The 144,179-nt window shown below is 38.6% G+C and overlaps 3 protein-coding genes across 3 annotated transcripts; 2 read left to right on the forward strand and 1 right to left on the reverse strand.

Moving 5' to 3' along the window:
- Positions 1-24,217: 24,217 nt before the first annotated feature.
- LOC149170527 (uncharacterized) lies at positions 24,218-83,440 on the reverse strand. Its single transcript, XM_089423916.1, has 3 exons — positions 82,885-83,440; positions 82,548-82,785; positions 24,218-24,731 (listed from the first exon to the last, which is right to left on the reverse strand). The coding sequence occupies exons 1-2, from the start codon at positions 83,284-83,286 to the stop codon at positions 82,609-82,611; spliced, it is 579 nt and encodes a 192-aa protein (XP_089280042.1). The 5' UTR covers positions 83,287-83,440; the 3' UTR covers positions 24,218-24,731; positions 82,548-82,608.
- A 51,823-nt stretch (positions 83,441-135,263) lies between these two features.
- LOC149170528 (uncharacterized) lies at positions 135,264-136,649 on the forward strand. The gene is made up of 2 exons (XM_089425618.1): positions 135,264-135,777; positions 135,871-136,649. The coding sequence occupies exons 1-2, from the start codon at positions 135,264-135,266 to the stop codon at positions 136,647-136,649; spliced, it is 1,293 nt and encodes a 430-aa protein (XP_089281744.1).
- A 27-nt stretch (positions 136,650-136,676) lies between these two features.
- LOC149170529 (uncharacterized) lies at positions 136,677-139,460 on the forward strand. The gene is made up of 2 exons (XM_089425619.1): positions 136,677-138,557; positions 138,930-139,460. Exons 1-2 carry the CDS (start codon positions 136,677-136,679, stop codon positions 139,458-139,460), a joined length of 2,412 nt encoding a protein of 803 aa, XP_089281745.1.
- The last annotated feature ends 4,719 nt before the right edge of the window (positions 139,461-144,179 follow it).

Below are 144,179 nucleotides of genomic sequence, written 5' to 3' on the forward strand. Positions count from 1 at the left end.
ATAAAAACTAGCAAGACCATGAAAACTTATTACCTCATAAACACTTTTCGGTGAAGGCCACTCTATGATTGCCTTGATCTTCTTTGGATTCATCTTTAATCCATTAGAAAAAACAAGAAAGCTCGAATACACCAACTCTTCCTTCATGAATAAACACTTCTTTAAATTTAACAGCAACTTTTCTTGTTGTAGCTTTTTAAGACATAATTCAAATGTCTCATATGTTCCTCTTTAGATCTGTTGTAAACTAATATATCATCCAGATATACTATTACAAATTTACTAATAAATTCTTTCAACACTTCATTCATTAGCCTCATAAATGTACTAGGAGCATTTGATAACCCAAAAGGCATTACCATCCATTCATACAGTCCTTCATTTGTTTTAAAAGCAGTTTTCCATTCATTCCCTTCTTTAATCCTTATTTGATGATACCCACTTTTTAAATCCAGCTTTGTAAAATATCTTACTCCACTTAAACAATCCATCAAATCCTCAATTATAGGTAAAGGAAATCTGTACGTGATTTTTATTTTGTTGATTGCTCTTGAATCAGTGCACATTCTCCAGCCTCCATATTTCTTTGGACTAAACATTGTTGGCACTGCACAAGGACTCAAACTCTCTCTAATCAATCCTTTATCTAATAGTTCCTTAACCTGTTTTCTGATTTCTTCATTTTTTGTGGGAGTCATCCTGTAAGTTGCTTTATTTGGTAGATTTTCCCTTGGAATCAAATCTATATGATGACAGATTTTTCTAATGGGCGGTAACTCATTAGGAAAATCATCTACAATTATATCACAATAGTTTTCTAACATCTCTTGAATTTCAATTGGAAAATCAGAAATCTTAGTGGAAGTAAGTATTACCTTGGGTTTGTAAATCAATGCAAAATTTACCTCATCCTCTTCAATCTGCTGCAAGTATTCTTTTCCACTCAGCAATCAGGTCTTTGGATCATATTTTCTTGATGCATCCTCTTCTTCCATAGGCAAGCAATGTATGGTTAATACCATCTTTGCCAAATTTGTATGTTTTCTTTTTCCCATCATGCATAGCTCCTCTGTCATACTGCCAAGGTCTTCCTAACAATATGTGACACACATCCATAGGCATCATATCACACAAAATTTTGTCTTTGTATTTGCCCAACTGCAACTCCACTTCAAATTGTTCATTCACTAATAATTGATTTCCTTTTTGAAGCCATGACACCTTGTAACGTGTTGGACGTTTCTTGGTCTTCAATTTCAACTTTTCCACCACTTCTATAGAAACCAAATTATCAGTACTGCCACTATTAATTATAATTTGACAACATTTTCCTTGAACCTTGCACATAGTCCTGAACAAAGTCTTTCTCTGTGCTGGTTTAACAACTTCCTTTACTGGCTTTAAAAAAACTTTGTTAACTACCAAAGATTCCCCTCTCTGGTACATTTTCTTCTTCTGGCTCCTTTACTGCTTCTTCTTCAGTTTGAGCAACAATTACATTTCTCTTATTTGTTCCTGCATTTTCTGGGCACTCATAGGCTCTGTGTCCCAGCTTGTTACATCTGTAACATCTGACTTCTTTTCCTCTACCTCTGCCTCCGCTTGCTCTGGAAAAAATCCTTCTGCCACTCACATCACCTTCTGTGGGTGTATGCTGACTTGAGTTGCTGCTAGCTCCATCTCTAAGTGTTGTAGATCTTCCTCTACCACCTTGACTTCCTCTTCCTCGAAAAGTACCTCTATTTCTAGCAGATTGCTTCCTCATGAGTTTTTATTTAGCCTTCAATACCATATGATAAGCCTCTTCCACTGTTTTAGAAGACAACAAACTTATCTCATCCTGGATCTCCATTCTGAGACCATTTATACATCTTGCAACCTTCTCATCTGTATCTTGAATTTGTCCAACTCATATGCTCACCTTGTAAAATTCCTCTATGTATTCTTTCATTGTCAAAGACCTCTGTCTAAGGAACTGCATCTGTCTATATAATGAAAGTTGATAATCACTTGGCAAAAACTTACCTCTTAACTTTGCCACTATCATGTTCCAATTTTTAATTGGTTGCTTACCAAGTCTTTTTCTTTCTGCCTGCACTCCATCCCACCAAAGTGATGCATGTCCTTTCAATTTTGTGACAACAAATTTCACTCTTTTTCCTTCTTCTATCTCTTCATAATCAAAGAATTTTTCCATGTCATTAATCTAGTCTATCAACTCCTCAGAGTTTAAACCTCCTATATAAATTGAACCCTCAAGTCTGGGTTTAGATGTGGATCCCAACACTGATTTAAAGAATCTCATTTCAGGAGTAATTTCTACAGGTTCCTCTTCTTTTGCAGCTTCAACTTCAGGCTCACTAACATCTCCATCTCTTTGATTTCCCATTTCCACTGCTTCTAATATAGCTTGCATCTATTGCATAGCTTCCAACACTTTAGCATTTGCAACTGGTCTTCCTCTTCTTCGACCACCACCTCTTCCTCCAACTCTGAAAGCCATGTTGGACTTCTTTTTCTGATCTTTGAGATCTTGTTCAGTGTCAGTAGGCTGGCTCTGATACCACTAATGGTGGACTGGTTGCAGCTGTTAGAGATAATCGTTCAAAACCAGAAACAATTTCTTCAAGTTCAGGTGGAACTTCTTCTTGGGTTTCCTTTGGAGTATCAGTCATCAACCTCCAAATTTAGTTATTCTGTTATAATAGCAGAACTGGTTAATTTACCTAAAATATGGCAAACCTTCAGGACTTTCCACATAATGAAAAAGGATATAAAGCTTCAGTTTAAAACCTTATCGCGTCCATCATTCCACAACCTTTATCGCGTTAAACATCCATCATCGATCTCAAGACTCAATCCTACGGTTATTGCTTTCCCCCCTCGCAAGCTAGCTAGATGATCTTCACCGTTGCTCAATCCCACTTGATCCAATGGTTGACGCATAATATCGCGTGGAATTCTTGCCAACGTATAACAAGCCGAGGGCGAGAAAATCAGTTTGCTCGTGCTACGTGTTGGCTGCTAGTGGAATCGTGTGAATTTTCAAAATACAACTTACCACCTTAAGTCCGCGCGAGAAACAGCTTCCTCCTAAGAAAACTGATTTCCTATTTTGTTTAACTTCGGCGCTTGTTGACACGCAATGACGGTTGATCTATTGGATCTGTCGGTCAGACGGTTCAGATCTTTTCTTGGACTTCTCGCCAATTTATCAGGTTTTCCTCATTCCGCCAAGTTTAGCCCTCAACTATTAGATTCAGGGTATCGCTAACTAAACTCTGTGGTTTCGAAATATGTTAAGTTATTTCAATACACAGTGAATGAAGTTTTAAACGCGATAACGCAAGATTATACCGAACTCTAATTCTATATGCAAAACTGGAAACCAACAACACTCAAAGATATTTTGAAGGAAATTCAAACCTCCGAGATTTAACCATTTATGCACAAAATACACAGAGACGCAAAGATATTTCAAATTTTTACAATCTAGTCCTCCACAGCCAAATCCTTTTACATTAATTCAAAACTTACATAAATATTTGTACATACAACAACCAGATCCTAAATCAAGATCGAAACTACTTAATCCTATCTAATTTGCATTATATTCTCCTAAAGAATCTCAACTACTTGAATTTATTACATGATAATCCAAATCCCTAAATGCTAGCTCAAATCCTGTCTAAAAATCTTTGTAAAGTGACAACTAAAGGATCCCACTCCTTTGCTTGTAAACTTTTTTTTGTGTTTTTGGAATAAATTCGAAGCCTTTTGTCTTCAAGCCTCATGCTCCTGCATCACATGTCTCTTCACTACTAATTATTAGTTAATTAATCATTAATCATTACTATTTTTATTTAAATTATTCGTATTATATATATATATATATATATATATATATATATATATATATTATTCATAACATTGCCTTCATCTTCAAAAGTTTTGTCCTCAAAGCTTATTACTGACAAGGTGTGTCATCTATTCTTGACTTGTAAATGTTTGCATCTTTTACGAATTCCTGAAGTAGTCATGTTCGTTGATACAAGATGATGGGATCCTCTTTGTGATAAACAATATAGTCAAACTAAGTATGAACCTAACCATCCTAAATCAATTTTCTGTGGAATCTTGGGGTTACTGGAAATTTGTGATAATTTGTTATCACGACTGGATTGTACAAACTCCAGTATTCATCAGAACATAGGTTTGTTGTTTTTGTTTTGAGTGATACGGATATGCACATTGATTGAGATGTCTACTCTTGTGGTTCAGATGTCAGTAACGATTATCGGTGATTTGATTTTCTCTTATCATGTGTTTGAAAATTTCCTGATTTACTTTTGGTGATGATGTCGTTGAGTTGGTTACAGAACCTTCACTTGGAATGTTCATCGTCTGAACTGCAACATCTGAGTGTATCTTTTCTTCAACTAGCTTATTTTCTTCTCAAGTTCTAATATTCATTGGTTCAGTATTTATTCCTTTCTCTTCAACTTGGACTGAAGACCTTGACATTTTTTTCGTGATATATTCTTCTCATTTGATTTTCAATGATTTCTTATCATTTTTAAGTTCCTTAATTTGAGTGAGTGGACTATGATTATGATTTTTAAGACGTAAGAGTTCCTCATTTACTGAGTTATTTTTATTTTAGCATTCAAGCTTCTCATCTTTTAAACACTTGATTTGTTCTAATAATTTTTTATTAAAATTCTTTAGTCATAAACTTTCATTTTCTTGTTTTGATAGGCGCTTCTTGAGATCTTTCTTGGTGGCCTTAGCATTCTTGACTTGTTCAAGTAGTTTTTCACTATGATCTCTGAGGTGCGAAATTCATTGAATCAAGGTTGACAGAGAATTATATCAACCTCTTTCTCAAGCATAGTTACGACATAGAATTGAGATATGTACTCACAATGATCAATTGTTACTTGTAAATCATTGATTTCATATTCTTTGTCACCAAAAATATATATTTTTCACTTATACTTGGCTCTAGAACTAATAGTTGATTTGTCAAATTAATATTGATGTAATTATTATCGGTGCTTATATTAATAGCGATATTTATCTGTTTCCCTTAGATACAGCACTTTAATGCAAATAATCTACAATTAAAATACCTTTATAAGAAAATATTCCTTCTTTTATTTTTAAATTAGAATCCATTTTTGCCTCTTTCAAGATGAGCAGGGGGTTTAAAATAAACCTTCTAAACCTTGTAATAGTACTTTTTTTAATAATACTTCTTTTTTTCATAATATTACCCTTTTTATTTTTATTTTTAGAAATGGGAGGGGTTAATTCCCTTTAGAAGCATTATGGGCCCTCTTTTTTTATACATATATTACAAATGCGTGTCAGAACCAACACATCGAGACATATTAAGCCATCATCGGAACAATATGCACTGCAGCAGCAGCCCGCAGGATTCGAAACTGGCCAAAGGGTGTGCAAACCAACCACCCCAACCGTCACATCGTGCACTCGATGTATTTTCTAAATCCTTATATAGTTTACCTTTTAAATAGAGGTGAAAGGTCAAGCTTTCACTTTGATATGATTCGTCATTTGGCAAATAAAAGACCTCGTTAATGCTCACTTAAATATTGTATATTTCTTTTATTCAACATCAAAACCCTTTATTTTATTTTGTTCGTATTGGCACTAACATTTACTTTCACTTGACTAAATATCCGATTTCGAATTAATTAAGATATGAGATATAATATTTATTTGGTACTCGTTGTCAAGGGTTATGTTAAGAAGCATGGTGATTCACGTTTCTCCAATGACCTTTATATTGGAGCTTGATTCTTCAATTAGTGTGGATGTTGCCACTATTTATAATTTGTACACAAAAGGACCTTACCTTTTTCCACTCTTATTTATAATTGTTGTGCTCAATAGAAACCACTATCTTTTTATTTTATCTCTTTTTATCACCCACCGAATTCCAATAGGGGCCCACTTTTATGATAACTTGGCCAAAACTATTATCAATTTTTTTTATGTCTTCCTCCTAGTGGAATGTTTTTCTAATGTGCTATGATATCAGCGATTGGGCAGGTGCAGCGGTGTTATGATGGTGGTATTTTTCTGGCAGAATTGACAAGCAACAGACGACGGCAATGATCGAGCGATGAGATGGGGATGTTATGAACAACAGTTGTAGTTAGGAGGTGAGGACGGAGCTAACTGTGGCATGCAGTTATCACAGACAGCATGAACATAGGATAGATGGGCTCTAGCGATGGTGATCAGTGAGTTGGGCGTGTAACCTCAGCGGGGGAAGGTTTTTTGGCGAAGCAGGGAACAGCGGCGAGTTGTGGAGGGTTGTCGAGTGGCACTTCCTACGACAACGACAATTGTCCACCGCAACGAATTTGCTGCATTATCCGTCCATTTATTTTTTTAGTTTTATATACCTTTTTTTATAACTTTTTTATATATATATACTTTTTTTTTAAACATAGTTTTTAAATTTTTTATAATATAAATTTTTTTCATATATATATATTTCTATATATACTCTTTTTTATTATTTTTATTCTTTTTTTATATATTTTTTCTTTAAAATACTCCTCCCCTGTTTTTTTTGAAATTAGTAGTTGTTGTTTTTTTCTTCTAATTTTTTTACTATACTCTCTTCTACTTTTTTTTTTTAATATTTTCTTTTTAAATGGCTAAAGGTCTGATGGTAAAAAGGAGAATCTCCAAACTATGTAGCAAAACACTTCAATTCTGATGACAACAACGTTGACGAAGACTCGACGGACAAAGACCGGTTCTATGTGCAGTGGCTCAATTTTAGTGGATTGAATAGCTCTGATACCAATGTAACGAACAAAGTTCGTTTACTTAGAAGAATGTTTTGACACCAATATAACGAACAAGGTTCGTATATGCAGCGAAATACTCGGAATATCTAGTATATAAAGATGTTCATCATGGAACAGATAATATATTATATAAGAATATTTGGATACAAGTGAAATGATTACAAATGAGGGTGAGGACCTGCTTATATACCCTAGGCAAGTACCTCTTCACAAACGGTCATGTCCTTAGAGACATTCCTCTTCGCCACTAATTATTCGTTAATTAATCATATATATATATAACACCATTCAGCGCACTCAAGTAGAAGCTAACCTTTGATCTCATTATTCATAACTCGAGTTTATATTACAAGTTGATTTCTTCTAATTAGTTATTATGACATGACGGTTAGCTACATGGTGCATTTTGTTGAAGAATCTAGGGCAATTAGAGTTAAAGAGATTCCTCTAGTCATGATAACTATTTGTGAGGTCTTTTAATTTTTTCATGTTAGCACAATCTTCACTTGTTATTATTATTAAAGTGTGTCTTTTTTAATTCATCAAATAGTTACCAAAACAGAGAGACAAGAACACACAATGTTGGCTTTTTGCTAGGGCCAAAACCTCTCTCTCTTGCAGAGGAAAATCTGCACAAAATTCTTCTTATAGAGATTCCAATTGAGGAATACCAAGACCATGACCCTTGACCTACTATGCCCTTCTAAGACCAAGACATCAATCATATTATTTGTCATTGTTGAGACCATCATAATAATTGCAACACTAAGGCCATCACTACTACGCCACCGAGATCATTACTACTTGCATCACTGAGGCCATCACTATGATCATTACTTATGCAACACCGATGCACCTTCATCAGGATCATTGTTGCTCCTTCACATGACACTTGTTGCCCCTTCACTATAACAATGAGATATGTATATATATATCTGAGAGCTGCACCAAGATCTTCATCAAAATTATGACCTTGAACCTATTACGATCATGACTGAGATCATGATTACCATCGTCCAGAATACATGCCGAGACAAAGTGTCACTATTGGAAAATCGAGATTCTTCTCATTTCAACGATGCCTAAACTGTGATGGTGTCTAGAGAGTATGCCAGGAGGGTATTACAAAGATCCTTATTCTCACAACGATGCCTACACTGTGACTGCGTTTGAGGCAATGATCATCAAAACAGTGAGGAGGCCAAGACATAGATATGTTGTCCATCGAAAGTCTGACCTTCCTGTACCCATCCGAAAATATGAACTTCATCTGAAAATTCGAGTTTTCTGCTCTGTTGTACCCATCCGAAAGTTACAAGAATCTGAGTTTAGTGTCTTCCCTTTTGCGTAGACCCTAATGGGGTATATATAGTGGTTTGTCTTCCATATTTAGTCGACTTGTCATTGTGAACCGCTGTGTCTATTTCTTTGAGCCGACATGATTGTTCTTAATTCATTTTTGTTGGTTGACACAAGAAGAGGATTGTGCTTGTCATTTGGAGGGCAACTTGACATTGTTTATGACACAAATATATTTTTCTCATGCTCAAGAAGAGTTGCTTCATACATGACTTGATTTTTTGACATTATGACAAATCCTAAAGACATCAAGAAGTTGTCATTGACCTATGAATGACACTTCTCGCTCATGAAACCCATGCAACAAGGCATATAAAAAAAACAATTTTATGCTCTTTTATTACATCATGTACATTATTCATAATTACATGTCTTTATGAAAACCAAACCTAGTTACATTTTCTTCAACTTCATTTTTTGTGTTTAATCACACATAAGATTGACACTAAGCCTCACTTAATCAATTAATCAATTCACTAAGTAAATCTACTTCAAGTTTTCAGGTTTTTGTTGATATTATGTTATGGTTGTTTTCTGGTTTCAAACTTATCACATCTAACATATATTTCTTCCACTAACTAAAGAAATGTCAAAGGTTATGAACTGATTCTTTTTTTCCTGAGGAAATATTAGGGCAAAACCACCCAAATGGATCACTCCCATTGGCTTATTAGCAAAGCTTAAACTCTAAAGCGTCGAGAGAATTGATCCCGTGACCCCCAAATAGCGAGATGCTTTTAGCAACAGGACCTCGACCAATTGAGCTAACCCTCGAGGCAAGATTTGTTATAATGTTTACAATTTAATTGTTTTGGTTTGATCTCTGAAATATCTCGATGTTTAAGTCAACACATCTTAAATTGCAATTTCATGTTGTAAAGGTAAATGTTTTATTTATGGCACCTATTTTATTTTCAATTTCTATTGAAAATTCAACAAGAAAATCTAGTTTTGACTTTGCCTTGGTCAAACTAGATTAAAATTTGAATTTCTATTTTAGCAAAATACTTGGAGGTAATTAACTAAGGTGACACGACTCTTGTCACTTAGTTAACTTAATAAATTTGAGTTGGAAACACTTGAGTTTAGTTCTACATGATTGATTACTAATTTGTCGCAATCTATTTCAATTAATTTGAGTTATTATAAGTTTAACAAGTTCTAACTATCAGAAGAACTAGTAGAGGTCAAGTTGTGGATGTGTAACTTCAAGCACACTCGGTGATCAACCAGTTAAATGATCAATCAACCCAAAATAATTATTGCATGCAAAGAATTCGAGTTACCCAGTTGAAATGGAGATTCCAAAGCAGTGCACTATCAGTTGTAGCATATTCTCATGTGTATAAGTGGTGCATGCATTCAGAGATTGACCTAAAGCTATTGTGCAATTCCTTGGTGTGAAATTCCTAAAAAATATGGGCAATTTCCCAAGGGAGCAACGCAAGGAAATAAGAGCTTGGGAAGGCTTGAAATTGGCTAAGTGTTGGGTGATGTTCAATCATTCAAGGAGAGGGATACATTATACACTTGTAAAGTGTGCTCAGGCTTGAGCAAGCATTTTATTTCTACAATATTCTCTGATTAATGCAATACATATAGTAAGGGGTTTTGAGCAGTTGCTTTCCCCTAGACAAATCTCTACGTATGTGTGATGTTTCCTTTTGCATGTCAATGATTCTTGTTTAAATGGTGAATTAACTTCCACATATCAATAGAGTAGCTTCAAGAATTGTGATTAGCAAATTTCATGAGAAATATTGAATCTACACATTAATTTCCACATGGTATCAGAGTTGAAATTCAAAGAGATTCGAATTTGAAGATCAATGTTGCAGGTTTTTTTAAGGACTAAGAAGACGGCTTTCAATGGACTCAAGCTCGAGTATGCCTTGGAAGGCACCTCAAACTTTGTTGCATGGAAGGACAGGATGGAAACGATATTGGATAATAATGGGCTGCTAGAATACATCAAGACAGATGTAGCAAAACCCCAAGCATATGATGCCCAAAATCTTGCTTAGTGGAATAAGGATGTGGCCAAAGCGAGGAGAATCATATTAGAGGGAGTTTAGGATCATAATGTCTCGAAACTCCACAGAAAAGAGACTTTGTTTACGATGTGGAAAGCACTGACTGAATTGTTCGAGAACAATAGTGGCCACAGGAAGCTAGCACTCAAGGACAAGCTTCGAAGTATCAAGATGCAAAAGAATGACACAATTTTCCAGTACCTGAGCAGGTTTACACAGTGCCATGATGAACTTGACGGAGTCAGTGTTAATGTCCCTAAAAAAGACTTGGTAGCTCTAGCCCTTTTGGGCCTTCCCAAGAGCTAGCACAGCTATCAAGATTTGGTAAATGGTAGGGAAAAACTATCAAACTGGGAGCGGTTATGATCTGATCTAGTGCAGGAAGAAATAAGGCGGAACACCAGAGACGGGACCTCATCCAAGGGTGAGGATGAGGAGAAATGTGCCTTGGATAGAAACGCAAAGAAAGGGAAGGGAAAGAAATCACAATCCAAAGCAGATTCGATTCAAGAGGGCAAGAAGAAAAACTTGTCCATAAGAAGACCACAGGAGGAGCAACAGGTGAAGCCCTGGCTTCACAATTCGAACTTGATTTTACCTTCATTACATGCATGGAAAGCACAATAATGGGTAGTGTGTGGTATCTAGACAGCGGTTCCTCATTCCACATGACAAGCAACATAGAACTTTTCAGTGACTTGGAGGATAAGGATCTCCAAAGCACATCGAGATGGGAGATGAAGGAAGGTATAGCGCGACCGATATTGGTATAGTTACTTTCCAGAGGGAGTTTTCCTCCCCTCTCAGGCTCCAAGATGTAATGTTTATACCAGGTCTGAAGAAGAATCTAGCTTTTGTAGCTATGTTGGAATATCATGGCTACGATGTGATATTTAGCAAAGGGAAGGCTTTCCAGATACACATCGCCATGGAACAAGTGAAGCAGATCAGGGTTCGACTGAAGAACGTCTACAAATTAGATGTTGAAGATTGCATTGAGCACAAAATCAAAGAAGGTGCAGAGCCGAGATGTCAGTGAAATATGGCATAAAAAAATCAGCCATTTGCATCATGGCGCTTTGAAGATCATGCAGCAGATTTCTACAAGGCTCCCCAAAGGAGCACTAGAGCAGCGGGATTCGTGCAAAGGGTGTGCGTTGAGGAAGTACACAAAATCCACCTTCAATGATTGGGATAGCAAGGCGCATGCAGTCCTTGAAAGGATCCACTTTGATGTTTGAGGACCTTTCTCGACAGCGTCCACTGCCAAGCACAGGTATTATGTTATATTCATATATGATTTCTCACGAAAGTGTTGGATTTACTTCATGCAAAAGAAAAACCAAACATTCTCCAAATTTGTTGAGTTTAAAGCACTAATTGAGAAAGAAACTGGCAAGAAAATGAAGGCTCTCAAGAGCGATAACTGTGGTAAGTACGTGTCGAATGAGTTTAAATTTTTTTGTGCAAAGGAAGGCATTCGACGAAAGTTGATAGCACCCCATAACCCACAACAGAATGGGGTGGCTAAGAGGAAGAACAGAAGTATTGTGGGAGCAACAAGGGCAATGTTGCCTTACCAAAGTCTACCTCTACACGTGTGGGTTGAAGCATGCAACATAGCGGCCTATTTGCATAATAGGAGTCTTCACAGGATTCTTGGCATGAGTACACTAGAGGAAGTTTTTCAGGGAAGAAACCAGATATGTCACACTTCAAGATCTTTGGATCATTAGTTTACTGTCATGTTTCCAAGGAAGCAAGGAAAAAGCTAGAGCCGACATCAAAGTTTGGCATAATTGTTGGGTACATAGACACACCTCACAACTGTCGTGTGTACTTGCCATCTCTCAGGATGACAATGGTCGAAAGAGATGTGAAATTTGATGAGGAGAAGGCAATGAAGTGTTCTCTTGAGAAGAAGCTTCAGCTGCAGCCTAATCAAGAGCTTTTGGCTCTAAAGGAAGAAGCTCAAGAAGTTGTAGAGCAGCCACAAGTAGAGGAGCAAAGAGTGGAGACATCCACTCAAGCAAGGACATCTAGAGAAGGAAGGAAGTGAATCAGGGAAGATGACAAATTATTGCAAGATGCTAGAGAGAATGTGGGAGCACCCACATCACAGCGCAGGCAAAGGAGGTCATTGGATCAGTACACTAGCTACATGGTGTTGATGAGTGAGTTGGTAGAGACAGAGCCATCCTCATTCGAGGAAGTTGTAGAGCAACCAGTATGAGTTGATGTTGTGGTAGAGGAATATGATTCCATTGCCAGAAACAGTGTTTGCGAAGTGGTCCCAAGACCAACAAACAAATCATTGGTTGGTTCGAGATGGCTTTACAAAGTAAAGAATGCAGCAGGCGAGAGCAAAGAGAAACAGAAGGCCATATTTTTGGCCAAGAGGTTCTCAGGTGGAGGGAATTGACTATGATGAGACTTTTACTCCAGTAGCAAGGTACTCATCCATCAGGTCAATTCTAGCACTGTCAGCGTAGATGGGGTGGAAGATCCACCAAATGGATGTGAAGACAACATTCCTCAATGGAGTTATTGAGGAGGAGGTGTATATTGAACAGCGAGAGGGGTTTGAGACCTTTGACAGGGAGTCGCATGTGTACAGACTAAAGCGAGCATTGTATGGACTCAAGCAAGCACCCTATGCTTGGTATGCCAAGATCGATAGCTATCTCACCAGTTTGGGTTTCACCAAAAGTGAAGCAGTTGCAGATCTTTATCACATTGTGGTAGAAGGTAAAATTATTTATTATTGTTTTATATGTCGATGACTTGATCCTTATTGGTGATGAGAAGTTGATCATATCTTACAAGGTGGACCTTGCAAGAGAGTTCGAGATGAATGACATGGTCCTCATACACTACTTCATTGGTTTGGAAGTATGGCAAAGAGATGGGGAACTGTTTGTCTCTCAAGACAAGTATGCCAACGAGATAATTCAGAGGTTCTGAATGGACAAGTGCAAACCTGGATACTCCTCTAGCAGGAAAATGGAGGAAAGAGGATGTTACTTCGGGTGAAGTAGTGGAGGCTACCATTTACAGGCAGCTAGTGGGTTCACTTATGTATTTGGTGAACACATGACTAGACATGTGTTATGTAGTTAACCAACTTAGTCAAACAATGGTTAAGCCAACCAAACTGTATTAGAAGGCAACAAAGTATGTGTTGAGATACCTCAGAGGCACTACTCAGTTTGGTCTTTGGTACAAACGAACAAAGGGAGTGAACCTACAAAGCTTCACAGATGTAGTTTGGACGGGGAGTCCATCAGACAGGAAGAGCACTTCAAGAGGAATTTTCAGTGTCGAGTCAACAGTGGTTTCTTAGTACAGCAGGAAGTAGAGATCTGTGGCACTCAGCTCAGCAGAAGCAGAGTACATGGCTACAAGTCAAGCAACATGTGAGGCTATCTGGATGAGAAAGATTCTTGTTGGGTTATTTGGTCAAAATATGGATCCTACAATGATTTATTGTGACAATCAAAGTTGTATCAAACTCTCTGAGAATCCAGTATTTCATGATCGATCCAAGCATATCGACATCCGGTATCACCATCTACGAGATTGTGTGTAGAGGTGGATTATGTTGTTGCAATACATTCCGACAGAGGAACAAGATGTAGATATTTTGACAAAGGCTTTGTCAAGAGGCAAATTTGAGTTCCATAGAAGCATGGTTGGGGTATCTGAAAATCTCTTCCTTACTAAGAGGGAGTGTTGAAATTGCAATAATAAAATTTAGTTTTGACTTTGCCTTGGTCAAACTAGATTAAAATTCAAATTTCTATTTCAGCAGAATACTTGGAGGTAGTTAACTGAGGTGACATGGCTCTTGTCACTTAGTTAACTTAGTAAATTCGAGTTGGAGACACTTGAGTTCAGTTCTACATAATTGATTTCTAATTTGAGTTATTGTCAGTTTAACTAGTTCTAACTGTCGGAGTTTCGAGATTCTCGCCGTTCCGAGGTATTCGCTAGCTGGCAGCATGGAGGACCTGGATGCGGTCGATTACACCGAAGATCCGCTGGATGGCGTCTCCATCTGGCGTACACCCTATTCCACCTCACAAGGTATGTATCTCCCGGATCCTTCGGTCGGTTTAGTTGCTTACTCTGCTGGTGACTCCCCGCGACATCCCCCCGTTATTCTCCCGGATATTCCCCCCACTTGGCCTGCTTTGTCTACTCCACCTCTCTCGCCGGCCTCCCTGGGGTTTGTCGCTGGTTGCCTAAACCCTAACCCTAGTTCCTCTCATTCTGCAGCGAATCATTGGCCCTACTCTTCCGCTCCGTTTTCGACCCCCCCTCCTCCCCCCCCTGGCGCCGTATCACATTCGGGTTGTTTCTCTGATATTCCCCCCCTCTCTGATCCGCTCCCCGTCACTGGTTCCATCCCCCTTGCTCCCGCCTCTAACCCTCCCCGTGGGCTTGACTCCCCCCCTGTTCTGAATCCCCCTCCGCCTCTTCCGCCGAGATCTGGACCGGGTAGAAAGTACCGCTGCTTCAGATCCAGGGAGGAGGACATTTTCCTCCGGCTCGAGGAGGACATCCAGTGGGGAGACATCATGGAATTTGCAGATAGGGTTCTGGTGGGTCGCATCAGAGGCCGGAATTACTCAGCTGCACGTTTGAAGGCCTGGGCCACAGAAGTTTGGGGACAACACTTGGTTGACATCCCCTTCGTGCAAACCTTCGTGAGGGGATGGTTCGCATTACGGTTCGCGCGTGCCGATCACACAAATTGGGTTCTCTCCTCTTTTTGGCACTTTGAACATGCTCCGGTTCTTCTAAAGCGCTGGACTCCCATGTTCGATCCGGCCACGGAACAGATCGGAATTGGCCCCGTATGGATCAGACTTCCCGGGCTACCCCTGCAATTTTGGTCTGAAGATATCTTCCGCAGAATTGGTAATGCTATTGGTGTCTACATGGATTATGACAAATCATACCTCCACACAGGTATGATGGCATATGCGCGGCTTCTCATTAACCTGGATACCAGGGGAGGACTTCAAGAATATATCACTATCCAGTGGAGGGACTTCTCTAGGAAGCAGAACATCGACTATGAAGGGATCCCATACAGATGCCGCCGTTGTCATAAGGTTGGTCATCTCTATCGGGACTGCCCACTACTGAGAAAAGGGCAGGCACAAGCACAGGAAGCGGCTCAGGATCGTCCCTCCCCACCTCCTGGCCAACCTCAGTCTGCGGTGCCCACGGAGACTCCGGTACAAGCTGAAGCTGCTCCTCCCATTCCGACTGGATCTCTGGCGGAGGATCCCACCCGTACATCGCCTGCCCCCGTCCCTGATGACACAGAACCGGCGGGCGACGATTCACCGGGTATGTCAGCTGTCTCCACTTCTATTATTTACTCTTCATTGCATGATCTGGCTGCATCTGTCACATTGCATCGGGATGTATCCACTCCACCTCCCGCATCTGTTTCATCCATTCCCTCCTCCCGGTTGCCCCTTCCCCCCTCCACTCTCTGTTGTCCCATCCCCTCCCCCTCTCCATGCGACTCGCCTTGTTTACCATCTCTCCCCTCGCTGTCGTCCGATACGCTGCCGACGCCCGTCTCCCCGGACCCCCCCCCCCCGGTACTCTCTCCGACCCCGGACTAGAGGGATTGGTACCGACGCCATTGGGCTGGCCCTCGACCCTCCGCCTTCTCATCAGAAGCCCTCGAGAGGGCGTCCATCCCGTCTTTCTAAAGCTAGACATGCAGCTGATGCTGAAGTCGCTCTTGGACGACAGCAGACCATCTTCAGGGCCCTTAGAGCGGGTAAAAGCCCTGCCACACATCCGACATGAAGATTTTGTCCTTCAATTGCAGGGGGTTTGCTAGTACACCCAAAAAACTAGCTCTTCGGAGACTTCTCTCCCTCTCTCTATCGGATATCATCTTTCTGCAAGAAACACTCTGTAATGCGGACTCTCTTATACCAACCCTCGAGGCCTGGTTGCCTAACTGGACCTTCCACGCTATAGACGCGTCAGGGAGATCCGGAGGTCTGGCGATCGGTATCAATAACAGAGCGATGAGAATCATAAACACCTGGGGTGGCAGGGGTTTCATTGGCATTGATGCCTATGTACAATCTATGGAAACAGTTCTCAGACTCATCAATGTATATGGCCCTTGCTCTGACAGATCTGCCTATTGGCATTCTCTCTTGAACTCTGTACTATTTCAACAGGATAATATTATCCTGGGAGGGGATTTGAACTTCACCTTGGGTTTCTGTGAATCATGGGGGCATGCAGCTAGGATTGATCCTTTCTCGGACACTATATCCTCCCTTCTGGATGAACACCACTGGATCGACACCCCCATGACAAAATTACAACACACATGGTCAAACAACAGAAGTGGTGATCAGAGTCTTGCCAGGAGGCTCGATAGATTTCTTATTAAAGAATCCCTCCACAACAAGATTGCTCGTATAAGGCAATGGGTGGGATCTGGGGGCATATCTGACCACAGACCTATATATTTGGAATTCTTTGATATACATAACAAAATTAAAAGCCCCTTCAAATTCAACTCCTCCTGGTTAAAAGACCCATCCTATATACAGATGGTCACCGATTACTGGCAGAGTCACCCCATCGAAGAGGAGGAACAATTCACGGAGGGCTTCATCAGGAAATTATCGGAGCTCAAAAGGATCTCTAAGACCTGGGCACACCAAAAGAGACTCCGTGACGATCAATCCTTGAGGGAGGCTGAAGACTTCATTGCTTCACATGAAGAGGAGGATGGTGGTATCTTTCCCACACAGGAAAGAAAAAACCTCTACATGTCTCATATAGAAAAGCGAACTCAGATCCTGAAGGACAGAGAGGAAAGCTGGAGGCTGCGTAGCCGAGCCATCTGGCTCGCCGAAGGGGATGACAACACTCGTTTCTATCACAGATTCGCCAATGGAAGAAAGGCTATTAACACTATATGGGAACTAAAAGACGAACAGGATCATGTGGTCACTTCACAGAGGCACCTATCTAAGCTAGCAACTGATCACTTCAGGAGCATTTATAAAGCTCCCCGTGAATCTAACATTCTGGAAATCATGAGAGTGGCTGAGAAATTTCCCAGATTCGTTGATCCGGAGGAACACGATGAACTCACTAAGGAGGTGACAATGGCCGAGCTGGAAGCAACTATCAAATGGTTCAAAAAAGATAAAAGTCCAGGCCCTGATGGTTGGACCATTGAATTCTACATTGCCTTCTTCGACATTCTGGCAGATGACCTATTGAAAATCATTGAACTTTGCAGACAATCGGGCAGGGTCTCCATGGCCATCAAATCCACCTTCATCGCCCTCATCCCCAAAGCTGATCACCCTGTAACTTTCAATGATTTCAGGCCCATCTCTCTCTGCAATTGTCTCTACAAGATCATTGCAAAGATTATTGCCAATCGACTGAAGCCTATATTATCCCGCCACATCTCATCTGAACAATTTGCCTTCCTTGACCATCGTCAGATTCATGAGGCCATAGCCACTGCTCAGGAACTCCTTCATACCCTCCACACTAAAAAGCAAAAAGGCATGATCCTCAAAGTCGACCTCACTAAAGCCTTTGATAGAGTAAACTGGTTATACATCAGATTACTCTTGACTCACCTTGGCTTTCCCTTTGCTTTCATTAAATGGGTCATGAGTTGTATTACAGAGGTTGCTTACAGCGTTCTTCTAAATGGGGAGGCCACTTCCTTATTCACATCAGAAAGAGGACTCAGACAGGGTTGCCCCCTCTCCCCCCTCCTTTTCCTGCTGATAATGGAAGGCCTGAGCAGACTTATCATATCAGCTAAAAGACAGACAACAGCTCTCTGGTATCCTCATTTCTGATAATTTTTATCTTACGCACTTACTGTTTGTGGATGACATTCTTATATTCCTCAATGGAGGGCTGGGTGATACCACAACACTACACAATATATTTCTACTTTTTCAACTTGCTACTGGGATGATGATAAATGACGGTAAATCTACTATTACGACTGTTGGCTGCTCTCGCCATGAAACTACTTATGCATCTCAGCGGTTCCCATTCGCCTCATCCATGCTTACTGATGGCATCAAATACTTGGGGTACAGGCTGAAACCCCTCGGCTACAAAATAGCAGACTGGACTTGGCTCCTTGCCAAGGTGGAGAAAAGACTCCATATCTGGTATCATAAATACCTCTCAAGAGTAGGACGCCTCATACTCATTAAAGCTGTCATCGAAGCCACGCCTGTATACTGGATGACACTGGCTTGGATACCCCGAGGAGTCTTAAACAGATTACAGAGAATATGCACCAGATTCTTATGGAATGGTCAACAGCCTGGGAGAGTTTTTGCCTGGGTAAAGTGGGACACCATTGCCAGACCTAAAAGATGGGGTGGTTGGGGTATCAAGAGACTTGACCTATTTGCTAAAGCCCTAGCTGCAAAACTTGGCTGGCTACTCCTGACTACAGACAGCCTCTGGTCACGAGTGGCACATGCAAAATATATCAGACCCTCCCATCTCATGGATTGGTTCCGTCAACAACACAACCCAGGATACAATATCTCAAATATATGGAAGGCAGTATTGCTTTCCCTTCCGCTCCTCAGGGAAGGCATCACCTGGCGCATTAAGAGTGGACAGGATGTAAGGATTGGTATAGATCCCTGGGTAGGTTGCGGCAACCTGCACAGACTCTCGGATGGCCTCATCAGACACCTACACGACAGGGGCATAACTCATATTAATCATATTGGTGACAGTGCCAACTCCGTCTTCCTACAACAGGCCTGGTACTCATCAGCAACCTTGGGCATCCCGGATCAGTGGCAGACAGAATGGAACGATTTTACTGAGGCACTCACACAAGCTAACATCAGACTATCTGATGGACCCGACGAACTCATATGGGCCATTGCTAAACATGGTCATTATACTCCGAAAGAAGGATATCTGAAGCTAATGGAACCTTATAAACCACCGGACATCCTTCCTCACTGGAATAAGATTTGGAAATTACAGGCTGCACCTCGATGTCGATTGCTCATGTGGAATATAATTTTCGACAAGATCCCCACGGGAACAAACCTCTTAAAAAGATCCTTCCACGGCCCTTTCAGATGCCACCTCTGTTGTAGTGAAGAGGAGAGCATTGATCATCTTTTTATACATTGCACAGTCATTCGATCATTCTGGCACAACATATCATCTCATATTCCCGATCTCAAGGAATGGAACGGGACCAACTGCAAGGATGCTTGGTGCAATTGGATCAGAGATCACGCGGGCAAACTCATTAACATACCCCTGCTTGTTTGTTGGGCTATTTGGATAGCCCGGAACCACATCATCTTTAACGACAGGCCCCCCAACTGGCCAACCATCCTGAGCCATACTATTGCGGACTTCAACCTCCTACCTTCGACTGATAGGAATCCACCTTCCCGCACTATTTCTCCCCTCAGCATTGATAAATCCAAGCCTTGGGCTTTTTTTGATGGCTCTGCCCAGGATACCGGTTGTGGCGGGGGTGCTGTCTTATATTTGAATGAATCGCACTACTTCAGGATTCAGATTAAACTCCCAAATGGCACAAATAATTTTTCTGAACTTAGCACAGCCAAACACATCATATATTTTGCAATACAAAAACATTGCAGACACCTCCAACTATTTGGTGACTCCCAGATTGTTTGCAATTGGATAAATTCTGCTTCACATTGTTTTACTTACTCTTTGAGAAATATCCTTGACGAAGCCAAAAGACTAATCTCTTCATTTGAATCTTTTGACTGTCGTCATATCTACAGGGAACAGAATGCAGAAGCAGACCAACTGTCCAAAGAAGCAGCGCACAGCCAGCTAGAACAATGGCTGATACAGGAGCAGATTGATGGAACATTCCATCAATATTATCACCGGCCTTATATAGATCTTAACAGGAATGGGTCACCGACCCATCCATAACATCAGACATGGATATGACTCTTTTTTTGATATGGTTTTTTGTACAGTTCATCATGGCTATTTCAGTGCTCTCTGCGTAGAGCAAGTTTTGGTATTTAAAATTTTGTATCTATAACAGTAAGACTCCCTGCGAGGAGATCCAGAACACTCAGGTTATTTGTGAATTTTGACTGGCCAAAGGCCACATATGAATATGCGATAAGCATCTGCAAAATGTAATTTCTCCCTTTTAATAGAAATTACGACTTTTTCCTAATGAGAAAAAAAAAAAAAAAAAAAAACTAGTTCTAACTGTCAGAAGAACTAGTGGAGGTCAAGTTGTGGATGTGTAACTTTAACCACACTCAGTGATAAACCAATTCACTGATTAATCAATCCAAAATAATTGTTGCGTGCAGAGAATTTGAGTTACCCATTTGAGATAGAGATTCCAAGGCAGTGTACTATCAGTTGTAGTATATTCCCACGTGCATAGGTGTTGCATGCAATCAGAGATTGACCTAAAGCTATTGCACAATTCCTTGGTGTGAAATTCCTAAAAAATATGGGCAATTTCCCAAGGGAATGGCACAAGGAAATAGGAGCTTGGGAAGGCTTGATATTGGCTAAGTGTTGGGCCAAGTTCAATCAATCAGACAATGGAATATACTATACACTTGCAAGGTGTGCTCGGGCTTGAGCAAACATTGTATTTCTTCTTTATTCTCTGATTAATGTAATACAAATAGTAAGGGGTTTTGAGCAATTGTTTTCCCTTAAATAAATCCTTGTGTATGTGACGTTTCCTTTCGCATGTCAATGATTCTTGTTTTAGATGATTAATTAACTTCTGTAGATCAGTAGAGTAGCTTCAAGTCTTGTGATTTAGCGAATTTCATGAGCAATATTAAATCTACACATTAATTTCTACAATTTTTTGGTATATACATGATCTCAGGTTTTCTAGCTAACAAGTCAATGCAATAGTCTATGGAGTAATTGGATTTAGAGGCCAAAGAAATTATCATTCTAAGCCTTGTTGCATCATCATTTTAAAAAATTCTAGCAACTAGTCATACCAAGGCATTAATGGAAATTATGGGAATGGAAACCTTTGGAACATCTTTAGTGTTAATCACATCATTCATTGTTGGCACCCCTGGTTTCAACATCTAATCACACCTCACCCCACCAAAGTGGTGAGGCATAATCTTGATAACTTGGTTCCTTATGGTTCATTTATGTTGTATGTAACCTTGTGTATTGGTTGTTATCTAAAATTGAAATACAATGTTAAAGAACTAATTTTCTCCTAATGTATCACCTTTTTAAGTGTTGAATATTTCAAGTTTAGTCACACATGGGTCCGCTCATTAAATTCATAAACGGCTACAAATGTGCGTTGAAAATTATCTTTCAAAATGTTTTTCTCACTATTATATACAAAAGCAATACCATAAAATCTTTGTTGAATACTCCACTGTTGTCTTTAAAGTGTAAATCAGCCTTGATGAATTTTATGACATCGGTAACATAACAATGATCCTCACTTCATATTTTTATGGTTGGTGGTTTCATATTCTTCCCATTTTTTATTTATAAGAAAAATATCATTTTAAAAATAACTAAGGATTTGAACTTGTATATGCACTTACGTCACATATTTTCATAATGTCTTCTTGTTGCACTAATACTCTATGGGCAATTAAGATTCCAAGATATTTCATATGGATGGTCGACTCTTACTTTGTATTGTCAACAATTTCACTAAATAGTGATAATTTTTTCACATTCATAATCATTTAAATCTTTGTAAATGATAGTTGTCATGCTTCAGTTTTGACAACATTGCAACTAGATACCTACACACCAGCATTTACATTTTGAGCATTATTTCAATTTGCTCTAATTCTTGGGCATTCACATTCATATTTCACATCTAACAAAACAGAGAAACTAATAAACCAATTGGAGATTTATAAACTAGAACCTACTCAAAATATGCTCGTGTTTCTACTTCAACATGTCATATTTGGACATCTTAGACTAGCAAAGTTGAGCTCTTTGTGAACTTGGCCTTATAAAGATTCCCTTCGCCATTGAGATTTTGGAGTTACACCTTTGAGTGAGTTGCTTGAGTCAACATGAGTTGGACTTTTCACCATATACCAAAAATGATTAGGCATAGGTTGGCATAGGGACTCCTCCCTATGGTCACAGAGTTGAAGTTCCTTAGTCCAAAGTGTGGGGTAAGGCTACCGAGGTGATAGTGGGTGGCTTGTATATTGTACCTCCAGGCTCTCCTATTGAGGTTAAGACTTTTCTTCTTAGGGTAGAGTTTGAGAGATAACAATGCCCATTTGTATATTATTTTTGTCCATATTTTAGCAAATACAAGAAGTGTTCTTCATTTTTCATACCTTTGACACTATTTTGAAAGCTCTACTCTTGCCCTTTAGATAGAGTTGCAGTCATTTGTATAATCTTCTAATATCATATTTTTGTTAATATAAGCAACATTTTTCAACCTGGACAACAATACTAATGAATTGATCATTTCCTTCATTTTCCATGCATTTGATAAATTTATTCAAGAAAGGATATTCACATATCACATGCATTCACTTAAACTGAAACCTCAAAGGAAATATACTTTTGTCCTTTAGGTAGAGTTATACCCATTTGTATAATCTCCTAGTACCATATTTCTGTTAATCTGCAGCACTTTTCAACCAAAATGAAGGGGGGCATTTCAAATGAATTGAGGATTTTCTTCATTATCTATGCATTTAACAAATTCATTTAAAAGGGATATTCACATATCACGTAAATCCAACTACACTGAAGCTTCAAATGAAATATACTAATATCCAAGTTTCCAAATATACTGAACCTCGAAGACTTATTGATAGTGTGACCAACAATAGCGTTACAAACAACATCCGTGTCCATTTTCAATTACTCATTCACTAAATCCTTACCAAAAAAACAGAAAACGAGAAAGAAAATTAAAAAAAAACACGCATGCTATTTACTATTCAACAAACAATGAAATATATTCATATTCTAAAATATTAATAAACTTCAAAATGGCAAATATTTGCCCTCAAGAGTTTACTGGATATATATCTATATGAATACAAAGTTTCAGCCTCCATATGTATAAATACACCAACTCCCACAACTAACGAGGGCTGAAAACCAAACGTTCATGGAGCTGTCTCTTCAAACCATGGTGAAATTATTACCTTCACCATAGTTTTTCAAGTAATCAAAAACTACCTTTCGAAAAATCTTCCAGATAAAAGAACCAAAAAAAAGGAAAATAACAAATTTAATGCGTGTGTGTGTGCATGTGCAAAGACTACGAGATGAAGCAGACACAAGTGCATCATCGTAATCAAAATCTGATAGGTCTGCGAAAGAGAACACGTTCAAAAAGGTGACAACCCCGGCAGGAACAATAGAGATATTGCAGAGGTCAATCTAACTTCGATCTCCAGAATTTGAGACAAACCAATATAAATGAAATGCCACTATTTGAGCAAATATATCTTAACGAGCAGGGAATGATATTTTCATCTAGAAAATTTCTATAATGTTGCAACCAAACTCAAGTACCTTTGATTATTGTAGTTATCTAAGCCAAGGTATTATTGTCTAAAGATGGGCTCATGACTACACAATTACTTACCCGTAACTGAACTTCACAAGTCCCAAGAAAATTGCTTATGGCATAAGCATCAACTGTATGAAAATGAAAAGAGAAACCAATTGCTTCTGAATGAAGGTTATAATAAAGATCCGTATCAGACTGCTGTAATGCCATGCAACTCAACAACTGTACTGCCAAGTGCTAATTCGCATCTTCAAAATTTTAGTAGGCCAAATAACAGCAACAGGACGGTAGCATTAAAACCTCCACACCAAAGACTTGATCCACAACAAATTATTGAGGTGCTTATGCTATCTTTTTGCATTGGTATCTAAGTAAATAAGTGAGGGCATAAAACATTTTTTGAATGTATATGCAGGGTGTTGTAAATATACATTGACAATGTGATAAATTCTCCACTAGTACAGCGTAACAAAGAAGATATTTGAGAAACAAATTAATATTACAATCCACAGATTATGTTTCATAAAATACAGAATATACCAAATATGGGTGGGAGACTTTATGCTATATGCCAATGCAACAATCAGGTAAAGGCTACGGATTGCTTTGTTATCAAACTTGGAACACATTAAAAAGGTAGATGGCGACCCTTGGCTTGCAGGTCTTCTGAGGTGCCCACCCACATGAATACCTCCAACTTGGACAATTCTCGTGGAGACCATAGCTAAAAGAACTGATACAAAAAAGCAATAATGGGAACGTTCCCTCCTTTGTAGAAGCTTAAATTTATAGATTACTAATGAGACAAGAAGGTGTACAATAGCATGTCTTCTAGTTTGAAAACTCCATTTGCAACTCTTTTTCCAGCTAAGTGCCAATAGCTTCCACAACATCCTAAAAGGCAGTGCAATTAACATAAATAAGAATAATGCATGCGTTATGTAAGCATAAAATGGGATCCAAAATACAGCGGATTATAGCCAATTCAGAAAACAAAAATTAAAATATAAATCACATCTACCAAAAGAGTTTACACATTGAACTCCATCAGGGAAGTATGCATTGCTAGCCATTGTGCATCCATCATTTCAAATGCATTACAGTAAAGCCAGTCAAACACCCATTCATCCTCTGTTAATAAGCCCATTTATTAGCTCATCAGCATTATGGTTTCATAAAGCAAACGCTGCAAAATAATGATAAAATTTCTTCTCAATAGGAAATCTTCATAAAAATCAATCATTCCAATAGTTTGTGTTGTATTGGATTATTTATTAGCCTTGAATACTCCTGGTATCTCTCTCTCTCTCTCCCTCTATATATATATAGCCTTTTAGGATATATAGTAGTCTTGTATTTATACCAAAGGTAAATGGAAGAGCTACCATGGCTTCCTTCCTAGTAGTAGTCTTTTGTTTACACCAAAGATATATAGAAGAGATACAATGCTTTTGTGCTAGGGTCGCCATGCATAACCACTGCACATCTTGGCAGCGACTAAAGCATTATGCGTGTGGTGGTTTCTCTCTCGTTAGAGTTTAAATATCCTCAATTTGATGCTTCTTTGTGGAAGTCTTTCAAAGCCCTCGTTGGGGAGGTCTTTTCCCTTTGTTGTATTCTCTTTTAGGCTGCCAAGCCATGTGCTTCTTCTTCAAGGTTGCATCCCTAGAGGGAAGCTTACAAATGCTTCTGTTCAGGCCCATTGTCTCCTTGTCCAGGTTTCTATCTAACTAGGGAGTGGGCCTACTATGTCTTTTTCAATCCATCCAAGCCATGGTTCTCTACATCAGGTCTGTCATGTCTGCGTTTGAGGTTTTGCATCTGGTGATCAGTATCTATTGTTTCATTCTCATGGCTTCTTATTGTTGACACCTAATCATTGGAATTGGGCGAATATATGTAAAATAGTGTAAATAGTAAATAAGGAGAATAAGAATATGAAGAGACACTGGGAGGTGAAGCTCAAGAGTCTCTCCCTCCATGTAAATATCCATGAGCAATCTTAATGCAAAATCACAATTCGCATTGTGGAGTTACCTCTTGGCCTAACATGGTACCAGAGCAAGCTCCATTTTTAGCTTTTCTGCCCTTGTAACTCCCTTTTTCCATTTCTACAGTCTGCCATATTCTTCATTCCTATGCTCTCAATCCTCTGTGTGTTTTATAATCTGGTGTGCATCCATATTCTTTTAACGCATCGCCACTCTGGTTTCCTAGCCACTCTCTCGACTCCATTGTCAGTCCTTTGCAATCTCTTTGGTTAATATTGTATCTTCTCCTCACTGTTCACATCTCCCACTGCCTCCTCCCACTATGTAGGCCCAACCAAGTGGTGTTTCTGGAATGCGAGAAAGAATAACAATTACTAAGGAGTAGCTTGCGTTCAATTACGCCTTTCATTTTAGAATCACTCTCGAATGAGATGGCACGTTGTGCGCCTAAGTACGAAAGGACAGTGCATTGTTATGTTGAAGTTACCTCCTTTGAACACTACCATACGTGACCCCTCCTCCATATGCGTTAATACCTCTCCCTAGAGCCTCGGCCTCTCGGCCCTCTCCCAACTGTGCACTACCTCCAATGTGTTATTACCACAGTCAACTCCCCACTACGGTCCCCTCACACCCCTCCCACATTGGTGGTATCCGCTGCCATACCTCATTGCGCTACTCCACGTTGTGTCTTACATTGCCCACACTCCACAAACATTATATGCTCCTCCCACAGGGCTGCCATACCAGTACACAGTCCAAACCACCTGTGTATATGCCACAGTTATATACCACCTATGTAATACCTCTCTCCTCCCACCATTCATACTGTTTCATACAATTCGGTTAATATAATTTGGTTACCACCAGTCATACGTTGACCCCCCTCCCCATTCAACCCTTCCCCATATAATACCCTCCCCCACATACCACCTCCCCTAAGTAACAACTCCCCAAAGTATTACCTTTGTCCTATATGTCAAAGTGTATTTTCTTTTACAATTTTACACCAAAACAGCATTTTTTTACCACTAGGAGTGCAAATTTTTATATATTGGCAACAGAGTATATTTTTTACACAATACACAGTCTTTAAGATGCATTCATTAATATCAATTGTTGGAGTAGTCCTCTCTGGAAAAGAGAACTATCCAAAATGGTCAAAGAAAATTAAACACACTCTCATTTTTAATGAGTTGTGGAAAAGAATTTGTGAAGGAAAAGGAAATAATGAACCTGCAAAGCCCACCTCAGATAAGGAGATCGCCATTTGGGAAAACAAGAACAGCAAGGCCTATGCCTTGACTGCAGCATCTGTAAATGAAGAGGTAAGTCACCATATTTCACCATTTTCAAATGTTTTTGAAGCCTTACATAAGTTGAAGGAACTCTATGACTCACACTTTGAACTTGAAGTTGTCCAATTGATGATTAAATTGTTCAATCTTGAATTGAAAAGTGATGATCCTTTTGCTTTAGCATCAGAAGTAAGATCTATTATGCATGATATCAAAACCACTAGTGTTCAAATAGATATTCCTCTTATAGCTTATGTCAAAGCACTATATCCCACTTATTCAGATTATCTTCAGTCATTGCAAGCAAGTGGAAACCTTAAGGAGATTACCTTTGACTCCCTTGAGAAGAAGTTTGTTGAGAGAGAGAAGGCTTTTGGGAAGAAGACAACTCCTCAGTCTTCTGAAGAAGCTATGTGTCTTGCACATAAAGAGAAGAATCATGCTCAAGATTCTTCTAGAGGAAGAGGTGGCCGAAGAGGAAGAGGAAGAAGAAATTTTAGAGGCAGGGGAGGCAGACATTTCCAAGGAGAAAAGTTTGATCTTCATTGCATATGTTGCAATAGAGATGGACACGATGCATCCACATGTAAATTGCCTTGGGACAGAATTGAGCAGGAAAGAAATGAAGCCAAAGGTAAAACCCATGACAAAGAGAAAGGTAAAGCACCTGAATCCGCTCACTATGTTGTGGCACATTGTAATATTGGAGTAACTGAAGACTTGTTTAATGCTTCACTTGCTTCTTGGAAAAATGATTGGTTGCTTGATTCAGGGGCAACTTACCACGTAACTTTTAGAAGAGATTTTTTGAAGAATTTACTAACAATGGTGATGGAGTAGTATACTTTGCAGACAAATCATAACTCAAGCCATCAGAGCTTGGCACCATCAAGCTCAAATTGGCTAGTCTTCCAGACTTTCTTTTACATGATGTTTTATACCTCCCGGAGTTGAGGAGAAACTTGTTTTCCTTGATCCACATCCGCCAGCAAGGACACTCCATTCATATGTTTGATGGCAAGGTTGACATCAGAAAAGCATCAGATCACTCACTTGTCATGACGAGGATGTTGATTTGGGGTAGCATCGGATGTGCTCTAGCCATGAAGATTGGTGGAGAGGCTAAAGCAAATGAGATCTCCAAGACCCGGAAATGGTTTAGGCATATTCTAACCGGTTTGGGAGATATTAAAACAATTAATATTTTTAATGGAGTTCCTAAGTCTAAATTTAGGAAAAATAAAATATTAATGGATATTAATACAAAATTGGGTTAGAAGGTTCCAAAAGCCATGGATCAAGCCAAGTCTAATCTTAGTTGTTGATTAGAGATTTAATCTCGATCGTTGATGAACCAACGAGAAAATTATAAGAGGAGGCTTGAGGGCCAGTTGGAGAACACACCAGAGTGATCAGTGATTCATTTCGCTGAAGCGGGTTTGCTAAGCAAAGTTGCATCAATGATCAGTAGCGAGGGGCAGTGAGTACGAGGCAGAGACGATACTGAGAGACCAGCGCAGAAGCAGAGACAACAAGAACAACAACCAGTCCAGGCTACGCAGAGCCCAGCAGAGGCAGCGCAGAGCCCAAAGACACTGCGTCATCCACGCAGAGGGCAGAGGGAGTGACGCAGAAGCCTCCATAGGCTACGCAGTGCCTCAGAGGGCTGACGCAATGGCCAGAAGGGCCAGCGTTGTGCTTCGATTGTGCCAGAGAGGGTTTCGTGGGACAGGTTTTCTGAATACTTGTTTCCAAATATAGAGGTATCATTGCCGTGTATTTTTTTTTGTCGCATGAGCCGGTTTAGGCACCCAGATGTACTCTGATAAACTGCATAATAATATAACCCTCTGAATAGTTGCACCGGTTTTCCTGCATTGGGTTTTTTCGAGGACATTGGTCCAAAAATAATGGTGTCACTTGTGTGCTTGTTTTCTTTCAGGTGATGATCTGTACATGTTGATACTGAACTTGTGTTTATTTTCAGTATTTACATGGTAAATAACTTGTTAAGTGATTAAACAAATAGGAAGAAATAAACTGGATACTACAGGAAGAATTTATAACGGGTTAAACTTAGAAATTCCAACAGGGGATAGAAGAAGAAAGACTTCTGAAGCTGCAAGGTACCTCTGCTCATGCACAAAACTTCTCATACAATTCTCATTATGATGAAGGTACATTTCCATCAAGTCTTTTATGGCATGCTAGATTTGGACACTTGAATTATGACAGCCTTCGTATGTTGAAGAAAAGTGGTGTTACTGGTTTGCCTACAATTCCTAGGAAACTTAAGCAATGTGATGCTTGTATTCTAGGAAAGCATAGCAAACAGTGTTTTCATGATTCAAATTCCGGAGCACATAGAAAACTTGAACTCATTCATTGAAACTTATGTGTCACAATGCCTATTCCTTCTGCAAATGGAAATAAATATATGATGACATTTATTGATGACTAAACTAGAATGTGTTGGGTTTATTTATTGAAGAATAAATCTGATGCTTTTCAAACATTCAAGAACTTTCATGCATGGATTGAAAATGGTGCACAATCTCATATTGGCTCTATTTGTACTGATAATGGAAAAGAATACACTTCAAATGAATTTGAAAACTATCTTCGCCAACATGGGATCAAACATCAAACAATTGTGCCTTATAATCCCCAACAGAAAGGAGTAACTGAAAGAATGAACAAGACAATCTTAAATATGGTACGTTCCATGATGTTTTCAAAAATGTAAAATTGATGTTTTGAGTTGATGCAGTTCTCTGTGTTGTATATGTAAAGAATAGATATCCATCTAATGTTATTAGAAACAAGACTCCTTATGAAACGTGGTATGGCCACATTCCTTCGGTAAAGAATCTCAGAGTCTTTGGTTCCACCTGTTATGCCTTGACACCAAAGGAACAAATAAACAAACTAGGTGCTAGGAGTCGTAAGTGTATCTTCTTGGTTTATTCAAATAGTTCCAAAGCATACCATCTCTATGATGAAGTTAATAAGAAGTTTGTTGTATCTAGAGATGTGATCTTTCTTGAATCTTCCAAAGCTGACAATGTTGTTGAGCAGCAGCTTGATCACTTGGATAGATTCGAACATGCAAAGTCATTTCAAGAATTTGATAATCATATTCCACATCTTGAAGAAGGGATTCCTATACTGGATCAATTTGTGGAATCTTCTTCTTAAGCACTCCCCGGCCCCCTCCCCCCCCGACATGAAGCTCCAGCCACTAATGATACTTTGAGTGATGTGATTGACAAAATTGGGAGACTAAATCTTGACTCAACCCCAACTCTGTCAACTGAGCAGCCTGGGCCATCTCAGAAAGGTCCTCCAAAATGGCTGACAAAGACACTTGAAAGTTTTCATCCTGATGAGGTTGGAAAGATAGGAACAAGAAATTCAACCAGGCAAAATGGAGGTGATGTAGACGATTCTAATTCACCTGTTGATATGGATATTTCTTATGATTGTGAACTGAATTTGTCTACAGATTTTGAACGAACTTCCTTCAAAGAAGCCACTTCTCATGATGAATGGAAAGAAGCGATGCAAAAGGAGTATGGTGCCTTGATAAAGAATGGCACTTGGAAGCTGATTGATCCTCCATTGGGAACCAAACCAATTGGTTGCAAGCAGTGTTGTTAAAATCGCGATATTATCGATTTTTCGCGATTTTTTCAGCAAAAAGATAAAATCGTGAGTAGTACTCGGACTTCTTTTTTATAGGCGATTTTTTCGAAAAAATCGTGGGGAAAAAAAATATTTTTTTTTTTGTGAGGAGGAGGAGGTGACCCAAGCTACCCCTGTCACAAATAGAGGACGTGGTTTACCTCTTGTAGCTCCTAGTTCTTCAGCTTCTAAAGCACAGCAGACTCCATAGTCTACTGCGTCCTGCCAACTCCACCGACATCTACATCTGGAGGGGAAAAGGAAATCAGTGGTATAGACTTTAGTTATTTGGTTCATTTCATTGTATATGACATTATGACTCATGATATGAGATACATTATTATATTTTTTGTTGATATTTTGAGGTTGAGTTGGAACTCAGTAATCAGGACTTACTATTCAGGACATGATTCACTGTTATGTGTGATTTTAGCACTAGAAATGATATTAAACATCTTATATATTAGTTCTTTTATCATATTTATGTGTCAATGTATTTATTTTATGTTGTAGATGGTTTAGATATTAAAAAAATTGAAAAAAATTAATATTTTTGTACCAAACGATTTTTTCCCGATTATTACCGATTTTTTCCCGATTATTACGATTTTTTCCGATTTTTTCCTCACGCTGATATTATCCCGATAACGATTAGTGCAACATTGGTTGCAAGTGGGTCTACAAGAACAAGTATAAAGTTGATAGCTCACTTGACAAGCACAAAGCCAGGCTTGTGGCAAAAGGTTTTGCACAGAAGGAAGGGGTCGATTATGAGGAGACTTTTGCCCCCACATCAAAATGGGCTACCATCCCGACACGCTTTGTCTTGGCAGCTCAGAACGGTTGGAGAGTCCATCAAATGGATGTAAAAACTGTTTTCTTGAATGGAGATCTGAAAGAGAGTTTTTATGTCCCATCCAAAAGGATTTGTTGTAAAGGGCCAAGAACACAAAGTATGCAAGCTTGTGAAATCCTTGTATGGCCTCAAGAAAGCACCACGAGCCTGGTATGAAAACTTAACTGAGCATCTTCTGAAACTCAACTTCAAACATTATGATCATGATGATGGGCCTTTGTTTGTCAAGAAAGTTGGCAAAAGAGTTGTATATCTTGTGGTGTGTGTAGATGATCTTTTGACGACAAGGAAAAATGAGAGCTACATTGCATCCATAAAGAAGGAATTAAGGAAAGGTTTTGAAATCACTGACTTAGGCTATGTTCACTACTATCTTGGTATTGAAGTAACTCAACATTCGAAGTTTATATTCCTCTCTCAAAAGAAGTACATTGGAAATCTGTTAAACAGGTTTGGCATGGTTGAGTGCAATCCTTTGACTACTCCAATGGAACAGAACTTGAAGCTCACATCCATTGAAGGAAAGAATTTGAGGATGCAACAAGGTATAGACAACTTGTAGGAAGTCTCAACTACCTAACTACTATCAGACCGGACATTTCATTTGTTGTTGGAATCTTCTCCAGGTTTATGCAAAAGCCTTATCGGGGACATTGGTCCACTGCAAAAAGAATTCTAAAGTACTTGAAGGGAACTCAAGACTTTGGACTCAAGTATACACAAGTGGGTGACTTCAGCTTGATTGGATACTCTGATTCAGACTTCGATCGAGATAAAGAAATTGGGGTATCTACTTCAGTTTGTGCTATGAATCTTGGCTCAAGAGCTATCTCCTGGTGGTCACGAAAACAATTAATTCTAGCAAATTCCACAATAGAGGCAGAATATGTGGTAGCAGCTGAAGTAACAAAGGAAATTGTGTGGCTGGGTAAAATTCTGGAAGATTTGCAGGTGAAACAAGTGCATTCAACTCCACTCATGATTGACAACACTTTTGCAATAAAGTTGGCCAAGAACCCAAAGTTCCATGATCAAACGAAGCACGTCAATACAAAATACCATTTGATTCAACATCATGTTGAGGCCAAGGGCCCAAGACAATCCATCTATGCCATTGTTCCACAAATAAGCAGATTGCAGACATCTTCACCAAAGCGCTTGGAAGAGAAAAGTTCGAAAGGTTCAGAACGATGCTTGGACTCGCCAACATCCCTTCAGATTAATGGGGTGAATGTTGACACCTACTCAGGGGGATTGGGTGACTATATGTAAAATAGTGTAAATGGTAAACAACGAGAATAGGAATATGAAGAGACATTGGGAGGTGAAGCCCAAGAGTCTCTCCCTCCATGTATATATCCATGAGCAATCTTAATGCAAAATCACAATTCGCATTGTGGAGTTACCTCCTGGCCTTACACTTATGATAATTTTCACCGCTCTTGGATCATTTAAGGGAACAACTGCTTCCAATTTTGAGGATCCTTATGGCCCTTTGTCCAGTGGTTGTTTTGTGATGGAAAAAGAAACAAAAACTCCTAACATATCCCTCAAGGATAAGGCAGCTTTGAACTTCAATTTTTACCAAGATCTTTTGGACTTCCATAAATGGACATGCGAAATTTGGAAACCCCTATTGCAGGAGGAAGCATACATCATCCCTGTGCTTGGGGTATCTTTGTGATGGAATTTGATTCTGCACAAGGCACAGCTCATATCTTCAATATTGGTCCTTGGTGTACTGTTATCTAGGTTAAACCCCCATACCTTCTTGATTTGGGGTAGCATCGGATGTGCTCTAGGCCTCAAATTTTGCAGGGAGGCTTGGGCACATGTATTCTCCAATACCCAGAAAGCGTTTTGGGAAATTCACCCAGAAGTGATTTTATTAAAATAATTAATATTTTTAAAGGGGTTCCTAGATCTAAATTTAGGAAAATTAAAATATTAATGGGTATTAATCTAATCAGGGGTGAAAATTCTAGAAAAAGACACAGATCAAGCCAAAGCGATATGAGCCTTTGATTATGATTTAATCTAGGTCGTTGGTTGTCCAATAGGAATATATAAGGGGCTTGAGGGTCATTTGGAAAACACAAAGAGATTGAGGAAATAGATTTTCTGAAGTGAGAAGTTCTCAGAAGGAAAATCGATTGAGGATATTTCTTACAGCAGAGGGGCAAGGATAGCAGCTTCCGGAGAGAGAGATTCTCAGTCAGAGAATCATCAGCAAAGAGAGGCAGAGAGTGATCCAGTAGCCTTGACGCAGGGCCAGAAGAGCCACGCAGAGGGCAAGAGAGAAAGTCGAAAGTCAGAGCAGAGGGTCACTTTCAGCAACTGGAAGCCGGGGTGTGAGATCGGGAGGCTGAGAGCAGTGACTCTAGGCTACTGATCGATTCCCCAGTTGGGTGACGTTGTGCCTAAGAGGGTTGACATTGGGACAGCATAGAGGCAACATAGTGATAGCACAGAGCCTGCCAGGGGCACCTAATCCAACAGTCGGGACATTTTCTCAGTGATTGTGTGAGGTAAACTCACAAAGCTTCTACCAGTATTTCTCTCTGTAACTGAATAACCCTGTGAGGTATTCAGTGATGTATTCAGAATTTGCTACTGCTTAATAATAATAAACCCTCAGAGTTGTTGCACCAGTTTTCCCGCATTGGGTTTTTCCGGGGACTATTGTCCAAAAATAACGGTGTCCTATGTGTTTCTATTTTCCTTGCTCAGTTTCTATGTTTCAGAATCATAATTAATTTGGTGTAGGTTGCTTCAGTAATTTACTTCAATGTTTCAAGAAGAAATCTAAAATAAACTTGTAATGTTATTTACAATCTAGGTGAAGTAGATTCAGTTAGTTGCAGTAGAATTCCTGAGATTGTTAGATCCTAAGAATTTTCACATGGTATCGGAGCTATTGATGTAAAACAAGGAAGAGCAGATCTAGCACTAAAGCAAGGGCCAACTTGCTGCAGCAAGCAGCAGTTCGAATCCCCTGAGGGATTGCGCAGTTCTAGCCAAGAGAGCTATATTTTCGTGGGTGTCTCTCTGAGTGAGCCGACAGAGAGGTAAGACTGCCAGATCAAAAACTTGCCAAGGCAGAGGGAGCTACGCAGAGCCACGAAGAGCTAGAGGAACGCAGTTTTCTGTAAGCTGAGTGTTGGACAGAAAAACTATCAAAAGGAAGAAGCAAATCACATAGTGAGGGAATACTTCCTCAGTGATTTCTTGCCGAGGAAATCAGTATTTCTCATTTGTTGAGCAACAAAGAAGCAGCAGCGTACCAGCTCCATCAGGGAGTGTGTTATGAATATAATTCATAACAAGTAAATAAATAAAATAAATGTAAATATTAAATAATCAAATATTGATTATGTTAAATAGTCATTAAGTTAAGTGAAAAGGCATGTCTTTTAAACATGCCCAGTCACGAAAGGACACCTGCTTAGGTATATATGTGAGTCCTCATTGTAACATTTTACATCACTTGTACATTTTATATATATAACAAATTATTATTAAAATACCTCGTGTATTTTTACGTTTAAGTCAACAAGCTATCAGTTTTGATGCTTTAGTGGTATCAAAGCCATGGTGCACAATATAATCATGCGAGTCTTTGAACATTGTTCACCGCACAATGTGCCATTACATTCACGTCCTAAATGCGTTGGGCAGTTTAGTAAAATTCAAGAAGCATTTCAATGTTTAGAAAAATCATTTGCAGAAGTTAAAGCATGTCGAAAGGAAATCAATAATAAGGAAGATAATGATGATGAAAAGGAAGTGAAAATGGTTGTTTTTTATAATGGAGAAAAAGGTGTGGATGCAGAAAGTACCAATGGAAGAAATGAATCCATAGATGATGAAGGGGATGATGAGGAAGATATGAATTCACACAGTAATAGTGGAGGAAACAATGCCATTGATAGTGAAGGGGAAGATATCAAAATTGTTGATTTAAAAGGAGACAAAGAATCGGTGAATATAAATATGGACATTGATAGTGAGAGTGATGAAGCTGGAAATGATGTGGAAATCGAAGTTAATGATGAAGTTCTTGTGAAGATGGTTTATGATGAAAGTGAGAAAAAGGAACAATATCATAAAGATTCAATTGATGACATTCAAATATTTCACATCTCCTCAGTTTCTCTTGGGGAACATCCTTATCGTATTTGCCATCAAGATGCGTCTCAAACATTTGCCATTTGCAGTAAGAGATGTGATTATGATCACAGGTACAAGATGTTGACAAAAACAGTGAAGAGCTTCGTGCATCTATTAAACCATAAAACAATTGAGATTATAACACTGTTTGCTCTTGGCATTAATGAACATGGATCTTGCATTCTGGGTTGTTCATTTGCAGATGGGAACAATCTCTATATTTGTGTTGAGACAACGTGTGCGTATCATGTGGACAGTGAATCTCACAAGGACCGAATTTTGGTATTTTCGTTTGAAGGAATCAACAAAAAAATGAGATGTACCAATGGTTGCATGATTCACGAACGTTGCAGTATGAATGTGGACATCATGGTCGTATACTGTCACATCATGTTCAGTGTCATGGAGATTTTATCATAGTTGGGGATCATATGAAATCGATATATTTGTTGGTATACAACAATCATGGGGAACGGGGAGCTGTGTTGGAGGAGAGGACTCGTGATAATAGTGAAAATTGGATGAGGATTGTTGAAATTCTGGGTGAATACAGTGAGGAAAAATAGCGATTTTGCAATTGATTCTGAAGAGAAACGAAAATTGGAAGTTGAAGGTGAATACCATCTTGGAGATATTGTGAGCAGGTTTCGGCGTGGATCTCTTGCTCTGCCTACGTTAGGCTCAGAGGGCAGCAACATACCTACAGCTATATTTGTGACAATAAATGGTATGGTTGGTGTTATCACACCCCTTTCACAGGAGCAATATCAAATTCTCGAAAACTTGCAAATGAATCTTGTCAAAGTAATCAAAGGAATAGGGGGCTTAAGCCATGAGCAATGGCAGTCATTCAGTAACGAAAAGTACACCAGAGATGCCAAGAATTTCATTGATGGAAATCTGATCGAGTCACTTTTGAAACTTAACAAAAACCAGATAGAGGAAATTGCAAACACAATAGGGTTAGCTCCAGAAGATAAGCAGCTATCTGTAAGTGGACGGAATTGGGGAGAAGTTGATTTAGATGGAAATATGTTATCGTTTTTTATGGGTTCAAAGCAAGCTTTTGAAGTATCTTTAGCAGACGTGTCACAAGCACAGCCTCAAGGTAGAAATGATGTCCTCCTAGAATTTCATGTGGATGACACTACTGGAGCCAATGAGAAGGATTCATTAATAGAGCTGAGTTTCCACATACCAAATACAAATACGACATTTACTGCGGATGAAAGATGACCTCCAGCACAAATCCTTCGAGATAAAATCATGCAAATGGTTGATGTTGGGGTGGGACCATCTGGTGAATCAGTTCTTGTGTTTGAAGATGTTGTACTTACTCCAAGGGGTCGCTACATAGTTGAGCTCCATCTTTCGTTCTTAAGACTTCAACGACAAGCTAATGATTTTAAAATTCAATATAGTAGTGTGGTTCGTCTTTTTCTTCTACCAAGGTCAAATCAACCCCATATGTTTGTTGTCATATCTCTGGATCCACCAATTCGCAAAGGTCAAACATTTTATCCACATATTGTCATGCAGTTTGCAACAGAAGAATTGGCAAAGCGTGAACTATCAATAAGTGAAGAACTCTTAAATTCTAAATTCAAGGACAGACACGAGCCATTCTATAAGGGTCTCCCACATGAAGTATTCACTCAGATATTACGTGGTCTCTCAGGGACCAAAGTCACAGCGGCCGAGAATGTAGCGGTTGGCAATGCTCTGTCGACTACTCGTCCTTCTAGAACAGTATATGTTCCTCCTCATCTGCGAAATAGCCCTCAAGTTTCGAATCCATCTTCTACAAACGTTGCTTCCACTGATTTTGGCTCCCTGCCTAACTCTGGTTCTGTTTGGATAGCCTATCACGAATCCGTCAAATGGTCAACGAAGCATCGTGACTGTTGTCGATTCGGTAATACGTAGTAAGGTAATATACATATAAAGTTATATAATAATAAATAGATATATTATAACTTTATAATATATATATTTATATAGTTTATAGAAAAAAAATTATAATAATAATAATATTATTATTAAAAAAAATTATATATTAGAAAAAATTATTATTATAAAAAAGAAAAAAAAAATGCTTAAGAAATAAAATTAAAAATTAAAAAGTAATAAAGAATAAAAATAATAAAAAAAAGTGGAGATAGAAAAACCCTAGCTTTAAGACAACAAAACAAAAAACAAAAAAAAACCATGGTTTCAAGACAATATTACTGGTGAGCTATAGGACAAGACGATTGCCAGATTATATACATCAAGATGACTGACACTAAGTGAAGAAAATCGACAGCATTAAAGCTTTGAGGACAAAGCTTCTGAAGGAAGGGGCTATGTTATGAATATAATTCATAACAAGTAAATAAATAAAATAAATGTAAATATTAAATAATCAAATATTGGTTATGTTAAATAGTCATTAAGTTAAGTGAAAAGGCATGTCAAAAAGACATACCCAATCACAAAAGGACACCTGCTTAGGTATATATGCGGGTCCTCATTGTAACATTTTACATCACTTGTACATTTTATATATATAATAAATTATTATTGAAATACCTCTTGTGTATTTTTACGTTTAAGTCAACAAGCTATCAGTTTTGATGCTTCAAAGTGTGTAAGGCAGCCTAGGAGCTACGCAGTAAGGAGAAAGAGGGAGTTGTTCGACATTTTTTTTGGAGGATATGGCAACCAGTGGCTTGAGGGATCAGGACAGGTTGGACAGAGCTTCCAACTATGCCATCTGGAAGGCTAGAATGTCTTTCCTTCTAGATGAGCATGCCCTCAAGACGTATGTTGATAATGTGGTAGCTGAACCTATGGATGCAGATCCGCTAAAGAAGTACAAGGCTGAGATGTCAAAGGCCAAAAGGATGATCCTGGATGGAGTCAAGGATCACGTGGTGTGCCATGTTGCTAGCAAAGGGACTGCTAAGGAGATGTGGGATGCCTTGGCCACATTGTATCAGGGATCTTCCGAGCAGTGGAAGATGTACTTAGAACAGAAGTTGAGGTCGACACAGATGCAGAAGGGAATACGTATGGATCCATTCCTCACAAAACTAAAGGAGATCCGTGATGAGTTGTCAATTGCGAGGCACACACCTCAGGATTCGGAGTTAGTGAGACTGGCTCTAAATTTCGTCTCAGATGAATGGCAAGTCTTTGTCCCGAGTATCCTGGGCTGAGCAGCATTGCCAAATTAGGACGAAAGGTGGGCAGCTCTGAAATAAGAAGAGCTGAGGAGATCCCTGCTCAAGGTCAAACTTGACGGCAACAGCTACAGCGATGGATCGAAGCCCAAAGAAGAGGAGGAGGATAACACGGCCCTTGCATCAAAGGGATAACAGGGGCAACAGAGACGAAATAAGGACGTCTCCAAGGTGAAGTGCTTCAGATGTGGCAAGATAGGCCACTATGCATCCCAGTGTCCTTTGAAGAAAAAGGACAAGGATGAGAAGCATGATCCTAAGGTTGCAGTCGCAAAGATCGAACAGGAGGAGGAGGAGTTCGTGATGACAGCCAAGATACCTCCAGGAGGGAGGTGGGCTGATATAGAACTGTAGTTCGATAGAGCTACAGATGGGCAAGATCCTTGAGGAGCCCGCCTCTTGGATCGTCACCTTGCTATGGGAGCCCATGATCAGTAGTAGCGAGATGGAGGAGTTTTCAATTGGTGCCATGGAGTCTTGATTCGACAGATGCAGTAGTTAGTAGTGCCAGAATGTGAGCAGCGCAGAGCAGAGAGGCAGTAGTGCGAGGAGGCATAGTGCAAAGCTTCAACAGCGCAGTGGCTTCAGAAGATAGCGTAGGACTAGCAGCAATCAGTATTTCAACATGAGGTGTATCCACTGGATACTTGTCCAGTTTTGGGTGTTTTCAGTTGCTTCTCTCAGTCACTGAGTTGCAGTACAAATGCAGTGTTAGCAGTGGCAGTGCTAGCAGCATAGCAGATGCAGCGTTTGAGAGGGAGTTGTAGTACAGATGTAGCATTGGCAGTGGCAATGGCAGTGTAAAAGGCAGCAGCACAGTTACAGCAGCAGCGCAGTAGTTGGTGGACAGCGTGTTAGACATCAGCAGCACAGTAGTTGGTGGACAGCATGTTAGACATCAGTAGCGCAGAGGACGATGCTTCAAAGTCAGAACAGTATGCAGTAGGGTATATTGCTAGAGCACATTCCTCGCTAAGAGGGAGTGTTGATTTGGGGTAGCATCGAATGTGCTCTAGGCCTCAAATTTTGCAGGGATACTTGGGCACATGTCTTCTCCAATACCCAAAAAGTGTTTTGGGAAATTCCACCCAGAAGTGATTTTATTAAAATAATTAGTATTTTTAGTGGGGTTTTCAAGTCTAAACTTAGGAAATTAAAATATTAATGGGTATTAATCTAATCAGGGTGAAACATCTAGAAAAAAACATGGATCAAGCCAAAACGATCTAAGCCTTTGATTATGATTTAATCTAGGCCATTGGTTGTCCAACAAGAAGATATAAGAAGGGGCTTGAAGGTCATTTGGAAAACACACAAAGAGATTGAGGAAATCTATTTTCTAAAGTGATAAGTTCTTAGAAGGAAAATCGATTGAGGAGATTTCTTGCAGCAGAGGGGCGGGGATAGCGGCTTCCGAATAGAGAGATTCTCAGTTGGAGAATCATCAGCAGAGAGAGGTAGAGAGTGATCCAGTAGCCTTGACGCAGGGCCAAAATGGCCATGCAGAAGCAGCGCAGAGGGAGAGAGAAATCGAAAGTCAGAGCAGTGGGTTAGTTTCAGCACCCGGACATCGGGGTGTGAGACCGGAAGGCTGAGAGCAGTGACTCTGGGCTATTGATCGATTCCCTAGTTGGGTGACATTGTGCTTGAGAGGGTTGACGTTGGGACAACGTAGAGGCAGCGCAGTGATAGCGTAGAGCCTACCAAGGGCACCTCATCTAGCAACTGGAACAGCGGGGACTTTTTCTCAGTGATTGTGTGAGGTAAACTCACAAAGCTTCTACCAATATTTCTCTCTGTCACTGAATAACCCTGTGAGGTATTCAATGATGTATTCAAAATTTGCTACCACTTAATAATAATAAACCCTCAGAGCCGCTACACCAGTTTTCCCGCATTGGGTTTTTCCGCGGACTATTGTCCAAAAATAACGGTGTCATATGTGTTTCTATTTTCCTTGCTCAGTTTCTATGTTTCAAAATCATAATTAATTTGGTGCAGGTTGCTTCAGTAATTTACTTCAATGTTTCAAGAAGAAATCTGAAATACGCTTGTAATGTTATTTACAGTCTAGGTAAAGTAGATTCAGTTAGTTGCAGTGGAATTCCTGGATTGTTAGATCCTAGGAATTTTCACAGACCTGCCCATATTCTTGGGGTCCCAATTCGTTGGAAACCATTGGCAATGCTCTTGATAAATTTCATTTTATATCTAGCAAAACAGGAAGAAGGCATTTGACTACAATTGTCCGAATTTGCATCTAGCTCGACCTTTTTTTTAAACAGAAATGGATATATTTTGCATTAGAAATTTGCTACAGCCATGCTGGCCAGCATTATACTACAAAACTGTAGAGTCTGATCCAAAACTTGATGATCTAAAATTGCCCAAAAATCTTGAAGCGTAACTACTACGAAGGCATGGCAATCATTTGCAGAGGAGATTAAGAAAGTACTACTAGTATAAATTCTATGGTGCATGCCCAAAAAATTAAACAAAACTTGCAAAACATTATTGACTAGTACTGAATAAAGGTACGCTTGCTGTTAGCTTCCTCCTGGTTCTCTAGAATAGCCTCAGTCCTGGTTTATGCCCATCATGTCCACATCATCATGCTGCTACTGGACAGTCACTTCGTTAATTTCCCCAGTAACTGATTCAATAGACAGTCTGCCATTTGAGGGAGCAGAGTTGGTACTTTTAGTAATCAAATTCACAACCATTTAATGAAGAGTAACACACTCAGCTTAAAAGGATTCGATTTGCCTCTTCTGACTGTGCAAAGTTTCCATAATAGAAGTATATTTATTACTTCTAGCTTCTCAGAATGCAACCATCCAGTCATAAAGAAAATTGAAGTCCCATTATCACCAAAGAGACTTTCTTGTCTTCTTAAAACCGTGTATATCAGTTGTTTTGTATAGTGGGCATCTCCCAGAATGTGTATGGTTTTCCATTCTGTAACCACTACATAAAACAATCAAGTTCCACCTTCCAATTCCAACAGGATCAGCAAGAATCAAACTACCATAACAAATAACAAAATTCTTTTCAAACATCTCCCCGAGCAATTGACAACAGAGGAAAAGACCTTCAGAAGCAGACTAACTTCCATAGTGATTTGGGAAACTAACCTTTTAATTATCCACACTGAGAGGAGCTCCTCAAGGATATCAGCAGTGTCTGTGCCATGAAATCCAACAAGCCTCCAGAGCAATACACCATGAGCCACCAAGCAAAATCAAGCCAAAAACTCAAACCAAGATCCCAAACTTTTCACTGTATTGGCACCCCAGACATGGAGAAGGAAAACCCTGTTGATATTCTAGTGCAATCAAGACTAATATAATTTTTCAAATTGATAACTACTTCCAATGATACAATATTACTTTTTTAGACCATTCCAATCGTCAAGCAGTTATACATGAAAATTTTCAATCATTCACTTCTATAATAGAGCAATAGAGATCACAGTAAACAATGAGACAAAAGACAAGAGACACCAAAATTTTAGCCAGCGGCCAGGGAAAAACCCACAAGGGTAAAACTCAACAATCTTTCCTTATGAGAGAGTTCAATTCATCAATTGTACATCAGTCAAAATCATATCTTTGATAAGATCATATGGACAAAACTTCGTCCTCTTCCTCAATCACAGAGATAAGGAGCCGCAGAACTTCGCTTTACTACAGAGAAGCTCCCATACCACAGAGAATAGTGCCACAGAGAAGCTTGAATACCACAGAAGAATGCTTACAGAATTTGACCTCCTTAAGAGATAAGTATAAGCTTCAGCTTTTCCGTCCTCAAACTCCTCCTTCCTTTGCTAGTACAGAGATGATTCTTGAGATGATTCAATTGCCCAAATGAGGAGAGGTCTCATATATCTATTAGCTTCCAAATGGAGTCGAATGGGTGCCTCCAACAGCCAGGCTGACTTGATCAAGGAGGGGGGCCGACTTGACACTTGTGGGGTCATAAATGTAAATTTAAATTTTCCTTTTCTTTTATTAAAGAAAATACCGACCATGGCTACTAAATTTCCAACACTCCCTCTTAGCTAGGGAGGTACTTTCCATTCTTTCTTAAGATCAATCTCCCTGTCCAATCCATAGGTCTCTCAGCAACAGCCCAAGGGAGAGATCCGAGGTACAAGTCTCTCTCTCTCTCTCTCTCTTAAGATCAATCTCCCCGACAAATCTATGGATCTCTCAGCAACAACCCAAGAGAGAGATCAGATGTACAAGTCTCATCATAAGGAAAGATACATAGCATCCAACACATCCCATAAGCCAAAACCTAATGGCATCAAGGTCAGTGCCCAACTGACCAATGGGATCAACCAATATCATTCATGAGGCCAAACTCTCCAACCATATGCAATGGTTTCTCAGTCAAGCTCAATGACCCAAGAGAGTATACACAGGGTCCATCTCCCCGACCTTAAACAAAGGTCTCTCAGTCCACGACCCAAGGGAGGAATCCCTATCTCGACATCAATCTCCCTGACTATATAGTCTCTCAATCCACGACCCAAGGGAGAGAACTCATCCTTCCTGACCAAACTCATTGGCCTCTCAGTCAACGACCCAAGGAAGGGAACTCAAGATCAATCTCCCCAACCAATCCATTGGTCTCATGGTAACTATGTTGGCATTATGACACAGGTTTGGCACTATAATACAGGTGTTGTCCTTGATGGCAACTCACTCAGATGGCAAATCATTGTTCAGGCTCTCAGAATGAAAAAAAAAAAAGAGGTATACGCAGGTTTCCTTTGACTAAGTCATGTATACACGCGGGATTGCCGATCAAAAGTCACATATGCGTATGCACGCACTTTCATGCACGGAAAAGCGCATACAAGTGGGAAAGCTTATTTTTAGGTCCATGGTATTTGGACCTGTGGTTTTGGACCTTGGTATTGCGTCTGAAGTATTGAACCCAAGTTTTGGGTCCCTAGTATTGGTTCTCTATGGTTTTGGACCATGGTTTGAGTAAGGCCTAAGACTATAAGAAGGAGGAGATCATTTGGCAAAGGTATTGACTCAAGCATTGAATATCTTATGAAGAGAAAGATCTAGAATACTGGTGATCGGGGTATGGTGCATAGCTGAATCTGAATCAAGGAGGAACCTGAGCACAAGAAGATGGATAAGTTCTATTGATGGGTCAAAACTCAAGACTTGAATAGTAGTATCTTTGTGTGATTTTGATCTGTTATATTTGGCGCGTGACTTGATCTATAAATCTGATAATCTGGGTATAACTAATGTCTGAATATTTGAAAGAGTGAATTATCTTTTATAGATCTGTACGCAGGTTCGACACATCAGAGGCGCGTATACACGCTGGTTCAGTAAGTCAAAACAGCGTATACGCTGGTTGGCCTTAATACAGAAGCGTATGCACGCAGGTTTCTGCATATTGAAGTAGCGTACGTCTCATGAAATATGTTTTAGCTACTTCTGTTTATTGCTGCAGTGTTCTGGGTTCAGAATTGGTGTCTGGTTACTGTTACTATTTTTTGGGTACAGCATTCAGAGAAGTGACTATTTGATTCAGTTTTGTTTGGTGCAAAGGAGATTGGTTGATACAGATATACTTGATGTTATTCGTGGATCCAGTCTGAAAATTTACGAAACGTGGTCCCTGGAAGAAAAGAGAAGGTTGTAGCCTTCTGTAGGTCAACACCTACGTACTAGTACCTGAATCAAGGAGGAACCTGAGCACAAGAAGATGGATAAGTTCTATTGATGGGTCAAAACTCAAGACTTGAATAGTAGTATCTTTGTGTGATTTTGATCTGTTATATTTGGCGCGTGACTTGATCTATAAATCTGATAATCTAGGTATAACCGATGTCTGAATATTTGAAAGAGTGAATTATCTTTTATAGATCTGTACGCAGGTTCGACACATCAGAGGCGCGTATACACGCTGGTTCAGTAAGTCAAAACAGCGTATACGCTGGTTGGCCTTCATACAGAAGCGTATGCACGCAGGTTTCTGCATATTGAAGTAGCGTACGTCTCATGAAATATGTTTTAGCTACTTCTGTTTATTGCTGCAGTGTTCTGGGTTCAGAATTGGTGTCTGGTTACTGTTACTATTTTTTGGGTACAGCATTCAGAGAAGTGACTATTTGATTCAGTTTTGTTTGGTGCAAAGGAGATTGGTTGATACAGATATACTTGATGTTATTCGTGGATCCAGTCTGAAAATTTACGAAACGTGGTCCCTGGAAGAAAAGAGAAGGTTGTAGCCTTCTGTAGGTCAACACCTACGTACTAGTACCTCAGCTAGTACAAGAGCTAAGGGGGTTGTATCTCCCTTCCAAGAGAAGCTGGAGAACGAGAGAAGGTTGTAGCCTTCTGCAGGTAGCAGCCTGCGTACTGGTATAACACTGCACCAGTACAGAATCATTGTAAAAAAAGTTTCTAATTAAAAGAAGATAGAGACGAATTGCAGCAGGTGGTTTTCACCCACATTGGGTTTCCACCTTATATCTTTGTGTCCATGTGTGTGATGATCTGTTTTGTTTTACTGCTCCTGTTTACTGTTCTTATGATTAATGAAGTCTTGATGCACTGATTAAAGATCAACAATTAATGAATCTTAAGTTTTCTGATATACGCTGGTTTCTTTAGACACAGTAGCGTATATATGCAGTTTCCCATAGCTGAAGTAGCGTATACAAATCTGATTGTGAAATGAAAAATAATTGATTTAATAATATTGATTCACCCCCCCTCTCAGTATTATTTCCAACAATTGGAATCAGAGCAGGTCCTTTAGAAGAAGCTTGATCGCTTGAAGGAAGATCTATCATCATGAGCAACTACGAAAAGGAAGCATCTATCAGGCTACCAATCTTTGATGGAAGAAACTTCGTCTATTGGAAGGTAAGAATCACAGTCTATCTTCAATCTCTTGGTACAGAAGTCTGGGATATTGTGGAAACAGGATACACATTTCCATCAGCAACTCCTACAGATACGGTTGGTAAGAAGCAGTGTGAAACAAATGCAAAGGTTGTCAATACTCTATTAGGGAGTCTATCTCAATCAGAATTCGTCAAAGTTATGCAGCTCAAAACTGCAAAAGAAATATGGGACAAGATCGTTCTGAGCTATGAAGGAGATGATCAGGTAAAACGAGCAAAACTACAAACTCTCAGAATTCAATATGAAAATCTCAGAATGCACAATGATGAAAGTGTGGCTAACTATTTCCTACGTATAGATGAGATTGTTAATTGTATGAAAAACTTGGGTGAAGAAATAAAAGAAGTTGTTTTGGTTGAAAAGGTTCTAAGATCTTTGTCTTCTAAGTTTGAATCAAAAGTTTCTGCCATAGAAGAAAAACAGAATCTACAGAGCATTACCATGTCACAGCTGCACGGAATCCTAACTACTTTCGAAATGAGAAAAGAAGGACCATCAGACAAGAGAGAAGCCGCATTCAAAGCCTCAGGAAAAGGAGATTACATTGAGTCTGGACATATGTCTGAAGGAGAGGAAGAATCAAACTTTGTCAAGAACCTTCAACGGGGTTTTGGAAGATTCAGAGATAAGCTACCTTTCAAATGTTTTACTTGTGGAAGAGTCGGTCACTATGCTGCCAAGTGTCCTCATAAAGATAAGCTTGACAAAGGTAAAGAACCAGTTAGATGGAACAGAAAACAAAGTGTAAGTAAGAAGAACTATTATACACATGAAGACAGTGACGGATTTTCAAATAGTGATGAAGATGAACAATGTAATGATTATAGACTTTTGATGGCTTTTGAAGATGATGACTTCTTGGATGCTATAGATGAAGAAGGTCTTTATGAAGAAATTTCTATACTCAAAATTTGTTTAGAAGAAAAAAAATATGATTATAGATACTTTGACATTCCAACTTGCTGAAAGGGAAAAACACAATGAAAAGTTAGAATGTGAAATTGTGGGACTTAGAAAAGATATTGAGAAATCAAAAGCTCTTAATCTTAGATTTGCTAAAGGATCTGAAACTTTAGATGAGATTATCAAAGTGCAGCGATCTCCTCTAATCAAGACAGGTCTTGGATATACTGAAGAAGCGTCTCAAGCACAGAAGCCATCCACCTCCAAAACTTATCTTGATGCAGCAAGGAGAGGTGAACAGGTTGACAATCGACAGCAAAAGCATAATGCAGATCACCAGGTAAATCAGGGACAATTTACTTCCAGAATGAACAGAGATCACCAAGTAAATCGGGGGCAATCTACTTCAAGGATGAACAGAAGCTACAACAAACCACAGGTAAATCATTCTCAATTTTCTTCAAGAATGGATGTCAATGGAAACTACAATCATTTGGTCGGTAGGTTTGATAATCGCGGGAATTTCTTCAATGGCCAATGTTTCTCTTGTCATAACTTTGGACACAAAGCTGCTCAATGTGTTGCCTACAAGACCATCATGACTAGAGAAGCTCAAAGACAAAGGAGTATGACTGGAATCATGAAAAGGACCTACAATAACTTTTATGCTCTTGAGAATGAAACAAAATGTTCTATTTGTAACAACTTCGGTCATGAAGATTCTGAATGCAGGAGTAGGTTTCGGCAAACAACTCAGAAGGAGCAAGCTTCATTGAGTCCCAAAACATGGAGAAAGAAAGAACCACAACCAGAAAGATGTGGGATAGCCTTATATGCAGAAGGACATGAAATCAGTGGTACATCGACAGTGGATGTTCGAAACATATGACAAGTGATAAAGAAAAACTTCAGTCATATAGTGCCTTAGAAAAGGAAATGAAGGTCTCGTTTGAAAATGACACCCCTGCACTCATAAAAGGTAAAGGTTCTGTTCTTTTGAAAGAAAAAGTCAAAGCTGGAAATGTTATGTATGTTGATGGTTTAAAGCATAATCTATTGAGTGTCAGTCAAATGTGTGATCAAGGAAATGAGGTAATATTTCGATCAAATGGATGTATTGTTTGTGAGCTTGGTACAGGAGAAACAGTGATCAAAGGCATAAGAACTCCAAATAATTTATACATACTCAAGGGAGGACAACAACAAAGCTATCTGAGCAAGAATGATGAACACTGGCTATGGCACAGAAGATTGGGGCATCTACGCTTCTCTCAGATAAGGAAAGCATGCAAATATCAGGCGGTTCATGATCTCCTTGACATCAGAATTCCAGACAATACAATATGCAAATCATGTCAATTTGGTAAGCAAACCAAAACTAATTTCCCTGAGAAGGAAGGATCAGCTAGCAGGCCACTTGAACTTGTCCATACTGATGTATGTGGTCCATCTAGGAAAAGGTCACCTCGAGGAGAAGAATACTTTATATTGTTCATTGACGAATTTTCCAGGATGTGTTGGATAGGACTTATGAAGCATAAAGATGAAGCTTTCGAAAAATTCAAAGCATTCAAAGCCTTGGTTGAAAACGAATAAGATCACAGAATCAAATGCCTCAGGTTTGATCGAGGATGGGAATTTACCTCGGATGAAGTTTTCGATTTTTGTGAAGAACATGGAATAAGAAGGGAATTCTCTACTGCAAGGACTCCTCAACAAAATGAAGTAGTGGAAAGGATGAACAGAACGGTTCAACAAATGGTTTGTGCTATGCTTGATGAGTCTGGAACTCCCGCAACCTTCTGGGGTGAAGCTGCATTTGCTGCAGTTACTATTCTCAACAAGACAAACGTCCGGGTAAACAACACTCAAACTCCTCATGAACTCTGGTATGGTAAGACTCCCACAGTAAAATACTTCAAAAATTTTGGAAGCAAATGTTACATCAAAAAGACTGATTAAAACCTTGGCAAGTTTGAACCTAGAGCAGATGAAGGCATTCTCCTTGGATACTCTCCCCACAGCAAAGGATATAAGCGTTACAATAAAAGACTTGGAAAAATTGTTGAAAGTATTGATGTAGTGGTTGATGAAGAAGTAAACATTCCTATGCAAGTAAAATCCGAAGATTTCGACGATGATGAGGACTATGCTACAACATCAAATCAGACTTATGATGAAGAAGAAACCCATGAGGCACCAGAAGAACAAATAAGGATAGAAGAAAAGACTCCATCCAGGTACGTTCAAAAGAATCATCCAGAAACTCAAATTTTGGGGCAGAAAGAGGCAGGTGTACAAACAAGAAGAACTATTTCAGAAGCTTCAAGCTATCTAGCATTGCTCTCCTCCACTGAACCACAAAATGTAAGAGAAGCATGCAAAAATGAATGCTGGGTCAAGGCCATGAATGAAGAACTTGAGCAGATTGAAAAGAATAACACTTGGGAGTTGGTTCCTAGACCAAATGATAAGAATGTCATAGGGACAAAATGGATATTCAAAAACAAGCTGAATGAAAATGGAGATGTTATTAGAAACAAGGCCAGACTTGTTTGTAAAGGGTATGCTCAACAAGAAGGTATATACTTTGAAGAAACTTTTGCACCAGTTGCTAGACTTGAGACCATAAGAATGTTCCTTGCTCTTTCTAGCTTTCAAAAGTTCAAAGTATTTCAAATGGACGTGAAATCTGCCTTTCTAAATGGAGACTTGGATGAAGAAGTGCATATTGAGCAACCAGATGGGTTTATCCTTGGAAATGATCCAAAACTTGTATGCAGACTTAAAAAGGCTCTTTATGGCCTTAAACAGGCTCCAAGGGCTTGGTATTATCATTTGGATAAGTACCTCCATCAACAAGGTTTTTCAAAAGGATTAGCAGATAGCAATCTATATGTAAAAATTGATAATGATAAATTGCTAATACTTGATGTGTATGTTGATGATATCATCTTTGGTAGCAATGAGGAAGCCATGAGTCAAAACTTTGCTTTGGTGATGCAGAAAGAATTCAAAATGTCCATGATTGGTGAGCTGACATATTTTCTTGGTTTACAAGTCCAACAAAATAAAGACGGTATTTTTTAATCACAAACCAAGTACCTCAAGGAGATCTTGAAGAAATATCGCATGGAAGATTCAAAACCAGTATGTACCCCTATGGTAACAGGATGCAACCTCAGCGCCAATGATGATTCAGCAGCAGTACATCAACCAACCTATAGATCCATGATTGGTAGTCTGCTCTATCTGACAGGTACCCGACCAGACATCATGCATGCAGTGGGAATAGTTGGAAGATTCCAGGCAAATCCAAAAGAAGCACACCTTCAGGCAGTTAAAAGAATCTTCAAATATCTTCAAGGGACATAAAACTATGGCTTATGGTATCCTAGAGATACAGATCTCACACTTCATGCATATACAGATGCAGATTGGGCAGGAAGCGTGGATGACAGAAAAAAGTACTAGTGGTGGTGCATTCTTTATGGGGTCCAGATTAGTCTCTTGGTTCAGCAAGAAGCAAATTTCAATTGCTTTATCTACAGCTGAAGCGAAATATGTGGTTGCTGCATCTTGCTGCACACTACTCCTTTGGATGATGCAAATTTTGCAAGATTTTCAAATCACTTGCACTCCACCTATCTCTATTTTATGTGATAATACAAGTGCAATCAGCGTTTCAAAAAATCCAGCCATGCATTCAAAGACCAAGCACATACCTATCAAATATCATTTTCTCCGAGAACAAGTGCTTGAACAAAAGGTCAAATTGGAGTACATTCCCTCCAAGGAACAGGTTGCTGATATACTCACCAAACCACTGCCCAGGAGACATTTGAATACCTCAGACAGAAGCTGGGAGTAGTTGATGCATCATCTTGCTATTGAAACTTGTCTGTTTCAGAGAAAAGTGGTTGTATGTGAGTTTAATGAGGAGAATCCGCGTATATACGCCGGTTTATGTGGATACAGTCGCATATATGTTGGTTTAAAAACAAACAGTGGGCCAGGCTCAGGATGAAAGGAGTCTGATATGGGTCTGACAGAGACCATCTGGGACAGGTTCAGGGGGAGCATATATATTCTTCTAATAATGCATTGTTGGCATTATCCTAGAATATCTTCGTTCAAGATCATAGTGTTTTGGTTTCAGGGGGAACAGGTGCAGAAGGAGAACATGGTTGCTGGTCTGAATGATGATTGACAGATGTTGCTCATGATAGTTGTTGATAACTATCATAGTCTGGTTGTAGATATTTCGTCTTTATGTCATGTATTTCTTTTCTTATCAAGGTCATGTAACGGCCTATTTTGGTGTCCCCACTATGCCTGGGATGGATAATGTAATGTTCTTGTCTTATCTTGTGTAAACTTTTGGTGTATCCCCACTTGGTTGGGAGATGGATGTATGTATGAGTCTTTGGTGGTAGGAAGGTCATTTATGATGTTATGTATCTTCTTGTAGAACACCTTCTTGCAAACTGTGCCTACAGTCAGGGGGAGCATGGACAACACAGCAAAAGAGAGATTTCAACATGAACTCAGGGGGGAGCATAACCCTTTGCCCTTGATGTCAAAGGGGGAGAATGACTTTGAATGACTTGGGGTTGCCATCAAGTCCAAAGGGAGAGATTGTTGGCATTATGACACAAGTTTCGCACTATAACACAGGTGTTGTCCTTGATGGCAACTCACTCAGATGGCAGATCACTGTTCAGGCTCTCAGAATGAAAGAAAAAGAGGTATACACAGGTTTCCTTTGACTAAGTCATGTATACACGTGGGATTGCCAATCAAAAGTCGCGTATGCGTATGCACGCACTTTCATGCACGGAAAAGCGCGTACATGTGGGAAAGCTTATTTTTAGGTCCATGGTATTTGGACCTATGGTTTTGGACCTTGGTATTGCGTCCGAAGTATTGAACCCAGGTTTTGGGTCCCTAGTATTGGTTCTCTATGGTTTTGGACCATGGTTTGAGTAAGGCCTAAGACTATAAAAAGGAGGAGATCATTTGGCAAAGGTATTGACTCAAGCATTGAATATCTTATGAAGAGCAAGATCTGGAATACTGGTGATCGGTTTATGGTGCATAGCTGAATCTGAATCAAGGAGGAACCTGAGCGCAAGAAGATGGATAAGTTCTATTGATGGGTCAAAACTCAAGACTTGAATAGTAGTATCTTTGTGTGATTTTGATCTGTTATATTTGGCGCATGACTTGATCTATAAATCTGATAATCTGGGTACAACTGATGTCTGAATATTTGAAAGAGTGAATTATCTCTTATAGATCTGTACGCAGGTTCGACACATCAAAAGCGCGGGTATACACGCTGGTTCAGTAAGTCAAAACATCGTATACGCTAGTTGGCCTTCATACAGAAGCGTATGCACGCAGGTTTCTGCATATTGAAGTAGCGTACGTCTCATGAAATATGTTTTAGCTACTTCTGTTTATTGATGCAGTGTTCTGGGTTCAGAATTGGTGTCTGGTTACTGTTACTATTTTCTGGGTACAGCATTCAAAGAAGTGACTATTTGATTCAGTTTTGTTTGGTGCAAAGGAGATTGGTTGATACAGATATACTTAATGTTATTCGTGGATTCAGTCTGAAAATTTATGAAACGTGGTCCCTGGAAGAAAAGAGAAGGTTGTAGCTTTTTGTAGGTCAACACCTACGTACTAGTACCTCAGCTAGTACAAGAGCTAAGGGGGTTGTAGCTCCCTTCCAGAAGAAGCTGGAGAACGAGAGAAGGTTGTAGCCTTATGCAGGTAGCAGCCTGCGTACTGGTATAACACTGCACCAGTACAGAATCATTGTAAAAGAAGTTTCTAATTAAAAGAAGATAGAGACGAATTGCAGCAAGTGGTTTTCACCCACATTGGGTTTCCACCTTATATCTTTGTGTCCATGTGTGTGATGATCTGTTCTGTTCTACTGCTCCTGTTTATTGTTCTTATGATTAATGAAGTCCTGATGCACTGATTAAAGATCAACAATTAATGAATCTTAAGTTTTCTGATATACATTGGTTTCTTTAAACACAGTAGCGTATATACGCAGTTTCCTATAGCTGAAGTAGCGTATACAATTCTAATTGTGAAATGAAAAATAATTGATTTAATAATACTGATTAACCCCCCCTCTCAGTGTTATTTCCAACGAACTACCTATGGGAGAGATCACAAAATTAGTGTCCCCGACCAAACTCATTGGTCTCTTAGTCATCATGACCTAAGGGATCACTTCATGCCTCAGAACCAAGCTCCTTGACCAGACTCATTGACCTCTCGGTCAACTGACCTAAGGGAGTGACAATCTTCTTGACCATAATCTATGGCCTCTCAACTACAGTGTAAGGAAGATTCATGATGCTATACAATCAATGCTCTCTTTCTTCAAGAAGAATTCTCAGCCATTCCAAGCTTCTCACAGAAGCAAGCAAACACCATCTAAGATAGTGGCTTTGTCAAAACATCATCAACATGCTCATTAATATAAATGTATTCGAGCCTCACAACTCTTCTTTGGACACATCTCAGATATAGTGCTTTGACTTATCATGAAAAAAGAAGATTCTCAGAAAGCTTCGAACAACTTTGATTGTCACAATACATCATAATTCCAGCACCTGATCAAACAAGCCAGCAAACAGCTTTTGAAGCCACACAGCTTCACAACAGGCTGAACAGACAGCAATGTACTCAGCCTCAATCATACTAAGAGCAACAAAAGTTTGCTTCTTACTAGACCATGAAATCATATTAGGGCCCAAGCTAAAATAGAACCCAGAAGTGCTCTTTCTATCACTAGAGCATCCAGCGCAATCAACATCAGTAAAACCATGCAGTTGCCATTTTCCATTAAAAAAATATATCTCAAACCATAGTCAACGGTGCCATGCAGATATCTCATATATGTTTTGCTGCAACCCAAAGCACATGTCAGGGCTCAACCAAGAATTGGCTCATAGCCAATATAAATTTTGGTGTTCACCATATAGTTCAATGAGCCAATCAATATGTGATACATAGAGGGATCAATCATACCAAAATCACAATCTCGTATCTTCTTCAAATTTGTCACCATGGGAGTGTCCATGGACTTGCATTCCATCATGCCAAAAATTTTGAAGGATCTTAATAGTGTACTTGCATGGTTCAACAAAGAATTCAACAGGCTTTTTCCATATTTCGAATAATAATGCATAAGACCAAGATCCTTCATCTCAAATTCAAAAATCACCTCCCTCTTACACTGGCGAATGAGAAATTCAGCGCTTGTCAGAAACAAATCATCTACATATAGAAGCAAAATCAAGGGCTCATTTTTAATGATGAATTAGCATTGTTATAAATAGCCATCAACTATGCACGAGGTGTCTATCTTCGTATTCCTCTCCCTCTCAATGAGGTAATCCTTCGCTTGGCACTTCCAACCATCTTCTTTTTGAAAGTCACAACTGACCTCTTTTCGACATAGTTCCAAACAAGCTTCAATCTCACTAATTTGTATGCTCCCTCTAAGTCCAAGGCTCATCTAACACAATATCTCTCATCACGAGTCTTCTTGTCACAAACTTTGTCCTTCCAATCTTTTCATTTATTGCAACAATCTAGGCAGTTTTCATCATGTACCTGCAATCCTCACCAGGAGGCCAAGGAAGAACAAATACAACCAAGATATACAAGGACAAGAAGAATAACAACAATAGTAATAATTGAAATAAGAGAGATAATATACTTATCTTTTGAGAACATGTTGGCTCCCTCTTGATCTTTAGCCTTCTTTCATCCAACTTGCAAATCAACCTTGTCCACATCATCATCATCATCATGCCATCCCTTCTTTGCAGGAGCTAGGTTTTTCTTCTTTCGATGGAAGCAATTCTTTTGCCCATAAACCCTAGGGCTTTCTTGTCATGTTGCTATCTAGGGTTTACAAACCCTAGATCTTCAATGATGATCCTCGATTTAAACAAATCAAGAAACCCTTCTTTCATAAAAATCATTGTAACAATAGCAGCATCAGTTCCTTAAGAACTTGCAATAAACTTCATCATCAATTCACGCAACTACTTAATATGACTTTATAAAGAGAGAAACTTTTGGTCTTCAAGGCTTGGCATCTTCAGATTTAGCAGGATTTTCAAAGAAGGTAAATAAGGTGACTTAGCTTTTAATGATGTATCATAACAGCTCAGCATCTTCCAAGCCTTGTTCACAGATTCAAAGTAATGTCCTGCCATTATGCAACTTTCCAATAAAAGTCACACAATTCCTTCAATCAATTATTCCATCAAGTAGACTATGTTCCTACTGAACTTAAACCTTGAAGAGGCACTCGGCCTCCTTTTTCCCTGAAAATAATCTTTTGTCAAAGGTATGAATAGTGAGACCTTTCTTTTATCTAAAAACTGAGCAACCATAGATACCATCCTTCTAAACATGCAAAGATACATCATCACACTCAAAATTGTACTGAGCCAGTGTCATTTCTTGCCATACATTAAGAGGGACACCCTCAGAATTTACAGTTGTCCTAAAAGATTCCTCACAGTCCTGTGATTGACTAACTTGTTCCAGAAAGGTTCAGGTCATACTTGAATTCAATTTTGCAACTGTCCTTCCACATAGATTGGTGACTTATCTTTCAACCTACTTTTATCTGAATCTTCCAAGGAGATACTCAACTCAGCCCTCCTATTACTTCAGATCATATTTGCCCTAGAGATATTTTTCGGATTTCTTGTAGCAGGTTTTTAAGGTCTTTTCAATATATGTCATAGAGCCATCGGTTATTCACATACGCAAGACAAACTTTGATATGCTAAGAAATTTAATCTCTTGCATAACTTATCACTAAACTTGTAGAAGAAGACATTCAAGCCTCATTCCTTTATGACTGATCTAGGACATCAAATACTTCTGATTCATTGTTGCTCACATTTTTCCAGTACAAGAGAGACTCGTATGCTACAAATTTTGAGGTATATATATATAAAGCCTTTTCAATCTTCAGGGAGTACAGAGATCAGTCCTTTCTTAATGATAAAAAAAACAGACTTTCTATGGGAGTCTAGATACAAATCTTGTACAAATTATGTCAGAGCCAAGAAAAGAATATCGCTGAAATTTTAGAAACAGTGACAATACATACCTCAGATGTTACAATTCAGATTTTATTTCAGTACAGACGAAATCCCAGGTCGGCTCTTTGTATAGGTCTCTCTATGTAGCACAGGGATCTTTTAAGCTAACATCAGATTTACTTCTGAGTGGATTTGAAAATTTGGCTTTACTATCCTTGAGATTACTTTTGGGTACAGAGATCATTGACCACGAACATGTCACCTTTCAAAATGGCTTGGTTTTCTTATATTTCAAGGAGATACCCAACATAACACTTTGTCAACCGTGAGAGAGAGATGCTTCTTCCTTAAGTCAAAATACATAATAGATAGGAAGGATCCATCAACAATGTTCTCAGGTTCAGCGAATTCAGCCCTCAAAGTATTGATCCTCAATCATAAATCTGTCCATAACATGTCAATAGTCTGTCCACAAGACTATCCAATAACAAACCTTGGATTGTGCCACAAAGCTTCACTCAAACTTCGCATGGTTCCGCAGAGTGAGGTGCCTCAAACCCTTGCATAGTTCTTCAAATAAATGGCCTCATACTTCGCATCATTTCATAGTGAAATGTGCCTCAGACTTGTTGAAATATGTAACTAGGTTTGGTATTCATAATGACATGTAATCATGATTGTATGTATTTGATGTAAAGAGAAATAAAATTATTATTGTTATTCTTGAGGCATGGGTTTCATGCTCAAGGTTATTTGATTTATAGTTCAAGCACACATTGAGTGCTTCTAGGGCTTGTCATTGAGTCTACAAGTCAATTGAGTCATTGTCATGTATGGAAGACCCTTTTGGGCATGTTACATCTTGTAAAGAAAATTTATATAAAGTCAAAAGTGTCAAATAGACCCTCCAAGACCTTGTCATCATCAAAAGAACAAGTCGGCCTTCATGAGTGGACAAGTCGGCCTAAAGACAGCAATTCAACCTAGAAAGAAGCCTATATATAAGAAGACTTCGACCTCATTTGAAGATCATCCAATCAGCTCTCAAGAAGTTCGATCTAAGAAGAGGACGAAAAAGGAAGTCGAATACCTATCAAAGAAGGAGAAGAAGAAAGCAAAGTTTTTGGGCTAATATCCTTCACACGTGCGAGGAAACTAGGGCATCATTTGCAGCAGGAAGTCCGAAATTGCAGCTACCTTAGGAGACCGAAATTAGGTGTGAAAAAGACTAAGTTTGTTGGCCAAGTACTCAAGAAGGAGAAAGTTATCCAAGCGAAGAAGGAAAGGAAGCAAAATCATCTCACACGTGCAATCTAGGGTTTCTGCAGAAGAAGCTATTGGGGGTCGAAATTGCAGAAGAAGTTGTTGGGGGTTGAAATTGCAGAAGAAGCAGCAGGGGGTCGAAGATGCAGAAATAACTGGGGTCAATTTGCTAGAAGGAAAGCTCATCAAGGAGGAAGAATTGACTTGGTCTTGGAGGGGACTTTAACAGTCTTAGGTCTTGCAATTCGTCATTTGAAGTTCTATAAGAAGAGAAGAGTTCTTGTGGGTTTTCCTCTCAAGAGGAGAGGTTTTGGCCCTAGCTGATACCTTATATCTTGTGTCCTCTTGTCTCATTGTTCTTTATTGTTTTGGTAGTTGTTTGATGATAAGAACAGTAATTATAATCAAGTGAAAGAAGCATCTAATCAAGTTAAGTAAAATACATCACAAGCAGTTATCAAAGTAAGAGAAATCATCTAATCTAGTTGCCATAGATTTCTCAACAAGACTTAGCTTCATTTCATAGCGAAATGTGCCTCAGACTTCGCACTTCTTTGACAAAGAATAAGTGCCTCAAATCTACAAGTTTCCACAGAGAATAAGTGCCTTAAGTTCATCAAGATTCATTCATCTTTCTTCTTGCAGGTGATGACTCCTTTCCACAATAAACTTTCAATCATGGTCTTAACATGATCTTAACCTTTGATATCCTTGCAGAACAAGTCTTTGAACTAGGACTTCTCTAGACTTAGGCCTACTTAAGGCTTTCAAAGATCAAGGCTACTAGTTAGATAAGTGATCTCAATGCTCTTTCCTTTAACCATAACCTTGATTCCATGTTGATATTCTAGTGCATTTAAGAGTAGTACAATTTTTCAAATTGATAACTACTTCCAATGATACAATATTACTTCAAGACCATTCAAATCATCAAGTAGTTATACATGAAAAATTTCAACCATTCACTTTTATAATAGAGCAATAGAGATCACAGTTTTTTTCACAACGAGATAAGAGACACCAAAATTTAGGTCAGCGGCCAAGGCAAAACCCACAAGGGGAAAACCCAACAATCTTTTCTTATGAGAGAGAGTTCAATTCATCAATTGTACATTAGTCAAAATAATATCTTTGATAAGATCCTATGGACAAAACTCTATCCTCTTCCTCAATCACAGAGATAAGGAGCCACAGAACTTCACTTTACCATAGAGATAAGGAGCCACAAAGAAGCTCGCATACCATAGAGAATAGTGCCACAGAGAAGCTCGCATACCACATAAGAATGCTTACAAAATTCGACCTCCTTAAGAGATAGGTATAAGCTTTTTTTTTCCATCTTCAAACTCCTTCCTTCACTAGAGCAGAGATGATTCTTGAGATGATTTGATTTCCCAAATGAGGAGGAGAGATCTCATATTTATAGCTTCCAAAGGGAGTTGAATGGGTGCCTCCAAGGGCTAGACCGACTTGATCAAGGAGGGGGGGCAGCTTGACACTTGTGGGGTCACAAATGTAAATTTAAATTTTCCTTTTCTTTTATTAATGAAAATATTGACCATGGCTAGTAATTTTCGAACAAACTCCAAGACAAAATAGCTCATAACAGAGATATCCACTGTAAGACAAGAAACCACTCCAAAATATCCCTCCAAAACTATCATCCCAAATACATAAGAGCCCAAGTCACTTCTGTAGAAATAACTCGAAATTTGCAGCTGCTAACGAATTCAGACTGAAATCAATAGACACAAATTTCTTCTACTAAATTTTTCGAAAGGAAAACTGACAATAGAAACACATGCAATCATTCAATCACATCAAACACAGTTTTTACTGGGGAACCCAACTGGGAAAAACCCCTCCTTTGTTTGTATTATATCAGATGAGAAAAATGATCTATTACAATGATAGCTTCAATCCTTGAAGCTCAATTTGCACTGCAATATTGATCTCCTCCTGAGTCTGCTCTGGAAAATACTGAGCTTGCACTCACTCTGCCTGCACTCACGTTTCTGCAATCACTCTGCCTGCACTCGTGCTATTTCCTTGCGCAATTATGAGGAAATTAGCTCATCTGCTACATCCAAACTCTATACACTCACTAGTATACAACAATAAATACAATTATGTATTTTCCCTCTACTCAACTAGGCAATTCGAATTGCATGCATGAGTAGGCCTATTTTTAGTAAACTAACTAGTTAACTAAGAGATCAGTGAGTTAACAACAGTTACAACTACTCAATTGAACTCATACTGACTCTATTCTAGACTAGACCTCAGATAACTGAGTTTCGCTAAATATAACTCCACTAGATCGCTAAATCTTAGCAATCAAATCATGCACAACTCTACTTCTTGCCCACAAACTCGAATTGACTGACTTAACTAAGTGGCTTGGCCATGTAACTTCTGCTAACTGCAACTCATGTCATCCTGCTAATGTAGACATTCAAATTTCTCCATTTGACTAAGGCACAAGTCAAATGAAGCCTTTTCTTGGTACAATTTAACACTCCTTCTTAGCAAGAAAAGGATTCTTGGAAGAACCCTATCCACCTGGGTCTGTCTTCAACTCTACCAAGTTCTCTACTAACGCAGTTGCTCCCTAAACTAGAAAATGTTTCTTCTTTCTTCTGCAGAACCTGATCTAAAGATTTGTTCTTTCCCACAATGCATTATGAGTCCATCACCTCTCTATTTTTTGCACAACCTGCCTTGCTGCTCAAGGCTTCTCCCTCTGAAACTGTGCATCTCTAGCTCCACAATCTGCCAATATTAATGATCACAACTCCTTTTTGTGTCACTAAACATTGGCTCACTGATCTACCCACTAGCAGCCTTCTAGCTCCATTAAGAAGTCTGCACATAGGGTCTTTTGGATCTACCCTAAACTAGGGCTCCATCAATTTGCCTTCTAACAGTCCATGGATCCTTTCATGCATAATGTACTTGAGGTCTTCAAGTTGTTGCATACTGCATACGAAAGTCATTGTTCACAACTACGTTTGTGAACAATGCCTAGCTTTCCAGATCTACCATATCTATGACATATCAACTGCTATTGTCACTCTTCTTAGGGTTTTCCGATCTACCGACATACGGTCACTCCTTCACTAATCTAGGGCTTCAAAGAACACTGCCCTATTTTTGCAATTTGTTCCTCAAATTGCCCATATCTAGGGCTCTTTAGATCTACCAAATTTTCTTTGATTTCTTATACAAGTTGATCTCTATGTGTTGGTCCTTATTCTACTCACTGCTCTGTCCTCAATCCATAAACTGACATGATTCCTGCACTGACAAAATTCCTGCACCACAAATTTGCTATTCGAAATTTCTCTGAGCGGTAATCAGGAACATGGTTTCTATGTAGTTTTCAATACCTGTGATACCATGTTGAAATAACTCGAAATTTGTAGTTGATAATGAATTCAAACTAAAATCAATAGACACAAATGTCTTCTACTAAATTTTGCGGAAGGAAAACTGACAATAGAAACACATGCAATCATAATTGACAATAGAAGCACATAGAAATCATTCAATCACAATGAACACAGTTTTTACTGGGGAACCCAACTAGGAAGAACCCCTCCTCTATTTGTATTATATCAAAGTAGAAAAATGATCTATTACAATGACAACTTCAATCCTTGAAGCTCAATTTGCACTGCAATATTGATCTCCTCCCGAGTCTGCTCTGGAAAGTACTGAACCTGTAATCGCTCTGCCTGCACTCACTCTACCAGCACTCGTGTTCCTGCACACACTCGGCCTGCAGTCGTGCTATTTCCTTATGCAATTCTGAGAAAATTAGCTCATCTGCTACATCCAAACTCAGTACACTCATTAGTATACAACACTAAATACAATTCTTCCTTTTCCCTCCACTCAACTAGGCAATTTGAATTGCATGCATGAGTAGAGCTATTTTTAGTAAATTGACTAGTTAACTAAGAGATTAGTGAGTTAACAATAGTTACAACTACTCAACTGAACTCATATTGACTCTATTCTAAACTGGAGCTCAAATAACTGAGTTTCACTAGATATAACTCCACTAGATAGCTAGATCTTAGCAATCAACTCATGCACAATTCTAATTCTTGCCCACAAACTCGAATTAACTGACTTAACTAAGTGACTTGGCCATGTCACTTCTGCTCACTGCAACTCAAGTCATCCTGCTAATGTGGAAAGTTGAATTTCTCCATTTGACTAAGGCACAAGTCAAATGAAGCCTTCTTGCTACAATTTAACAACTTCACACATGAATAACCTACTCCAGCAGTAAACCACAAGTGTGTGAAGGTACCATGGGTAAATACACCTTGAATGCCAAATTCCATAAGTTAATTTCCCTTACCACTCGAATTCCTTTTGGATACCATGCAATGCTTGTTTATAACTTTGGAATAAGGGATTAAGGAATGAAGGAAGTTGATATACCAATTTTGATTCTAAGAACTCCAGTCTAAGCTAGAGGCTATGTTAGCCAGTCGATCTACCTTATGATTGAGCTCTCTTAATACATGATAATGCTCTAGAGATTTAAACCTATTGGCTTCCTACTGTATTTTCCAGATTATCTACACAAGATTGCCATCATTCAGAGAGGAGTTGTGCATCATCTTGATAATCATAGCCGAGTCACCAATGACGATTTAACTACTAATTTGACTTGCATCAAGTAGCTTCAACCCCTGAAAAGGAGCCAATGCCTCAACCTGGTTATTTGCCACTCTGCATAGGCCCCATTCAAAGGTTATTTCTTTGTTTCCCTCAAGATCAAGGATGATCGCCCCTGAAGCTACCACCCTTGCATTGAACTAAACCCTACCAAAGGCCTCCCAAAACAAATAACGTTGAAAGTGTCGAAAGTTGCTTGGAAGCAAACATTGCACTATGTGCACATTGCATTTGGATGTAGGTCATGCATTGCCTATAAGTATATGGCCACATCGTGCATTCTAAGAGAAAATTAAGAGGCAAGGCTCTTGGATTCTACTTGGTGGCAAGCTACAGATGACAGCCACCGTTTACTTACTCAAGATCCTAAGGAGCCCTCTCTAGAATTTGAGGAAGAGGCTCTAGCCAATGACAGTGTTCCATCCAAGGATCTTCACAAGGAACGCATGGAAATCAATGCATCAAGAAAATATCATCACAATACCCCATCTTAAAGCTCTTCATTTTGTGGAACAATTTCGGCAAGGCTCTTGGATTCTACTTGGTGGCAAGCTACAGATGACAGCCACCGTTTACTTACTCAAGATCCTAAGGAGCCCTCTCTAGAATTTGAGGAAGAGGCTCTAGCCAATGACAGTGTTCCATCCAAGAATCTTCACAAGGAACGCATGGAAATCAATGCATCAAGAAAATATCATCACAATACCCCATCTTAAAGCTCTTCATTTGTGGAACAATGTATTGAAATTGTTTTGAGGGGTTTTATATTGAGTACTAGGGTTCTGCAATGATAGCGCCCCTTCACATGGTGTGATGGCCCGGTGTTAACACTGGTTCTGGATCCCCACTGCGGGTCCTCTACCCCTCTGCTTGGGCTGGACCCTTCCTACCATTGTGGGTTGGCCTCGGTGTGTCGGGTCTACTGGAGTCTGGATTCGTCTTCCTCTGGCCTTAAGCTTTCTTCTGGTGCTCCTCTCTTTTTGGCGCATTGGATTCATGGGTCGGTCTGGCGCTAACTTTTTCTTCTAGTCCTTGCTGCTGGACGCTCCTTGTCTGAGGTTGTCGTTGTCTGGGGGTCTTCAATCATTCTCCCTGCTGGTTTTGGGGTTGGTGGTGTAATGCTTGCACTAGCCCAGAATGCGCGACTCATGGCAAAGATTTCAACCTTCAACTCCCAGGTGGCCTCTGCTTTGAAGTTCTATATGCAAGGGGACTCCAAGTTTGTGAAGAAAACTGCAGAGATCCCCAACATTGAAATAAGTATCCCGTAGGCCCGCTCTCAAGCCTTGCGGCTTGCGGATAGAGGCCTTATTGGCTAGTTCATGGGCCCCTGGCCTTCCCCTCGGACGATCAAGGCTTTGGTTGCGAAGAACCGGACCCCTCTCATAAAAGGTGCAGTGATCTCCTCGTACTATGGCAAAGGTTTCTATACCTTTTATTTTGAGAATCGTTTGGACAGTGACTTAGTTTTTAGGAGTGGTCCTTATTTTATGGGGACCTAGGGGCTCTACTTGGACCGCTAGGGTCCTAGTTTCAACCTGGAATGTGATGTCCGTTCATCGGTCTCGGTATGGGTGAAGTTGCCTTAGCTTTGTTTATCTTTGGTAGACACGGATGTGCTCTAAGTCTCAAAATTTGCAGGGAGGCTTAGACACATGCATTCTCTAATACCCAAAAATCGTTTTGGAAAATTCCACCCGAAAACAGTTTTAATAAAATAATTAGTTATTTTTAATGGGACCCTAAGTCTAGACTTAGGAAATTAAAATAATTAATGGGTATTAATCTAAACTGTGAGTGAAACTTCCAGAAGAAGGCGGAGATCAAGTCAATATGATCCTAGCCATTGATGGGAATCTAATATGGGTCGTTGATTGATCAACGAGAGGATTATAAGAAGAGACTTGATGGGCACTTGGAGAACACAACAAAGGCAGATACTCAGTTACCCGAATAAGATCGATTTTCTCACTGGTCAAAGTTCGACAAGAGAAAATCGAATCAAAGGGAGAGTTGCAGGTGAGAAAGGGAGAGAGGGCATCAGCATCATTTAAGAGTGCAAGACAGCAAGATGCAGACAAGCAACAGGGTGACGCAAAAAGAGGTAGTGCAGAGGCAGGTTGACGCAGGGACTGCATGGGCAGCTAGACGTTGGGCCAATGTGGGAAAATTGACGCAGAGGGACACAAAAGGATTCAGAGGAAAGAGGGGTACTTCACCTGGATCAGAAATTTGTCAGGAAGCGTCTGTAAATTTTCTCACTCCTATTTTGTTGGTTGTAATTTGTACATGAGATTTTGCTGAAGAATAATAAAGAAACCCTCATCTGTTGCACCGGTTTTCCCACATTGGGTTTTTCTGGGGACGATTGTCCAAAAATAGTTGTCATTGTGATTGTATTTGTGCCAGTATTTTTCCTTGTGTTTACTTTCTGCAATATTTTAATTGTGAAGATTGCAGTGGAATATATTTCGATATTTGTCGTAAGAACACTGTGAATAACTTATTTCTGAGATAATAAGTAGAAGAAATAATATTAATCACTGCAGTAAGATTTCTATTTAGAAATTTTCACAACCTTGCCCTTCACTGCTGGAATGATGCGACCTCCAGGCTCATAGGAAACTCCTTGGGGCGGTATATTGACTGCTCTGAACCAAACAATGGTCGGTTGGCAATCTTTGCATGGATAGTTGGACGCATGTTCAGGAAATAGACTATGACCAACTGCCCTTCAAGTGTAAGTTGTGCCACGAATATGGGCACTTTGCAAAAGGTTGTCCAAAAGGTGGGGTCTCTATAGAGAATCAACGTGGGGACCCTAAAGAGCAGTGGCAGCAAGTCAAGCGGCATAAGCCTTCGAAATATTCTGCGCAGGCCAGCGGCCCTAGCGTTGTTCCGGTCTCAGAGGAAGTGGAGTTTGCCCCCCCTAGGCAAGCCAGTCAGGGCCCATCTTGGGTCGGTGTCAAAGAATCGTTTTGGGATCCTAGATTCAGAAGTTGTTGTAGAAGGTTCAGTGCTACCCTTCCCCCCCTCCTCATCTCAGGAGGACCCGGCCCCTCGTCTCACTCCCCTAGGGCACCTCCCAAGCAGTCATAAGGAGGCAAGCTCTAGCCCGAACACTGACAACAGAATTACATAAGTGAAATCCCTAATCAGTAAAGAAAGACCAGATGTCATCCTCCTACAGGTAACCAAGCTGGATGAGGAGTCTATCAACTCTATTAAAAACAAATTTTAGAACACTGGCAAGCTAGAATCAATCAATTCAAGAGGAGCGTCATGAGGCCTCTGTACACTATGGAATCCGTCGAAGCTACAACTGGTAAGTACCTTAAAAATAACTCATTCGATAGCAACTATTTTTAATATTAAAGAGAAACAACATCCCTTCACCGTGGTCAATGTAGACACGCCCACGGTTTCGGGAAAAACAAGAATGTTGGAGTTCCCTAATGGAGCTAAAAGACACAGAGTTCGAGCATAACTGCATTTTTGGTGGAGATTTCAACACAACAATGGGCAGCCACGAAAAAAGAGGGGGCTCCATCATCCGGGATGCCCAGCAAGAATACATGGAGGACCTCATCCTAAACCTGAACCTTTTCGATGTCAAACCTCAAAAAATTTTGTACACTTGGACTAACAAAAGAGGGTGGGTCAATCATATAGCGGCCCAATTGGACCATTTCCTTGTCGCTGACAACCTCCTAACCTTGAATTACAACCTCAAATCTTCCATCCTGTCGTGGGCAGGTTTGGACCACCACCCGATCAGCCTGGCAATCTCTCAACCCTTGGATCTGGGCCCTATCCCCTTTCAATTCTCTCCTCTTTGGTTGGAAGCCACCAATTTCTTGGAAATGGTCTCCCTCCTGGGTTGGTTGGATTGATGGAAGCTCAATCACCATCTGGGAGTCCAAGATTCGCAAACTAAAAGGCGACATCAAAAAATGGCTAAAGGATCATTAATCTGAAAGACAGAACAACATCAAAGACATGGAAGGGAAACTTGTCGCAATCCAAGGGAGAATGGAAACAATGTCGATCCAGGAACCAGAGCTTCATAAGCAAAAACTTTTAAGCTCTCCACACAAACATAAGAAAGGAAGAGGAATACTGGAGACTAAAATCCAGAAATAACTGGCTTAAGGCAGGGGATAGGAACACTAAATTCTTCCATAAACAAGCCAAGTTCAAGGAATCAAAAAATAATATAACTCAGATAACTCATGGGGGGAGACCATCAATAAGTTTGAGGAAATCAAAAGAGCAGAGAAAATCTGTATACAAAGGATAATAATTGGGATCTTGCCAACGAAGACTACTTTTTTAGAGCATCCCTCAAATGGTGATGGAGGAGTGGAATCGCTCTCTGACCCCCCCCCACCCCGACGTTGGAGGAAATTCGAAAAGTAATTTACTCCTTTCCCCCAGATAAAGCACCGGGCCCGGATGGATTCACAGCAAGCTTCTATCACTCCTTCTCGGATGTTATCAAGGGAGACCTTCAAAAGATTTGGATGGGGGAAGGAATAAACTCTTCTTTCCTGGCCTTAATTCCTAAAGAATTGAACCCCTCCTCGTTCTCCAGATTCTGCCCTATTTCCCTTTGCAATGTCTCCTACAAAATCTTCTCGAAGCTACTGGCCTGTCGCCTTAAGCCTTTATTGCCCTCTCTGATCTCTGAAAACCAGGGGGATTTGTTCCAGGTAGGCAAATCTTTGATAATATAATCCTGATCCAGGAAGCTCTGGATTCAAGCTGGTGCAGGGGGATCAAGGTATGATTATAAAGTTGGACATGGAAAATGCCTTTGACCGGGTTAGGCATGGATTCCTGTTAAAAGTTCTCAGGAAAATGGGGTTGGATGAGACCTTCATCAGATGGATAAATCTTTGTATTGCCTCCCCTTGGATTGCTCCGTTGGTAAATGGAAGAGCGGTTGGATTCTTCAAAAGCCTCGTGGGGCCTCTGGCAAGGGTGCCCCCTCTCTCCTTTTTTATACATTATCATGGCAAATGCCCTAAGTCGGAAACTAGAGCTTGAAAGAGTCTCCCTCAACCTCCCTGACATCCGCTACAAGGAAGGCATCGAAGTATAAATCATGGGTAGTTCGCGGATGATACTATTATGATGGGAGAAGCCTCGACCACAATCGCTCATTGTTTTAAGAGAGTCTTAGATAGATTCCTTAGTGCTTCCGAGGGTGCCACTAATGATAAAAAAAGCCACATCTATAGTTGGAACATCTCAAGACATAAGGAAAAAAAGATAGAAGAAATCCTGGGGTTTAAAGCAATCTGGGAGTGGACAGATTTCAATTATTTAGGGATCCCAATCTTCTGAAGATGAGCTACACCACATGCCTGGAAAAAAGTGCAAGATAAAATAAAAACAAAAATTGTAAACTGGGGTGGTATTTGGCTTAATTATGCTGGAAGAGAAATCCTCATTAAGTCAGTCCTGTCGACGATCCCTCTGTATCAGTTCACTACCCTTCAAGCCCCCAAGAGCGTGCTTCAGCAAATGGGCATATATATAAGAAAATTCATGTGGGAAGGAGGGAAAGAGGAAACAAAGAAATATCATTTAGTAAATTGGAAAACGGTTAGAGCTTCGAAACAGCATGGAGGTCTGGGAATCAAGGATCCGAAGATATCTAACTTGGCAATGGGAGCAAAAATGTACTGGAGTTTGATCACGAAGTCGAGTCAATGGTGGTCCCAAGTGATCAATGTTAAATATCCATCTCAGCAAATTGTTAGTGGGGGACGTGAGGTCTCTGGTATGGGCTCCCCCATCTGGCGACTAATCTTCTCCTCCAGGGATATTATCACCAAAAATATAAGCAAAATTCCGAGAAATGGAGCCTCCACCAAAATTTTCTCTGATTCAATTATGGGGCTCCAGCGTTTTGATTCTGACCTATCCCTAATGAATCTCAAAAACTTCTTGTGCAATAGGGGGGAGGAAAATCTAGGCCAAATTGTGGAGTGGAACCAGCAAGGAGGTTGGAAGGGCTAGAAGCTCGAAAATATCCCAGAGGCACTTCTCATCCAAAGAGACAATCTTTTAAAGAAGTTAAGGGGATGTGCCCCCATAGCTATGACAGAGGCAGACAAGTGGGGTTGGAAGAATGTCAATTACACAGTCAAAGGTGGGTATTCACACATGCTCTTAAACTCCCAATTACCTCCAAAAAACTCTATTTGGGGGAAAATATGGAAAAGGAATGCCATCCCAAAAGTCATTTTTTTCTGTTGGCTACTCTCGCATAAGAAAATTCTTACAGCAGAAAATCTTTGGAAGAGGGCACTGATCGGCCCCTCAAGATGCACGCTATGTGAATCTGAGGAGGAAACAATCCCCCACCTCTTTCTCCATTGTCATGTGACTAAAGAAGTTTGGGTTGTGGTCCTTGGGCCTCTTTATTGCAGAACAATTTGGCCTTTGGACCCCCTGATCTTCTTTAGCTCTTGGCCCAAATCCTATTTGGGCTCCCTTCAGGCCAAAAGCAATTTCAAAGAAATATGGTTGGCTCTTTCGAAATATGTCTGTTGGCAAATATGGTTATCAAGAAATAAGGCAATATTTAAAAAGTCTCAGCCTCCGGCTGGGGTAATAGCCATGACTTCCCTTTCAGCTTGTATGGAACTACACAAACCAAATTCAGACCCATCCTTGGATAAGATTGAATCCGTGGGTGTCTCCCCTGGCCTCTCAAGTTCCGAGGAGTAGTTCTCCCTCTCAGGCGAAGTGGATTTTGAGGTTGTCGTCGGAAGCTCTAGTGGACTGGCTCAGATCCACAAATAAATGGACCCTTCAATTCGATGGGGCATCAAAAGGTAAACCTGGCGTGGCAGGAGGGGAAGGGCTTCTCATTAATCCCAAAGGAATCATTGAATATAAATATGCTTGGGTGCTTGGATGGAAGACAAACAATCAAGTTGAAGCGTATGGATTGTTTCTGGGCCTCACCTGGGCTCAAAAGAAAGGAATAAAAACCTTGCAAGTGATGGGAGACTCCATGATTATAATACGGCATATGAATTATGCCTCATCTGCAAAAAACACAATTTTAAACCAAATTATCAAGAGATCCCAAGGGATGATCCCATCCTTCGATTCGGTGACCTTTTTCCATATTCTAAGAGGAAATAATCAAGAAGACGACAAACAGGCTAACCTTGCTTGCGAGTTGATAGAAGAGAGTGTGGTGAATGATGTTGTGGGCACGACTAGTATCCCATAAATTAGTTAATGATTTACAATTCCTAGATAGTGGAGGTTGCTCTAAGCCTTGCTTGGGCGATAACAAACATTAAAATTAGAGAATTTGATTTTAGATTTATTGGGTTGACTCCATGGTCTGCCCTCCTGCCCCTTATCCCTCCCCCTCCCCTACCACTTCCCTCCCCCTCCCTTTGCTCCCCCTCTCCCCTATATATCCTTCCCATCCCTTCCCTCTGACATTCCCCTTTCTTTTCCCCTGTCGCTCCCCTCTTATGTTCTGTCCCGCCTCCCCTCTCTTCCGTCATGCTCCTCTTCCTTGCCCACCTCACCCCCTCGCCACTTGGGCCCCGCAAAGTATCTCCTTGTGTTCCCTGGCTTGTTCAAGAGCCTCATGGCAGGCATGTCCTATGCTTTCACCCGCAACGTGTATGTTATCGTCACCCAGGTACTATCTTTATTAATAACAGGGATCTCTCGGTACGTTTTCAGTTCCTTCGCCCTGGTTATTTGTGCAAGATAAGGGGAAGAGAGGAGCAACATTTATTTCCTAAACACAGATTGATCCTGAACACTCGTGGGAGGAAACTCAGAAGGAGAATGACGGACAATGATCAATGCTAGGAAATTAAGGCGAAAGGCTGGGAATTAATGGAAGATCATCGGGATCATAGCCCCATCAGTTTCCTCAACAGGTACTGCAACATCTCGCGGCACAGTTACTACTATATAAGGAATAATGGTCGGAGAAGTTTGCATGGGTTAATGCTCCTTCCTACTCAGGTGGCCTCTACGCAGGCCTTGAGGCTGAAGCTGAGGTCATTGAGTGTTTGTAGTGGGGACTAGATTGCTGGAAAGAATCCCAGGGAGCCCGGTGAGTCGAAAATTTTGGGTGGGAAGCTGCAAGGGTTCGCGGGTCTAAGTGTTGTGGTTGGTTTGAGGGGTAGCGCAGTGTTGGGAATTGTTATTCTGTTGAACTGGGAGGGGACTTTGGATCAGACCCTCGGGAAAGGTTTGGAAGTCGGCCCGCAGAGGGAGGACTGTCGGAATTCGGTAGTCTTTGATACTACAATTGTTGTGAAACTTCTCAAGCTTCATGACTGGGAGGGGGTCCAGGGCCAGGACCCTGGAGCAGTGATTCTGAAGGAGAAGCTTCGTGGTGCAGTGGGCCTGAGTGTAATTGATGGGCAGGGTGCAGTTGTTGGGGCTAGTAATGTTATTCCACTGAATTGGGAAGTCCGGTTGATCTTGGTCAGCTCTGAGTCTGCAACTGGTGAGAAGGCTTCTACTCTTCTGGTCTGTGAGGGGGTCTTGGGACATATCCTTAGGGCGGCGTGGCTAGCCTGTGAGGTGGACTAGTGGGTCAAGGACATCCTAGACTTGAGCGGGGGGAACAGAAGGAATTGCAACATTCTGGGATGTCAAAAGATGGATCCGAGGGGACAGAGTGCAAATGACAATCCTTGGTCGAGCTCTTGGGGTAGTCGAAGGCCGAGGTCGAGACGGCAGTGTGCTGGAAGTCTTCGAGCTGAAAGGAGAATTCGGCCAACCTGCACCACTTGCGAGCAGGAGCACTTGGAATTTAGAGAAGGCCTGGCGGCTTTGCAGCGCAACATGTACTTTCAGCAACAAGAGAATCTCACAATGCAGGAGAGACAACTGGAGAAGAGGGACTGAATCTGCCAGCTAGAGGATGAAGTGGAAGCACTGCGTCAACAAATTGAGCAGCTGAAACTCACGGTGGCGGAGATCAACAAGAACAACGAGGACTTCACTGAACAGACCTATACAAGAATGCCAAAGTAGTCTCCACTGAGCTGGACCTAAACAGTCCAACGCCTCTGGACTTTTAGACTTTTAGTCTTTTATGTTCTCTCTTTGTTTTCAAATGACAAAATGTAAATGTAAATTTTTGTTGCTTCAATTTTGTAGAATTTACAGTGATAAGAGATCTATGAATGGGAATTTTTGTATGCACTATAGAGAACACTTGTATAGTGGGTATGCAAACCAAATGATGTATCACCTGTCCTTAGAAGGTTGGAAATCACCATGTAAAATCCCGGTTTTGTTTGTGAACGGGCGCACCATATTTAAATAAAAAAATCTACTCATTCTGGTTTTAAAAAAAAAAGCTCTTCATTTGTTCAAAAAAACTTCAATTCAAGAAGCGAGCAGAAAGGTGATTCAAACCTATAACTTGTCCAATTATTCTAGTCATATGATTCTTCAGCCAAGACAAGAAAAAGGCTAATCTACTCTTAAATTTTATAAGGGCACTAGACTTGATTCGACCCTTTGTGTTCATTGGTAGTGATATTTTAGTCTTGGGCTTTAGAAAGTTGCAAGGTTTGTTGCAGCATCAAAATAAGGGTTTGGTATGTGATGTTGTACCAATTTTGGTGTTTTATGATAAAAATACCTTTAACTCGATACTTGGTATAATAATTGAGTTATATTCTCAGTATTTATATATTTCAAATATTGAAATATAAATACTAGGATATGTATCTAAGGTATCCTAAGATATATTTTTGGTATACATACTTGATATATAACAAATGTATTTGTTAATATATATATATCAAGGAAATATCCTTTGGATATATGAATAAATACCAAAGATATGTAATGAAATATCCGGATAGTATATTTAAAATATATCTCGATATATATAACAACAATATATGCTATTATATATATAGTAATATACTAGGATATATACATGGCAGGAAGTGTGGGAGGGGTTCTCATTAACCCTAGAGGAACCATTGAATTTTCATGTGCTTGGAGTCTTGGTCAGGCTTCTAACAATCGAGCAAAATCGCCTTCTCCAAGGAGTCAATATGGCTAGTTCCCTAAGCCCTCAAAAACTAATAATCATTGGTGATTCAAAAAACACTATCAACTTCAGGCTGGCACCACTCAAGATTCTAAAGCAAGTTTAATATTCCAGTTTCCACAAGATCCATATGGTTTTAAAATCTATTTCAGTTCTGGAGTTTTATCGTGTTCTTCAAAGCCTCAACACACAAGCACATGCCTACGCCAATTTAGCAACACACGGGAAAATGGGGGAGATCGCAACTAAGTCCAAGCACTACTAGCAAGCAATCCCTTATTAGTGCAATGACCAAAGCGAAATTAATTGATCAACAAGTAGCATGTCATCAAACTCGAGCTATCAAATTGGTGACACAGCCTCCTCATTCTTGGTTTGATATGGTATGCTCCAACCCTTCCTATACATAGTTCTCACATACTACACAATGTCATGGTGGGATATCTCCCCCAAGGATGGCACAACCAATACAGCAATTTTATCATTATGTAATGATGATAAAGGTACAAGATGGCAGAGTTTCACCCTAATTTTGAATTTGATGGAGCCCCTGTGGCATATTGTAAGCATACAGTTGACACGCCCTCCTCATACTTGGCTTGATATGGTACGCTCCAACCCCTCTATACATAATTCTCACATACTACACAAGGTCATGGTGGGATATCTCCTTTGAGGATGGCACAACCAATACAACAATTTCATCATCATGCAATGATGACAAAGGTACAAGAGGGCAGAGTTTCACCCTTATTTCGAATTTGATGGAGCCCCCTGTGGCATATGGTAAGGATGCAACTCACCTGGCCTTAATTTTATCCCTCTATTTGTTTTTTCTGCCACACTGCAGTCATCATTCACTCTAGGACAATATGAGGTGTTGGTTAAATGGAAAATGGTGAATTTTCAAAGGTAAGCTGAGTCCTAGGTTGCCACAAGGAGATTATTGTGGACATGCAAGATGAAATTAAACAATTGCAAGTTTGAAATGCCACCTTAGTTGCAGAACTAGAGATGTCAATGGACATATTTATCCAGCAAAAACATGTTCTTCAATGGGTTCAAGAGGATTATGGGACACCCTAATGCAAGATTGATGGTCTCCAGTTAGGTCTCCTGGCTGAAATGAGGAACACTACTCCATCTACTTGATCTGGAATGGGAAACTCAACTCCATCAATAATTCAACTCCCAAATATGAATAAGCGGGCTCTTAAGAAGGATTAGAAAATGGTTGAGATGGTTGGCACCCCTCACCTCCTAGGTTGGATAATTCTCATGTTTCGTAAATTTCTTCTAATACTCGACATTTACTAGTGAACCTACTTTGTAATGTTGTATCGTGTAAACTTGAACATCTATATTCCAATTTTGCATAGACAATACTCAGAGCCCTGTTTTGCACTGCAATATTTTCAGAAGGTGCTCCTCCATTTTGTATTTTGGCTACAGACATTTGTGCAGATTTTACTTAATATAAATCTCACAATTTACAATTTATGTTAAAAAAATAATAAATGAATATACTAGGATATATAGTCTGATGGGTTAGGTCAAGTGATTGACTACTATGAGTTACAAGAAAGATGTATCAGGGTCAAGTCCCTTGGCTTGTTGCCTCTATCAAATATTGTGGGCCTCTGTCAATGTGTCCATCAAGTTAAGTTGCCAAAAACTGCAACCAACCAATTTACCCTGAGCACCACCCTTGAAATGAAGGGAAGTGCTCAATCAATTCCCCGAAAAGTGCATTTTATCAAGAAAAAAAACAGTGCATTTTATCAAGAAAAAAAACAAAGTTATATATATATATATATATATGCCAAGAATATATACTAGAATTGAAAAGGAGCCAAGCTTATAGCCCAAGGTGCCCACAACTAAATTTCTCATGTGTTGTGGGTACATGATTGGGGTGTATGTATATATCTTGCAAAAATTGTCGATTAGTTGACGATTTTACAACTACTTGCCCAGTTAATAATGAAATCAGAAATCAAAGATTAAAACTACAATTTTTTTATGAAATTAGACAAATCGCATTTTTTGTCAAAAAACCACTAGGGCACCAAGAAAGCACAAGAAAACACTCCTTTTGTTCATTCCGACCTTGATGTTTGCATGTTCGAGAAAGAGAAAGAGAGAGAGAGCATGTCTTCTAACAGTGTTCAGGAGGGAAAATTAGTGTTAAACTATCTGATGTTTTTGTTGGTTTATTTTTTAATAGTTCAAAAAATAAAACAGATTGCAGTTTTAACTTTGCCTATTTTTTCCCAGCTTACAAAATTTTTTCCCAGTTTTTTCCCAAAGTCCAATTTTTTCACTACCATTGAGTTACTTCTAAGTGCATTTTTTGCAAAATACATCTATATATGTTCTATAATAGTTCTGTAGAATAATGACTAGATAGCTAGTGCATACTCAAGTATATATGGGATATATTCTTGGTCTATATAACAAGATTGTCAAATATAGATGGTACAAAAGAACTAAACTGTGATTTGTTTAGCCTAAGATCAATGAAAATGAGAATTAACTTCACTCAAACCTTGTATTTATGATTCTATTTTCTTGTCACTTCTCAGATATTTACATATAATACCACTATCACATATTAAATACAACAGAATAAATGTTTGCTAGTCTGCAGTAATAACCAAATTGACCTATATGACTATGCTGATGATTAGACTAACATAATACAAAAGCATATATGACTATGCTGTAGAAATTTCAAAAACAAGGCAATCTTCACTAAGATATCTGCACTTTACCCAGTTCAAAAGATTTCACCTCACGTCAATAAGGTCAAAAATTTATCACATAAAACTTTCAACCTTAGGGCTGAATTAAAATAATCATAAATACACATACAAATATCTCACATCTGTCCTCCACTAATCTAGGTAAGTTCAAATAGATAAACATGCCAAATATCTCAACACCAGATCAATCCACCACCCCTTAGGGTATGACCTAATCGAGTATAAGGATCTAAAAATTACATTCATCGACAGCAAAATATAACAGCACATTTTAAACCTAAAGTTCCATGTAAGGCATCCCAAATCACTCAACATTTCAACCTTGCTATCCTAGTAAATCAGCATATCAAAAAGGCCACAAGGCTTGCTCAAAACACATGAAAACCAGATCTAAAATCAGATCAGCAATAAGAGAATTTAGGACAGCAGCGGTACAACTCCTTATTATCACAATATGAAGATAAAGTAAAACACCTTAGCTTATACAAAGCCAGTACATCAAATCTTTCAGGTTTATCCCAATAAAAGAATTATCAAAAGTTTTCCAAACCCTAACTAGGGCATCAACTATCAATGTGAACCCTATCCAACAACAACAAGGCCTAACAAGGCATCCCACCAAGCAATACTAGGCTCTCCAAAGGATCAACAATAAGCTAGTATCGTACCAATTGTCCATCCCTTAGTTCCACACTTGCATCTCACAAACTTTACTCTTTACTTGCATCACACAAGCCAAGTAACTCTAGCACATGGCTTCTCACAAGGACAATTCATGTTACAAGAGTAAATAATTGTTCTTCCAAGATCCTCCATAGTTAGCATCACACCAACTATCACATCTCTAACCATTTATTACAAAGACACTTCCCTTTATATATTGAATAGGTGAGGGAGGCCAAAAATGAAACATGACTAAGTCCACTAGTAAACCCCAGGCTAAGTCAATGACAAAGCTTTAAGTGGAGTTTTACACTAAGCAAAAAATAACAAATGGCACAATAGGGCTTGTACAGCCCCCAAGGTGGTGTGCCCTCCATGTCAAGTTGTCCCTATGTCAAGTGCTTCTCTAAGCAATATAGTGTCCTCCAACAAGGGCTAAACCATAGACAAGCCCCATGTTAACCCTAAAACCCCTTATTAAGCCCTAGACATTGAGTTTTTTTTCACGTGAAAAATACCTTTATATTCCATATGATGAATATACGTGTTTTGATCCTCACAGGACTATACATTATTCAACAAGAATACTCGAAGCCATTACATGATAGCTCGTCATGTCACTTGCGGGAATTGAACCTGGGTGGGGAGGATCCCAATCATTCCTTCCAACTGCCTGAGATAAACCCAACTGGCAAGCCCTAGATATTGACTTATTACATTTCTATTGTTTTATTGGTATGTCAGCTAGAACCTTTCATTGAGCCATTTCATTATAATAGCACCCTTTGTCTCGTATATACACCAAGGAGACCTAGTCTTAGGATCATCAAATATAGTTTTACACATTGTATTCATTGTAGAAGGAGGTTCCTCCCTTGAAGTGGATTGTAACTACTGTCGCCCAAACTATATAGGCAAGATGCAACAATGCTCAGGGCGAGGGCTATCACTCTAATCCCCACCCTCTTTGTTCTAGTTGTCTCCCTACAGGAAGCCATGGGGAGTAGTCCTTATGAAATGTGAAAATGGAAGATTCATTGGCAACCAACAAATTTGGGAAACACAACTGAATGGCCTAGAAACTTGGTTAATTTTAGCAAGTTGAAGATTAATTTGGATTTGACTTGAAAGACCAATGCCTTAAATGGAGTCAATTACTTGCTTAAGATAACTTATTTACCAAGTCACCGGATGAACAGTTGTTATTGAAAGATGCTTCACAATCCTAAATGAGATGCAAATCCTACAATCTAGGTGAGATGCAAAATCTTGGCTTATTTTAAGTTATATGCCTATTCTAAGTGTATCCTTCCTCTTAACTATTTTGAAGCTTGTCTGTAGAGTAAGTTGTGAGAGAGAAATTGGGGGGAAACAAGCTAAGGCAGTTTCAAAGGTGTGGTGATGTGATGTGGCACATAGGTTTGAAGGGCCAAACAAATTTGATGATGTGGCAACATTGCATCAGCACATCTCCTTAAAAGAAGAAGCATGATTTAAGTATTGAAGTCTATGGTATGCATCATTAGGTCAAGAAGGGTTCTTCAATTAAAAAAAAAATTATTGAGGATAAATTTAATGTGGTCCAAAAGTCATTTAATTGAATGGTTCAAATTGGAGGGAGTACTTTAATTTGAATTTTAAAATTAAAATTCCCTCCAACCCTCAATACAGTCTACTCCAAAAGAAACCTCTGAAAATCTATATAAACAAGGGCATTATGATCCTTATGTGCAATTAAATGATTTGAGTTTATCTTTGATTCTTCATCTACGACCAGCAGGCTTAATAAGGCTTTTAGTTCGTTTTATTTTGACTTGTGGCTTTCAGGGATTCGTTGGCTTTCTTTGCAGGTCTCGGGTCTCCTTAAGACAAATTCTTTGTCTTTAACCTCTATGAGTTTTGGAAATCGTTGGTTCTCCTAATCTCTTGCAAGTGAAAGACCAAAGTTGAACCTAAGGAGGTCTTCTTTGCTACCGAATTGGTATTTTTGAAAGGAACCGAGGTCTACCAAAATTATCTGTGAAGGACGCATTTTGAAGTTGGTTGAATTGAAAGTTTGCCAAGGCTATTCGATCTTCATTGAAGCAAGTTATATTCACCTTATGCAGCAGAATTAGACCAAGGACAAAAGGTCTTGATCGGAAGCATCTTACGGCAATACTTCTATGCAAAAGCTTTTCGGCCTTCAAAACAGAAGCCTATTCCTCTGCGGCATACTTTTGGTGATTCTTTGGTGTGACTAAGTTCTATCTCTTGTGCAAAAAAATCGAACTATGAACAAAGAATTATCCTAAATTATTGTGGCTTGTTTTAACTTTGATGTCAATGAAGGGCCCTAGGGTCCATTCTATTTGTTGGGATTCGAACTGCTATTGCAAATGATATATCTCTGTATCAAGCAGCTTCATTGACTCTTCTACAAATGAATTGAACACAACAAATTGATCTCAGTCCTATGGAACAACAACATATCAAAAGAAGACTCGATTACTATCTAAAATTGTACCTTCTTTAAATTTGAGGAAAAGTGATTAAAGAATCGAAGTATTTCTTTCTGCATGCCTCGATTAGGTTACGCTCCTGAAGGGATGAATGTAATCTAACGAAATTGCCTAACTGAAATAACTTTTGCGACAACCTTTGGGTATACACATATCCATACTTTTGTTCGTGGATTAGAGCAAACATACGAAGGCCTAGGAAGTTGTTAATTTTAGGTTAAGATGTTCTTTGCATGGAAAATTACTTCAGTGATTCATATGAGCCCAAGATTAATTCCATTTCCTTTAATAGCAATCACATAAACTATTATTCGATGACAGTAATTGAAGAAAGAACATGAGTAATCATATGCAGAAGACAAGCCAAAACAAGAGAACACAAAAATTGGCTCAAGCCAGGGAAAAACCCAAGATGGGGAAAACCATTGATCAAATCTTCTTATTATTTATATCAAATGTTCAGCACAGAGAGAGAGTACAATAAATCAAAATGACTTGCCAATTTTGTAGATCCAATATTGTTGCCCTAAACAAGTAGATGGCCCAACGCAATTATGAAATGCAACTAATGAAGCTTGGACTGGTTAGGGTTTCCTGTAAATCACAATTGTCCCACTTAGCTGCCCCAGAAACTCCTTATTTCAGCTGCGGCCTCTCTAGGAATGCATGATGATGCCCTTTGCTGGCCCTTAGAACTGATCTGAACCCATGATAGGCTTCTCGGCTCCTCTGTCTAAGCTGATGCATGCCTGCGGACCTACCTGGAGTAGTAGCTCTGAAGTGCGGCCACAGAAAGGGAGAAATTCTTCCTCAAATTGACCATAGATCAACTCAGAGACAATACCCAAACTCGGCCTGACTTCCTGAGGTTGAATTCGAACCTATAAAGACAAGATTACCCATACAAGTGGCCCAGAGATTTCATCAAGTCCTGCAGCTATCTATCTGAGGAATCTCGACCCTAGTTGCTGAAGAAGAAACCCAAAACAAACCATCCTTCATCCTTAATTCAACTTCCTTTCCTTCTGAAAAAAATTCAAGAAAAGTTCTTGAAAATTAAAAGCTATCGTACCCAAAGATTGTAGCCATTAGACTCCTAGTACAACATTAGCACCACCCATTGGAATGGAAAGCATTGGACTATTCAACACATATTCTCCCATGGATAGCTTGATATTATGGCACTTTCCAGAGCAATTTATGGTTCCTCCATTTGCAACCATCACTTGACACTCTGGTGTTGGATATAGGAAGCAATTCAATTCCTTCGTTATCTTACAATGAATAAAATTATGGGTACTACCTGAATCAATCAACACTATTACCTTTTTCTTCTTGATATGTCATTTTATCTTGATAGTTTGAGGAGTGGTAATTCCGACCAATGCATTACAAGATATGGTCGGATTCATTTCTTCTTTCTCTAGGGTTTGTTCCTGGTGTGTATCCTCTTCTTTTGATGTTTTTTGTTCATTTTCTTCTTCCTCTTCACAATCTATGTAAAATAATTTCTTCTCAACACACTTATGACCTTTAGTGTATTTGCTATCACAACTGTAACAAAGCCCTTTTCTCTTTTTTCTTCCAATTGTTGTGGTGTCAACCTTAAAGGTTGTGGAAGGCTAGGGGCAACAACACTTCCATCTTTATAGTTGTGATTGGTAGGCTTCCTTGTTGCCATAATTTTGCTTTCAATTTTTCTTGCCAACCTGAATGCCTTCTCCAGTGAAGCAGGTTCCCAAAGGCGCACCTCATGTTGGATATGCGCTAGAGAATAGGGGTTCATGTGTGCTAGGAAATAGGGACCTAGTGCGCAAGGCTTAAGGAGCCTCTAGTGTGCAAAGATCAGGAAAAGAGCAGGGTTTGCAAAGCAAGTCAAGGGGTCAGCAAAGGATTGGTTGCGAGCTAGAGGGCCGAGATCAAGCAATGATCAAGGTAGACCGAGATCAACCATATCAGCTGAGATTTGTGAGTAAAGCAGAACGCTTTCTCAAGTGTGACAGTTTGCTTTGTAATAGATTCATTTGCTCCAAGACAATCAATAAAATACCACATAAAGCAAGCGGGTTTTCCCTGTTGCATTTCCCAAGAAAAACAAGTGTGTCAATTTGTGTGATGTATTTTTTATCTCTGGTGTTTTTATTCTGTTGCTTATAAGTCGTTAAGAAGCTTTGTATCTTGGTGAAAGTTAACTAGATTTCAGTTTTCAGTAATTCACTAAGTGGGTGCAAAGTTTCACGGAAATTTAATAGGATGGATCAAAGTTACTAGAAATATCCCACAGATTATTGGTCCTTTTTCAGGAATGGAAGAAGACCAAAGATTGACCTGTTGCAGTGAGTGAGGAGGAAAAACTAATTTTGGATAAAAGCTTATATCAGAGAAGAATTCTGATGACCCAAAATAGTGATTCACTTCGATGAAACAAGGATGGGATTGAGAGTTATAGGATTAGAGAGGATTACAACGCAATCTCAAATCAGCAGATCTCTAGTAAACCAAACTTCAGAAAAAGATTTGCATTCCCAGCATTTGGACTAACTTCTAAGGTAGCCCAACTCTCATCTTTGGTTATAAACAGAAAAACTCCTGACAAAATAAGCCCTAAAGTTGAGGGAAGCAATTGGGCCAACAAGGTGAAGCAAGCGCATGAGAAATGTTGAAAGCAGCCAATATGTACTGCTGAAATGTGAAATCGCAAATCAAGTCTAGAACTTTATTGAGACTGGTGCAAACAAAGTATTTCAAGGGCTAACCCGGTGGAGCATCTCTCAGAAAAAAAATGAGGGAAACATCCTGGAAATCTTCCATTCTGAAAATAGTTTGGGAAATCATCCCAGGATTTGCAATCTGATTTATTTGAAAAGCTAGAAATGGTAGGATCTTTAAAGACTAAAGACTAAGCCCCTGACAGATTTGGTTTCAGGTCAAGAAAGCTATAGTAGAGACATCCAAAGCTAATGCCAAAAATTCCCTGACCATAATCCCAGCTGAAGTGAAACTTTTTCTTGGGAAATAAATCTCTATTTAGAAGAAAACCAGCAAAAAAACAGTATTTTAATGAGTAGAGCGGCCCTAGAAATCATTAACCTCAGTATTCATAAAAGTTAATTTCGACAGGGCTTCTAAAGGAAATCCAGGAATCTCTAGCATGGGTGGATTTATCAAAGATAACTCATTAAACTGTTAGGAAATTTCTGCAAGTGTCAAACTATAAGGCTGAAAGCCAAGGGCTGATCAAAAGAATAAGTGTGTTAAAGAAAATGAAAGTCGCCAAAGTTATTACAGAAGGACATTTGAAGCTCCTGAATGATTTCATGGATGAACAGACTGCAAACAAGTCTTGGGAAAATCACAAGTTATGTGGAATAATGTTGGATGTAGAAGAAACCATTTCAGAATATTGAAGCTGTTCATATTAGGAGAGAAGCCAACCGGATCGTGGATTGGCTGGTGAACACTGCAATTCAGCTGCAGATGAGTGACACAATTGACATGACACAGAAATCAGGATGATGAGTCAAAGACGTTGGAAAGAATGCCTGGAGAATGTACTCTCGGACGAGTTCAGATAGGGATCAGCCATATATGGTGGATTGGCTGGAAAACATTGCAATTTAGCCACAGATGAGTGACACAATTGACATGACACAGAAATCAGGATGATGTGTCAAAAACGTTGGAAAGAATGCCTAGAGAATGTACTCTCGGACGAGTTCAGATAGGGATCAGCCATATATGATGAATGCCTGCAGAGAAGAATAGCAGAACTACGGATTGTCGACAAAGTAATCATTGAGACAGCATAACTCTAATCCGAGGAGAACCAAAAAATGATTACATCCTAACAATATAAGAAGCATAAAGAGGAACAGAGGATATTTGATGGCACAAGGACAGTTAGGTATCTCTTTAATTAAAGCTGAAATGAGGAAAGTTTCCATCCCAATGAAGTTAACCCTGTCATAGATATGGTGTTTCCTCCTTTGGGAAAATGAATGTCTTTGGCCAAGATCTATAAGACCCTCTCATTTAAGGGACTCAACAAAAGACAACCTCCAGCTTTTCACCTGGGGCAGACTCCCTCTTTCCTATCCTTAGATTATAGGAGATACTTTCACACTCTTTCTGTATGTCACTACTGGATTGTCCTTTAAGTCCCAATGAACTTGGTCATTTGTGGACATTAATAAAATTATAGTATCTTAGCGAGTAGTTTCAGTCTTTTGTGCTTTTGCTATAAGCCTATAATTATGTTCCAATTATAATGTATGTTTTTGCTTGATAGCTATAAACCGAACAGGCTATTTCCAGTTTTTTAAATGTGTTGGTAGCTTAGAATAGGGAGCATTGATGAAAGCTTCCACTATCTCCGTGAACCTGATGTAAATGACCAGTAGGTGATATGTTATGATTAAAAGAATCTATTTTTCTTATTTGTCTATCTTTCTCTAGTAAATGTAAATTGGGATCCCAATGATACAGTAGGCCATAAATACGGAAAAATAATTGGAAGAACTGAGCCTGTAACTTCCCAGCAGAAAAAAAAAAATACAGTAAAACCCAAATCACACCTGATTTCAAGCGAACTTAATTTCTGCCCAACCCAACATATGGGAAAGAGAAGTTAATTAATCAGGCATTGTCATCGGAGTCAGATGGGCATAAGCTATGCACAAGTGTGGTGGGGCTCTCCCAAACAGGCAAATCAAGCAAAGGCTGTTTGAGGTCTCGTTCATGGGCCTCGCAAATCAACTCTGCAGCATCGCAGATACTCGTTATACCCTTGATAAAGTCCTCCTGGGCTTCATCCTGCAGGAGGAAATGGGGAAGATAAACCCATTAAACCCAATTTGAGAAAACAGAGCAGTTCAGCATTTAGCAGAGAAGTGAGCAGAGAATATGTAGTACCTGCTTTAGAAGCTCCCTGAGGATGCCTTTACGAGCATTCTGCATTTGCGTCAGAGGCACAGATGATGAAGATGGTACTGGGTCTTTAATGGAAGCGACTGTGGATGTGGATCTGTTCTGCGACATCTGGGAAAGTGATTCCCACTCTGTGATTTCCTGTACATATTTGGCTTTGAGGTTTAGCAGAGCTGCCTTTTTTAGCAAGCGACGCTGCCTGAGATACTGTTCATCGTTGGTAGTTGTGGTATCAGTAGAAATGGGAGGAGGAGGAGGGGGAGGGGCATTGTGCTTCCGCTTTCGTCTCTTGTATACGAAGCCATCGTCGTTCACAACCTCCCATTCATCTTCTGCTGCCAATTCTACTATAGGCCCAGGTCCAGGCCCAGTCTGTTCCTCTGCCATTCATTCAGGACTCTGAAGAATTGAGCCTTGACAACAAGACGGAAAGGAACGCAATTGTAAAATGGGTGCGCAAAAAGGGGAAAATGAGAAATAGTGTAGCTGTGAACGACTTGGCCCGACGAGCGGAGGGAAAATCAGCTGCCTCGTTTGTAATTTTTCATCCATCTTCATAAAATTGTGATCTTATGGTTATACTGTGTATATTTATTGTGCATCTACTTCTGTTTATTATGTTAACATAAATTTATATTTGTTACAGTGTTATGAAGCAAACCTCTATTTTTTTAAAAGCTTATATTTTTTTAATTAATTTAAGTTTGTTTAAAAAATTAAAACTTAGTTATAAGAAGAATTTCAGCGTAAATCACATATAAAAAGACCTTTGACGACACGTTTGGAACCAACTAGTGTGGTTCATCGTCAGGAAACTAAAACCTAATTAATATTTGAATTATTACTTATTTTTTGAGTGTAAAACTTGAGGAAAGGTTTGTACCTCGAGAGATTTGATCCTCTCGGGGCTTGATAGATCCGGTGTTAAGATGGATCTAAGTTGGTTTCAGTCGTGTGCAGTGATACAAAATTTGTTAAATATCTAATTATTTTGATTATTTTAAATATGCTAAATATGTCTAAGATTAATTCGGTCAATTTAATTTAAAATTTGCATAGTTACCTCAGTTTGTTGAAATGAGAGAGATTGTTAGTAACTTGAATGATGAAAAATGATAAAATACAAATTTTGAGTGCAAAGTGTAAATGTAGTAATTTTGATAGATAGAAAATGTGAATACTAAGAATATAGTCAATTACAAAGAATCTTCATTGCAATCAATCTGAAACTATTTTCTTCTACTGTTCATATTATCACACCTATTAATTTTTCCATTTTCTCATATCGATCATAAACCATTCAAATATTTAACTCAAGCTACTATAGTAAACAACATACCTTGTCTTTGTTGCTCTCCAATATTAATAGTAGTTTTCTCCAAAGTCAATCATTGTGACTTATGGAGTGTTAAACCCCAAATAATTTTCAATGGTAGTTATTTTCTATTACTGCGTTTGAATGCAAAGTAATTAACAATGTTGAATGATGGAAAATGGGAATAATAAGAATGTAGTCAATTATAAATAGTTTATAGTTTCAAGAAGCAAACATTTGGGGTAAGAAAACATTTTATTTAGGATGAAAATTCAAGTATTGTATTTATGGTTGAATAATTTTTATGTGCTTACATTGAGAGAGAGAGTATGTGTTTTGGGGGTGAGAAGGAGAGACAAGGGGAGATAGAGATATAGATGGGGGGAGAGGGAAGAAGAGAGAGGCAAAGATAGGGAGGGAGGAAGAAATATATTTATGGAGAGAGAAATGTTAGAGAGAGAGAAGGGGAAGAGAGGGAGAGAGGGAGGGGAAAGGCACGGAGGGAGAGAGAAATAGATAGATATAGAGAGAGTGTGTGTATGTTTAGGGGCTGAGATAGAGAGATAGAGAAGGAGAGACAATGGGAGATAGAGATATAGATGGAGGAGGTAGAGATGTGCTTACACTATAATCAATGCACACTATTAATCTAATTACTTTTAAATTAATGTACATCACACATCTTGTTGCATCAAATCAAAAATCAACATCTACACTAAATTCAATGCATCTAGTGCAAACAATCAAATAGGATTAGAAATCAACATCTATACTAAAATTAATGCATCTAGTGCAAGAAATCAAATAGGATTAGGAATCAATATCTACACTGAAACCAATGCATCTAATGTAAGCAATCAAATATGAGTAGAAATCAACATCTACATTGAAATCAATGCATCTAGTGTAAGGTATTAAATATGATTAGAAATCAACATCTACACTGAAATCAATGCATCTAGTGCAAGCGATTAAATAGGATTAGAAATTAATATCTACACTGAAACCAATGCATCCTGTGCAAACAATCAGATAGGAGTAGAAATCAATATCTACACTGAAATAAATGCATCTAATGCAAGCAATCAAATATGAGTAGAAATCAACATCTACACTGAAATCAATGCATCTAGTGTAAGGTATTAAATATGATTAGAAATTGACATCTACACTGAAATCAATGCATCTAGTGCAAGCGATCAAATAGGATTAGAAATCAATATCTACACTGAAACCAATGCATCTTGTGCAAGCAATCAAATAGGAGTAGAAATCAACATCGACATTGAAATCAATGCATCTAGTGTAAGGTATTAAATAGAATTATAAATCAACATCTACATTGAAATCAATGCATATAGTGCATGTGATCAAATAGGATTAGAAATCAACAACTACATTGAAATTAATACATCTATTTTAGTGAAAATCTAAAATATTCATGACTTTCTAGATCTAACTTCTATGTTTGTATTTGTCTCTATGAGACTCTTTCTTCTTCCCTCTCTCTCTACCTTCCATTCTGTGTCTATCTACCTCCCCCTCTCCTTCTCTCTCTTCCCCTCCCTCTCTCCCCCATCTCACTCTATCTGCCTCTCCCTAACTTTCTCTATCTTTCTCTTCTTTCCTCTCTCCCCCTACCATCTATATTTATACCTCCCTCCATCTCTCCTTATTTGTCTCTCTATCTCAACCCCCTAAACATAAGTCACGCTCTCTCTCTCTCCCCATATCTATCTATCTATCCATCTATCTCTCCCTCTCTACATCGTCCCCTTCTCTCTCTCTCTCTCCATCTATATCTCTATCTCCCATCTATCCCTCTTCCTCCCTCCCTCTCTTTGCCTCTCTCTTCTACCGCCTCCCCCGCCCCATCTATATCTCTATCTCCCATTGTCTCTCCTTCTCACCCCCAAAACACACACACACACTCTCTCTCTCTCCCTTGCCACTACCTCTCCACCTTTCTCTCTCTATTTCTTTCTTCCCCTTCCAACTCTATCTCTTTCTCCCCCTCTCTCTCAAGTCCTCTCTCTTTTTCCTTCCTCTCTCTCCCCTTATCTCCCACCTCCCTCTGTGTCTCCCCCCATCATACACATACTCTCTCTCCACCCTCCAACTCTGTCACAATCTCCCTCCCTCTCTCCTTCTCTCTCCCCCTCTCTCCCCCCTCCATATCTATGTCTCTCTGTCTCTCTCTTCCCCCTCTTTCCCTATCTTTATCCTCTCTTTTTCTCTCTCTTCCCTCGTCTCCTCTCTCCCTCATCGCATCTTCATCTCTCCCTTGTCACTCCCTCTCTTTCACCCTCCAAATCCATCTCTCTCCCACACTCTATTCCCCCTTCCATCTTACTCTCTTTCTTAAATATGATCCCATTTTATTGTATTTAGGAAGGTATCTAAATTAATAAAAAAAAACATAAGTGGTTGTAAAATAGTAAACCTATATTTTGGATCAATCATGTTAAAGAAAATACAATAATAAAAAAAACATTAAAAATCACGCACCATCTTTCCTTTATCATTGTTAATCACTTTGCTTTCTCACTTCCCTTGGATCCTTGATTAAGATGCATCTATCCGAGTCCATTATAATATTATTTATATTATATAAATTTCACATATGTATATATAAAAGTATTCTCATTTTTTAATTTATTAAAACCTCCATTTAATCTCTATTAAAATATTGTATTGTTAGTAGTAGTGAGGATGGAGAGTTTAGAGATACCTCAAAAGTAATTATAACCTTTTTGCTCTTAGATTTAATTAAAAAATGTTATAAAATTAAATTAAAATAAAATAATTGTAAAAAAAATTATTTTTAAATAAGTTACTTTTTTGGCATGTGGTATTGACCCATGGTATTGTAACAATTAAAAGTCTAGATCCATAACATAATAATCAAAAGTCTAGATGGTTCATGATATTGATAAACCATGGTAGTAGCCCATGGTATTATAATTTTTTTCCCTCCTCTCCCTCTCTATCTTTCTCTTGTGGGTATTGGCCCATGGTATTGTAAAAAAACCTACTTAGAAGTTAATAATATCCATGGTAAATTTTCATAAAAATCTTGTCATATTGTAAATATTAAGTTTTTATCTGCTTATTAATTAAATTTATAGATGCAACACATGTATATTAATTGTTACAAATATATTGATTACATAAAATATAATATTACAATATTATATGTTACCCAATATTTATAACCACCCCCACCTAATAAATAGTGGCCATGGGTGGAGAGAAATATTAATTAAATGTAATATTATTAAATTTTACCTAATATTTCAGGTCACACCCCGCCCTAAATATTACATTCTACTCAATATTTCCGGTCACTCCTACTAATTTTATTAAGCACCTTCCATTATATTGAGTTTACCTTCCTACAACCGAAAAACTGAAATTTATCTCTTGAACACCTCGAAATATAAATTTACCGGGTTATTATTATTACAGAAATCTCACAAAAACCTAAACGTCACAAAATTTACGTGGTTATTATTATTATTAGAGAAATCTCACAAAAACCTAAATGTCACAAAATTTACCTGGTTATTATTATTATTACAGAAATCTCACAAAAACCTCAACGCCACAAAATTTACGTGGTTATTATTACAAGATATGCCCAATTGAATCATTGGCTTCCTTCGATCTCTTAAATTGTATATATATCATTTTCAAAGTTGAGTTTGTTAATATTAGCCATATTTTTTTTATTTATTTTTAAGTAGCATTACACATATCTTGAGCATATACAATATATATTACCAGACACATATATAGTAACATTACACATATCTTCCACATATACAATATATATTAGCCGACACATATATATTTTTTTAATAATTTTTTTAATGTAACATTGAGTATGTGACAACGTCTCCTCATATTTTGTTTAATGTAACCTTACGTGACAACAGTTCCTTCATATTTTTTTAATATTTTTTAATGTAATCTTACTTTACTGACAACATCATCTCCCTCATATACTGGGTTGTAGAGCGGGCAAAAATATGGTAAATTTTAAAAGCACATAGAATAATACAAATTTATATTTTTAATTAATTTAAAATTGTTTAAAAAATTCAAGTAAATGAATTAGAATTAGTAATATAATTTAGATTAGTAATAAAACATAATTAATATTTGATTATCCAACTATCACTTAATTGTGCCAACAATGAACATGTGAAGAGAGGCATCGATGGTCTCTTGCCTTAATGTCCAACAACTTCCTCCTCTTAGATAATCCAGGCTCTCTTTGTATGGGAGTGAGACTCAACCTCTTAAGCAATGACCACAAGCCCTTCCTTGACCAACCAAAATCAATGTGAATTAAGGTCTTGAAGGAAATGGCTTGGCCACCAATTGAAAGTGTTCTTAAAACATCATGTGGGTATGACCTTGGGCCTATCAAACATCAAAACGAATTGGAAAGTCCTTAAGATGAGCTTGGGTCATCAAATCTAAGGGAATGACATTAACAGACGAGGGGGGGCCTCAGAGGGTGGGCGGGTTAACATCACCTAGAAGCCCTACTTATGTGAAATGCATGAGAGCCATAAAATGAGTAAGACTGATCAATGGTCATGGGGTGCTTTAGAGAAAAAGTAACTTGACATCACTCATTAAGCCACGCATGTTGACATGCCCAAGGTAGAATATTATTACATTGTACTTCTCCTCGTAAGGGATTGAGACTCATCCTTTAAGCCTACCCACAAACCCCTCCTTAACCAATCAAAGTTAATGTGAGTAAGGGCCATAAAGGGAATGTCTTAGCCACCAGTTAAAAATGTTGTTAAAAGATCACATGGGTATGACCTTAAGCCTATCAAACATCAAAATTATTTGGAAAGTCCTTGAGATGAGCATGACCCATCAAATCTAGGGGATAAATATTAATGGGTGAGTGGATGCTCAGAGGGTGGGTGGGTTGACATCGCCTAAAAGCCCTACTTGTGTGAAATGCATGAGAGCCATCCAAATGAGTTAGCCCAGTCAATGGTCAGGAAGCACTTTGGATGAAAAGTAGCTTAACATCAACCATTAGTCCAAGAACTCTGATGTGGCAATAGATGAAGGTCAAATTACTCTTCCAACTCTACTTTTGTACTCCTCTCACTCCACTTGCCTTCATATACATGTAATTTTTATATTCATGTAGACTAATTTGTGCATCCTTTGCTTATTGCTTTAACTCCACACATTAAACCACTCTTGGTTCCACACTTTGCTTATAGAGATTTTCCCATGGCTCTACGAGCTCCTCTTTGCTACAAAAAAACTTTTCATGGAATGGGATGGCTCCATATCCAACCTTGCACAATTCCTTTTGCATTTATCTCTTCACTTGCACTTGAAAGTGCATGCCCTCATCTTACTAGGCCTTAAACATTATAACCATCATTTCAACTTGATGTTGTGCGAAGACAATATAGTCCCTGTTAGTGTTATCTTCATCTCCCTCGTCAGCGTAATTCCATCAATGATCTTCCTCCACTTCACCATTTGTTGGTGATATTCATCTTCCCCATGCTCCAAGACATGTGAACCTCTTAAATGTGACCCTTTTGTAGAATGTAAAAGTATGGTGATAAAATTGCAACTGCTCAAGAAATTTAATCTAAACCAAGAGACGCAATTCTACTTTACTACTCTGCGGAAATTAATTCACAATTTAGAACAACATTCGCAAACATGCATCAATCACATACACAAGTACACAAATTTATCTAGGGGAAACCAACTAGTAAAAACCCCTTAAGCCTGCTTGCATTAATCAAATGAATAGAGAATGTATTACAATTGTTTTCTCACTCTGAGCTCAACCTGCAAGTGAATAACCTTTCTCTTTGCTCAATGAGAAGCTCTAACCCAGACTTAGTCAATTTTTGCCTCTGCTTGAGCCCCTATTTCCTTGCACAAATCCTAAGGAATTAGGCCCCTGTTTTTTAAGAAATTTCCCCCAATTGATTGCGTAATTCCCAAGGTTGGATCTTTGACTTCATGTAACACTTGTACACTCAAGACTAGTCTACAACTAATGTTACATTGCCTTGGAATATCCACCACGGTTGGGGAACTTGAATTCTCTACATGCACTAACTATTTTTGGTTGCTTGATCAGTTAACTGGATGATCACTAAGTTAGATTGTTTTCCCACTACACAACTGACCTCCAACTAGTTTAACCGAATACAACTGAAAAAATAATTGAACTAGATTGCTACAAATTAGCAATCACACATGCATAACTGAACTCCAAGCCCTCTAACTCAAATTTACTGAGCTAACTAAGTGACAAGAGCCATGTCACCTCATTTAACTACCTCCAAGTTGTTTGTTGATGTGGAAATTTAAATTTTCTCAATTTGACCAAGGCAAAGTCAAATTGAGACTTTCTTGCTACACTTTTCAACACTCCCTCTTAGCAAGAAAGGGATTTTCAACCACCCATATCCTACACCCATGGAATTTGAACTTCCCTCTTGAAAAAGCCTTTGTAAAGATGACAACATCTTATTCCTCTATAGCAATGTATTGCAGCAGCATTATCCTCCTCTATACATAATCTCGTAAATGTTGATACAGATATTTATATGCTTGGATCGATCGTAAAACACTAGATTCTCAGAGGGCTTAATGAAACTATGATTATCACAATATATCACAGTTGGATCTATCTACTAACCAAACAGTCCAACAAGTATCTTTCTCATCTAGATCACCTCACATGTTGCTTGACTTGCAGCCATGTATTCTACTTCTGCTGAGCTGAGTGCCATAGACCTCTGCTTCCTGTTGTACCAAGAAATTTTTGCGAACCCAACACTAAAAATTCCACCTAATGTACTCTTTCGGTCAGATGGACTTCCTGCCTAATCTGCATCTATGAAGCCACACAACTTCACTCCCTTTGTCTGTCTGTACCATAATCCATACTAGGCAGTGCCTCTGAGGTATCGTAAAACACACCTTCCAATACAATTTGGTCCGCCTAACCATAGCTTGGCTCAATTGTTTGACTGCATAGCACATATTTGGTCGTGTGTTCACAAAATACATCATTGAACCCACTAGCTGTTGGTGAATGGTATTATCAACCTCTTCACCTGAAGTGGCATTCTCCTTCCTCTAGTTGGTCACTAGAGGTGTCTCCATGGGCTTACAACTCTCCATGTGAAATATCTGCAACATCTCGGTGGCATACTTGCCTTGAGACACAAACAATTCCCCAACACTTTGCCATAGTTATAGCCGATGGAAGTAGTGCATGAAACCCATGTATTTCATCTCAAATTCCCTTGCAAGGTCCTCCTTGCAAGAGTTAATCAGTTGCTCATCACTTGTCAATATTAAATCATCAACATATAAGACAATGATAAGCAATTTACCTTCTACCAAAATATGATAGAATTTTATATTCGCTTCACTTTTGGTGAAGCCCAATGTAGTGAGATAATTGTCGATCGAAGCGTACCAAGCTCAGGGTGCCTATTTGAGACCATACAATCCTCGTCTGAGTCTGCACACATGAGACTGCCGATCAAATGTCTCAAAATATTTTAGTTGCCGGATGTACACTTCCTCCTCAATAACACCATTGAGAAAATGTTGTTTTTACATCCATCTAGTGGATCTTCCACCCCATTTGCGCAGTCAATGCAAGAATTGATCTAATGGTTGAATCCCTTGGTATGGGAGAAAAGATTTCCTCATAGTCAATTCCCTCAACTTGAGAGAATCCTTTGGCCATAAATTTGGCCTTATACTTCTCTATGTTTTCATTTGTTGCATGCTTAACCTTGAAGATCCATTTCGAACCCACAACTGATTTATCTGTCAGTCTTGGGACCACTTCCCAAACATTGTTCTTCATGATGGATTCGTATTCTTCCACCACTGCATCAACCTTAACTGGCTGCTTAACTCCTTCCTCAAAAGAGGATGGCTCAATCTCTACAAGCTCAGTCATTAGAGCTGTGTAGCTAGTGTACCTCTTAGGTGACCTCCTTTTCCTGCTCAAATTTGAAGGAGCTCCCACATTCTCCCTCGCATCCTACACCAATTTATCAGTTTCCCTGGTTCTTTTTCTACCTTCTATGGATGGTTCTTTCTCTACACTCTATGGATGGTTCTACTTGAGTGGATGTCTCCACTCCACCTCCTCTCTACTCCTCCATTTGTGTCTTCTCCACAAATTCCCAAGGCTCCTCCTTCAGAGCTAAAAGCTCCTATTCCCATGGGATTTGTAGATCCCTCTTAAGAGAGCATATCATTGCTTTCTCCTAATCAAACTTTACATCCCTTCACACAATTGTCATTATGAGGGAAGGTAAGTACACTTGATAATTGTGTGGAGTTTGGTGTAACTCACAAAAACTCCCAACTCTGTTGTTGACTCAAGTTTCTTCCTCAAATATTTGGAGACATGGTAGTAAACAGAGGCCCTAAAAAATCTAAAATGATACACATTCGAATTTCTCCCCATGAAATCCTCCTCTAGTGTAATCATACTAAGAATCCGATGAGGACTCTAATTCTGCAAGTAGACTATTGTGTTACATGCCCCTACCCACAAATGTAGCGGCAGACCTTGGTCATGTAGCATAGCTCTCACAGCTCCCACAATGCTCTAGGTCTTTTTCTTAGCTACCCCATTTTACTGTGGGTTGTGTAGTGTTGTCAACTCTCTTCGAATGCCTTCTTCCGCACAAAAATCCTTGAATTCATTCAAAACATACTCACCTCCATTGTTGCTCCTGAGAGGCTTCACCTTCTTGCCGATCTCTTTCTCAAATAGTGCCTCAAATTCTACAAACTTTAAGAATGTCTCATCCTTCTTTCGCATAAAGAAGATCCAACGCTTCCTTGAGTAATCATCAATAAAAATAACATAGTACTTATGTCTGGTAATGGAGGTTGTCGAGAAGGGTCCACAAACATCAGAGTGGACTTTCTCCAAGACTGTGTGTGCTTTGTTGTCCCAATCATGGAATGTGGATTTCACATACTTCCCCAAGGTACAACCCTTGTAGACATATTGTTGCTCAAGTGGTCCTTTAGGGAGGCCAGTGGTTATTTGTTGCATAATTTTTAAGGCACCATGATGCAAATGGCCCAATCTCATGTACCAAATTTCACTGACATCACAACTTTGCACTTTCTCTGCCTTACTTCTTAATGCAACACAATATTCCACATCAAGCTTATGCAGGTTCTTCACATGAACTCCGATCTGCTTCACCTTTCCAGTAGCTATGTGCCTAAAAAATGTTATACCCTTACTGAAGATAACATCATTGTCGTGGTCTTCCAAAACTGTTATATAAATAAGGTTCTTCTTTAGGCTTGGAACAAACATGGCATATTTGAGGCGAAGAGGGGATCTTGACTCCCTCTTAAAGGTAATTGTACCAATCCCAGTCGAATTCTACCTTCTATCATCCCCAAGCCCAATATTCATCTGGAGATATTTCTCCTCCAGGTCACTGAAAAATTATCTACACCTTGTCATGTGGAATGAGGCACCTCAATCCAAGTACTACACACTCCCCATCACAGTGTTGGTCATGCATGCGATTAGGGTGAAGTCTAGCTCGAATTGTGAATACAATGCTTCACCTATTGCTCCCCCTAAGTTCTTCTTGCTAGACTTTTTGTGTGGACACTTTGTAGCATAGTGCCCGAATTCATGACAATTGAAGCATTTTATTTTGGACAAGTCTTTCTTCTTGCCCCCTTTGCTAGATCCTAGTTTGGTTTGAGACTTATTCCCTTTGCCCTTCTTTCCCTTTCCAACCAACAAAAATTTTCTTCATCCTCTCCCTTGGATGAAATTCCATCTTTGGTATTTCACCTGATCTCTTCTTATACCAAATTGGATCATAAGCATTCCCAATTCAATAATTTCTCCCTCCTGTTCACCGATTCCTGGTAGCGATGCCAACTTTTGGTCATGCCTATAAGAGCTTAGCTCACCAAGTCATCTTCTGCAACATTCATACCAACCCCTCCAAGCTCATCCCGAACTTGCGTAAATCTGGTGAGATACTGTGAAATAGTATCATTCTTCTGCATCTTGATGTTTTGAAGTTTGTCTTTGAGGGCCAATTTTCTATGGTCACTATTATTCTCAAATAGCTCAATGAGTTCCTTTGACATTTCAAAATGAGTTTCTTTGACATGAGATTTGAGACAATGTGGTATCGCACTCCCTCAAGGATTATTCTCCTCTCCTTGGCTACATATTTCTTCCATTGGGCTAGGTTCTAGGCATCAATTGATCCTGGTTTTGGAATGTTTGTCTTGACATAATCCAACAATCCATTGTCATTAAGCACTGCCTCCATGTGATCCTTCTAGGCAATGAAATTCGACCTACCTTCAAAGGCATACTCTAATATCAGTCCATTGAAGGTCATTTTCCCAACTCCAAAGAAATCCTACTACACTGAAGCTGCAAATTCTAATCCTACTTTGATACCATGTAGAAATATGGTGATAGAATTGCAACTGCTCAAGAAATTTAATCTAAATCAAGAGACACAAATCTACTATATTGCTCTGCGGAATTTAGTTCACAATTTAGAACAACATTCGCAAATGTGCATCAATCACATACATAAGTACACATATTGATCTAGGGGAAACAAATTGGTAAAACCCCCTTAAGCCTGCTTGATCCGAATTTAAATAGGAACGCAACAAATTACAGAGATAACCATAAATATAGAGATACAATATAAATAATACTTCATTTCATTAATGTAAAATACTGAAATATGCTTACAAACAGAAATGGAAATAAACTAGCTCGGGCGATGGTAGCTTATCTCCGAGGAGAGATGTGGCGGTTGCATGCCTCTGAACTATCTTACAATGAGGCTCGAAGGCCTATTTGAGAAATAATGGAAAATTCTAAACATCCAAAACCCTAACCCTAGGAGATGAAGTGCCAAACTATGGGCCCCGTTTTGGGTAAATTGGTACATTAATTTCCCGGGGTCATAACTTTGGCATATGATCTTTGTTTGACGTGCACAATACCTGGTTAGAAATATCTATCCGAGGACTACAACTTTGAGATGAGAAACATTGGTCCAATCTGAGGACCCATGTTGCTCCTAATTTTCCCAAAAAATGTCGTTTAGGGCCTCAAAACGACTTTGGAAGTTGAGGACTCGAAAAACTACCAAAAATAGTAAATTGTGCTACAAATAAGGAAACTGAAAAACTGAAAGAAACAATGGTGCGGGTCCAAGTGGATTTGGCGGGTGGCCACCAATATCCACCTGGATCATTCCTCCCCCCTTAGGAAGCAATGGTCCCCATTGCGTTAAGTTCCTCCATGAGATGAGGAAACTTCTGCGAAACTTGGTCCCTAGTGAGCCACTTGCCCTGGTGAAGGAGTTGGCCTGCTTTGACAACTCGATACAGTTGGATCTTCTGTTGGCGAGTGTGCTTGATCCGTGTGTCCATGATCTGATCAACTACAACTTGTTCCATGCAATCTGGATTTAACTTTGTTGATGTGAGATGTTTTGCAATGTTGGATGTGTCTAGTAATGGTGGAAAGTATGGTCGAAGGCAGTCCACATTGAACACCGGGTGTAGGCCAAGGAATGGGGGAATGCTGAGCTCAAATGCATTGTCTCCCACGGCCTTGGTAATGGTGTAAGGACCATATCGGAGTGGTTTGAGTTTCTGATAGGCTCCGGTAAGGCATTCCTTTTGCAAATGCAACCAAACTTTGTCACCCACCTGAAACTTGTGTGGCACCCGATGTTGATCATGTCACTGCTTGTACTTGGCAATTGATTTCTCCAGAATGTCATGGACCTGCTGGTGAATATGTTGGATGTGTTCAATGAATTTGTTTGCCTTATCTGTTTTAGCCTGGACATGAGCCGAATATGCCTAAGTAGCTGCAAATGGCATGGCCACATCAATGGGACATAGTGGCTAGAATCCCAAGCCCACCTAAAAAGGGTTGTGGCCAGTCGAGTTGTGGGGAGCCTGGTTATAACTGTGTTGAACATAGGGGAGGCTCTCATCCCATGTGTGTGGATTCTTTGAGTTGTATGTGCATGTTGAGCCTCAAAATTTCCCTTTCCTTAGCAACTCTTCTCCTCCCTTTTCTTTGTTTTTCCATGAAGAAAATGCATCCCTATCATCAATAACCAGTATACATTGCCTTAAGGAGAACATTTTAGTGATTTACATGTTATGATTTTATGTTTTGCTGTTTGAATAAGTTTTTGTCTTTTAGCTATGGAACATAGCCTATTCTGCAGCTAATCGGCTGTTCTGCAGCTACTTTCATGCTTTAACAGGTTCCAGGTGTCAGAAGGAGAAAATAACTACATGGGCAGCTTGGAAATCATTATGACATGGATCGTGTCCTATTCACCTCACCCAGGTCGACAAGGAAGATGGTACAAGACTCCGGTCAATGAAGAAGTCAAACGTAGAGACCAAAGGCAAACAAGACTCTATTTTGTACACGTTTCATAGTGATGGGATTTGAAACAACTTCCTGAACCCACGGACTCCAACAGCCATCTGTGAAACCGAATCCAACAGCCATCATATTATATTTATGTCTCCAGCATCCGAGGAAGAGAATTTCGTGTGCTTGTCTGCTACGTGTTTTAGGCTGTAGCTTATTTTTCTCCATAAACAGTTGTATATTTTTTCTATAAATACTTGTGTAAAGAACGCAGAACCAGTTCGAATTTCCTCATGTATTAAGCTCAGGCTTCTGTAATTTTGAAAAACTCATTCTACGTTTTGTGTTTTATGAATATCTGAAAACGTTTCTTGGAGTTTTGATTGAGTATGCATAACCTGAGCAGTTGCAGAGGGCCCCTGCATTGACTAATGTTTCATTTTATTTTGTTTTGTCTTTTATAGTTAAACTGTCAATTCATCATTTCTTCCATAGTGTTCATAACCATTTACTAACTTTGTTTATAATGCAGTCTTTATCATTTTCTTACTAATGCAGAATAACTTCTTTCAGTACAGAATAGCTTTCTCTTTGCTTAATTTCTTTCTAGTTTTATCGGTAGTTAGAAGTTGAATTCAGTAGTGTAGAGTAGTTTATTTTATTTACTGTTTCACTAGTTTTTAAATTTCCAAATAGACTGATCAGTGCCATTATTGTTCTTGCCATTTTATTACTAGTTTAGTGACTCATGGTGTAGAAGAATGTTTCTAAAAAGACCTTCTATTTGATAACTCATCTCAAACTAAGTGGTTGAATACTTCATTCATGCAATTAGTCTTTTCTGCGTTTTTCGCATTTATCTTCTTTTAGAATAATGAAGTACATAATTCCTCAAAATGTCATTCCAAGGAGGTTTGTCTTCCAAAATCGAGAGGCAGAGTAACTAAGTATTTCATTTAGTTTTGTTGTAATTTCACTTTCAGTTTTTCATCTAGTTTTGTTTCTGCAATAGACTAAACATTTTTTTTGTAAGCTAAGGAGGGACCCTTCTTTTTCCATTACTTCGAATTGAAACCATTACATTTTCATGGTGGCCTCAACCCGCCCCGAGGGGAAACCGGGTCTGTTGGCCACCTTAAGTTTTTGACAGCCATCCAAAAACAAAAAATACTAATTCTTCTTGTCCAGGCTATATAGACTAAACATTCAAAAAGATTACTACTGCTTCTTGTTTGCATTCTAAACTGAAAATATAAACGAAACTATCCAAACGGCTTTCAAAAAACTACATAGAGCATATACATATCTTCAAGTATTAATCCGCCATGACTTCCTGCTGATCCTCTTCTTTCTTTATGCCCGGGTTGATCTTCTTTATCTGCTGTTGTATCTCTTCCAGTTTTTTATCCTGCATTATCAGAGTGACCTGAATGTTCTGCATTTCTTTCTTCAAATTTGGAATTCCCTGGGACAGTTCTGCCATCTCCATGGCCACCTGTTCCATAGCCTTAGCCAGCAGCCTTTTCATAACCCAGTATACATGCAAGGCCTGCTTATACAGAGTCATGCGGCCTCTCGTATTCCCTGGATCCGGTAAGAGGTATTCCCAATCTTCCATTTCTGATCCTGATTGACCCTGGGTCGCTTCTTCCTCCAGTTGCTGAATTATCCTTCTGATGTCCTTATTGGTGTTCTCACAGTAGGCTTGCTCCGCAAACTGTATCTTCTTCTTCAGTGTTTTCCTGTATTTTCTTGCTGGTACTGGTTCATGCTCTTCCCGTTTCCCTTCCACCCATCCTCTTCCTCTGTTGCATCGGCCTCGTCCCCGTCCTGCTCTTCCTCTGTTCCTGTAATTTCCCCTGCCTCCCCGATTTTTCATGCCCGAGGTGCTTCCAAAGTCACCTCCCTCCTCTCGCCCTTTGCTTCTCCTGTCTCCATACTCCCTGTCCTCCTGTGTTTTGTCCTTTGTTGACTCCACGTCCTTCCATACCCTCTTTCTCGGTTGCTCAGCTCTATCCTGGTCCGAATCAAACATTTCCACTTCATTATCAGTATCGTCCTGAACTGTCTGATACTTCTCTGTCGTTTCTCCAACCTCGATTCCTTTCCCTTTCTTTTCCGGGCTTCTCCGTCCTCTGTTCTCTTCGTCCCCGTCGCTTCTCATTCTCCTCCTCGTTGCCATTCGAATCTTCCTTCCGGCGTTGCCTGCTTGTTTTCTCAGCCTCCTCTGTCTTTCGGTTAACCTACCTAGTGTTTTCGCCACCCTGTCTCTTCACAAATCCTCTGCAGTTTCCTTTATCGCCCTCCTTCCTTTGTCTCGCCTTCCTCCTATATGATTTCTCCTCCACCAATTCTCCTCATCTCTCTTCTCCCGCTTCTCCTGCCACCTGCCGATTTCATCACCGCCCACCTCCCTTCGTCCTTCTTCTGTGCCGTCGTACCCACGTCCAATCTCTACCGCATTACCTCCACCAGCTTCATCCTTCATTACTTCATCGTCGTCCCTCCTCGAGATGATACCCTTTCTGGTGATCCCTCTGTCCGCCTTCATCATTACCTGAATTCCTTTTGCCTCGTCATCCTCCCTTACCTGATGTGTAGTAATTGCCCTGATCGTTGTCATTATCACCCCGATCGGGGGACAATAGACTAAACATTAGTTGTAATCTCACTTTCAGTTTTAGTATTTCATTTTGGTTTTGTTTCCATCATAGATAGTTGCAATTCCCCTCTCAGTTTTAGTATTTCATTTAGTCTTGTTTCTATAATTGATTAGACAGTAGTTGAAATTTCACTTTTAAGTTCTTTTAGTTCATGATTTGGAAATAATGATAAGAGCATAAATACAAAATCTGTTTTCATTTCTTGATTAAACTTTACTTCCAAACCTTGCTTAAAGCACTTTTATTTCTCCTTTTTAGGTTCTTAGTTGTCTTTGTAGAAGTTAGATTTAGGATTTTAACAGTTACATTGTAATCTATTAGGAACTAAAGGACCAAAAACCCCCAAAACAACATAAAACTCAAAAACAATGAAGTGAGAAGGGTCATCTAGCACATATAGTGCACTACACTTCATCAGTTTATGATACCCGGATTGATAATTTATGTAGGGCAATTTAGGACACTAAATTGACCAAACATTTTGGCGCTGTTGCCGGGGAAGTGTAACTAGGTAGCTTTATTTCTTACATTCAAAAAAAAAACAACAAAACAAAAAAAACAATGACATGCATAAAGAAAGAGACTTTAGGGGTAGATTTATAGCTAGGGGAAGAAGTTCGATTCCTACAACACCACCTACTCCACCAAGAATTAGAAAAGACACACCTCCATCCCAGACTCATACTCCCAGCCATAGGATTCCTGGAGTTCAAGGGGTAGAAACTCAATTAGAAGATTCTCTGACTTCATCTACCAAAACAGTCCTAGGAGAGAAAAATTTTGAATCTCCAACATCAGGGATAACCTTTTTCACCTCCATAGGAGAGCCTATTATAGTTGAAAAATTAGGAATACCTGGTAAGGAAGAAGAAGTAGAAATTCTCTCCCATAGTCCATTAATAGAAGAACCAGAGGAGGAGGGAATAACCTTGCAGGTTGAGCCCTATACTGACTCTGAAGAAACTATAATGGTAGACGAAGAACAAGATGGAGAATTCTCACTATTTGGAGGAGGGGGTAGAGGGAGAGGTAGAGGTAATAATGGAGGAGGTATAGGAAATAGGGAAGTAGATAACTCTTTTGGATTCCCTATAGTGGATGAAGAAACACATACCACAATGAAAAATATCTCACCATCTGTCCTCTCAAACTTCTATGGGTTGAGAAGTGAGGACCCTGAAACATTTTTGTTTGAGTTTGAAGTCTTGTGCAGAACTTATGACTATCTAGAAGACTCTCAAAAACTTAAATTGTTTCCTTCAACACTAAAAGGAGCTGCTTTGAAATGGTTCATGGGGTTAGTCATTCAATCCATTAGAACATGGAATGACATGAAAAAGGCATTTTTGGATAGATACTTGGATTATTGTATGCCTACCAACCATAAAGATGAGGTGTTCAAAATGATGCAAAGAGAGGATGAAAACTTAGAAGATTTGATTAAGAGATTCAACTATAATTTGAAAAGAGTAAAGATGAACAATTCAGATGAAGAAACTTTGAAAGCTCTTTTGTTAAAGGTCATTAGAGATGAGTGGATAGATATCCTTAACATGATGGGGAAGGGAGATATCTCTCAACTTCCATTGAGTCACATAGGAGAACTGTGTGTTCATCTCTCAAGAGGGAAATCAAAAACAAGGAAAGGGCCGAGAGATTCTTCTCTTGTTAGAGCAAACAAATCTACAACTAGATCTGTATGCAGGGCAGAAATTGGCAATATGCTTGATGAGTTTAAAACTGACATTCTAGGGAGCCTTAGTGAGCAACTAGACACCCTTAAAATTCAAAACAAGCAGAAAACAGAGCCTGATGCTTTAGCCATCTTTGATCCAAAATGTAGAAAGAAACATGCTCTAAGGGAATGCCCTTTAGATGCAAAAATTGTAGAAACTTGTATGATCTGTTCGGAAAGCCATGAAACCAAGGGTTGTCCTTCAATCCCAGGTCTTAAAGTTGTCTTTCAAGAGGAAACAGTCCCAAATTCTGCAGAACCTCTTTGTTTTGTTGCAAGAAGACCTTAGCAGGGACCACAAAATCAGGGATTTAACAATCCAATGTATCTTCAACCCCCACCAACCTGGAATTCTTGGTAGCAACCTTGGCCTCAACCTCTATCTCAGTATCAATCTCAAACGTGGGCACAAGGAGTACAAAATCCTTATGGGAGATTTGCTCAATATTATCAATACCCTCCATCCTATCAGAATTATCCTCTCCCACAAAATCAGCAGCCACAACTTCAAAATCAGAATCCTCAACTTTCATTGCCATTTCCACAACAACCTCCACAACAAAGTCAAAATCCTCAACTCTTACTGCCATTTTAGCAGAAACCAAATCAGCTACCTGCCCAACCATTACCAAACCCCAACAATAAAAACCCTCAGAATGCTTACATGGTAGAAGGACAACAATTTCCAACTTACATAATTACTCCCCTAGACCTTAATGATGTTCAACTAAGATCTGGTATGATATTAGAAATGGAAAGACTTTCTATAGTTATTCAAGAACAAGACACTTCTGAGGAAGATTCCCTAAAAGTTAACAAAAGTTTTGAGGAAACATCTTCCCAAAACCAAAAAATTGAAAAACAAAAACAAAAAGAACCAATGAACACAACTCCTATCATTGAGCAACCAACATCTACTTCTACACCTCCTTTTCCTGAAAGACTACAAATTGATAGAGGGATAGAAAAACAGATATTGTTGCCCAATTATGATTTTCTAGATGAATTGAAGAATGTCTGTACCAAAATTCCTTTGTTACAAGCCATTATAGAAATTCCAATTCTAGCCAAGACAATAAAGGAGTTGAGCATCAAAAGACCAGGAAGAAAATCAAAAGAAACAAAAAGAATTCACTTGGTAGGAAAGATAGCAGACATAATGATGGGAAAAATTGCCATGCAAAAATATGTGGATCCAGGAAGTCCAATTGTCAAGACACATATAAATGGAATTGAAATTCCAAATACATTGATTAACTTAGGGGCAACAATAAATATCATGAGTAGACAAACTATGGAGCAACTTAAACTTCCTAATCTTCTTTACACACCTACCTTACTGCAACTTGCAGATAGATCAGTAATCAAACCAGATGGTGTGCTAGAAGATATTTCAGTATCCTTAGATTCTTGGGAATATCCTGTTGATTTCATGATCTTAACTCCCAAGAATAATCTAGGAGGACACCCACTCATATTAGGAAGACCTTGGCTGGCCACAGCTGATGCTTTTATTAGTTGTAGATCTGGTGACATGTATATTTCTGATGGTAATTCAACAAAGAAATTTACTTTGTATCCTCCAGTAAAAGCAATCACATAAATAGATGACAAGGAATGGATTGATGATGAAGATGATATTCAGCCTCTCTTTACTATGTCAGAAGTTAGTGAAGATAGTCAAATTTTGAATACATTGGAAAATTTTGAAACCTCTTCAGAATATGATCATGCACAATTTCAAGAAAAATCTAATGTTGAATACTTGTCATCTAGGCAAATGTCTCTCTATTCTATGGAAGAGTTTGATAGCTCTACATTTGAAATTTTTCCACGTAGGACATTGAACATAAACAAAAACTTGGAAAAATTACAACAAGAAGAGCTAACCAAAACATTACAAAAACATTCTGCTGCATTTGCATGGGAGTACACCGACATAAAAGGTATTGATCCTAAAACTTGTATCCATCATATCTATATTGAGGAAAACAGTAGACCAATAAGACAATCTCAGAGAAGAATGAATCCAAATCTTAGGGAAATTGTGAAAGAAGAGCTCCAAAAATTACTCAATGTAAACTTCATTTACCCAATTTCAGATAGCCAATGGGTTTCTCCTTTGGTAATTGTGCTTAAAAATAATGGTAAATGGAGAGTGTGCATTGATTACCGAGAACTGAATAAAGCAACCCTTAAAGATCACTTTCCTTTGCCCTTTATAGATCAAGTGTTAGATACATTAGCAGGTAAGAAGTATTTCTCATTCTTGGATGGTTTTAGTGGTTATAATCAAAATCAAGTAGCACTTGAGGATCAGAATAAAACCACATTTACTTGTCCATGAGGAACTTTTGCCTACCGAGTACTTCCTTTTGGGTTATGTAATGCTCCTGCAACATTCCAAAGAGCAGTACTAGGAATTTTTTCTGATTTAATACATGATTGTGTAGAGGTATATATGGATGATTTTACAGTCTATGGAAACACATTTGAAGAAGCTTTGGAAAATTTGGAAAAAGTTCTTAAAAGATGTAAAGAAACAAACCTTTCACTAAGCCATGAAAAATGTTTTATGATGTTTACAGAAGGTATTGTTTTAGGACATCACATTTCGGGAGATGGGATTAAAGTTGACAAATCTAAAGTTGAAGTCATCTCTAAGTTATCAATTCCAAATTGCCAAAAGGATGTTAGAAGTTTTCTAGGATCTACAGGATACTTTAGAAGGTTTATAGAAAACTTCACTAAAATAGCATCTCCACTCTTCAAATTGCTTACAAAAGATTGTGAATTCAGTTGGAATCTTGATTGCCAACTAGCATTTGAAACCTTGAAAGCAAAAATTTCTGAAGCACCTATTTTAAGAGGTCCAAATTAGAAACTTCCTTTCCACATTTCCACAGATGCTTCAAATACAGCTCTGGGCGCTGTATTGGGACAAAAAGATTTGATTCCTTATGCCATTTACTATACAAGTAAGAATTTGACTCCCATTGAGTTGAATTATACTATGATTGAAAAGGAATTTTTCGCTGTTGTTCATGCAATTAATAAGTTCATACGTTATATAACAGGCTATGAAACCTTTGTTCATACATATCACTATGCAATTAGATATTTGATGAATAAACCTATTACTAATGGCAGAGTTACAAGATGGCTTTTACTTTTGCAAGAATTCAACATTACTGTGCTAGATAGACCTAGAAAGCAAAACACAGTTGCTGATTTCTTGTCCAGGATTCAAAATATCAAAAAAGACTCTCCAGTTGCAGATAAGTTTCCTGATGAATATGTTTTTGCAATAACTACTCAAACTCCTTGGTTTGCAAATGTTGCTAATTACTTGGTTACAGGGAAGTTACCTTCACATTTGTTTCCTAGAGAGAAAAGAAAGATTATTCAAGAAAGTGCAAGATATTCATGGATCACTAATGAATTGTATAAAACAGGGCTAGATCTTATGATCAGAAGGTGTGTCAGGGAAGATGAAATGCCTGATATTCTCAAAGCATGTCATGATGAGCCGTGTGGTGGACACTTTGCTGACAAGAGGACAACCTATAAAATCCTTTCTTTAGGATATTATTGGCCATCCATCTTCAAAGATGCCAAAGAATATGTCACGAGGTGCAACAACTGCCAAAGGGTAGGGAAACCTGCTCCCTCAAATGAGATGCCATTACAAACTCAGGTACTTATCAAACCTTTTGAAAAGTGGGCTTTAAACTTTATTGGACCAATTAATCCTCCATCTAAGCAAAAAAAATATATATTGGTATGCACTGATTATGTCACCAAATGGGTAGAAGCCAAAGCATTACTTTTTGCTAACGAAAAATCTGTAGTTAATTTTCTTTTTGAGGACATCTTCACTCGTTTTAGTGTTCCAAGAGAAATTGTGACAGATCAGGGATCTCAATTCACATCCAACATGATGGAAAGGCTTATGGAGGAGTACAATATCAAGCATAGGAAATCTACTCCCTATCATCCACAAGCAAATGGTCAAGTGGAGTCTACAAATAAAGTGATTGAAGGAATCCTCACGAAGGCTGTGCATCTACATAGAAGAGATTTGGCAGAAAGGCTTCCTGAAGCCTTATGGGCCTATAGAACTACATGGAGGAACACAACGGGACATACACCCTATGAACTTGTTTATGGGAAACAAGTCTTGTTCCCTATAGAGTTCCAAATCAGAACTTTCAAGATGGCAGTCTAGTTGGGGATGGATTTATCAGAGGCTCAAAAACATAGGCTGGAGCAATTAAATGAACTTGATGAAATCAGACAAGAGGCAGTTCAAAGGACTGGTATAGTCCAACAACAGAGGGCTAAATGGCATGACAAATACATCAAGGACAAGAGGTTTCAAGAGGGAGATTGGGCACTGTTATTTGATTCAAAGTTTAAATATTTTCAAGGGAAGTTTCAAACTCATTGGCTTGGGCCATATGAGATTGAAAAAGTCTTTAGTAATGGAGTAGTAAGGATCAGAACAATAGATGAAAGTCAAACTCCTCTTCTTGTGAATGGTCATAGATTGAAAATATATCAAAAACCAATTTCAAAGGAGGAGTTCATCAAGATCTTCTAGAACAATTCTGAAATGAAGTTAGTGAAGAAGAATCCTTCTTCTCCACCAACTTAGTCTTTATTTTTCCTATCTAAAATAAAAGGAAAAAAAATTTGTATAAGGTTGAAAACCAATCACTGATTGGCATGCTTATATAGAAAATACTGGGTGAAAATCAGAAGTTTCTGACACCCTATATTTTCCATTTCCTTTCTGAAAAAGTGGTGACAAAAAGCCACAGTCATTCTGCATTCTGCAAAATTCATTGTCTTATTTCATTTCACTCTGTTTTACTTTTACAGTTTCACTTCATTCCATTGCCATATTTCACCAGTAAATTTTTCCTTTCCCAACATTTCTTTCATCCCCATTCTTCATTTATCATCATGTCTTATTTTCACTTACACAACCATTTCTATTTCATCCATTCATAAGCTATATTTTACTCTTTGTTTCAAATTCTGCAACTGTTTCCACGTTCTACAGCTGATTCTGTTCTGTAGCTGAGCCTGATCTGCAGCTAATCTGATTCTGCAACAATAGTTTGATTATCAATCCAAGCACAAGTGTCTAGTTCATAATAAAATCTTGTATGCAGGTAATTGAAGAAAAATCAACTTTGAAGACCAATCATGCCTAAAGCACCTGTGGAGCAAACATCAAAATATTAGCAAGCGGAAGGTAAAAGTTTCAAAGGTAAAATACAAAAATTTATTTCAAAAAGCAATTCAAAAACATAAGCTTGTATAACATGTATGATCACATGTCTCCTTAATTAATCATCATGTGATTTCACTGCCATGTTGTCTCCACCATATCTTCTGCCTTCAAAGACAAATGGTCCAATGATTCCTTCATAATTGATCTCTGTTTTAAACTCCATAACTTGTACTGAACCGTCCCTCTACAACTACATTCGTTAAAGGTCAGGTTAATGACGTGACCTACCTATATATGACTCTTCAAACCCTGACTATTTATTTATTACATGCCAACTCTTAAGTTTTTCTCTCATATTTACGCAGCCATTTTGTGTATATAGTCACTCTGTTTCCATATATTCCATATATACAGTGATTCTGTTTCCATATTTCACAGTCATTCCGCTTCCATATGCCTTGTCATCCCGTTTCCATATCCATAATCATTCTGCTTCTATATACCCAGTAACTCCATTACCATTTACGCAGTCATTCCATTTCTTAGACAATGAGAGTAGTTTTGAAGGGTAACTGAGAATAAAGGATATGGGGCTTATTGTTAGAACTGAACTCGTAGGGGTAAAATACATGGAGGGATGTCCGCAGTTGAAGGGAATGTTACAGAAGGCTGGTTGGTTGTGTTTTATTGAAAAATTCAACGGTTACCATAAGGAAATCACTAAATCCTTTGCCAGGTCATTTGATGGAATGGAAGTGGAAATAGGTGACATCAAATTTGCAGTTACCGAGTCCTTCATAGCAGAAGCAACAAAACTCCAAAGGCTAGGAGAAAGGTGGTTTAAGAACAAAGAGTTTCATGATGAATTCTGGAAGGTGATTCTTAAAAACCCAGGTATCGACATTTCAATTTTTAGAAAAGGGAAACAATTTCTGCACTCAAAAACAAATGGAGTAGCATGCTGTTAATATTGCAAAAATTTATTACATGTGAAGGGAGGTTTAGGTCTATGTATGTTTATTACATACGATTTTTAATGAATTTTCTAGAGAATGGAACCCTAAATCTTCCCTTTTTCCTTTTGAATAGTTTGAGAAGAATGGAAACAAATGTCCAAAAGAAAGTTGAATCAATAGAAACGACTCTATATCACCATGGACTAGTGAAAATTTTAGTTGAATTTCATTTGAGAAGTGTAGGGGATACATGGGAGGACTTTTTGGTAAGGAATTTCTTCCAAGATGCTCCAAATTTATCTGAGGGAAGTCATGTTAAAAGAAGTAGGAGGAGAAATGTCAGCATTGGAAGCTCCTCACAAAAAGAGGATGCAGAAATAGCTCCTAAATCAGAGGTTAGGAAACAGACTAAGTTGAAAAGAAAAATGAAAGAGAGGGTTGAAGAAATCAATAAGGACATCCCTGAACCTTCATCACCTCAAGAAGATGAACAATTGCTTTCTGAAAGACTAACCAAGATCAAGGAACAGATCAAGAAAGATAAGGAGAAAGGAAAGAGGAAAAAGGATACAAAAGAAGAAACCATAGGCTTCCAAAACTTGAGGAGGAGTTCTAGAATCCGAGGCAAAGTGAAGAAGATGAAATCTAAAGAGACCCAGTTTATAAATTTCGAGGAAGAAACCCTAGCTCAGTCCCCTGACAGTATTCCATATGAACAAAGTCCACAAAACTCTCCTCCACAAAATTTTGAAGGCAGCCCAAGTAGAGCTTCTCCTGGCATTGATCCAATACAACAACAAATCTATGACTACATAGAGTCATTAGAGAAAAAGAGTACCTCAGTAGACCCAGGGACTTCAGCTAATCTAGAGCAGCCTACCACCTCACAAGAAACTCTAACTAGCTCCCTCAAATAAGAGATCTATGAGCTAGAAATTCTGAACAGGCACATCCAAAAAGAAAATGAAACTTTAAGGGAACAGAATAAGCTGGACAGAGCTATTCATGACAACACAATGCTACACTTGGGACTATGGTACAAAAAGAACAGGAAACTGAAAAGGAAAAACAAGAAGCTGAACAGGACACTCATTAATCTCAAATACAGATTTCTTATGAGGAAGCCAAGGATGGCAGTCGGTGCAAAGAAAAGCAAGAAGAGGAAGTTGGATGTGTTGGCTGAAGTATCAGAACAAATGTAATAGGAGGAGGAAGTTCACAATTTTGATTGCATGGGGACATGCAATGGTTTTGCAGTGGGGGTATGTTGAGCCTCAAAACTGCCCTTTCCTTAGCAACTCTTCTCCTCCCTTTTCTTTGTTTTTCCATGAAGAAAATGCATCCCTATCATCAATAACCAGTATACATTGCCTTAAGGAGAACATTTTAGTGATTTACATGTTATGCTTTTATGTTTTGCTATTTGAATAAGTTTTTGTCTTTTAGCTACGGAATGCAGCCTATTCTGCAGCTAATCGGCTGTTCCACAACTACTTTCATGCTTTAACAGGTTCCAGGTGTCAGAAGGAGAAAATAACTACATGGGCAGCTTGGAAATCATCATGACATGGATCGTGTCCTATTCACCTCGCCCAGGTCGACAAGGAAGATGGTACAAGACTCCGGTCAATGAAGAAGTCAAACGTAGAGACCAAAGGCAAACATGACTCTGTTTTGTACACGTTTCACAGTGATGGGATCCGAAACAACTTCCTGAACCCACGGACTCCAACAACCATCTGTGCAACCGAATCCAACAGCCATCATCTTAGATTTATGTCTCCAGCAGCCGAGGAAGAGAATTTTGTGTGCCTGTCTGCTACGTGTTTTTGGCTGTAGCTTATTTTTCTCCATAAACAGTTGTATAATTTTTCTATAAATACCTGTGTAAAGAACGCAAAACCAATTCGAATTTCCTCATGTATTAAGCTCAGACTTCTGTAATTTTGAAAAACTCATTCTCTGTTTTTAATACGAAGACCATGTGTTTTATGGATATCTGAAAACGTTTCTTGGAGTTTTGATTAAGTATGCATAACCTGAGCAATTGTAGAGGGCCCCTGCGCTGACTAAGGTTTCATTTCATTTTGTTTCGTCTTTTATAGTTAAACTCTCAATTCATCATTTCTTCCATAGTGTTCATAACCATTTACTAACTTTGTTTATAATGCAGTCTTTATCATTTTCTTACTAATGCAGAATAGCTTCTTTCAGTACATAATAGCTTTCTCTTTGCTTAATTTCTTTCTAGTTTTATCGGTAGTTAGAAGTTGAATTCAGTAGTGTAGAGTAGTTTATTTCATTTACGATTTCACTAGTTTTTAAATTTCCAAATAGACTGATCAGTGCCATTACTGTTCTTGCCATTTTATTACTAGTTTAGTGACTCATGGTGTAGATGAATGTTTCTAAAAAGCCCTTCTAGTTGATAACTCATCTCAAACTAAGTGGTTGAATACTTCATTCATGCAATGAGTCTTTTCTGCGTTTTTTGCATTTATCTTCTTTTAGAATAATGAAGTACAGAATTCCTCAAAATGTCATCCCAAGGAGGTTTGTCTTCCAAAATTGAGAGGTAGAGTAACTAAGTATTTCATTTAGTTTTGTTGCAATTTCACTTTCAGTTTTTCATCTAGTTTTGTTTCTGCAATAGACTAAACATTAGTTGTAATCTCACTTTCAGTTTCAGTATTTCATTTTGGTTTTGTTTCCATCATAGATAGTTGCAATTTCCCTCTCAGTTTTAGTATTTCATTTAGTCTTGTTTCTATAATTGATTAGACAGTAGTTGCAATTTCATTTTTAAGTTCTTTTAGTTCATCATTTGGAAACAATGATAAAAGCAGAAATAGAAACTCTGTTTTCATTTCTTGATTAAACTTTACTTCCAAATCTTGCTTCAAGCACTTTTATTTCTCCTTTTTAGGTTCTTAGTAGTCTTTACAAAAGTTAGATTTAGGATTTTAACAGTTACATTGTATTCTATTAGGAACTAAAGGACGAAAAATCCCCAAAACAACATAAAACTCAAAAACAATGAAGTAAGAAGGGTCATCTAACACATATAGTGCACTGCACTTCATCAGTTTACGATACCCGGATCGATAATTTATGTAGAGCAATTTAGGACACTAAATTGACCAAACAATGCGCATAATGTGTACGATCATCTTGTTGACAACCTGTATCTGGCCATCAGTTTGGGGATGGAAGGCTATGGACTTATTGAGTTTGGTGTCCAACATCGACTAGAGACTAGACCAAAATGTACTGAGGAACCTGCTATCCCGATCTAAGATGATAGACTGTGGGATCCCAAAGTGTACCCACACCCGTTCAAAGAAGAGTTTAGTAGTGGCTTCTGCTGTGATATTCTTCTTGCAGGCTGCCATAATGGCCATCTTTGAGAACCTGTCAACGACCACAAAAACACAGTCATTTCCATGCTTAGTAGAAGGAAGGCCCGACATGTAATTCATGGATATGGATTCCCAAGGTCGACTAGGGGTAGGTAGTGGAGTATAGAGGCCTTGCTTCTTGATGGTCAGTTTGGCAATGGCGTAGGCAGTGTTGGATTTGATGTACTTCCTGACATCCTATCGAAGATTCGACCAATAGAAATACTTCTGCAATACTGCCATCATTTTCTCGACCCTGAAATGCCTAGCAACCCGATTGTAGTGTGCTTCCAAAATCATCTTGGCATGCTTGCTTGAAGGAACACAAAGGTGACCCAGGTGGCATAACAGGGCATCGTGGAGGTTAAAATCTGGAACATTCTGACCCTCCAAGAGTGTCTGGTATGTGTGGCTGAATTCTGGGTTGCTTTTGTAGATAAGTGGCCAATCAAAAGTCTCGTGCCCACAAGAGTTGAACACGGTGGTTAATGCCATGATCGGTGGTTGATTGGGGCAATCTGTAACATTATTGGTGCTGCCCTTCTTATACTTGATATTCAAATGGAACTGTTGCAGGTATGTGGACCACTTCTGATGGTGATCATTCTGCAACTTCCCCTACGTCTATATGAATTGCAGGGGCTGGTGGTCTGTGTGGATGACCGTTTCTTTCCCCAAAATGTAAGGCTTCCATTTTCGGCAGGCCTGCACAATGGAATACATCTCTTTGTCATAAGTGGGATACTTTCGAACTGCGTTTGAAAGTGTTTCACTGTGATATGCCATTGGATGCCCGTGTTGAGTAAGGACTACCCCAATAGCATAGTCAGAGGCATCTGTCTCGATCTCAAATGGTTGTTGCAAGTCTGGTATTGCAAGCACTGGTGTTGAGCAGAGGTAATGTTTCAACTCTGTGAATGCCTTTTGTTGAGATTCAGACCAAAAGAATTTTGCTTTCGCTCCTCCCTTGGTGACTTGGCTTAAGGGCCAAGTGATATGAGAAAATAACAACACGAACCTGCGGTAGAAGTTGGCAAGACTCAGAAAGCTGTAGAGCTCTGTCAGAGTGGTTGGAGCTAGCCAATGCCAAATGACTTGGATCTTGGCTAGATCAACATGCACCCCCTATTCATCAATAATGTATCCCAGATATTGAACTTGGGTCATGCCAAAAGTGCATTTCTCCAAATTAGCACATAACTTGTGTTGCGCAGTGTTTGGAGAACCTGTCAGATGTGGTGGAGGTGCTCTTCCCAACTCTGACTGAAGATCAGGATGTCATCCAAGTATACCACTATAAATGAGTTGGTGAATGGTCGTAAGATGTCATCCATTAGCCTCATGACGGTTGCAGGAGCATTCGTCAACCTGAAATGCATAACCAACCATTCGAAAAGGCCCTCCTTGGCTTTGAAGGCAGTCTTCCACACATCGAAGGGTTTGATTGGTACCTGGTGATATCCTGACTTCAAATCGATCTTGCTGAAATATTTTGCCCCCTTCAGTTGGTCCAGAAGGTCATCAATCCGTGGGATCGGGTACCTATTCCGGACAATGATCTTGTTCAGCGCCCGATATTCAATACAGAGTCTCCAAGTCCCATCCTTCTTTTGTACCAACATGATCGGGCTCCTATGGGGTGATGAACTCAGTCGGATGTGACCTTTTTGCAGCAGCTCGTGAATCTGCCGCTTAATTTCATCGTTCTCCAGAACAGAGCGCTGATATATTGGTCCATTGGGCAGCGACACACCTAGGGTCAGATCGATGGAGTGCTTGACCTGACACTGCAGAGGAAACCCTCCGGGGGAGGTGAAGATGTCCTCGTACTCCTCCACAACCTTGTCCATCTCTACTTGTCATGCGGCGGGGCCCTGTCTGGAGGTTGTGGCCACCGTCTTCTTCTTTCCTTGAGGGCGTATCATCGGGAAAACAAATTTCTTGGTTTTGGAAATGAGCTTACTGCATTGTTTTGCAGTAACCAAAGAGATGGCAGTAGGCGGTGCTACCTCTGGTATCCTGTACAACTTATTTCCCAAAGTAACAATAACAACACAAGGCTTTGACTCATATACAACATGTCACTTCCACAATTATGCTTGGCCTAATAATACATTGCAAACATCAAGGGGAGCAACGTCACACAATACCTCATTTGTGAAGGGCTTGATGTTGTATGAAAGGTGACACTGCTAGCTCACGCGAAGATCCCGTCCTTGGTGAAGCCACCCAATGGTGTACAGTTGTGGATGTGTTGTGGTCAGTAAGCCCAGCCGCTTCACGACCTCTGCTGAAATGAGGTTCTTTTGGCTCCTATTGTCGACAATGAAATGTAGCGGGGAGCCCTTTACCCACATCTGGGAGTGGAAGAGGCGCTCCTCCTCCTCTGGATTTTCAGGTTCCTCCTTCTAGATCTTCGTGTTGGCAACGGTGGCGTTGGGCTCCACATCAATAATCTGCTTCCCTTTGTCATTCCCCTTATCAGGTTTTGACTTAGAGTCTGAACATGCATCTGATTCCAAAGACTTTAACTCGACCACCATTGACTGCTTGGCCCGATACTCACTTGTGTTATGAGTGGAGCTCTTATGGAACTCACACCACTTTTTTGTGTCCTTCTTCAGCTTCGTGGTGTTGTTCTTTGCTTGCGGTTTTGGTGGGTTGTCATGGGCCACCCCGCCTTGGCTTTGTCCTTTGTTCAGCGATTTGGGGGTGCCTTTCCCTTACTTTGGATTTGCAAGTCCAAAGTTTCTTTTGTTTAAACTTCTACTCAATCTTGACAACGTATCGGTACGCTGTGTCAAGTGAGGAGATGTCTAGGAACTCCATCTCATCCTGGATGTACCTGTGTAGGTAGCTGCGGTATTTGAGTACCAAATGTAGCTCAGAATCCTTGATACCCAACTTTGTGCAAAGGGTATGAAAAATATTGGTAAACTCTGGCACGTCTTGGTCCCTTCCCTGCCGTAGTGTGGTCCACTTTATGTATTTATCCTCATAGCTTTTGACAGGGTAGTACTGCTCCTTGATGGCATTCCGGAATGAATTCCAAGTGGGTGTGGCTGAAAAAAGTGAGGCCGTACTTTCATCCTTCTGCTCGCAGTAGGTTTCCCACTAGTCCTTGACGTGGGGGACAACTTTGAGAAGAGCGAAAGTAATCTTTTCCCAGCCGGAAAAAATCATGAACAGAAAAATACCCTTCTAGTAGATTTAACCATTTATCCATAGCGTCTGCATCTATCTGACCCTCAAATATGGGAATGTCAAAGTTAACTTGTACCTTAAAGAGTTTGGCACTTCCAAAGTAGCTGCTGGAAGTAGATGTGTCGCCCCTGGGTAACCGTTGAAGGATGGGCAAAGTTGTCCATCATTGCGTTCCTTTGTCGCTCGAGGGCACTTCAAGCAATATTTTGATAGGATCTCCTACCCCCTTGTCTTTCTTTTCATCTGCCATGGGAGGCCGTCGGGATTTGCAAGGATGGTCTTGCAAAGGTTCGACCAGTTCACGCCCTAACTCCATATATCCTGACCTTATTGGGGACATGCAAAGAAAAATAGAGAAAGAGCATACTGCTCTGATACCACTGATCCAGATTTAAACAGGAACGCAACAAATTACAGAGATAACCATAAATACAGAGATACAATAGAAATAATACTTATTTTCATTAATGTAAAATACTGAAATATATTTACAAACAAAAATGGAAATATACTAGCTTGGGCGATGGTAGCTTATCTCTGAGGAGAGTTGTAGCGGCTACATGCCTCTACATTGTCTTACAATGAGGCTCGAAGGCCTACTTACTGTTTAGAAATAATGGAAAACCCTAAACATCCAAAACCCTAACCCTAGGAGATGAAGCGCCAAACTATGGGCCTTGTTTTGGGTAAATTGGTACATCAACTTCCTGGGGTCGTAACTTTGGCATATGGTCTTCATTTGACGCACAAAATACCTCGTTAGAAATATCTATCTGAGGACTACAACTTTGGGATGAGCAACGTCAATACAAAGATCCATGCTGCTCCCAGATTTCCCAAAAAAAACGTCGTTTAGGGCCTCAAAACGGCTCCGAAAGTTCAGGACCTGAAAAACTGCCAAAAATAGTAAATTGTGCTGCAAATAAGGAAACTGAAAAAATAGAAGAAACAATGGTGGGGTCCAAGTGGAATTGGTGGGTGGCCACCAATATCCACTTGGATCACTGCTTGCATTAATAATATGAATAGAGAATGTATTACAATTTCTTTCTCGCTCTGAGTTCAACCTGTAAGTGAATAACCTTTCTCTCTGCTCAATGAGAAGCTCTGACCCAGACTTAGTCAATTTCTGCCTCTGCTTGAGCCCTTATTTCCTTGCGCAAATCCTGAGGAATTAGGCCCCTATTTTTTAGGAATTTTCTTCCAGTTCAAGGCTAGTCTACAACTGATGTTACACTGCCTTGGAATCTCCACCACAACTGGGGAACTCGAATTCTCTACATGCACTAGCTATTTTTGGTTGATTGATCAGTTAATTGGATGATCACTGAGTTAGACTGTTGTCCCACTGCACAACTAACCTCCAACTAGTTCTATAAACCGTTAGGACTAGTTTAACTAAATACAACTAGAAATAATTGCACTAGATTGCTACAAATTTGTAATCATAGATGCATAACTGAACTCCAGGCCCTCTAAATCAAATTTACTAAACTAACTGAGTGACAAGAGTCATGTCACCTTAGTTAACTACCTCCAAGTTGTCTGTTGATGTGGAAATTTGAATTTTCTCAATTTAGAGACTTTCTTGCTACACTTCTAAACACAAACTCCCTTGTTTACACATAGTGGCAAGGCTTTCTTCCAAAATCTTCCTCCTCGAGTGTGAAATTAGAGACGTGAACAATTGGATTTACTTGCACATTGGATGCATGATATTTTTCCTCATCCTCTTCCTTCAATGTGCAGATATGGACTCTGAAACTGCTTACAAATCAACTACAACCTCTTCTCCTTATGTGCACACTACAATTTTCAATATAATCGTCATTATATTATCATGGTATGTAGTCTATGACATGTTTGTAACACACCTAACCTCGTAAGTGACCTTGAGGAGATGCGGGTTATAAAAATTTTGTTTCTTTCACTCAACTCAAACCCCATCTATGAAGCTACCATTGCCTTCAACTAATTAAGAGTTTTTCCAATGATATAAGTTTCATCAAATTCCAAGTCCAAGGCACTAAATTAGAGCCATTTGAAGAATCAACAATTTGTCCTACATCAACATGAATATACTGTTGACTTGTGCCACATGATGTGGCACTCAAAGTCCATGTATCACTTAGAGGATGGTATCTTGCCAACACTAGCCCCCCTAGTCGTACCATGCCATTCCCCAATCTTTGCATGAATTTGTTATGTTAATTAACAAATGTAAACACGTATTAAACTAATTCTTAAAGTAGTGATCATCACATCATCATCACATTAATGATTATGCTTATTATTATTTATGATTATCATTATGATATTATTAATGGTTGATAATTATGATTGTAGTAATCTTTATTTTATACATATGTTTATTAAAGAAAACCTTATAAGAATCTTTGTCAAATTTATTTAATTGTTTTATAGTTCATGATGGAGTAATCCTATATTATATTATGTTAAATTCATATAGTATTTAAGATTTATTACAGCAAAGTACATTATCTGAGCTGCTCAATGGGACCTCTTCAAATTTAAAGACCCATTCATTTTCCCTACATATGTTATGAAACTAACTCACAAAAAGATAGAAAAGATAGATCAACGAATTCAAATTCAACCTCTTCGAGGGGGAAACCTCCTTTACATTACACAAATGAAAAATTCTTCGATGATACAAATTACAAAACCTCCTTTATATATATAGGAGTATAATGGGTCACAATATAATCAAAACCGACATAACAATACTAAAATAAGGGCACAACAATAACAATAGTAGGCTTCTATGGGGCACAATAATAACAATATGGGGACAATAGGGGCACAATAATAACAATAAGGGCTACGATGACAATAGTAATGGGGGAATCACTAGTATTATAGGGACCTAACATGCCCCTCTCCTTCAAAAAAGTGTTGTCCTCAACGCTTGAGTAGTTTTGGATGCTTTTGTATAAAATTCTCATCCTCCTATGTGGAATCTTCAGCTGGTAAGTTCTTCAACTTGATGAGATACTCCGAAATTGATCGATTTCTTAGCTGTCGAGTTCTTGTTTCTGTGATTGCTTCAGGTTCCAATATGATTTTTCCTTCCTTGTCAAGTTCTGGCAATATTGTTTGAACTAGGAGCTTGTCACCTATAACCTTCTTTAAGTATGAAACATGGAAAACTGGGTGCACTCAAGAAGTTGTAGGAAGCTCCAATTTGTATGCCATAGTACTAATCTTTTGCAACAACTTGTATGGACTATAATACTTTGGTGATAATTTATTATCCTTATTAGCTTGCTTGAGGGACATTTGTTTATATGGTTGTAGCCGTAGGAATACCTAGTCACCTACATCAAAACTTCTTTCGCTGCGATGTTGATTTGCCTGTTGTTTCATTCTATTTTGCGCCAAAGTGAGGTTATCCTTTAAGAGTTGGAGAACTTGTTGTTGATGCTCGATGTGATCTTCCACTGCTTGAACCTTAGAACTTTATCTTAAATATGATGTGATGGATGGTGGATGATATCCATAAAGTGCCATAAATGGGGTCATTTTTGCTGCAGTATGGAAGGAAGTGTTATACCACCATCCAGCCAGAGGCAACCATTTCACCCATTGTGTCTGTTTATCAGAGACAAAGCAACGAAGATATCCTGCCAAACATTTGTTTACTATCTCAGTTTGCCCATCAGATTGAGGATGATAAGATGAGTTATGAGCTAACTAAGTATCAAGACAAGAAGATAATTCTGTCCAAAAATTTCCAGCGAAAATGGGATCTCTCTTGCTTACAATAATCTTTGGGTTTCCATGTATCTTTTGAATTGTTTCCATAAATGCAGTAGAAATTATACTGGATTTAAATGGATGAGATAATGCACAAAAGTGTGCATACTTGGTAAGTCCGTCAATTACCACCATGATGAAACTGTTTCCTTCGGACTTGGGTAAACCTGTAATAAAATCCATTGAAACCTCCTCACAACATTGGCTTAGAATGGAAAAAGGTTGTAATAGACCTGGGGTCTTAATTATTTCAACTTAATTTTGTTGGCAAATCAAATATTTCGCTACAAACTTTTGAATATCCGATAGAAGGCCATCCCAAAAAATTTCCTTCTTAACCCTGTGGTAAGTTTTTGAAAATCTTGAGTGCCCTCCTAAGGGAGAAGTGTGCAATTCCATAAGAATATTTTGTTTGAGTTGAGAATTCTTACCCAGGTATACGCAATCTTTGTAGCATAACGAAACATTTTTCCAGCTAAATGTATCAGATGTACTAGGATCTTGTTGTAACACTTCTTTGTCATTCTTCCATTCATCCCTTGCTTTGTTTATCCAATTTGGTTGGATAATAGAAATGGAATAGACCAATGCTTCCACATACTCATCCTTTCTCGAGAATGCATTTGCCACAACATTTTGCTTCCCTTTTTTGTAGATGATTTCAAAGTCATAACCCAACATCTTTGTGACCCGTTTTTGCTGCTCTTTTGAAGATAATCTTTGTTCTAAAAAGTATTTAAGACTATCATGATCCGTTTTTACCTTGAAGTGTCTTCCCATTAGGTAGGGTCACCATTTCTTAAGTGCATGTAGTATTGCCAACATTTACTTCTCATAAATAGCTTTGTGTAAATACTTTCCTTTGATTGGAGGACTTTCGAAAGCAATGGGTCTTTCTCCTTGCATTAAAACAACACAAATTCCATTTCCTGAGGCATCACATTCCATAATAAAGGCTTTTGTGAAGTCCGGCATAGCTAAGACCGGTGCTTGGCACATTGCCTCTTTAAGATGTTCAAAGGCCTTCGTTGCTTCTGGAGTCCATGAAAATTCATCTTTCTTCAATAATGTTGTTAGAGGTGTTGCTGTTCTCCCATAATTCTTAAAAAACTTGTGATAGTATCCTATCAACCCAAGAAATCCTCGCAGATTCTTTATGGATGTGGGTATTTTCCATTCCTTAATGGCTTTAATTTTGCTAGGGTCTACCTTAACACCTTCATGAGATATAATATGACCCAGATATTCCACCTCTTATACACCAAAGAAATATTTGGAGCTTTTTGCATATAATTGTTTCTCCTCTAATAGTTTGAGCACCCTGTCAACATGTTGAACATGATCCTTCCAAGACTTGCTGTAGATTAGCATATCATCAAAAAATACTAACACAAATTTTCTAAGGAAGGGTTTGAAAATGTAATTCATCAAACCGTGAAATCTAGAAGGTGCATTGGCAAGTCCAAAAGGCATGACCAAAAATTCATAATGACCATCATGAGTTCTAAATGTTGTTTTTAGAATGTCTTTAGTCTTCGTTCTAATTTGATGATATCCTAAATGAAGATCCAACTTGGTGAAGTAAATTGATCCATGCAATTCATCCAATAATTCATCAATGACAGGAATGGGAAATTTATCTTTAATAGTGAGCTTGTTGAGCTCTCTATAATCTGGACACATGCATTGTGACCCATCCTTCTTGTGCACTAATACTACTGGAGCAGAGAAAGAACTTTGACTAGGTTGAATTATACCAGCCTCTAACATTTCTGCAACCATATGTTCAATTTCACTCTTTTGGTTATAGGGATATCTGTAAGGCCTAATGTTTGGAGGAACACTTCCTGGAATCAAATGAATAGCATGATCATGATCACGAATATGTGGGAGGCCTTTGGGAGTCTCAAATATGTTGGAATGATTGTCCAAGATTTTTTGGAGATCTAGAGAAATAAATGATTTCGATGTGGGAACCTCTAGCGAACATAATTGTGCAATTACGCCTTGTTGTTCTTTCTTTAGAAGATTTGTCATTCCGTTAGAGCTGATTATCTTTCCCAGTTTCCCTGTGATACCTCTTAATTCAACTTCCTTCCGAAGAAAATTTCATGAAGAATTCTTGAAAATTAAAAGCTATTGTACCCAAGGATTGTAGCCATTGGACTCCTAGTACAACATCAACACCACCCATTGGAATGGATAGCATTGGGATATTCAATACATATTCTCCCATGGATAGCTTGATGTTATGGCACTTTCCAGAGAAATTTATGGTTCCTCCACTTGCAACCATCACTTGAAACTCTGGTGCTGGATATAGGAAGCAATTCAATTCCTTGGCTATCTTACAATGAATAAAATTATGGGTACTTCCCGAATCAATCAACACTATTACCTTTTTTTTATATGTCCTTATATCTTGATAGTTTGAGGAGTGGTAATTCCAGCTAATGCATTACAAGATATGGTCAGATTCATTTCTTCTTTCTCTAGGGTTTGTTCCTGGTGTATTACCTCTTCTTTTGACGTTTCTTGTTCCTTTTATTCCTCCTCTTCACAATCTATGTAAAACAATTTCTTCTTAGCACACTTATGACATTTAGCGTATTTGTTATCACAACTGTAACAAATCCCTTTTTCTCTTTTTTCTTCCAATTGTTGTGGTGTCAACATTGTAGGTTATGGAAGGCTAGGGGCAACAACACTTCCATCTTTATAGTTGTGAGTGGTAGGCTTCCTTATTGCCATAATTTTGCTTTCCATTTTTCTTGCCAACCTGAATGCCTTCTCCAATGAATTAGGTTCCCAAAGGCGAACCTCATGTTGGATGTTATCCTTTAAAGTCCCTATGAACACATCAATCCTATGCTCCTCTGGAATATCTTTTACCCTTATATTCAATTTTTGGAAGTCCTCAATGTGCTCCATCATTGAACCCTTTTGTTTGAGATTTATCAATTGGCTAAAAAAAGTGTTGCTTTTTGTATCCTCATAATGTGTTATCATTTCTTCTGTAAAAATTGCCCAAGTGACAATTTTTTTACTCAAGCAAATCCATTAATACCATACAAACTGATTTGGTTCCAAATATAAAGTTGCAATATGTACCTTTTGTGTGTTTTGCACATTATGGAGATCGAAATATTGCTCCATTTATAGTATCCATGTTACGGGATCCTTGCCACCAAACTTCCTCATATCGATATTTGGAACATGGTGGGTCTTCAATCGACCGTTAGAGTCTATGAAATCATGATTAACATTTTTTTTTTCTCATCATGAGTTTTCTCTATTACCTTTTCGCCATTAGGAAGCCTTTCTTGCAGCAACTTTGTCAAACCTTCCTTCCAACCTTCCATGTCCTTCTTCAAATCTTCAATGTTGTCTTTCATAACATCCATCTTAGCTTCCATGCCTTTTTTAAACCATCCATCTTATCTTCCATGCCTTTCTTTAAACCATCCATCTTAGCTTTAGTTACTTTTTGTGAGAGTGAAATTTGTTGCAGTTGGTCTCGTAATTTTGATATATCATGTTGCATTTCTTCCTCCTCTTCATGAGTCATGCTAGAGCTTTCAGGTTGCTTATTAGGTGTTTCCATTTTTTTCTTCGGGGCATCAATTAATGATAATTATTCTTCACTATGCCCTTTAAATTCCTTCAAACTAATTTTTCAAACCAAACTTACCTTTTTTCACTTTGTAGGAGCTTGATATTGAATTTAATGTATCTCTGAACTTTCGGATCTCCAAGGTCTGAAATTTCGAAATGTAGGAGTCCTCTTTCCAATGTCACCAGTCTGATTAAAATTGGATTCTCCAAGAAAGCGTTATGCCAATCTCCCAAGATGGCCTGATTGTAGACTTTTTCAGTAGAGCGAACTTGTTTGAAGTGCCACGTGTCACTGTTTCAACCTTACGACCTCAAAATGATGCACAGAAAACTAAAGTCCGTCCTCTTTCTGTAACTTCTTATGAAATTTAAATTTGATACTCAGAGATAAAGTTATGATGATTTTCCCAAGGTCATCTGTTTAGGATGTAATTCGGAAGCCTGCAAAAAACCATAACTTTCTTGGATCATATCTCTGAAAATATAGAGAGAAAATATTTGAAATTTGGCCCCGATGATCATCAAGATTTCGTATCAAATGGGTTGTTTTTTATCTTCTGAAACATTGCATAAAAAAAGTTATAGCTAAAATGCCATGATAGCCTGTTTTGGAGCAATGAAACCCTAGAATCCAAAGCTCTGATACCAAATGTTATGAAACTAGCTCACAAAAAGATAGAAAAGATAGATCAACGACTTCAAAATAAACCTTTTTGAGGGGGAAACCTCCTTTAAATTACACAAATGAACAATTCTTCGATGATATAAATTAAAAAACCTCCTTTCTATATATAGGAGTCTAAGGAGTCACAATATAATCAAAGCCAACATAACAATAATAATATAAGGGCACAACAATAACAATAGTGGGCTTCTATGGGGCACAATAATAACAATATGGGGACAATAGGGGCACAATAATAACAATAAGGGCTACAATGAAAGTAGTAATGGGGGAATCAATAGTATTATAGGGACCTAACAACATACTTTCCAAGTTTAATGCAAGTAGGTTTTCTTATCAAGAAATTCCATGAGGGATCACTTCATTTTATTTGAACTCATTTATTATTAAATCATTTTTATTTAATTAAAAAAATTCGAAGTATTCTTGTCAGGCCTGTCATTCACATGGTTAAATACTATTTAAGTGATTGGAGACTTCCACAGTTATTCATATTGATGTTTACGATTTCTATTCCGGAAATTGTAAACAACAATACTATTATTTAGTTATATCACATTCTATTATTTATTACTTGATAAACGAGTAGTGAAATAAACTTGTTGGGGATTTCCTCTGTCAATTTACAAAATATTATTCAATTATATTATATTATTTTTGTATAACAAATATAATAAATCTGAAATTTTTTGTTGGAGCACTCTTATTGAGGCATTTTAGTTCACAACTCTTTCATTTGCCCCAACAACTCATGCCTCACATACTTTCCATATCTCATAGGGCCTTCCCATCAAGTAGTTTCACAAAAGCTTCCCTTGCTCCATTCCAATGGCTCGTGCCTGTAGATTTCCCATGTGCCTCTCCTCTGAATACTAATTAAATTTATATTATATCTCCTTTGAGATATTTAAAAATATTAATGAAGTTTATGATATAGTGGAATCCTTTATTAGGGCATTCCCACTAGTCCCCTTCCATTCAAATATACTTTGATTCTCCATGGACCACACACATGTCGTATGTGTGTAGCATCAAATAAAATTCTTACTCTTGATTGAGGAACTTATAAAGTTTTCACCCCATGTACTACTAGCACATGCCATGTGATGTGGCACCCCAAGTCCATGTGTCACCTCGAGCATGGTGCCTTGTTAGCATCAGGGCCATGTTGTGATCTTTGCATGAATTTGTTATGTTAATTAACACATGTAAACATGTACTAAGATAATTCTTAGGGAAATTATTACACATTATCACATTAATGACTATGCTTATTATTATTTATTGTTATCATTGTGATATTAATAATGCTTGCTAATTATGACTATAATAATCTTTATTTTACCAAATCTATCTACTAGAGCAAATGTTATCCAACTCTTTGCACAATTTATTTAATTGTTTTATTACTCACGATAGATCAATACCCTTGGACCATTTTTGGAAACAATATATTTATATTATGCTACTCATGTGGCTTTAAATAGAGAGTAATTGGGTGTATTGTTAAGGAATTCCTTGAATGTCAAGATCACTAGTTCAAAACCAATGGGTAGACCCACTTATCTAACCACACACACACACACACATTGGGTGTATTGTTAAGGAATTCCTTGAATGTCAAGATCACTAGTTCAAAACCAATGGGTAGACCCACTCACCTAACCACACACACACACACACACACACACACACACACACACACACACATACACACACACACACACACACACACACACACACACACACACACACACACACACACACACACACACACACATAGTGTACATAAGGAGATGGACGAGATCCGTGTGTCATATTGTTCACCATACGCGCAGGACCCATCACTTTGAAATATCTTCCAGAATTGGCACCTATCTGTTCTTTTTTGCTGTGTTTTTTGTTATATTGTTCAGACATTTCTTCAGACATGCTCAAATACTGCTTAAAAAAAAAAAAAAACTTAAAATCTTCAAAAATAATGCTGCCCCATCTTGTTTGGGTTGTTTTCCCTTCTGAGGAGACCCAGGATTGGAGCAGCCTCAACAAATCTAAAAAACAAAAATCTGGAAACAGTGGTTTCATAAATTGTTTTTGATGACCACGCGGCATCTGAACTGACTTCAGCAGGGGTTTCTCCACACACAGGAGACCTCGAACAGAACCTGGTCAGTGAACTGCAATCGATCTTCGAGAGACAGCAGAGGAAATCCCTCAAGCAAATCTCAACAACTCTATGCGTAAAATCATACAATCACTTGACTGCTTATCGCATATACAATGTAACTTTTTATCATGCAATGAAAAGTTCGATTTTTTTCTCGGAAAAAAAATAAAAATATAAGGACCAATAAGAAAACAGATGGTAAGTGTGAGAGTTGATCGGACCTCTCAATAACAAGAGGCAAGAAGTTGGGATAACGGTCACAAGGATACAAATATATTAAAAGAAGAGGATGAATGATAAAAAAGAATCCAAAGATAAGTCTGACCCCATGCAAGGACCAGGAGTCTACCAAATTCCTTTTTCATGTGGTAAGTCTTACATTGGCCAAATAGGTATTCTGGTCATTTCCCACCTTAAGGAGCACATTACAGATAACAACCATCACAAAGTGGCTAATTCTGCCATTGTGGAGCATTCCTATAACACCGAGCACCTTATTTTCTTTGACAAGGGTGAAACCCTAGCTTGTATACCTTTTCATAATTCTTGTGTCATCAGGGAAGCTTTAGAAATTGAAAAACACCCCAACAATTTCAATAGGGAAGATGGCTTTAAGCTTAGCCACTCCTAGAAGCATATTATCTATCTTCTTTCTTCTTAATCCCCTTCCTCACCTTATTCGGCTTCCTTTCCTCCTGTCCCTTTTTCCCCCTCCCTCGCCCCCTACCTTTTTCCTAAGTTTCATTCCCTCCCTCTTTCTATCATATATATATATAATTTTATTATCGTATAAATTTTCCTATTCTCCTTAATATATTTTATCCATTATATATTAAAATATCATAACATTAGAACCATATAACTTATTCTATTAACCATATCATATCCTTCTCCCTAAATAAATAATTAAATATAAAAGGAATATATCTTTTGATCTTAATCCCCTCCTTGCCTCTTTTTGATTCCCTATCTTTTGAGTTTTTAAATAATTTGATTATTAATATAATATATATACATGCAAATATAATAGATAAATTTTATGTACGAGAACTTAGAGTTATTAATCAAATAATATTAAGAAATATCAATGTTCTTATATTTATAATTTAACAGTAAAATATAAATTAACAATTAAATATATTTAAATGTCACATTTCCTCCTACTAACTATATCATATTCTTCCCTTAAACAAATGAATGAATCTATCTATCTATATATAAATAATATATTTTCTAAAATATAACCCCCTTTCCCTCTCTTTAAATAATTTAATAGATATACTTACAGATATAATAATATCTAAATATTATTTTGATGTACTAATCTATTAACCGATTATTAATAATTGTTTTATATTTATAAAGTAATTAAATTAACAATTGAATTATAGATTAACAATAAACTTGATTAAAAAGTAAATTCTAAACTATTAACAACGTCTATTTTCAATTAAAAAAAAGACAAATTGTTGACCTACTAATATAAATTTTATAAATTCCCTGATGGGGTGTACTTCACGATGGCCACTTGGTAATTGAACCACCACAGGAGCCTGTTCACCCTCCACATGCACCTTTACCTCACCATGACGAACTAGACCAGCTCTAAATGCCTGCAAATGGAGACCCTGCTCGCACATTTAGTCGATAAATACAAGACTTACAGTGGTAGTTCCTTCAGTTTGTTGTTTTGGGAGATGAATTTGGGTTGCAAAGAACAGTGGAGTTGAGTCCCAGGATGCCTCGTCGGGGTCAAGACCTTGGGTGAGAAGAGAGGCAATCACCTGGGATTGTTGGGGGTGGTGTGATATTGAAGTCTAGGATTGTCCATGGGACCCTGGAACACGAATCGTTGGGGTGCCTTTTCGCCTTCCTGCCTGCAATTTCCACTCAAGGGATGAAAAGTCTATGGAGGCGCCGGAGCTTGTGTATGTTGTTTAGGGTAAGGTCGTTCCCATATAATTTTGTTTTCACTCTCAGAATTGGGGTGTCTAGTTGACTTATAATTGCGCTCGCCTTGGTTTACGGGTCCTTCTGGTCCATGGTTTTTACTGCAATTGGAGGGAGGGGATTGTCCTAGGATGCAATACACTTCTCTGGGGCCTGAAGGTTGGCCTCAACGAAAGGTGAAAAGTTGGTGTGTGGGATCTCTGACGTCCAGGGGCAGGCGCCTTTTCATTTTCCAGTCCAGGGGTGGAGGAAGGCGCCCCGAACAGTCGCACCTTGGGATTGGTTCTACATGGACTTTATATGTGTTTTCATGCATGGTATTGGGTTGTTATTTTACACTCCTCAGAGGTTGCTTTTCTGCAGGTTTGGCTATTGTGTTTCTTACAGGTTTTGTGAATTGATATCTTTTGCCTTCCCTCTCCTTTGGCAATTTCATCTCGTCTATCTCAATATGCCTCGTCAAAGTGGATGACCCCGCAGTGGGGGAGGCAACCACCTTCATGTTGGACAGCCCAAATCGGGCATCAATTCATCCTTAGACACTTTTGATAGCCGGGAGATGGAAGAGGCTGCTGCCATCTCTCCAGATCGCTCCCCAGGCCATGTGGTAGCCCCTGCCACACTAGAGTCCATTGTTGAACAACTGCGAAATATCCAGTTGAACATGAATATTCTTTGGGAACAACGATATGATGACCACAATGAGCTGGCGACATACATCAATGACATCAATACAACCAAAACAAAATATTGGAACAATTGGACAACCTTCAACACCAACATCAACACATCAATGAACACCTCTACAGCCTGGAAGCGAGGGTGGAGTACATTTATTTTCATATGCATGAACATGTCGACTATTTCATAACTCCTCCTGTACTACCCCCCAACCCGGTTAACTTTTTGTTTTCTTTAAGCATGTTAAGGCTACAAGGCTTATCGAAAATAATGTATGTTATCTGCTTTTTATTGTTTCCTCCAGGTCCTAATCACAAGAAGTCTGGTCGTAATGAGAGAAAGGGGTCTATTGAGATGAATTTTGTACTCATTGTTTTTATGAAAATCTAATGAAAGTACTTTGATTGACAAAAAAAAAATGTTATTTTATATTTTTTGACTACATTCTTAATTGCAACTTAACCTATTTAAATCTTTTTAACCAAATTCTTTTATTATAAACATATTTTCTCATATTTTTGACCGTTCATCCTATTCTTTTAATATATTTTTATCCTTGTGACTGTTATCCTTGTCTTTATCCTCTCGTCATTGATAGGTTTGATAAGCTCTCACGCTTACCATTTGTTTGCTTTCCGGTCCCTGATGATGGGTGGAGTGTCCACCCAAAACGTCAGACAAGGTAAACATCTACACAATTTTCTTCAGAAGATTCAGACAATCTGAATAGCTGTGGAAATCTCTGCTCTCAAAATGAAGTATGTTGTTGAAGCTGCTTAATGGGACTTCTTTAAATTTGAAGGCCCTTTCATTTGGCTTGCATGCTTTCCAAGTGTCACACAAGTGGGCTTTTTGGTTAAGAAATTGCATGAGGGATCAATTTATTTTGCCCCAATAGATCAATCTGTATATGCCTATCATGTGTCATGTTATTGAGCCTTCCTTCAAACACTTTTGGAACCTTTGTTTTACACGTTTATTATTAAACCATTTATTATTTAACTAACAATTAATGGAGACCTGTCAGACCTCTCCTAGATATGCTTCAATGTTATTATTTAGTTATATTAGATTATAATATTATTACTTAATTGTTAATTAGTGAAATGAACTTATTGGGAATTTCTTCTGTCCATTTCAAAATTTGGTTATATTTGTTAAACTCACACACAAATGATAGGCAAATTTAGATAATTGTGAGATGCATATTATTCACAAAGTTATACATATAAATACCATCTTTACGGTCATTGGTTTACATTCCAAGTGGTCTCTTGGACTCTAATGACTCTTCATATTCCACACCATAACCCTTAGCGGATTAGGTGTCCAACATTCTCCCCTTAAGCCGAAGGGGTATATATGAGTCCAAGAAACCCAACACTTTGAAACTAAATGGGCTTATAGTAGTTTGGAGTATGAAAGGACACATCCATGTCATATCCAAGATAGATTATGTTATTTTTGTTGAAAATCTCTTCCCAAGGTCTGATGATGAGCTTGGGAAGTGTAGCCTGAACTTCTACGTCTTTATGTAAAATTGCTCCTACAATGGGCACTGAATCAACCTCAACTTCATTGATTTGATTAGTTTTTTCCTGCTGATAGGAGTCTGTCTCAAACTTAAATACATGATTGTTCTGAACAAAAACCAGTTTAGAATGATGTTTTTTCCATTGTAACTCATCTTACTGGAATTGAGATTCAAGTTCTAAAAACTCAATATTGTCTTGTGAATTTTGCAAGCAGGTTTTAATGTCAGAGAAAGTACCCTTGCCAAATTTATCATGAACATTGGAGTGTATTAAAGTATTTAACAACTCTAATAACTCAGTAATTATGGTCATTTTCTTAACAACTCAAGATCGACGAATGAAAGGTTTTGCAATGTGCATTTAAATGATAGATGATCAATGCATCCCACCACTGGAACAAATTATTGATTGAGTTCCAAATGGAAAATGTTGGCCAAAATAAGATGGAGTGCTTCCAAATGATGTGCTCCTCCCAAATATTTTTTCACTTTTTTATTTAAAAATCATATTCCAGGCCCTCATTTCATCATAGTAATGGCCATCAATATGTTAATATACATACCATACTTGTTGATTTGGATGATTTCAAGTGGGTTCAACCTTTGAAATATGAAAAACAATCAATTAACGTCCATGAAGATTCCAACAATGGGTAGGATGAAGTGTGAGTAATGTAAGATATTTTTCCTTTTGAGAAAGGATGTTACATTATTGGTGGTTTGCTTTCCAAGGCCTTTTAGTTACGACATCCCAATCGTGGCTAAATATCCTTTGCATATGCTGCACCCAATATATAACCCACTAAAACTTGTGTAATCATTCGTCAAGGAGTTTTCACTTACATTGTGCCACCTTCAAAATGGTATTATAATTTGCTCCCATTGGAAAATTGTTTTATGCGTTGGCTGGACTCTTCGAATGGCATAAAATTGTCAAAACTTTCTCTGACAATAGTTCAAACAAGTAGTGACTCAACTCCCAATGAATATTGTGTATTGCACAAGGTATTCATCCCTTCCATCTTTTATTCTCACAACAGTTGGAGCAATAGACATGCCCCACTTTGAATAGGCCCTCGCAATACCGACTTTGATTCAAGACAGTCTGGCAGGAAATGGGTGTGCTCTTTGAAGGGAGTGTATTGTTTTACACAAATAATTCTAGCACAAGCTTAGGCACAAGGATCCAATTCCAATAGCCGCCAAACAATAACACAAGTATTTAGAGTCAAATCTTTGGAAAATCCTCCAATCTTAGTTTTCATTCGCTTTGAAATGTAGACAATCATTCAAATTATTCTCATGTCTGACCATGTTCAACATAAAAAAAACAAGACTAGATTTGAGACTAAGCGTTACAACTTTTGCACAAGATCTTTGGGATAATATTTGCATGCAACGACAAGTACAATGAGGGATTTGTAGTGGTTAGCACTCCAAACTTGAATCCAACAACCTGGGTTCATCTCCCGATAGGACCTTGCAATGAAAGGAGGAGGTTGATTACTAGAAGTTATTAGAAGGGAGGTCTATTACTAGAAAAGAGGTTGATACCAAATGTTATTTCACTATGCGAACACTGTAAAAATTGTTATGAACTATCAGGTAGGCTCATAAATAGACATGACAGGCTCATGTGCATTTGGTAGCCAAAATAGAAAGCGCTCAAGTGAAAATGGAAGATCTAACAAGTTGAAAAAATGACAGAAAACCTAACGGTAAAGTCAAACAAGTATATGTAGAATGATAGAGTGCCAGGTTTGAAGAAGACCACACAATAATTAGATTTCTAAGGAGGCCACGAAACATGTTGCTAAAATTTGAGCATAGTAGGAATTCACCCACTCTGATACCATGTTAAGCTCACACACAAATGATAGACAAATTTAGATAATCATGAGATGCATATTATTCACAAAAATGTACATATAAATACGATCTTACGAGTCTTGGTTTTCACATTCCAAGTGGTCTCTTGGACTCTAATGACTCTTCATATTCCACACCATATCCCTTAATAGATTAGGTGTTAAACAACATTATATTATAATTTTGTAATATAATAAATCACATAAATTTTGTCGAGGCACTCTCATTAGACTTTTTTAGTAAGTAAGATTCGTGCCCTGTATTATTAAATCAATAAATAATAATAATGATAATAATAATAATAATAACACTAAAATAAATAGAATAATAAATAATAAAAGTGAAACGTCGATATTAAAAATAATGACTGCGATGAATCCATAAATTTGTTTACAGCACAATGAAAATGGTCGCAAAAATTTAAAATTAGAAAAAGTGAAAAGATCAATAAATAAATAAATAAAATAATATCTGAATGAAGGCTTTTACGAGTAGATTTATTTAGAGATTTGTCTTCTAGAGCCATCATATAAATCTTTGAGCTTGTAAGAATTATTTACCCTTTTTTATTACCCCCTATTGGATCAGATTCTCTTCATCTTATTGTCTTGAAGATGAACCACACTCACTGGTTTGAAACACATCGACAATCTAAAAGATTTATGTGAAAAAAATAATGGATAATAAAGATAATATAATAATAGTAAATACATAAGTCAATAAATAACAATGATAATAATAACCTGCCACACACATGGTATTACACATTCAGTTTTGCCTTTGACTGCCTATTAGTTTGTCTTTGACCAAAAAATTATGCCACTTATCTATAGTTTAATATTGAGAATTCATTTTTTGTAATTATTTAAATTTATTTATTTGTAAGGTGATTGGTCGAGGTCTTATTATGGGATGTTTAGTAACTTCCATTTCTATTAGTTATTAATTTTTTGTTTTTAGTTTTATTTCAGGAGAACCTTGAAAAAGGCAGGCAAGGAGAAGACGAATGTAAAGTTATATAAGCAGGTACTAAAAAGGAAAAAAGATGAGTTCATGCAAACAAGGCGAGAAGAGTTAATATTTCTAAGCAAGAATAACCCAGAGCTTTTCTAGCAGGAACTTCAACCAAGGAAGAAGAAAATCGAAAATAATATTACAGCCAATCAATGGTTTGAATATGCAAGAAAACCCTATGAGAAAGAACCATAAGCAAAGCCTCCCCCCAAGATCAACACAATCACAAACCTCTTCACGTTACAGTAGGTGGAGATTGGAATTAAGAGGTCGAAAACAGGAAATTCAAAGGACTTGGTTGAACTTCAAGCAGAGTATCTAAAATGGGGAATGAACACTCTTGCACCACACATCATGGAAATATTCAACAACATCATTCAACAAGGATTCCCAAGGGATTGGACAACTAGCCTAGCAATACCCCTTTTAAAAGTGGAGACATTAATAATCCTTCCACCCATAGAACCATTATGATCAATCCTTTGTTTGCAAAGCTTTTCGGCAACATGGTAGAAAATAGAATCAGTAAGTGGGCAAAAGTAAAAGAAAAGAGAGCAAGAAGACAAGCGGGTTTTAGGCCGAAACATTCTACAATGGATCATGGTATCACGTTGAGACACATTATTGACAAGGTTTGGGAGGGCAAAGAAGAAGTATTCTGCTACTTTGTTGACTGCAAAAAGGCATTTGACACAGTTCCTAGAGATAAGTTGTGGCGTAGAATGGAAGATCTTGAAATTCCTTTGCATTATAGAGTCATTGTCAATAGACTTTATGAAGAGGTGAAAGTCAAAATTAGAACCTCAGCAGGTATTTCAGAAAGCTTTAGAAGTGACATTGGAGTCACGCAAGGTTGTCCTCTATCCCTTACTCTCTTTGGTTTATATATTGATAAACTGGAAGAGTGGCTAAATCTGCAAGGTGAAGATGGCGTTCGGTTGGAGGAGTTTGTGATAAAGATTCTTTTATATGTTGATGATCTTGTATTGATTTCTAAATCGACCCATGGATTACAAATACACCTATATGCCCTTGAGCATTTTATAGAACAATGGGGATGCAAGTCAATACTAGCAAGACCAAAATAATGATTTTCTCTAATAAAAGGAAGCAGAGCCAACATACGTTCTTCTTTGAAGGCAACATTCTTTAAGAAGTAAATGAGTACAAGTACCTTGGGATTGATTTTAACGACAAACTTAATTGGGAGGACTACAAAAAGAAGAGAATTTTAAGAGGGTGGAAAGAATTATATGCTCATTAAAGTGCTTTTTGGACTCTTAGTTTGTCCAGTGATGCTTTATGGGTGTGAATTTTGGGCTAGCAACACCCCCATCTCAAAATGGAAACAAATTGAAAAAATCCAAAATGCTTGATCATGAGCAAGTTCAAAATAAAAAGTTTAGTACGTTATGAGATAATGTTGAGTGAAACAAGAGCAACTCCCATTGAAGCAATTGCTATGGTGTGGCTCATAAGATATCTAAAAAGAATTGAGGAAATGGAAGTAGGTAGATGGCCTAATGTTATCTTCAATGAAGGCATGCATGAAAGAAAGAAAACATGGATGAAACAAAACTACACATGGATGCAAAAATGGAATATCTACCTCAATGCCTGTCCCACAAATAGCAAGGAGGAAGTTTCGTAAATGGGTATGGGGAAAAGAGTTGGGTAGAAAGAAGAAATACTACATTGAGGACTTCAACCCTACGTGTGATCTACAACAAAAAGAGTTCATTGGAGCTACCATTTCGTGGACGGAAAAGGTTCTTATTGCACAATTAAGAACCAACTCACATCAACTTTGGTGTGAAACAGGACGATGGAAAAGGCCCAAAGAAGCTTGGGAAGAACTCGTGTGTACATTTTGCACGTTTGAGTCAGTGGAATCAGAAAATCATTTCATTTTGGAATGTGATGTATTCAAAGACATCAAATAAAGTTATGGGAATATGTTAACATTGATTTCTTGGCATTGTCTTTTTAGTAAGGGGATTGTTGGAAGGTTGGGCTAGCTCATCATCAATTTGAATAAGAAAATGATTGAATTGAAAAAGGCGAAAAATAGGGAACTAATGGTCCCATAGACTATTTTTAGTCTCGTGGATGTTAAAATATCATTTACATATTTTATTTTTATTTTTATTTTTCAGTTTTCTATTATTTTCATTTTCACGAATTATAGTTTTTTCTCCATATTTTTAATTTATTATACAATTTTCAAAGAGAAAAAAATAATTTAAAAAACTTTTACTAGTAATTTTTTTTAGTTTTATTACTTTTTAATTTGACACGCACACACACACATATATTGTCTTTTTCTATGGTTTTTTTTTTTAATATGACAAATTTTAAAGAGGACAAAATAATTTGTTTTTTAGTTTTCTTACTTTTTAATTTTTGTCTTTTTCTATGGCTTTTTTAAGATGACCAATTTTAAAGAGGAAAAAATAATTAAAAAATCTTTTCTTAATAATTTTTAATTCAAGAAAAATATAATTATGGATGCGATCGCGAGCACTGGGCGTCCTTGATCAGGCCTGCTGCGAGCCTCGGCTCCTCTCGAGACCCGCCCCCTGCGGGCTCAAAGCCTGAGACCCTGCTACTCGCCGATCCTGAATCCCGCGGGCCTTCTTGATCCAGATCTGATTGGATCTTAAGCATTCAGCTTCGCTTCTGGCTGGAGTGCGACCTGTGCTGTGCTGCCCATGTGGCGGCCGACATCAAACCTGATGGAGTCTCAGGGCCATGATCCGCCCTCCAGTCCTGCTGTAGACGCATTCAATCACCTCCTGGCAGGTCTGCCTCCGAAAAAGAGAATCGATGCCTCCAAATTCGTCAAGAAGCTAGATGAAATCCCAGAGATCTCCTTGCCCCCGGAGACTCCCATGCAAGTTGCTTTGTCATTGGCGGATCGGGGTCTTATTGGCCAATTCACGGGACTTTGGCCCTCCCCAAAAACTACAGAGCAATGGGTGAACAAGAACTAGGCGCCTCTGATCAGCCAAAGTGTTACCTCTTATTTTCTAGGAAGAGGGTTTTTTCTTTTTGAATTTACCTCCAAAGAAGACAAAGACCTGATCTTTCGAAATGGACCGTATTTCATGGGTCCTCAGGGTCTCTACCTGAACAAATGGACCCCGGATTTTGACCCAGCGGTAGATGTCCCCAAGGCTGTTCCAGTATGGGTTCCTCTACCAAATCTGCCGGTTCACTGTTGGAACTGGGAATCTTTGAAACACATTGGCAACTCCCTAGGGAAATTCATAGACTCGGCAAGCAACAAGGATCAGTACGATTGTGCCAGGATCTGTGTGGAGGTAGATCTAGAGGAAGGTCTACCAGAAGCAATCAAACTCAGAGTTGGTAGCTGGTCCCATGTGCAGATCTTGGATTATGAACAACTGCCATTCAAATGCAGGAAATGCCACGTGTATGGGCACTTCGCTAGAAACTGCCCGACTAATCCAGAGCTAGAGAAAGGAAACGAAGAGGGATGGAATCAAGTAAAAAGAGCCAGAGTCAATCATAGGGGACAGAAACAGGGTGGACCATCTGGCAAAGGAAACTTTCAGGGTAATGTCCAGAAGCCTCCTACCAAAAAGGTGCAAGAAAACAAATTCATCCTCTTAAGCCAATTGACAGAGGGCACTCCAGAGGTAGAGAACCAAAAGCCAGAATCCTCAAGGAAAAGCTCAACCCCAGCTTCCCCCAGAGAAGTGGAAAACCTCAAAGTCACAGCCCAAGAGGACGAGGAAGAAGCTCCACCGGCCTCTCTCAAAAGACCAAGCCCAAAAGGCATGTTCACGGAAGAAGAAGAAGAAGAGCAGCAAACGGAGGAATCAGAAGAGGAAGGAGAAATAGGAGAATCCCACACCCCGGTAAGAAGATCAACAAGAGGCCGGAAAACAGATAGAGAAAAAAGGGAATAGGAGACTTACAAAGAAAAACTCCAGGGAAGCCAGCCAACCTTGGAAAAAATGCTAGCTTCAAAGCCAAAGATATTGAAAAACCTGCCCCAAGGCTCGAAGGGAGCTCATCTGAAACATAAATAATGAAGGTCATCTCCTGGAACTACAGAGGGATGGGGAGCAAAATGAAAGAAGAAGCCATCAGAAGCCTAATTAGGACAGAAACCCCAGATCTACTTCTCGTCCAGGAGACAAAACTGGAAGACATAGTCTTCCTCCAAACAAGCAAGAAAGTTTGGAATAAAAGTGAAGCAAGAGCAATCTCCGCCCGGGGCGCCTCAGGAGGAATAGGTACTCTCTGGAACCCCAATAAGTTTACAGTCATATTAGAGACCAGGGAAACCCATTGGTTGATGCTAAAAATGCAGAATCTGGACACTAAGCTAACGTTCTGCCTCTTCAACGTTTACTCTCCAGTCAACGTTGGGGAAAAAAAAGTATGCTGGGACTCTCTAAGACAGCAAGCAGATCAGACAGATTTGGAGAACATAATAGTTGCTGGCGATCTCAATCTTACCCTTCACCCTTCAGAAAAAAGGGGAGGCAGCATAGTCAGAGATCCGGCTAGAGAATGGGTTGAGGACATAGTGCAAGACTGGGATATGCTGGACATTAAACCCTCCTCAGGTAAGTACTCTTAGACTAATAAAAGATTGGGCCCTGGCCACATTGCCGCCAGGCTAGATAGGTTTATAATTCAAAGCTCCTTTCTGCTGCTAGGATTAGAGCCTAGAATGAATATCCTTGCCAACAACACCTTTGATCATAAGCCCATTATGTTAGAATTGTTAGCTCACCATGATCTGGGCCCCATCCCATTTAGGTTCAGTCCTCTTTGGGTAAAGGAGAATGATTTCATGCAAATAGTCAAAGAATGTTGGAACCATTCGGTCAATGGATCGCCATTCTACATTTGGGAGGAAAGACTCAGAAGAAGGAAAAGAGTCCTAAAAAGATGGGCCAAAACGCTGCCCAGCCCAACCACAACAAGGAAATCCATTAAAGCAGCTCTTATTTCTCATCAAACTGGTATGGAAAACGTAGTACTTACTAAGGACTCAGTAGAACAAGAAACACATCTACAACAGCAATATCACAAGGCCTGTTTAGCTGAAGAAGAGTATTGGAGATTGAAATCTCGGAACCTCTGGCTCAAAGCAGGGGATAGGAACACTGCCTATTTTCATAAGCAAGCCCAGGCAAGGAAATGCTTCAACACTATCTCAGAAATTAAAGAGGAGGGAGATATCCATAAGGACTTCGAGCATATAAAGAGAGCTGCGTTTACTCACTTTCAGATCTTATATAGTGAAGACAAGAACCCAAGTCATTCTCCGGAGATATTGCATAATATACCCTCTGTAATCTCTCAACGAATCAATGAATTGCTGGAGACCAAAGTCACAAAAGAGGAGGTGAAAAAGGCGCTCTTCGACATGGATCCGGACAAGGCCCCAGGACCGGATGGTTTCTCAGCTAGATTCCTCCAAGCGTGCTAGCCAATTATTGAAAAAGATCTTCTCAAAATGGTCCAAAAATCCCAAAACATTCAGAAAATCGGAGGCAGTACAAACTCTGCGTTTTTAGCACTCATACCCAAAGAAAGAGGGGCCAACAACTTCAACAGATTTCGGCCAATCTCTCTATGTAATACAGGGTACAAGTTGATCACCAAAGTAATTGCAAACAAATTGAAGTTTATCCTTCCCAAAATAATCCCAGAGAACCAAGGAGGTTTCATCTATGGGAGGCAGATCGTGGACAATTTTATTCTGGTCCAGGAAGCAATACATTCGAGTCAACTCCGTAAAGAACAAGGTATGGTGATCAAACTTGATTTAGCAAATGCTTTTGATCGAGTCAATCATAACTTTCTATTGAATGTCATGTGTAAGCTAGGTTTTGGTACAAAATTCATTAATTGGATACGGGCTTGCATTTCGGAGCCATGGATAGCTCCTATTGTTAACGGAAGAGCCACTGACTTCTTTAAAGCCTCGAGAGGACTCAGGCAGGGGTGCCCTCTATCCCCCCTGCTCTTTGTCATACAGGCCTCAGCCCTCAGCTTCCTGCTTGATAAAAAGCTGCAGGACCAAGAGATCAATGGATTGCGCATTGCTAAAGGAACCAAAAATATCAATCATGCTTTATTCACAGATGACACATTGTTGCTAGGTCCTGCGTCTGTTCCTTCTGCTACAAAGTTTAAAGAGGCGCTGGACGAATTTAGTGAAGCTTCAGGCAGTGTGGTCAATAAAAGCAAATGCCATATTTTCAGTTGGAACACTTTGCCTAGGCTGCTATCTGCCATATCAAGATGTTTGGGTTTCGAAGCTTCCTCCACCTGGTCAACCTTCAAATATCTGGGACTTCCAATATCTCAAAAGATATCTACCAGCAAATATTGGCTTCCTCTGTTAGAAAAGTTCAAGGCAAAGATCCAAGCCTGGGGTTACTCCTGGCTGAATGCTGCAGGCAAAACAGTTCTAATCAAATCAGTTCTTAACAGCTTGCCCTTATTCCAGTTTGCAGGTCTCCTCGCTCCGGCATCTATCCTAAACAAAATGGAGGAATACATAAGGAGATTTTTTTGGAAAGGAGGGAAACAAAATGAAAAAAAAATTCCTCTTGTCAGCTGGGATACCATATCCAAGCCTCTATGGGAAGGTGGCCTAAATTTTAAGAATCTTCGTCAACAAAATGTAGCAATGGCTGCAAAAATAGTGTGGAGGATCATCGCCCCCAATCCTGGCTGGGCCCAAAAGGTGATCTGGAAAAAATATTTCAGAGGACCAAGACTAAGATGCTTAAAAAATGTGATCCGCCTGGCTAACTCGACTTTCCTCAAAATTTATGACAGAGCCGCATCTCTAATCATCGACCACTCCTTCTGGATTCCAGGCAATGGTAAAAAAATCAATATCTGGTCTGACAGAATCATGAACAAAGAGCCAATTGAAGCCAGAGCCTCCATTAACTCGCTGCGCTGTTGGATGGACAGAGAAGGAATGAAATCTCTGTGGGATATTTCTTGCTGGAGCAATCTGATTTGGGCAGGCTGGAAGCATCTAAATGTGCCGGACAATCTGAAAGCTGAGTGGAGCACGCTGTTAGACGCCCTCCAAGGACTGGCTCCCACGCATTTGAAGAAGAGAGACGAGATGGGCTGGGGATCAAACATCAAAGGCTATGTAGTCGCTCAGGGGTACGCCAAACTGATTGAGAAACCCCACGTCCCTCAGAATCCAGCCCCGTGGCAAAGCGTTTGGCGTCAGCCCTCATGGCCCAAGGTCGATTTCTTTGCCTGGGCATTCTGTCACGGGAAAATATTAACGTATGACAATCTGCAGAAAAAAGGCTTCCACGGTCCTTCCATGTGCCCATTATGTAATGAAAGCATTGAGACTGTAAATCACCTGCTGCTTGAATGTAATTTCTCCAGGCAAATTTGGTCCCAATTCACTCACGAGTTAGATCCAAATTTCGCTGTCCCTGGCTCCTCTTACGATATTTTCGCTGAATGGTCAAACAGATTCCCAGGTCCTCCCCCCAAAAATCTAATTATCAAAGCAACTTGGGCTGTCCTCCCAAAAATCATCTGTTGGCAGCTGTGGATAGAGCGAAACAAAAGAATCTTTAGAGACACAAAGCAGAATTACAAAGCCCTGGAAGCCAAGATAAAAAGCCATATAAAGGAATGCCTAATGGATATAAAAGATGACAACAACCTCAGACAATAGGACATACCATGGGGATCACAGCTTGAACTACCATTTCAGCTAGCAGACAAAAAAGTCCCCACCCTCAAAGAATGGCAAATAAGAAAATCTGAGAATGACTTTCAAGAGTGGCTAAAATCGCAAGCAAGAAACTTCCTTTTCTTTGACGGAGCTGCTAAGGGAAATCCGGGCAAAGCAGGTGCAGGAGGCGTTGTCCTAAACAAATCCGGCGAAAAAATTTACTCCTACGTCTTGGGACTAGATTACACTACCAGCATCCAAGCTGAAGCCTTAGCCCTATTCCAAGGTCTCAAGATCCTCAAAGATCTGGACATAAAGGAAGCAATCGTCATAGGTGGCTCTCAAGTCATTATAAATGCAATGATTTCCAACACCCCAGTACAGGACCTCAACCTTGCAAGGCTGATCATCAAGACCAAAGATATGGAAAAAAGCTTTCAGGATCTGAAATACTACCACGTGCTAAGAATCCACAATAAAAAGGCGGATATCGAAGCCAATAAAGCTGTCCTCCTTTTTGCTGGGACCAAAAAGAAAGAGGATGAAGAATCATGGGAGCCCATTCCGTAATTAATCTGCTGTCATGGTTTACTGCCTGCTCCTAAACCAATTTGTTTGTATTTTCAAGTGGGGGAAAATTGCTGAAATCATCTCAGTAGGGGTCTATCTTAGGAAGAAAACTGTAAGCTACAACTACATTTTCAGCAAAGAAATGCAGCAGGACAAAGAAGTTCAAAGTGTAATCAGAATTTGGCATTTTGCCTAAGATTAATATAAAGCACCATAACCGTCCCTGTTAAAAAAAAAAAAAGATTTTAATTCAAGAAATTTATCTTTTTTGAATTCAAGAAGTTTGTTTTGTTTTGTTTTTTTTTTTTAATTCCTTTTGTGCGATTAATGTATATTATTCTTGTAGATCAAAGGATTTGAAACTCCAACTGAGATATTATCAGGATCCCACTTTTCAAGTCATTAGATATTGTTCCGCATTTATTGGGAGGTTAGTCTTCAATTTCTCATTTGTTTCAATTGGTTTATTAAAATAGTTTTATCTTCTTTCCTAGAATCAAACACAAAAGATGTTTCAATTGGTTTGTTAAAATTGTTTTATCTTTTTTCCTAGAATCAAACACAAAAGATTGGTCTCAGTTACCATGCAAAACATTAACGTGTGAATTTTTTAAAGCAGTTTAATCGACTGCAACTTTATTCCTGGTTTTATTGAAAGTGAATGTAAAATTCAATGAATTTGTACCAAATCACAAATCATAGACACATATAATATTTAGAATTTTTTTGAAAAGGGCTAATGATATATTTTATTTGTTTTAATATTTTATTTTTTTAAATGATACGAAACGTTTTAGGAACTAAGTATTTTGATTAGAAACAAAGTGTTTTGATATCCATCTATAATTACTATTGATTTAATTTGTATAACTGTGCTAGTTATAATTTAGTTGTTAAATTAATATTAAAACCATTGTTATTATGAACTATTGATAAATATTAATTAACATGCCTTTACAACTTAATTAAAAAATAATTTAATACTAAATCACAAATTATAGATCATCTCAACTCAATTTTGCTCTACAAAAGAAAGAGACGCCATTTGAGTGATAACAATAAAAGTTTTGTTTCATATTCTCATGTCTTCACTGCCACAAACACAATTGCATTCAACTCTATATCAATCATGTTCAATTCCCATGAACTTTGCAGGAGACAATTGGTTGTGCAAAACAAGTTTCTTGGAATTGACATCTCATTGAGTTGCAACTAAATTTCTCCATATCAATTTGAATCAAACACTGCCAAAAAAATAAAGTTATAAAGCTTCATTACAACCAATGAGGTAGGGCGCTCACCAAAAAACAACATTTTAACACAACATTTTCACTTTCATTTCTATTTTTTTTATGAAGGTTTTAATTGATCATCTCACACCTTGTCAACAATTCATACTCCACTTAGTTATATTTAAACAAGTACGTTGTAACATTTCGGTAACCTCACATGAAAATGTATGGAGTTAGAAATGCTTTACATAATTTACCCACAAGTAGCTATCCAAATTACTATTCTAGATTCCTCACTAACCATTAGATAGAATCTTCATCATTACATAGAGTAAATTTAGTAAGAGAATACTAAATTACATAACCATTAACAATCACTATTGTAGCATATTAACATAAACTTTTGATGTAACCTTGCATCAATTCCATGATTATTTTAACTCTATTAGTTAATCATATTCTTGACAATATAAATATCACATCATGTAAGGAATCAACGTTGTAAAAATGGCACAACAGACAACCACATCATTAGACACTGATATCCCCCGGAAACCCCATAGGGTGAAAACCATCGAACGTTTAATTTTATTATTAAACGGTTGTGAGGGTGTTCACTCCTCACTTAATGGTTATAAGAGAGTCCATCACTTGACCATTGTTATAAAATATTACAAAGAATATCATCTAAAAAACAACATAACTTGTTATAAGCTATTACAATCATCATGACATCATTTACCCACAAATCTCCAATCTTCATATATTTGTGACCATCCTGCAGCTCGCACTCATATGCATGGACCATTAATTATTTACCTTCCACCATGTTAAGCATAACCTTTCCTGCCATTATTGTCGTCAACATACGTTGATATCATGATTACATAAAGTATTAATCAACCAATTCATAAATCTATACTAGTTGATGCTTCACCATCTATTCATATACATTCATGAAATGTAAGCAAAATATCGCGACATGCTTCCTTTAACAACACTACATATGCACTAGTTATAAGCATGTAACCATCAAAGCATGTCTATAAAATAAATACCACATTAACTAATATTTCCTTTACACAAGCACACATTCTTGCAAGACAAATCACTACAACTGTCCAAACATTCCTTTAAAGGAAACTAACACATCAGTTATGATCTTCGTGCATGCGAATTACATAAATTTTATCAAGAGAACTAGCCCTTCAGCTATTGCTTTTGGTGCATGCAAATGCATAAAGAAAGCTAACACAACGAATGTTGTTCCTATGCGAATGCATACACTTTCCAAAAGAATGCTTAACACAATAGAGCATGCAAACACATGTTTCCTTTTCAAGGAAATCTAGCACAATAGGGAATACAAAACATGTTTTCTTATCCATAAAACTAATGCAGTAAAGCATACCAACATTACCCATATATATATTCCAAGGAAACCAACACAGTACTATGTTTTTTGTGCATGTAAGTCATCTTATTTCCCAAAGAATATTTTCCGATGTAGACTAACACGACATGTTATCATTTCCCGCATACAAATGTATATTCTTTCCAACAAAAACTAATAAAAATCTTGCATGTACATACATGATCTTATTCCAAAAGAAACTAACATAATAATGACAGCATAAAAGTAATCACATAATTTTTTCTAAAGAAATATAGCTTAATAGTTCTTCTATCCATGTGAAGAATATATCTCTATAACACAATGAATATTCTTTGTGTATGCAAGAGCTTATCATAATAACCATTCTTTAATGTATGCAACACATATTCCCTTCTCTAGAATTCTACCATCATTAACTATTATTTTCATGTAAACAAATACATACTTCTTTTTCAAAAAGAAGTTAATATAACGTCATTTCTCTATCTTTCTACATGCAAGTTTCTCATGCTTCCCTTTCAATAAATTACCATAGCTAACCATCTTTTATGCATAAAACCCTTTTATGCACCTAAATAAAGAAATCAACACAATTCATCTAGCCAAACAATACTTTCAAGAGATTATTATTTTCAAGAATATTTACATAATAACTTTCTCTATCTAGATGCAAAAACATATTTTCTGAAAATTGAATACCCTTTTGTACATACAACATGTTTTTTTTTTTTTTTTTTTAAACACAATGACCCTTACTTTAATGTACATAACTTTTTCAAGAAACAAACGTGTGTTCTTGTTCTTGTGTGAATGCGATTCATATGCATTCTTGTTCTTGTATGAATGCGATTCATATGCATGTTTTAAGAAAATAATATTTATTTTTCATCAATTCATTCACAAAACTCCTATGCATGTTTTTCTGCACTCAAATCCTTGCGTCTTTAAATAAACAACATGGGTAATATATGCATACAAGCTCATCAAAACCCTTTCAAGAAAATTAATTTAATTAATTTTTCTCTTTTTCAAGAATCTGATAATGTATGCACACACATTTCACTTAGAAATCTAATACAAGGATACATGCAATATATATATATATATATATATATATATATATATATATATATATATATATATATATATATATATATATATATATATATATATATATATAAGAATTAACATAGGAATTTATTTCAAGAATTCCAATATAATGGATATTATTATTGTGCACATATTCTTATTAAGATTCTACAGGAATCATGCTAATATCTTTAAGGAAATTAATAATTTAATTTTCTCTCATAATTTTCCTGTCAATCTTTTCTTTAATGAAATAACTTATTTTCTTTCTCTTTTCATAAGAAAAATTTACATACATTCCTTTCATTTTACCATGCAATTTTTCTTTCAGTAAAGTAATATGATTTGTTTATCTTTTACCATACAATTTTCTTTCAAGAAATAATATGGTTTCTTTATCTTTTACCATGGAAAGTTCACATGCATTCTTTATGAAAAGTACCATGACTTCTTAAATCTTTTTGTTTGAAGGATTCACATGCTTTCTCTTTTCAAGAGTAACAACATCCCTGCAATATATATTTTTTTAATAAAATAACATGATTTCTTTGTTTTTAATATGTAAAGTTCTCATGCATGTCACAACATCCTTGCAACATTTTTTTTTTAATAAAACAACATGCTTTTTTTTGTTTTTAATATGTAAAGTTCACATGCATGTTTTTAGAAAATTAGTGCATAGAAACCATGCAAAACCTTCTAATGAAATAATTAATTTCTTTACAGAAAAATCCTTGCAACAACTTTCAAGAGTCTAGATAAATATTTCCAATTAATAAAATAACTTATCATTCTTTGCACAAAACACACACAATTTCTTTCCAAATAAGTCAAGGTTACTTATCTTTTGTGTGCAATAACCATGAAGTCCCATGTGCATACTTCATGTTCAAGAATACCTTTCGTTGGAGCCACAACATTCCTCACCAAAGTTGTGATGATCAATGCCTCGAGACTTCACATGATGAAAACTCGAGTTGATGAAGATGAAAGTTGTTTTTC

The sequence above is a fragment of the Pinus tabuliformis genome, chromosome 4_2 (genome assembly GCF_031772625.1).
Source record: "Pinus tabuliformis cultivar Carrire ecotype Pingquan chromosome 4_2, CPIR1, whole genome shotgun sequence".
NCBI classification, from domain to species: domain Eukaryota; kingdom Viridiplantae; phylum Streptophyta; class Pinopsida; order Pinales; family Pinaceae; genus Pinus; species Pinus tabuliformis.

What these genes read in the sequence shown, in the direction of transcription:
- LOC149170527 (XM_089423916.1), bottom strand. Translation starts at nt 83,286, where the DNA reads ATGGCAGAGGAACAGACTGGGCCTGGACCTGGGCCTATAGTAGAATTG. An exon ending in TCAGGGAGCTTCTAAAGCAG is followed by an intron (nt 82,786 to 82,884) that starts GTACTACATATT and finishes TTCCTCCTGCAG; the next exon opens with GATGAAGCCCAGGAGGACTT.
- LOC149170528 (XM_089425618.1), top strand. Translation starts at nt 135,264, where the DNA reads ATGGGGAGCAAAATGAAAGAAGAAGCCATCAGAAGCCTAATTAGGACA. An exon ending in GGACATTAAACCCTCCTCAG is followed by an intron (nt 135,778 to 135,870) that starts GTAAGTACTCTT and finishes TTCTGCTGCTAG; the next exon opens with GATTAGAGCCTAGAATGAAT.
- LOC149170529 (XM_089425619.1), top strand. Translation starts at nt 136,677, where the DNA reads ATGGTCCAAAAATCCCAAAACATTCAGAAAATCGGAGGCAGTACAAAC. An exon ending in GTAATGAAAGCATTGAGACT is followed by an intron (nt 138,558 to 138,929) that starts GTAAATCACCTG and finishes CTACCATTTCAG; the next exon opens with CTAGCAGACAAAAAAGTCCC.